Source organism: Mercenaria mercenaria, chromosome 7 (genome assembly GCF_021730395.1).
Source record: "Mercenaria mercenaria strain notata chromosome 7, MADL_Memer_1, whole genome shotgun sequence".
NCBI classification, from domain to species: Eukaryota; Metazoa; Mollusca; class Bivalvia; order Venerida; family Veneridae; genus Mercenaria; species Mercenaria mercenaria.
In genome coordinates this window covers 24,111,619-24,239,187 of record NC_069367.1, presented here as the reverse complement: position 1 = coordinate 24,239,187, position 127,569 = coordinate 24,111,619, and the positions used below count along the sequence as shown (strand labels likewise).

At 35.2% G+C, this 127,569-nt stretch overlaps 2 protein-coding genes across 6 annotated transcripts; both read left to right on the top strand.

Annotated features, from left to right (window-relative positions):
• Positions 1 to 7,106: 7,106 nt before the first annotated feature.
• LOC123555995 (ATP-binding cassette sub-family C member 5-like) lies at positions 7,107 to 73,848 on the top strand. 5 transcript variants are annotated; one of them, XM_053547797.1, is made up of 33 exons: positions 7,107 to 7,215; positions 14,378 to 15,012; positions 15,761 to 15,877; positions 18,864 to 19,022; positions 23,407 to 23,554; positions 30,667 to 30,814; positions 35,395 to 35,480; positions 36,137 to 36,310; positions 37,245 to 37,307; positions 37,544 to 37,628; positions 40,128 to 40,276; positions 40,688 to 40,795; positions 44,493 to 44,637; positions 46,974 to 47,116; positions 47,722 to 47,793; positions 48,165 to 48,289; positions 48,609 to 48,681; positions 51,339 to 51,542; positions 52,193 to 52,352; positions 52,617 to 52,802; positions 53,584 to 53,771; positions 54,284 to 54,430; positions 56,138 to 56,267; positions 56,727 to 56,887; positions 59,188 to 59,309; positions 62,099 to 62,285; positions 62,749 to 62,838; positions 63,613 to 63,802; positions 64,638 to 64,797; positions 65,573 to 65,651; positions 68,277 to 68,390; positions 69,933 to 70,097; positions 71,263 to 73,848. In XM_053547797.1, the coding sequence occupies exons 2-33, from the start codon at positions 14,654 to 14,656 to the stop codon at positions 71,359 to 71,361; spliced, it is 4,536 nt and encodes a 1,511-aa protein (XP_053403772.1). In that variant the 5' UTR covers positions 7,107 to 7,215; positions 14,378 to 14,653; the 3' UTR covers positions 71,362 to 73,848. The 5 variants fall into 5 exon arrangements, with proteins under 5 accessions (XP_053403772.1, XP_053403773.1, XP_053403771.1 ...); XM_053547798.1 differs by lacking the exon at positions 7,107 to 7,215 and adding an exon at positions 8,452 to 8,475; XM_053547796.1 differs by lacking the exons at positions 7,107 to 7,215; positions 23,407 to 23,554 and adding exons at positions 8,679 to 8,890; positions 25,847 to 25,994.
• A 3,540-nt stretch (positions 73,849 to 77,388) lies between these two features.
• LOC128558213 (ATP-binding cassette sub-family C member 12-like) lies at positions 77,389 to 79,646 on the top strand. Its single transcript, XM_053547071.1, is given in 3 exon segments — positions 77,389 to 77,437; positions 77,440 to 77,468; positions 79,404 to 79,646. Coding segments are annotated over 3 exon segments (270 nt in total). The 3' UTR covers positions 79,596 to 79,646.
• The last annotated feature ends 47,923 nt before the right edge of the window (positions 79,647 to 127,569 follow it).

The following is a 127,569-nucleotide window of genomic DNA, read 5'->3' as shown; positions in this document are numbered from 1 at the left end:
TCAGTTATAATTAAGGCCTGTGATATTCTCTAGATAACTACATTTTAGTCTGTCATTCTTAATTGAATTTGTGCAATTTTATGTGTATAAAGCTATTCTGTGATGCATTTCATTCTTAATCATGTGACAATTTTGATAAATGTGCTACCCAATTAATTTATTAATAATTTTGATCGCTTACTATACATGACTTTCTGTGTCAGGCTTTGAGTATCAGGGACCACGGTGGAAATAAGAGGAAAGTTACTTTCTCTTTGTTGTGTTATCCCTGGTATTGGTGTGCACTACATGGCTCAGTTTGTATGTCATTGTGTTTTTGTTACTTGTTTAACTTTTAGCACTGTTCATGCATCTTAAATTGATAATGCTTTGTTTTATGTACACTTTTACCGGAATAAAGCTATCTATGTAGCTGTGGGAGTAACTCAAGCATCGGCAACTGTCTATGCAACTTTACAACCAGCTTTGCCAGCACAATAGTTACCACGGACACTAACAATATAGTGCCGCTGAACAGAGAGTGAAACTTAAACAACTCCAGAGATGAAGATAACCTTAGACATATGCAGTATACGTACACCTCTTTATAAAGAAGAAACATAGATCCTAAGTAAATATGTAGAGTCTCAAGGCATTAAAGACTACACACTAAACATACAGCAATAATACGATATCAAATCAAAAATTAATGAGATCATGCATTGTGACCAAAAGACAGAAAATAACACAAATATAAGATATAATAGGAAATACTTTTGGATCCACGAGCTTTGTACTCTCCACTCAGTCTAGGGATCAATATTTCCAGATACATGTAGAATGGGAATAATCAGTCACTTCATTTGATTTATAATTAAAATTGTATTGAAAATCTGATGATTTTTTTTTCGTTCACTCTTGTGCACATGCTTTGCCTATTATTTTAGTTCCTGAAAATCTGATGGCTATTATTTCAATTTGGCCAAAGCTAGCACTGATACACACAGATTATGAGTCATTAAAACATGCTGATCGGAAAAGGCTTAACTTGATTGGAATGGGCCTTATCTGCATCCTTTAAAAGTTCCGGCCTGGTGCAGTGGGCTAAAGCATTCAGGTCTGTTGTACCTTTTATAATGGGGAATAAACAGGACTGGTCATGGTTCAAATTCTGGTCTGCGCCTTACTTTTTTGTACTAAAATGGAGTCATGTAGATTGCAATGGCATGTCTTTGTTTGTTGTATTTGTGCTTCTGAATAGCATGATTGGTTGCAGTCAGATATGTATAACAGAACATGACAATTTTTTTAAAACAAAACTTGTAAGCGTGATGCAGAGTTTGAGAACCTGGTTTTCGTGGAATTTCCACATTGTTTACATTAAACGTTTATGAAAGTTCTGCATGTGAACAGATTTCTCAGGAACTTAGTCACTATCATACTGAATGCTTTCAAACTCCTTGTCAGTGTTCGGCATCATAAAAGGACCATTCTGAATTGGAAATGGAGTCAATATCCCTGACTAATTTTCTACAAAGTTTTACCCTTCTTTAACCTTTATCCCGCTACCGGCAAGTGAGTCTGCCTTTGCGACCAGTGCAGAAAGTGCAGGCTAATCATGGTCTGCACTGTTCGCTGTTCAGTCAGTAAATTTTCAGTGAACACCCCTCATTATAAATGGTATTGCCCAAATTGAATGATGGACCAATCCATTAAGGTAAAGGTTAAACTTAAAATATTTCAGTAAATCTTCTATATCTATTTTAAAGCTAGTATTATGTGAAAGTGTCTCAAATTGTCATGCAGGCTGTCACTAGACAGTCCTTGTTGTTTAAGGTCATTTCCACTTTTCTGTAGGAGCACTGTAGATATGGAAAATCAGTAAGAAAACCAATTCATCAGTACCGATTCATTTATAAGTGTTTGAGACATGTGAAAACAAATCAGTTTATTGAAGATTGTATAATTTTAGTATTTGTCAGAGTTAAAGTGTAATGTTTATTAAATGCCATTGTTGTTAATACAGTCTTAATGATCTTTGTCACTAATAAGTAATAACACAATGCAACTTTCTAGTTTAAATTCCAAGGATTGTTAAATAGAACAAATTGATCCAGATTTAGATTTCTAGAACATAAAAAAGAACAAAAACAATGAGCATCTTATGTAAAAGACAGTTGCTTTTCTTTTCAGTAAGCTAAAATTGAAGACCGGTTGAGTATATTGTGATTGTCCTATGACTATAGAGCACTTTTATGAGACATTTTTTTGTTTTATTTTGGAACATTTAACAACTGCATGCTTATTGAATAAGATAGTGGGGTCAAAGTCTTGTGACTTCCACCAAACACTGAAGAAAACAGAAGCCGTTGACTCAATAACTGAAGATATGAAAAGGACTCCCTCAGTAACTGAGGCAAGAGACCACCCGCTTATCTCAATAGGGAGTGCACAGATCTAAGGATCGCGGGGTCGCGAGTTTGAGCCCTGGGCGAGGCATATGTTCTCCGTGATGATTTGATAAAAGACATTGTGTCTGAAATCATTTGTCCTCCACCTCTGATTCATGTGGGGAAGTTGGCAGTTACTTGTGGAGAACAGGTTTGTACTGGCCCCAGGGACAGAATCCAGGAACACCGGTTAGATTAACTGCCCACTGCTACATAACTGAAAAACTGTTGAAAAACGACGTTAAACCCAAAACAACCAACCAAATCAGTAACTCAAGAGATAAAGGGAAGCAACTCAAAAATGTTTGGTATAAAGGGAACCAGCTCAGTAACTCATGGGCAGAAGTAAACCAACTCAATACTTTCTAGGGTAATGGGAACCAGCTCAGTAAATGTGGGATAACAAGGGAAGTAGCTCAAAAACTCACACGATAAAGAATGAAGCTGAAATTATTGGAAATTTATATCAAGAACAAAGTTAAGAATCCAAGAATCCGTAATTGGTAGGGTCGTGGTCACTGTTGCTGAAAAGCAACAGCATTGTGTCCTCTCTGCTATAGAAAGTGGAAGATTTAAAAGCTTTTAAAGCACATATTGATCAAAGTTTAAAGACTAAGTTAAATTAAATTGGCACAGAGAGTTATGAAATTTTGTGTGAATATTTATTTTGTAGCTACTAACAGCTCTGCAGCTACAAATTTTTGTAAGTATTGATGAGCTGTAAATTTATGAAAATTATGTGCTTTGGACATAAAAAGTGGATGAATAATACTTATTTTGTAATGCCAGTGTTTTATAATTGTAAAGTATTTATTTTTTTAAGCTTTATAGATCGTTTCTGTTTTCTGAAGTTTTATAGGTAGATCTTTAATATGTTTTCTGAAGTAATAATGGTCTGTTCTTAGGTCTTGTCTGAAGTAGAATAAATGGTCTTTTCTGAAGTTTATCAGGTCTTTTTTGAAGTAGTAATGTTTTTTTAGCTCACCTGTCACAAAGTGATCGCGCAGTGTCCATCGTCCGTTGTCCGTCCGTGCATCAGTCCGTAAACTTTTGCTTGTGACCACTCTAGAGGTCACATTTTTCATGGGATCTTTATGAAAGTTGGTCAGAATGTTCACCTTGATGATATCTAGGTCAAGTTCGAAACTGGGTCACATGCCAATAAAAACTAGGTCAGTAGATCTAAAAATAGAAAAACCTTGTGACCTCTCTAGAGGCCAAATCTTTCATAAGATCTTCATGAAAATTGGTCAGAATGTTCACCTTGATGATATCTAGGTCAAGTTTGAAACTGGGTCACGTGCCTTCAAAAACTAGGTCAGTAGGTCTAAAAATAGAAAAACCTTGTGACCTCTCTAGAGGCCATATATTTCACAAGATCTTCATGAAAATTGGTCAGAATGTTCACCTTGATGATATCTAGGTCAAGTTTGAAACTGGGTCACGTGCCTTCAAAAACTAGGTCAGTAGGTCTAAAAATAGAAAAACCTTGTGACCTCTCTAGAGGCCATATATTTCACAAGATCTTCATGAAAATTGGTCAGAACGTTCACCTTGATGATATCTAGGTCAGGTTCGAAACTGGGTCACGTGCCATCAAAAACTAGGTCAGTAGTCAAATAATAGAAAAACCTTGTGACCTCTCTAAAGGCCATATTTTTCATGGGATCTGTATGAAAGTTGGTCTGAATGTTCATCTTGATAATATCTAGGTCAAGTTCGAAACTGGGTCACGTGCGATCAAAAACTAGGTCAGTAGGTCTAAAAATAGAAAAACGTTGTGACCTCTCTAGAGGCCATATATTTCATGAGATCTTCATGAAAATTGGTCAGAATATTCACCTTGATGATATCTAGGTCATATTCGAAAGTGGGTCACGTGCCATCAAAAACTAGGTCAGTAGGTCAAATAATAGAAAAACCTTGTGACCTCTCTGAAGGCCATATTTTTCATGGGATCTGTATGAAAATTGGTCTGAATGTTCATCTTGATGATATCTAGGTCAAGTTCCAAACAGGGTCATGTGCGGTCAAAAACTAGGTCAGTAGGTCTAAAAATAGAAAAAAACTTGTGACCTCTCTAGAGGCCATACTTGTGAATGGATCTCCATAAAAATTGGTCAGAATGTTCATCTTGATGATATCTAGGTCAGGTTCGAAAGTGGGTCACGTGCCTTCAAAAAGTAGGTCAGTAGGTCAAATAATGAAAAAACGTTGTGACCTCTCTAGAGGCCATATTTTTCATGGGATCTGTATGAAAGTTGGTCTGAATGTTTATCTTGATGATATATAGGTCAAGTTTGAAACTGGGTCAACTGCGATCAAAAACTAGGTCAGTAGGTCTTGAAATAGAAAAACCTTGTGACCTCTCTAGAGGCCATACCCTTGAATGGATTGTCATGAAAATTGGTCAGAATGTTCATCTTGATGATATCTAGGTCAAGTTCGAAAGTGGGTCACGTGCCTTCAAAAAGTAGGTCAGTAGGTCAAATAATGAAAAAACGTTGTGACCTCTCTAGAGGCCATACCCTTGAATGGATCTTCATGAAAATTGGTCAGAATGTTCACCTTGATGATATCTAGGTCAAGTTTGAAACTGGGTCACGTGCCTTAAAAAACTAGGTCAGTAGGTCAAATAATAAAAAAACCTTGTGACCTCTCTAGAGGCCATACTTTTCACGGGATCTGTGTGAAAGTTGGTCTGAATGTTCATCTTGATGATATCAAGGTCAAATTTGAAACTGGGTCAACTGCGATCAAAAACTAGGTCAGTAGGTCTAAAATTAGAAAAATCTTTTGACCTCTCTAGAGGCCATATTTTTCAATGGATCTTCATGAAAATTGATCTGAATGTTCACCTTGATGATATCTAGGTCAGTTTCGAAACTGGGTCACGTGCGGTCAAAAACTAGGCCAGTAGGTATAAAAATAGAAAAACATTGTGACCTCTCTAGAGGCCATATTTTTCACGAGATCTTCATGAAAATTAGTGAGAATGTTCACCTTGATGATATCTAGATCAAGTTCAAAACAGGGTCACGTACCTTTGAAAACTAGGTCAATAGGTCAAATAATAGAAAAACCTTGTGACCTCTCTAGAGACCATATTTTTCAATGGATCTTCATGAAAATTGGTCAGAATTTTTATCTTGATAATATCTAGGTCAAGTTCAAAACTGGGTCACATGAGCTCAAAAACTAGGTCACTATGTCAAATAATAGAAAAAACGACGTCATACTCAAAACTGGGTCATGTTGGAAGAGGTGAGCAATTCAGGACCATCATGGTCCTCTTGTATTAAAGTTTAATAGGTCTTTTCTGAAGTAGTAAATTAAATGCTCATAGGTCTTTTCTGAAGTCACAAAGTAATGTTGTGTTTTTTTTCAAGTTTTTTAGGTTTCCTGTTTTCTGAAGTTTTATAGGTTTTTCTGAAGTTCTATTATGAAATTCTGAGAATACGAAGGTCAGAGTGTGTGGGATGCAGTTTCAACAAGATGATGTTTTTGACGTTTATTAAGAGATTGTCCAATAAGGTTCACAGGATATCCTGAATATTCAATATTAACAACAAACATGGAGATCCACAATTTTAAACTTATGCAATATCCAAATACAAGAAGTTCCTAAACACACTGGATGTCCAGATTTTACTTTTAAATAACTTTTAATTACAATATTTATGCGTTTATTCTCTGGAGGTCCAGAATAAAACTATAGTAACATGTAAATTCTCCGGAGATCCAGATAAACTATCTTAACATTGTTTTCTGTCTGGAGGTCCAGAATCAACTCACTTGAATGATAGAGTTTCACAACTCAAACTTCGAAACATCTAAATAACCAATCAGAATGTTACAATATGACTTTCATAGATGATTGGTTCATTGACACAAATAGTTCAAAATTATTGGTCAGATTTAATCACATAATACATAGCAGGACATGTTAGTAGCTAACTTTGTAATTACATAACTTAATTATCCTTAAACAGTATCTTTACCTTGAAAAGGCTATCTAAGCTTTCAGCCTAAAGGTATTTTGTGAAAAGGAAACAATGCTACAGTTTACTAGAGATCTATTACATGTCAGACTTAAATGCTTCAAGCAAAATTTTTAATGTACTCTTTTGTGATAGAACCTCTTAAAGGTCTGAATGTGACAATTTTACATTAGCTTTCAATCAGACAAGTGATTAACTTGATAAATTTGCCAAACTATAGAATTTATAGCATACTACTAAAGAATTTAAGAAATGTTTTATGGAATATGAATGTGTTGCTAAACCTTTGGAACAAAATAAATAATTGAAAAATGAATTCTACATATTCAAAATTCTGACTTTAAGACAAACATTTTAATACTAAACATGCCTATCAAATATTGAAAATTAAGAAAATGTGTACTTAAATCACAAATATATGTAACTTAATTATGATGCATTATATAATTTATCTAAGGAAAAATGTGCATCATAATAGTTCTATAAGTAAAAAATAAACGATAATCAGAAAGTATCAGAACTATCGTAGCTCTGCTCTTAAATATTTGGGAGTTTTATCTCCCTTTGTTTTATATTAAATTAAGCACTTGACTGAATATTATTTCACTTGAGTTTAAAATATAGGACACTTCAGAGGTTATAATGTGGAGTCGTAGGGTTCTCGTTTGTGAATTTGGTATAAATAGAAGTGTCTACGATTTACTAATTAATTAATTGCCAGACTGCGTTAGCAGGACATTTTCTTGTTACATACTTTAGGTACTCTGCGTTGTCTTCGGAAAGAGGTAAAGTGCATTAGGATAGGTTTATTTTACTTTAATATATTGTATCATTGAATCGTTATTTGATGAATGTTAAATAAGTGATACAAAATGTGGTCAATTTTGAGTTATTTTTCCTGTTTAATTTCTTCCTGTGTTGATAAATCTGCAAAAAAATGCACAAAGAAAGATGGTAAAAATTTTGTATAATGTTACTGCGTACTACTACATCATAAAGTACAAATGTGTAAAATTTTGTTTACGTGAAATGGATGTATTGTTATTATATAGAATTTGTGGACAGTTTTTACTTGTCATTTTAATACAGTGGACAGTTTTTACTTCTACATGAAAAGTAGTGATAGTTACTAACTTTAAGTAATTGCACAATAAAGACTTCTTCATGACATTCTGCTAATGGATGTACTTTATAATAAAATGAATACTTTAGTTACTTCTCCAGTTTTTATGTTCAACGATGAATTTCTACTTTATATATTTTAAAACATACTAGATTAAAACGGCAAGTCTTTTGAGTGATTTGTTTATTAATGTAAGATAATTTTTCATTTTAATTTCTTTTTGAAGTTAATAAGTCTCTTGAATGGTTCATATATTTATTATTAATAGTACAATGTAATGGAAAAAAAGCATGACTGTAAATCAGAAAACCATAGGAAAATGGTGTAAGGGTTTAAAGACCGCATTTGCATGATGTTGCTTAATTAGTATCATGCATGTGTGAGTAAATATTTTCCCTATGTTCACATGACAGATGATTGAGGTAATGTTATGTTTTAGGACAAGGAACATTAATAAGTTCAAAATTTAATACTTATGGGGAAAAAGATAATAGAGTATGGCGGATTTTTTTCTGTCCTGTTTGACAGATTTTCTTCAGTATTTATTACAGGCATATGTAAGACAAAAACTTAATTTTTAAGTGAATTAAAATTTAGACATTACTGTTTAAAATATATACAAATAAAACATTTTTAAAAAATATGGGCATGATATAATTGTGTCGTACATTTCTTACAGATGTAGCAATAGTGGGAAAGAATTATTTCTTCATAAAGAAGAAAATACTGTGAGTTCATTTAACTTTGCTATCAAACATCAAAATTTGTGGTTTAAACGAAAGTAATATTTCATTGTACTTTTAGACTGTGAAATTAACTATTATGTATTACAGTTTTATCGGTGAGTTGAAATTTCATTTTATCTGAGAATTGATGCAACCAAGAAATTTGTGAAAGATAATCTCACACATTGATAGGATGGGTAATTTGAACTGATTTTATAGTATTATTTAATTTTGGTAAACTCGAGTACTCACCAGTGTTCTAATATATGACTCTTAAAGATAAAATTTATAAAGTTGTGTTTAATGATCAATGAAAGGATAGTTTCATAATTTATGGTGGTTGTAGAGTTAATTTATGTGCTTAGTTTTCATATAGCTTGCATACTCTATTTAAAATGACATGAGTTGTAATTTGAAATGTTAAGGGTTTAAGAGGTTGCTTTTATGTTTTGTATATTTGAATGTAGTATTGTAAAGTTTATTTTATTGGTATTTTGTTATAAATTTTATGATACTAAGAATTTCTGAAAATGGATTTTTAACTGCTGAATATTGAGTTAAAACGGAGTGATTTTTAAAGGATGTAAATGGTGTCGCTTACATTCCAGCCAGGTATGTAAGGTTATATATTCTAATATGCTTTTCTCTGTTAAAACACCCTTATGCTAGAATGACGTCACGTTAACGCACGGTGACGTCAATGTTTTTGTTGCAACAAAGAAAGAGCGCTATGCAGTAACTATATTTTATCTACTGTTTTAGATTAAGGGCATATTAGAATCGAAATAATTTATACCAAAACCATGTTTTATCACTATTTATACACTTGGGCGGTAATACGTCGTACAAATGATTTCACTCGAGCTGCGTCCTCATGAAATTATTACGCCCGACGTATAACCGCCCATCGTGCATAAATAGTGTTAAAACACTCTTTTGCTATAAATTATGGTTAAGAAAAAAAGTGTGTTTCTAAATTAATGTTTTTCTGAATAAAAATAGGGTTCATCATCGGTTAGTAGGATTTTTCACATTTAGCAATTAGGGATTTACTCATAACACAATGTGCATTTGTAACATTGGATAAATTATCCATTAATTATTGTTTTTCTCAGATTCCTTTGTTAATATTTACTAGATTCCAAATATTGAATATGCAGTTCTCTTTTCTCTATAATATGTCTTTTAAAGAAAATACGTGTATAATATTAGTTGAAAGAAACCCATTTTGATTGTCAAAACAGAATTTCTCATTTGATTAGAAGATGGCTATAATTGAGGTACATAAATTAATTTGTTTCACTTGCATAATGTATGTTATGTCATGATTTTAATTACCCAGCTCAAAATTGGATTTTAAAATACATTATACATGAATAGATAAGAGGCTAAGTGAAAGTGTTTTACTTTATAAGCATTATATAGTCGCCTACAGTTTATATAGTAATAAAGGGAGGTAATGTTGTTTAACATAATATTATTTCAAATGACCATTTATATCTATTAGAGGAGTTATGGCCCTTTTATTTATTTGAACGGTATAGAAGAACCATCTGAAAAGCGTTTGATATATCATTAATAATTTTCTTTTAACTATTGTCATATTTGACATACAGCATTATATTTTGTACTGGACTTAAAATATTTGGAGAAAATATATCTTTTTTTTTTCCCAGCTGATTTTGAACCAGAAAATAAACTTTTTTCTATTGTTCAATTTTTTACATCCTCTAAACTGTAACCCTAATAAATTAAAATCCTGTGTCAAACCTAAAGATAAATTCCTACTATGGAAGGTAATCCTTCTAACTGGATACTCTTAAAACTGAACTTAAGCTGGTGCTAAAACTGAACTTAAGCTGGTGCTAAAACTGAATTTAAGCTGGTGCTAAAACTGAATTTAATCTGGTGCTAAAACTGAACTTAGGCTAGTGGTAACACAGAACATAGGCTGATGGTAAAACTGAACTAAGGCTGATGGTAAAACTGAACTTAGGCTGATGGTAAAACTGAACTTAGACTGATGGTAAAACTGAACTTAGGCTGATGGTAAAACTGCTGCTTATTTCATTATCTCTTTTGAACAGATTCTGCAAATATTTTGCTTGGCTGCATTACAAGCTAAATATAGATTTGATGAAGCTGTTCTATGGCCTAGGGTTCTCCTGTATTTCTTTTAGCAGAATTGCATTGTCGAAAGTTGAAAGTTTAGAAATTAGCATCTCTCCATTACAAGCTGTATGTACTAAAGCACTGATCACAAAATATTGGGCAAGATTTGCACATGGGTGGAAAATTTATCTGACCATATGTTTTGCAGAAGCAAATCTTTCTTCGTAAGAACCTATATGCAGCCAGTGCAAAATTTGCTTATTGTGGAATTTTTGCATGTAGTAGGACCAGGTGAGAATTCGCTGCTTTGCAAATTTGCCTGCACAGGCTGTATTTATGCATCATGTGAACAGGGCTTGTGTCTTGAAATATGATAGTATCAGACACAATAATGATAAACAGTAAATTCTGGAGATCAATTAGTTAGATAAAATACCATGGCAATTTAGGTTTGTACACAATAACCACTTGTTATGATATATTACCCTAATATAGCTATTTTAGTATCACATTAGAAAATGATAAAGCAATTTGTGTCTGCTCCATTACTATCAGTATACTCTCAAACTATTAATTTGAATAGAATGTAAATTGATATAATGTATAGCATGGCTCTTTGGCAGTTGTCTTTTTAGCTTTCCTAAGCACAAGATGATCATGGTGAGCAGTTAGGATCACCATATATCTGGCATCATTGGTTGATGTCTGCCATTATCTGGCATCATCATTTAAGTAATCAGATGTCATAAATAATTTTTCTGATAGCTCTTTAATGGTCATAAATTGATCATTGGTTGTTGTCTTGCATCATTGGTTGTCATCTGGCATCATGAATGATATTACTGTTAACACTTAAAGGGCATGAACTTGACCTACATCTAATCTTAATAAAATATGGTCAGGATATTATAGTAGTCGCAACTTGACCGCGATGGTTGACCTTAGGCTGATTATTCATATCGATTATTTCATTGTAGAAATCAAGGGTGCTTAGGGTAGCCGTGTATATTTATATTGAATTAGTTTGTATACAGTTCTGTACCAAAGTATATATACTTACATTTGATCAGTTAAAACTTTCCAATACACTAACTTATAATTACACAAATTTATATTTCCTTTTTCTCGTGCAGGTCGTGTTTTACGTATACTCCTTTTCGATAATAGGTTGTGCCTCATTAGGTATTATAATACAAAGGTCAACCATCGGGGTCAAGTTGCGTCCACTATACTTTCAGTAAAATTTTGCACTTGGATACTGGGTCATCTGAGGTCAGTAACTAGGTTTAAGGTTGGTATAAAACCAAATTTCAAACTTTAGCTGCTACATGAAACTTGGTTAAAATGTTTGTGTTCATAAAATATAGGTCATGCTTCTACTTAGGTCATCTCATCTCAATGTAATCCATGACCCTCCAGAAGAAAGCTTTTGTACCTGACTTAAATTTTTCTTTGTTAAAATGTTTGTTGTGATAAAATTATAGGCCAGGTTTGAAACTGGGTCATTTAATATTTATAAACAACTAGGTCACTAGACCAGATCGTACAGAAGTCCAGTTATAGAGACTATTTTGTCAGGCACATCCCTGGTCTATCAGAACAATGGATTATTAGATAACTACGTAATAATATTTACACAATACTGTGAGAACAGTTGTTGACCTTATCTAGAGGAGATGTGAAGTGTTTTTATTTCCTATATCCAAGTGGCTAAATTCTGTTGATAATGAATCACCTTTAGTGATAGCAGCATTCCCACCGACATTTTGAAAACTGGGTGTACACATGTGCCCAGGTACTTCAGTAAATGTGGGTGCAGGTAACAGGATAAAAAAGTTCGGTACAAATCATACAAAATAAAAATAATGTTACAACTGAAACAAAATGAAGACTTTTTTTTTTCAAAAAGTATGAATGACCCAGCACAGAGTCATCAAATCTCTCATGATTGTTATTCAGCATGGGAAGCAGTGCACCAGGGGTTTTAATTTGGATCTCACACAGTCAGACCAGAGTTATGACCCTTGACTTAGTCAAAATTAGGCATGAAAAGGGCCTAAGTTTGTGTTGCATGTATCTCAAAAAGTATTTGTTCCAGTATTATGAAACATTACTGGAATATTATTCAGCATGTGAAGTTGTGTATCTGGGGTTTTATTAGAGATATCTCTCAGTCAGACCAGAGTTATGTCCCTAGACTTATCCATTGATTTTTTATGTGCAAATTACACATAGTTTAGAGTGAATTGTTGAAAATATTTATACTATAAACAACCAGTTAAAATTAATTTGTTTCACATCTACTCACAGCTGCAAAATTATAAATATGTAACTTTATTGTTCAGGGACTTTCTGTGTTTTTACCTTTTTGACAAGTAAACATATGTATTCATAGCATATCAAAGTGCATTTTAAGTTTAGTTTTATAGTAAATATATTAAAGTGCATTTTAAATAAAAGTCTCTTTATGTATGAAAATATGGTAGAAATTCAATTGCTATTTTGGTTGTCCTCTGATATGCTGATCCTAAAGTGTGCTATTTTGGTTGCCGTCTGATAATTTATGCTGATCCTAAAGTGTGCTATTTTTGTTGCCCTCTGATATGCTGATCCTAAAGTGTGCTATTTTGGTTGCCCTCTGATATGCTGATCCTAAAGTGTGCTATTTTGGTTGCCCTCTGATATGCTGATCCTAAAGTGTGCTATTCTGGATGCCCTCTGATATGATGATCCTAAAGTGTACTATTTTTGTTGCCCTCTGATATGCTGATCCTAAAGTGTGCTATTTTGGTTGCCCTCTGATATGCTGATCCTAAAGTGTGCTATTTTTGTTGCCCTCTGATATGCTGATCCTAAAGTATGCTATTTTGGTTGCCCACTGATATGCTGATCCTAAAGTGTGCTATTTTGGTTGCCCTCTGGTATGCTGCTCCTGAAGTGTGCTACTTCAGTTGTGTCTGAAAGATTCACATTTTAATGTTGACTGTTTCATTAAAGCCCTGCTCCATGGCTATTCAAATTCTGTTGTGTGTATGCAACCCATGATTACAATAGGTAACAGTTAACGGCCACGCGCCACACTTCAGCACGCAAAACCATAGGTATTTTATATAGAATTTTATATAAAATAGATGCTATTTTGACAGGCGTCTCTGTTCATAATCAGGATTTTTAAGCTTTTTCAGTGACAATTTAAGGTTGAAAGGTAGGACTGGAGCAGGTCTTTAAGAGTGTCTGATCTGTGGCTTTCCTGTATTTGTTTTGTCTAAAAGTTTTCATCCCATATACTGTTATGTTGATCTAGCAGTAGGCTGGAAAAAAAGATATAAATGGAGTTTAAAAGGTAGGACTCTGTGCTACAAAATGTTCTGATATAAACAAGAATTAAAATGGAGTTTACTTGTTCAATCTTTCTAGTCTCTCAACATCTTTTAGACTGTGTCAAAGATTCTTTTTCTTCAAATTGCAAGTCTTTCAGTATTTGAGCCGTGCCGTGAGATTATGGATTTGCGACCAGCATGGATCCAAACCAGTCTGCGCATCCACACAGTCTGGTCAGGATCCATGCTGTTCGTTAATGGTTTCTCTAATTGCAATAGGCTTTGAAAGCGAACAGCATGGATCCTGACCAGACTGCGTGGATCGCAAAGCCACTATGTTGGTTTTCTCATGGAACGGCTCATTTGTTGTTTGATATAAGATAGGTCAAGTAAATTGATGATCATCCCCAACCTTCCCGAGAAAAACAACAAAGTTGAACCAATGTTAAGTTAATTTTCTTGTATCTTGTATACCACATTTTAAAAAAGAATTAGCTTGTCATTTTTGTCACCTTTTTTTTTTTACAGAATAAGATTTAAGATAGAAAAAAAAGTTTAATGATAATTTACGAATTATATAAGTTTATTTTAGGTATATAAGTTTAATTAAATGTAAAATAATATTTAGGATGAACACTTACTCTTCTGTTTTATTTCTGTTTTTCAGGCAGCTGACTTTAATGTGGAATAGCGCGCCCGTAGCAAATGTAGCATGATTGATCAACTATGAAGAACAATTGATTGAGAGATAAAGGATGTCAATCTTCTTTGAATCAGTTTGAACTTTACCTTGACCTTTACCATAATTTTGACATTGAATTACCATCATGACATAGTGTGGCATGTTATGCTTTATGAAAGGAAATCTGACAGTTTTTGTTCCTTTTAGGGATCTGACTTTTTTTATTTGACTCCACATAGTGTGTAATAACTTCTGCTAAAAATGGCATCCACTGACACAGACAAAAAGAACTTGCTTGAAAAAGCAGAAAAGAATGACGATGTTTCCATGACAACAGAAAAGGTCAAGGACACAACAGAAGGTCAACCTGGTGCAAACTTTAGCTCAAATGAGAAAGACTTGGACAATGATAATGATATAGAAATTAAAGATATAAAATTGACAATAAGTGAACATGACACTGAAGATGTTACCATGGCAACAAAAGAAGAATCAGCCAATGAGAAAACAGGTTTGATTGACAGTGATAGCAGCAGAAGTGATTCAGAAGATGATAGGGAAGATGTTACCATGGCAACAGAAAGCGATGTTGATGACAGGATTGAAGACATGACTAGAAGGTGAGTGGAAATTGATTAAAAACAATTTTTGGCAGAGAGAGGGTGGGTTAGGGAGTTTGGAAGGTCACAGAATACTCTGGTTCAAAAACAGGTTACCAGTGTAGAATGTCAAAAATTGGGAAAAAAAAACTAGTACAATGAATATTGATGAGCCTTGGATTCTTTTCATATTCATGATACTAAAAAAATTTAGTACTTTTGACATTGCAGCTAACGAATGCATAACTGCAGAATTTCTTATTAGGATATCATAATGGATTTGTAGTTTACATACCCTACTATTAATATGAACTCTTTAACCTCTGCAGTATAACATTCACATATTTATAGTCTGAGTTACATTATACAAGTCTCTGAAGTGGTGTGGGCACATACTGTTTTTGCATGGATCATGTTTGGTGGCTACAGGTCATGCATACCCCATTATTTCAGGTTGCAGTTTTCTTTATCAGTGTGCACCCAGAATGGTCATTTTATGCGTTCCTTTTTTTCTGCCAAGGTCAAATTCCAAATGCCAATATATAAAGATGTTTATTGTAATTATAGCAATAATATTGTAGAGCACAATTTCAGGGGAGGCACTAGATTGAACAGATATTTTCTTTAGATATTTTCTGTGGGAACGTCATCTTTATACAAATGTCTTTAATGAAAAGATTTCCTAGATAAGAATTTTAATACCTACACAAATTATCATAATTGTTTAACAGAAGCATATGTATTTTGAATGCTGTATCTTTTTTTTCAGTTTGTTGGGACTAGATGTATGTGGAGAGTTCTCTCCAGAAAGTTCAGTTCATCGGAAGACTTTCAGACGTTACAAAAAGGCCATGAAAGGTGTAATACCAATCAGATTTGAGAAAACGTAAGCTTAAAATTAAAGTCACTTGGTAATATTATATAAGTCGATATAACATGTGTGACTTTTCATATTAATTGAATTCAACAATTTAATATGGAACAACATAAACTTTGATTTTTTTTTGTCATATGTTAGCTGGAAACATAAAAGTTTGAACTTTTTTTCACCAGAGATAGACCAAGCCAATTCCACGAACTTCATCTATATTTGAAGCAAATGTCACGTCAGAATGTTATTACACTGTGCAATACCAGAATTATGTAATAATGGCTTTACTCTGCTCCCACCTCATCAAACGTATGATAGACCCGCCCGCTTAGCTCAGTATGGATCGCGGGGTCGCGAGTTCCATCCTCGGGCGGGGCGTATGTTTTCCGTGACAATTTGATAAAACACATTGTGTCTGAAATTATTCGTCCTCCACCTCTGATAATTCATGTGGGGAATATGGCAGTTACTTGTGGAGAACAGGTTTGTACTGGTACAGAATCCAGGAACACTGGTTAGGTTAACTGCCCGCCGTTACATGACTGAAATACTGTTGAAAAATGGCGTTAAACCTAAAACAGACAAACATATGATAAGCAATTACTATTAAACTGTGTTGTAAACATAAAACACTGTTCAGTCTACCGCTTTTTAGCTCGACTATTCGAAGAATAGGGGAGCTATCCTACTCGCCCCGGCGTTGGCATGAGCGTTAGCATGAGCGTGAGCGTCACTCAAATGTTAAAGTTTGCGTACAACCCCAAATATTTTCAAAGTCCATTTAGAGATTGCTTTCATATTTTGTATACTTGTTTACCATCATGACCCCAGTCTGTAAAGAGGAGGAGGCAACTCTATCAAGCATTTTGACTGAATTTAATATGGCCCCTTTTCGACTAAGAATAAATGTTAAAGTTTGTGTACCACCCCAAATATTTTCACTGACAGCTCTTGTTCATTGTTACAAGTGGTTCAGTCAGAAATTAAAGTAATAGAAGTACTGTCTGTGACTGTGTCCAAATAATATATATTTTGTCACTTGATTTTAGCTCCAATATTCAGAGAATAGGGGGGCTATACTACCCGCCCCGGCGTTGGCGTTGGCGTCGGCGTGACCCTTCTTGGTTAAAGTTTTTCGGCAACCTTTGTTTTTCTGTCATATTTTTCTTACTATTGCTTATATCTTACTGTAACTTCACATTAACATTGTCTAGTATACAAACAATGTATATATAGGGCCTGAGCCCATTATACCCAAGATCAAGGTCACCAAGCTGTTATACTTAGGTTATTTTTAAGGTTAAAGTTTTTCGGCAACCTTTGTTTTTCTGTCATATCTTTGTTAATATTGCTTATTTCTTACTGTAACTTCAAATAAACATTGTCCAGTATACAAACAAAGTATGTATAGGGGCTGAGCCCATTATACCCAAGGTCAAGGTCACCAATGTGTTATACTTAGGTTATTTTTAAGGTTAAAGTTTTTCGGCAACCTTTGTTTTTGTGTCATATCTTTGTTAATATTGCTTATATCTTACTGTAACTTTACATAAACATTGTCCAGTATGCAAACAAAGTATGTACAGGGACTGGGCCAATTTTATCCAAGGTCAAGGCCACCAAGGTCCTATACTTAGGTTATTTTTAAGGTAAAAGTTTTTCGACAACCTTTGTTTTTCTGTCATAACTTTGTTACATTTGCTTATATCTTACTGTAAGTTCTCATAAACATTGTCTAGCATACAAACATAGTATATGCAGGGGCTGGGCTCATTATACCCAAGGTCAAGGTCACAAAGGAGTTCTACTTGGAATTATTTTCATGTTAATTTTTTTTCGAAAGCTTTATTAATAGACATATCTTTGGTACTTCAAAAGATAATGACTTGAAATTAAAAATATTTATTTATAATCATCATCTGAATGTGTGGTTACATACCACATAACTCTAATTGTATTTTTGACAGAATTATGCCCCTTTTGTACTTAAACTTTTTTTGCAGTCTTCGCTTTCTGGATATTACTTTAATGCAATATAAGATAAAGACTTGAAACTTAAAATGTATCTTTATCACCATCATTTGCATGTGTGGTAACAAGCCCCATAACTCTGATTTGTATTTTTGACCAAATTATGCCCCTTTTATACTTAATTTTTTTTTTAACAAACTTCGTTTTCTGGACATAACTTTGGTACTATATAAGATAAACTTTGGTACTATATAAGATAATGACTTGAAACTCAAAATATATCTTTACCATCATCATCTGCATTTGTTGTAACAATCCTAATAACACTAATTTGTGTATATGATGGAATTATGCCCCTTGGTGTATCTTCCTTTTATAGTAGAGGTCTCTTATTCAGACATATATTCATTTTACTGTCAAATCCCCGAATAGTGGAGCGTGCTGTCTTACAGACAGCTCTTGTTTTAAATGAAATGTCTTAACCCTTAGCCTGCTGGCGGCAAGTGATTCTGCCTTTGCGACCAGTGCAGACCAAGATCAGCCTGCACATCCGTGCAGTTTGATCATGGTCTGCACTGTTCGCTATTCAGTCAGTAATTTTTCAGTGAACACCCCTTTGAATAATAAGTAGTATGGCCGAAATTGAATGATGGACCAGTCCATTTTAGATATTTAGCAGGGTAAGGGTTAAAAAAGATGTATAAAATAAAATGACGAAATCTCACTAACTACTGTGCTAACCAAAAGGGGGTCTTGTTCATGGATGAAGACATTCTAGCAAAAAGCTTGTGTCCATCAATGGATCTGGATGGTACATGACTTCATGAGTACACAGCCATTTACGATTTAGTTGGTTAAAAACAACTACATATGTAATATTATAGCAATAAAAGACATTAGGCTTGATGGCTTGATGAAAAGTGTATACATAGTCACTATTGTCTGTTAAATTAATTCGTTTTCAAGGGCACACAGCTACAAAATCAAGATATTAGAAACTGATTTTTATAAATGTTGTCCATTATTACAGAAAAAAAGATGAGTTTCCAGTTGAAAAAGCGGGATGCTTTTCTCTGATGACCTTCGGTTGGCAGACGTCCTTGATGTGGAATATTTATCGTAAAGGAATTGATGCCATTAAAGATCTATGTATTGGAGAAAGTGAGAAAGCTAAACCTAATACAGACAGGTAAGGGCCTTTCAACTTTCTTGTAAAATCTAAACATAATTGGGTTAAAGGCACTGACCTCCAGATTTGGCTAAAAATAATCTTTCTTTCAAATTGAAGTTTGGTCATATTATGAAAATTAGAACATGAATTTTTATGCCCCCGGCATCTACTGATGCGGGAGGCATATAGTGATCGTCCTGTCCATCCGGTTGTCCGTCCGTACAAGGTTAACCAAATGGGACCCTTTTGTCTAGCATCAATACCCCTTACTAGAATGACTTGATACCTATGCAGATGTAACCTGTGACCATTCCTCACTTCAGACATCACCTGACCTCAGTTTGACCTTGACCTTGAACTTGACCTCATTTTGGACTTAGGTTGCTTTGTATCGACAAGGATGCCACCAGGGGCATCAAGCGTTTATTGAACGCAGCTTCTTGTTATTTCTAAAATGCAGTCTAACCTGTCTTAAGCAGCCAGCCAGGGGAAGCAGACAATTTGGCCACTTAAGCCAGGTGACCACTGATAGGAGGTGCAGTAAATACATGTATTACCAGAGTTCAGTCATGACTTTAACCTTTAGGCCCATTTCTTATTCGTCTTTCTATTATTATTTTACCAGAATACATTGACGTGCATTTGCCTTCGCAATACGAATGGTCTTCTTAGCAATCTACAACTCAGACAATTTTCCAGCTTCAAAACAAGTTTGTTTACTATTTTCGCCATTTTGGTAAGGGAAGCTGCTCTCCGTGCTTACTGTCTACGCTAAAATCTAAGATTGCCGTTATGTTCCATAAAAGATCGAGTGGTTTATATTTCTTCAAACACAATAAATTTCGTATAAATTTAACAGTATTTTGATGAAAGAAATAAAAAAAATCACAAATATTATCCTACTAATTAGATATTGAGTATTATCTTTAACCGAGATCAAACTGTGAACAACAAAATTTACACGAGGTGACACGCTAATTGCTGATAATTACTGGCCTTTGGATCATAACAAAAAAAGGATGACACTTTTGGGTATCAGTTTTAATTGAGAAGCTTATGTCATTTTATCTTTCTTCTGGTGAAGTCACTCAGAACTTAGCAATCTCGTGTTTTTCAAAAATCGGGTACCTAAATTGGCGATTATCGCCAAAAATTGGTTTTGGAAGAAACATGGCCACTGAAAGGGGTCAAATATGGCGATCAGGAGGTAATTTTGGTGGCCGCTGACAGTGGATGGGTGACTGCTGAAAAAAGAGATGAAATAGAGGAAAATCTGTCGGGGGCGTCTTAAAATGACCACTGAACAGAGGTGACCGCTGATCGGAGGTGGCCGTTAGTACAGGTTAGACTGTTTCTTAAAACTTCCAAATCAAGAAAAAAAGATAACTGCATCTGGAATCGAACCCCGGACCCCCACGGCAATAAAGACATTTTCCCATCGTAACTAATAGCGCTATAGCTGAAATAGTGAATAATTACTTCAAAATTTAGACATTTATAATTGAACAGTTTACATGGAGTAAAAGCATGACAAATGCATTCTAATGTGTTTCTGTAACATAAAGTTTGTCAGTAATTAAGTTTTAAAGCCTTCTTAAGAAATACAGCATTTATTTCAAGATATCTCAAAACAAAAAAAAAAAATTTGTTGTTGTTGAACCATCAGGAGGCCAGTCGCTTTAATTGTTATGATAATTTGAATACTGGGTTTTCTTGGTTAATCATTACCATTGCTAATTCGATTAATGATAAAGATTTATTGCTAATTGATTAATGATTACTTGCTTAATCACTATAATTATTATTTGATTAATCTTTATAATTGTTAAGTTGGTTAATGATTACGATCTTTATCAATGAATTTTGACCTTGTTAAGTGTGTAGGATTACTACGTCAATGATTAGAAATGTAAGCATTTTTTGCGATTTTAAATTTATATACACAGTTTATCGATAAAAAAGTAAAATTTCTGAACACTGTAAAATCATTTAATATTGTTGGTGTTAAATTTCATGGTCTATATATTTCTAAGGGACACAACATTGAGAATTTCAAATTTCTAATGAAAATTAAAAGAAGGATTTTTAGCTCGACTATTCGAAGAATAGTCTAGCTATTCTACTCACCCTGGCGTCGGCGTCGGCGTCGGCGTCGGCGTCGGCGTCACACCTTGGTTAAGTTTTTGCATGCAAGTACATACAGCCATCAATTAAAGGCATATAGCTTTGAAACTTATTTTATCTTTTTCTAGGTCAATTACCAACCTCTCTGGGTCAAGTCCCATAACTCTGACATGTATTTTGAGCAAATTATGCCCCCTTTTGGACTTAGAAAATTTTGGTTAAAGTTTTACATGCAAGTTACTATCTCCAAAACTAATGCAGATATTGATTTGAAACTTCACATGTGTCTTCGGGGTTATAAAACTAGTTGATAGCAGCAAGTCCCATAACTCTGACCTTCATTTTGGCCAAATTATGCCCCCTTTTGGACTTAGAAAATTCTGGTTAAAGTTTTGCGTGCAAGTACATACAGCTCTTTCTAAAAGGCATATAGATTTTAAACTTATTTTTTCTTTTTCTAGATCAATTACCAACCCCACTGGGTCAAGTCCCATACTCTTACATGTATTTTGGGAAAATTATGCCCCCTTTTAGACTTAGAAAATTTTGGTTAAAGTTTTACATGCAAGTTACTATCTCTAAAACTAATGCAGATATTGATTTGAAACTTCACATGTGTCTTTGTGGTTATAAAACTAGTTGATAGCAGCAAGTCCCATAACTCTGACCTTCATTTTGGCCAAATTATGCCCCCTTTTGGACTTAGCAAATTCTGGTTAAAGTTTTGCGTGCAAGAACATACAGCTATTACTAAAAGGCATATAGATTTGAAACTTATTTTTTCTTTTCTAGATCAATTACTAACCTCACTGGATCAAGTCCCATAACTCTTACATGTATTTTGAGCAAATTATTCCCCTTTTTGGACTTAGAAAATCCTGGTTAAAGTTTTGCGTGCAAGTACATACAGCAATTACTAAAAGGCATATAGATTTGAAACTTTTTTTTTTGTTTTTCTAGGTCAATTACCAACCTCACTGGGTCAAGTCCATAACTCTGGCATGTATTTTGGGCAAATTATGCCCCCTTTTGGACTTTGAAAATTCTGGTTAAAGTTTTACATGCGAGTTTCTATCTCCAAAACTAATGCAGATATTGAATTAAAACTTCACATGTGCCTTAGGGGTTATAAAACTAGTTGATAGCACCAAGTCCCATAACTGATATGCATTTTGGCCAAATTATGCCCCCTTTTGAACTTAAAACTCTTTTAATATTTAACCTTTTTGGGTAATATTTTCCTGCTTCTGGGACAATATTTCGAATAGTCGAGCTTGGCTGTCTTACGGACAGCTCTTGTTGTAGTTTGTTGTGAGTTTAATTTCTAGATCAATGCAGCTGTGAGATACATAAAAATTAGTCCCTAGGAAACATTCATTTAGGTGAATTCACAGAATACTGATAATTTAGGTTGTTTTTTATGTGCTTTAGTGGGCCAGATGTACGTTTTGTATTACACACATGTATAGTATGTGTATTTGAGTTGACACCTATGCAGATACATTTGACTTCTTTGCTGTGTTACAACATTGAATTTTTCTTTTTTCCAGAGCTTTAGCACAAGAAAGTCCTACACATTTTTCTAAATTTAACCTTTAGCCTGCTGGCAGCAAATGATTCTGCCTTTGTGACAAGTGCAGACCAAATCAGCCTGCACATCTTGATCTGCACTGTTAGCTATTCAGTCAGTAAATTTTCAATGAACACCCTTTTGAATAATAAGTGGTGCTGCCGTAATTGAATAATGAACCAGTCCATTTTAGAAATTGAGCAGGGTAAAGGTTAAATTGTTCAATATAAATGCCAAAAACAGTACTGTGAAATCAGTTAATTTTGTTAGCACAAATTTTGTGGTTTGGGCCAAAACAGCTATTTCATGAAGATATTAACATGTGAATTTTAGCGTTTTAACATAAAGTGAATGAGTTAAAGTAATGGACCTGTAATGACTATCGGAAATTTCCGTTTCTTTTCGTATACTTTCAGAATGCAGTTTCGGTCTTCTCCAGTTGTTATGAAAAATAATTTTTTGTTATGACGAAACAATGGCGAATTTGCATACAGAGGATAAGTAAAAGCATGGAAATTGCTTACAGTCTTTGCGGGTCCACTACCTTAACTTGTTTCTTGGGATTAAGTCATTTAATTCTGTCCGGATTGACTCAACCAAGAAGTCCACAGAAATTTGACCCTCATGAATATTAACCATTTCGCAGTATATAACGATAATTTAAGACTATTTTACCTAAGTAATCAGAGTTACATAGTTTGTTTGCAGGTTGGCACGTATTTGGTCAGACGAGCTGAAGAAACGAGGCCCACAGAAAGCATCACTTACACGTGCAGTATTCGTGTTTATGAAGACAAGATTGATATTTGCCCTCCTCTGTCTCTTAGCAACTGTAGCGTTGCAATTTGCAGGACCAGTAAGTTACAGCATGCATGTGGTGTAGGAATGCTGAAACTATCTATTAGTGTATATATATATTTAATACTAATTTCTGGAATGTGTAGAGATGATTCTTTTGAAAATGCAGACGTTATAGAATAATGTAACAATAGTCTGTCAACTCATATTGGTTTTAAAAGTTTTTCCCGATCTGTTCATATTATTTATGTATACGCTTGTTGTAATAATTATCATCTCTACACTCCAAAATTTAGTGTTTCTAGACCTTTGTTGTTAATCAGATAATCTGAAGTGCAAGGCCTTTGTACTAAATACCCTGACTGAAAGAGAATGGATTTAAATTAATATTCTTATATATATCTTATCAGAAAAAGAAACTTAGTGAAGGAAGAATGGAAATACAACCAGAAATGTAGAAACTTTCTGTAACATTCTGAAAGAAATTACACACTGAATTATATTTTGTTTCCAAGTGTCATTAGTATGACCAAATTTGGTATTTAGGTGTTTTGGAACGATTGTTCAGTTAGTCCTTCCATGTCAGATTATCAGTGGCTGTAACAGAGGATACAGGTCAGATATTGGACAGTTTCATTTGTACATCCCTTTAACTTTAAAGGTAGTTCTTCACATTTGATAAACTGGAAGTCTTGGTTTAATGTTATTTATCTGGATAAAATAGAAATAAATAGAATAAAGCCTGAAACCATCATGTGGAAAGGAAAATAAATTATCGTGCAGATTTATGGCGTCCGTTGTGTTCATTTTTGAAATGCCAGCATTACTTTCTAAAGATGAAAACTGATAACAAAAAAAAATAAAGTATGAAATGAATTTCAATTTTGAATTAAGGTTCGAATGGGCTTGAAATCTTGGGCAAATATTTCAAAAACAAGCTGGCCAGAACATTTTATTTAGCCTTATATTAGACAATATGTTGATTTACATCTGTAAATGTTTTCATTGAAACCTATACCCGGTAGAAAAATTTGTGTTTTGTGAAAATGTCATCAAAATTGTCATTTTTTCTCATACAGACTCACTTTATGAAAACTTAAGTGTGGTTCAGATTTTTTCAATAAGATCTTGCAAAAAAATAAAGCAATTTATCCTATCTTTTTAATTTGCTGGATTGTCTTACATGTACTAAACCAAAAGCTGGTTTAATCAGGTTCTACACTGTAGAAAAAAATTGAGCAAAACATGCAGGGCAAGGGGTAATTCGTATTTTTGAGGCACACAAGTTTAATTAGTAAACTCCAATCCAAAATCCTGATCAGTAAACCTCTGTTCAGAAACCAAATATTTTCTTCCTACACAATACAGTTGAAACATGGTATCTCAAATTCCAAGGCATTGAGAGTTTTACTTTGGGATAACCGAAATTCATGGACTTAACCTTTAGCCTGCTGTTGGCAAGTGATTCTGCCTTTGCAACCAGTGCAGAGCAAGATCAGCCTGCACATCTGTGCAGTCTAATCATGGTCTGCACTGTTCGCTATTCAGTCAGTAAATTTTCAGTGAACATCCCTTCAAATAATAAATGGTATTGCCCAAATTGAATGATGGACCAGTCCATTTTAGAAATTTAGCAGCTGGTAAAGGTTAAATGATATTTTGTACACGTGTTTTTGGGATGGGAATTGAAAATATTTTTTGAGATAAGTTTCAAAACTGTGTTTTTCTTTGGATAGTTATGTAACATCGTTTGAGCCGCACCATGAGAAAATCAACATAGTGAGTTTGCGACCAGTATGGATCCAGACCAGCCTGCACATCAGTTCAGTCTGGTCAGGATCCATGCTGTTTGCTTTCATGCCTATTGCAATTAGAGAAACTGTTAGCGAACAGCATGGATTCTGACCAGACTGCGCGGATGCGCAGGCTGGTCTGGATCCATGCTGGTCGCAAATGCACTATGTTGGTTTTCTCATGGCGTGGCTCATTTATAATTGCATGTTTCCTGTTACTGTAGATTGTGCAGTTTTTCACATCACATTTATTTCATGACTTGATCAACAACAGGCAAATTCTCATTGTTAAGAATTCTTATGGTAAATGCTGCTAAGTTTTCGCAAGCTGATTGAACCCATAAATAGTTGTGAAAATAAAACCATACCAAATATTATGCAATCTACACGTAACGGTTCTAGATTGGCTACGGGGAGGATTGCTGATTTAGATGAGACCCCGATAAATCCTTTTGCTAGGATTTATGTTAACGTTAGCTATACTAACACACACACACAATATATATATATATGTTTTTTTTCTGCCATGTGTGTTTTTGTTTTGCATGTCAAACTAGACTTGATAGACTTTGGAAGGAAGAACTTGAGAGAAAAGGGCCAAGAAAAGCCTCACTTGTTCTAACTGTTGCACGATTTTGTCGAACTCGAGTTTTGCTGTCTTTTATGTCGCTTTTAGTAGCGACTGTTCTAGCTTTCTCCACACCTGTGAGTTATGTTACTACCACCCATGTAACCAGCTTTTGTGACTGGAATATAATGCTTTGATAGAAGATCTTAGTATAGTCATATTTGGAAAAAGTCCATTTTACATGCATTTATATATATGCATTATTACAAGATCTTAGTATAGTCATATTTGGAAAAAGTCAATTTTACATGCATTTATATATATATATGCATTATTAGAAGATCTTAGTATAGTCATATTTGGAAAAAGTCCATTTTACATGCATTTATATATATGCATTATTACAAGATCTTAGTATAGTCATATTTGGAAAAAGTCAATTTTACATGCATTTATATATATATATGCATTATTACAAGATCTTAGTATAGTCATATTTGGAAAAAGTCCATTTTACATGCATTTATATATATGCATTATTACAAGATCTTAGTATAGTCATATTTGGAAAAAGTCAATTTTACATGCATTTATATATATATATGCATTATTACAAGATCTTAGTATAGTCATATTTGGAAAATAAATCCATTTTTTACACTCATCTATATACCCAGCTTCTGGCAAGATGGGGTTTATTTTCATAGTTTGGTACATGTCACTTTCTTCTCCACTACATTCATCTGTATTCAGATTATTCAGATTCAGATGTCTCCTGTGACACATTTACACATTTAGCTGTTTCAGGCTTTTAAAATGATATCTTAACAAAACATCTTTTTACTAATAGTTACTTTTCAGAATTACATACTTCCTTGTCCATATTTGACCTGAATATTTTTTATAAGTGTTACACATCATGAGTTTCAGTTTGCTTCATTGAATAACAATGAATTGTAATACACTGTGTGATGTCACACTCTGCAAGAGTTAACATTTATACACTGTGATATGACCATGGAACCAGTACTTGGCATATTCCTGTGCTTTACATATGCCAGTGCTTGGTTGAAATCTTCAGTTTAATCAAATTATTTAACAGTTATTGGTCATTGGCAGATTAATGGCCCCTTGTTCCCCCCCCCCCCCCCCCCACCCCACCCCCCACAAGTGGTGGGGGCATATAGATTTGCTTTTGTCCGTCCGTCCTTCCGAGAATGTTGTGTCGCACCTAGCTCCAAAAGTATTTGACGTAGAGTCACAAAACTTTACAAGAATGTTGGTCAGCATGTGTAGTTGTGCACCTGGGGTTTGGAGCCGGATTCATTCAGTCGTGTAGGAGTTATGGCCCCAGACGTAAAATATTGGTCATTTTAATGTTGTGTCGCGTGTAGCTCCAAAAGTATTTGACCTAGAGTCACCAAAGTTTACAGGAATATTGGTCAGCATGTGCAGTTGTGCACCTGGGGTTTCGCATCTGGATTCATTCAGTCATGTAGGAGTTATTGGCCCCTGACTTAGTTAAAAATTTGTCATTTTAATGTGTCGCGCATAGCTCCAAAAGTATTTGACCTAGAGTCACCAAAGTTTACAGGAATGTTGGTCAGCATGTGCAGTTGTGCATTTGGGGTTTCACGTCCAGATTCATTCAGTATTGTAGGAGTTATGGCCCCTGACCTAGGAAAAAATTGTCATTTTAATGTTTTGTCGCGCGTATTTCCGAAAATATTTTACCTACAGTCATTATCTCACTACACAAGACCAGACTCAATCTTGTCCAGACTTACTCAAAAAAAAAATTTGTTAAACACGTATGTTAAAATGTACTTTACCTAGAACCATAAAACATTAGAAGATTGTTTTATAGCCTATGAAGTGTTCTCTTTAGGATTTTACTCAGCTAGGCCTTAGTTATGGCCAACTAAGTGAAAAGTACACATAAGGTTCTTAAAAGTTTGTGTTGCAAACATCTTAAAAATTGTTTAACCTGAGTCATTAAACCATGTTACACAGGCAGGAGTGGGGGGGGGGGCGCACCTGTGTCCTGTGGACACACATCTAGTTTCTCAAAATCTGGTATCCATTCAGTACCTTGTGAACAGAAGAATTGACAGAATTCAGTATAAGCCTTGGAATAAACTACAGTCGTGTAATTCTAGAACTCGGTTTCCTTACTGACAGTCAAACAGGTCTTTATTTGGTACAGGAAGGCTTTTTTACAGGGGTATTATTAAGTCTTTTGAAAGGCTTTCTGTCCTTATGTCATTCTAATATGTCCATTGAAATATTGCTTAACTTCATTTGTCATTATATTGATAAATTTGGCTTCAAGCAATTAAAATGTACCAACTGGTGGCGTAATGTTCTCTCCCTATAAACCATTTCTTAAGTAAGAAATAATTTATAGCAAAAGGGTGCTTTAATTCTATTTATGCATGATGGTGGGTCACAGGTTGCGCCCTTGTGAAATTGTTTGTACGGCATATTACCGCACAAGTGTATAAATAGTGCTAAAACATGGTTTTGCTATAAATTATTTCAATTCTAATATTCCTTTAATCTAAAACAGTAAATAAAATGTAGTAGCGCTCTCTCTTGGTCGCAACAAAAATGTTGACATCTCTGCATGTTAACGTGATGTCATTCTAGTGTAAACGTGTTTTAACAGAGACAAGCTATTAGAATGCAGGTTTTATCACTTTTTTTCAACTGACGAACTAATCAAGCCATGTTAGAATTGCACAAAATGAGAAAAAAAATATTGTCTCTAAGGCACTTCTTTCAACAGTTATTTACAACAGTGAACAAATATCATTTATCTGCTATCCCTTTGCCACATAACTTCACATGCTTTTTAACATGAATTAAAAAATCTCTTTACATGATACATCATGACTCAAATTGCTTTTAAGCTCACCTGAGCTTAAGGCACATTGTGAGCTTTTGTGACCGCTTGTTGTCCATCATTCTGCTCATTGGTGGCTCATCGTGTGTTGTGTGTCCGTCAACATTTTCTTAAAAGAAATTTCTTGAAAACCACTGGGCAGAATTACACCAAACTTCACAGGAATGATCCTTGGGTGGTCCCCTTTCAAAATTGTTCAAAGAATTTAATTATGTCTCTCCCCCCCCCTGGGGGAGACATATTGTTTTTGCCCTGTCCGTCCGTCCGTACGTCACACTTCATTTCCGAGCAATAACTTGAGAACCATTTGACCTAGAACCTTCAAACTTCAGAGGGTTATAGGGCTGCTGGAGTAGACGACCCCTATTGTTTTTGGGGTCACTCCGTCAAAGGTCAAGGTCACAGGGGCCTGGATTTCATTTCTGGAGAATAACTTGAGAACCACTTGACCTAGAATGTTGAAACTTAATAGGATGATTGGACATGCAGAGTAGATGACCCCTATTTATTTTGAGATCACTTGATCAAAGGTCAAGGTCACAGGAGCCTGAACAGTGACTTGAGAACCACTAGGCCAATAGTGTTGAAATTTAGCGGGATGACTGGACATGCCAAGTAGATGATCCCTATTGCAGCCAACCATCAGTGTCTCTTTGACTTTTGCTCCTGACCCCTATTGACTTCTTGCCTATAGGACTTTGCATTGGGGGAGACATATGCTTTTTTACAAAAGCAATTTCTAGTTTCCATACAGAACTCCGGTTGCTATGGCAACAGAAAAGGAAAAGATGTAAAAAGATTTTTGTCCAAAATAGGAAGGCATAGAGCCTTTTTATTTGGCATGTGACATCATCTAATGGTCCTCTATGAAGATTGTTTAAATTGTGCTCCTAGGATGAAAAGAGGCCCAACCCCGGGGATCCCTTGTTTTACATAGACTTATATAGGAAAAACTAAAAATCTTCTTGTCTACAACAACAAGACCTAGGATTTTTATATTTTCATGTTGGTTTGCCTTGTGGTCCTCTACCTAAATTGTTCAAATTATTACCCAGGAGTGAAAAGAGGCCCTGCCCAGTGGGATCTCAAGCTAAATTTACATAGAGATATATAGGAAAAAAATTAAAAATCTTCTTGTCTGCAACTGAAAGGCCTAGACTTTTGATATTTGGTATGTTGCATTGCCTTGTGGTCTTCTACCAAAATTGTTCAAAATTATGCCCATGGGGTGAAAAGAGGCCCTGCCCTGGGGGTCCTAGGTTCAACATAGACTTATATAGGGAAAGGAAAATAAAAATCTTCTTGTCTAAAAGTTCAAGGTCTAGGCCTTAGATATTTTGTATGTAGCATTGCCTAGTTGTTCAAATTATGCCACTAGGATGAAAAGAGGCCCCACTTGGGGGTGGGGGGGGGTCACTTGTTACATGAGTTATAGAGGATTAAATATTTAAAAAATTATCAGATCATATTTCTTAGATTGTTTAATTATAATTACCTGATGACCCCAAGTGATCAGGGGTCACTTAATTGCGACCTTAACCTACTGACCTTTCTTGTTTTTTAAGGTACAGCCTTGAAATTTGGATGACATGTACAGTTTTGCACACGTTCTTAAAACTGACTTTCAGTGACCATAGAAGCAACGTACTGACATACAAACTAATATTTTAGCGAAAGTTTGCTATTTTAAACATGTATCTTATATTACTCAGATGAACGGTTCAGGCTCATCTTGACCCTCTTGTGAATATTCTTCATACCGGGTACTTTTCAAAACTCTGTCAGAAGTATGGTCTTTAATATTAATTAGTTTCAAAGATGATGCGTAAAAACATGACAATTTTTCTATCGTGAAATTTTCTCATTTTCATGTTTCACTGAATGGTTTACTATCTTGTTTCCAGGCTTTTGTTCTTCACCGATTGCTGTCCTACCTAAATTCTGGTGATGTTGACATTGGAGTGGGCATTGGACTGGTTGTAGCTATAACTGTGACAGAGTTTGGCAGAACGTTATTCTTTTCTCATGCCTGGCATTTTAATTATGCATCAGGTATGAAGTCTTTTTCTTTTTTTTCGACATTTTAGTTATGGAAAAGGTGCCAACATGATCAAAGTATTTGTAGTTGAATTCAAACAGCAGAACAATATATTGTTCTTGTCTGGCATTTTAATCATGCAACAGGTATGAACTTGATCAAAGTGAAGTATGTGAACAGTTGTCAGAATTCTTTTACCCTTGGACTATCAGAATTGTTTGTTTCGGGTTTAATGCCATTTTCAACAGTGTTTTAGTTATGTAACAGCGGGCAGTTAACCTAACCAGCGTTCCTTGATTCTGTACCAGTATAAACTTGTTCTCTGCAAGTAACTGCCAACTTCCATACTTGAATCAGAAGTGGATGACGAAAGATTTCAGACACAATGTCTTTTATCAGATTGTCACAGGAACAAGCGCCTCAAAAGAGGATCTAACTCAATCTGAGCTCTCCCTGTTGAGCTAAGCGGGTGGGCTAGAGTTACATTGAATGAGTTTTTAGAGTCACTTATATCAAATGGCTTGCCCAAATTAAGGAGTTTGAACCCTGCTCAAGGTCATCAATTTAGGAGGACATCAGTGTGGCTTGTTGAAGATTTGTGGTTCTACCTAGCAATTTACATATTCTCAAAATGAAGGGTAGAGTGGTGACGAGTTTGTGGAGCACATTTTCTCCTCAGTATAGCAGGAAAGAAGTCATTTTTTCAAAACTTTGCCTGCATGACTCAAAACTCAACAAAGCAGATGTGATCTTAGCAACGTCCTTTTGTTATGAAACTGGCATAATCTAGATTGTTGTGTGTGTTAATGTAACATTCACAGAGTTTAGCAAAATCAAAGAACACAGAAATGAAGTAGCGGCCTAGCGGATCTTGCGATTTAGCAAGTGATCACTGACACAGATTACTTTTGATCAGGAATAATTAGGGGCTGATTAATCCATAAAGGATATTAACAAACCAAATTTTTATACCCCCCACAAAACGAAGTTTGGGGGGGTATATAGGAGTGAGCTTGTCGGTCGGTCGGTGAGGGTCGGTCTGTCAGTCCGTTGGTTTTCATGGTTTCCGGATGATAACTCATGAAAGGCTTGAGCGATTTAAATAATTTTTGGTACACAGGTGTAACATCAGAAAATACAGATCAAGTTTGACTTTAGGTTCAGTAGGTCAAAGGTCAAGGTCACAGTGACTCGAAACAGTTAAACGGTTTCAGGATGATTACTTGAGAATGCTTGGGTCTAGGATCATAATTTTTTGTACACAGGTGTAACATGATAAAATACAGGTGAAGGTCGACTTTGGGGTCAGTCTGTCAAAGGTCAAGGTCACAGTGACCCGGAACAGTAAAACAGTTTTCGAATGATAACTTGAGAACACTTGGGCCTAGGATCATTATGTCTCCCACCACACAGTGGTGTGGGAGACATATTGATTTACTCCAGTCTGTGTGTGTGTGTGTGTGTGTGTGTGTGTCTGTGTGTCTGTCTGTGTGTCTGTCTGTCACAAAGCTTGTCCGCACTCTTAAGTTGAACATTTTTTATCCGATCTTCACCAAACTTGAACAAAATGTGTTTGACCATAAGACCTCGGCCAAGTTCGATAATTAGCCAAATCCGCCCAGGCACTTTTGAATTATGGCCCTTGAATTACTGATTGAGTCCACTCATCAAAGCCATCGAGAGAAACTAGACATTTTTCAATGGGGTCCACTCGTCAAAGCCATCGAGAAAAACTAGACATTTTTCAATGGGGCAGTTGTGGGAGACATGCGCTTTTCTCAAAAGCATCTCTAGTTAAAACTGATAGGGAAGTTGGTTATGACCAGCAGATGTCTCCTTATGAATTTTAAGTAGGTCACAGGTCAAGGTCACAGTGACCTGGAACATTTAAAATGGTTTTCGGACAATAACTTCAGAACACTTTGCACTAGGATCACGAAACTTAATAGGGAGGTTGGCCATGACCAGCAGATGACACCTATTGATTTTGAGTTCCAAAGGTCAAAGGTCAGAGTGACCCGGAACATTTAAACTTTTTCGGGACAATAACTTGAGAACGCTTGGGCCAAGGATTATGAAACTTCATAGGGAGGTTGATCCACAAAACGATGTTTGGGGGGGTATATAGGAGTGAGCTTGTCTGTCGGTCCATTGGTTTTCATTGTTTCCGGATGATAACTCATGAAAGGCTTGACCGATTTAAATAATTTTTGGTACACTGGTGTAACATCAGAAAATACAGGTCCATTTTGACGTTGGGGTCAGTAGGTCAAAGGTCAAGGTCACAGTGACTCGAAACAGTTAAACGGTTTCCAGATGATAACTTGAGAATGCTTGGGTCTAGGATCATAATTTTTTGTACCCAGGTGTAACATGATAAAATACAGGTCAAGTTCGACTTTGGGGTCAGTCGGTCAAAGGTCAAGGTCAGAGTGACCCTGAACAGTAAAACAGTTTCCAGATGAAAACTTGAGAACCCTTGGGCCTAGGATCATTAAAACTGATTGGGAAGTTGGTGATGACCAGCAGATGACACCTTATGAATTTTAAGTCAGTAGGTCACAGGTCAAGGTCACAGTGACCTGGAACATTTAAAACGGTTTTCGGACAATAACTTCAGAACACTTTGGACTAGGATCACAAAACTTAATAGGGAGGTTGGTCATGACCAGCAGATGACCCCTATTGATTTTGAGTTCCAAAGTTTAAAGGTCAGAGTGACACGGAACATTTTAACTTTTTCGGGACAATAACTTGAGAATGCTTGGGCCAAGGATTATGAAACTTCATAGGGAGGTTGATCATGACCAGCAGATGACCTATATTGATTTTGAGGTCAGTAGGTAAAAGGTCAAGCAAGTTCAGCCTTGACATTGGTTTAGTTCTGTGACAAGACCATATTGTGGGGGTATAATTCGTCACTCCTGTGACAACTCTAGTTTTCAGAAGATGGGTTCTTTATTAGTCACCTACTGGTTTAAAACCAGTTTTGGGGACTATAGGAATGTACATTTTTGTTGTTCCAGTCCAGTCCAGTCCATGTTATCCATTAAGGGATTTTAATATTACTTGGCAGAAATGTTCTTCATGATGAGACGACGTGTCATGCGCAAAACCTGGATGCCAGGCTCAGAGGTCAAGGTCACAATTGGAGGTCAAAGGTTAACAGGGCTTTTATCCTGTCCAGTCCATAACTCTGCCATCCATATGGGATTTTAATATCGTATGGAACAATTGTACCTCATAATAAGATGATGTGTCATGCACAACTCTCAGTTCCCTAGCAGTCAAATGTTAACATGGCATGAACAGGGTCTGTTTCATGTCCAGTCCATAACTCTGTCATTCATCAAGGGATTTCAGTATCACTTGGCACAGATTTCCCCATGATGAGACTACGTTTCATGCACAAATCCCGGACATCTTGTCAAAGGTCAAGGTCCCAATTGGGGGTCAAAGGTCAGTAGGGCTTTTTTCCTGTCCGGTCCATAACTCTGCCATCCTTGAAGGGATTTTGGTATCTCTGGAACAAATGTTCCCTATGATAAGACAGCATGTCATGCTCATAACTCTGACCCTTAGCTAAAAGGTAGGAATGGTACGATTACTCGGTTAATTGGATAAAACCGGTTTCAGTTTCGCAAAACAAGTAATCGCTCTCAAACAATAAACATCACGAATCATACTTTATACATTTCTTTGACCAGCACATACACCTGCAGTATGTTTCCGCTAAAACGCATTAACTTGAACATAATCAGTAGCCTGGGATTTGCTTTTCATGATATATCTAAAATAATATACACCAAAATATCACTTATTATCACACTGCTCCCAAACGATTAAGTCTGTAAATATCTAATGAAGTCAGCTGCTGGAAGTACCTTTATACAGTCGTCACGAAAGAAAACAGCTTTTCAAATATGGCAGACGATTAACCAACTCGATTCAGTTTCATACAAATGATTAACCTGTTTCTCAATGAAATTAAAATTACAAAAAAAGTTAACTGATATAAAGACATATTCATTGGATCTCAGAAGAATTTTGTTGTTTTTTTAACCCTTGCCCTGCTAAATTTCAACAATGAACTTTACCATCTACTAGTTTGGACAGTACCATTAACTGTTAAAAGGGGTGATTATCAAAAAGATACTGACTGACTGGTGAACAGTGCAGATCTTGATCAGATTGCATGGATGTGCATTTTGCAGGCTGATCATGATCTACAATGGTCACAAAGGCAGACTCAATAGTGTCCAGCATGATAAGGGTTAAAGTTTGCTTAACATGTGGCATTCCAATAATATCCAGTTTCAGCAATTCAAGTTACACAAATTTAAAGTCGGTGGCCAATTTTGTCATATAATGATAACTTCTGTCACAAGAATAAGTATTATTTTCCTCAGTATCAGTTAAAGAATTTCTATGTATTTAATACCGGTAGTTCTTTGGAAGAATGTTGATGGAATTCACATGTTATATTATAAAAAGCACTTTAACAATTGTAGGGTTTCGCAGTGTTATTAAAAAAACAAAAAAGACCCCACACACACATTTCAAAGTCCTTGTAATTTTATATTCCTAATTTTAGGTGTGCGGGTAAGAGCAGCCACTCAAGGTCTTTTGTTCCGAAAGATCTTAAAATTGAGAAGCCTGGAAGACAAAACTGTGGGTGAGGTATGTGGAGTAATGTCCCTTGATTAATGTTGTAATATGACTCTAGGGTATTGCATTTTTTGTCAGTTGCAGTTCTTTTTGTTGTTTTTTTGTGCAGTATTACATATTCAGCTCATGAATATTCATTGCAATAAGTTTGTTTGCATAATTATAGGGAATAATGAAAAGCAAGGACACAGAAATGCTTTAATTTAGTGCAAAATTATGCATAGTTTGTTTAACACAATTTAAAAATGACATGGAAATCTTTCATTAATGCGATTTTACCAGTGAGTATGGCCTGTCATTCTCAGCTTTCTGGTACTGACTCCTTTGCACAGAAAGTACCTGAAGATGTTACTACTGAAAGGATCACCATGACCCCACATTATTTGATATTTGCTTCAATCTGGCAGCACTATTTCAGTTTATTTACAAAAAAAAAAATGAGAAAAGTATACTATTCAATTTTTGCTAATCCTAGAAGGGCTATTTGAGTTGTTAATATTAGAAAATTAGTTATATTTAAGTAATTAAGAATTTTATTTCTTGTACATGTAGTTCTGCTTTCAATGGAAGTTTACGGGTTGTGGTCATTTATTAAAAAAAAAAAAAAAAAAAATTTGCAGATTCATTGCTAATTACTCTATTTATAATTATGCGAGATTGTATTTCAGATTGTGAATCTACTTGGCAATGACAGTCAAAGGATTTTTGAAGCTATTTCTATTGGTCCATTGATGTTACCTGGACCCCTGGTCCTTGTGATGGGCCTCATTTACATGTTGTTTCTGATTGGTCCGTGGTCTCTTATTGCCATGGGAATATTTGGAGCATTCTATCCAGTAATGGTATGTGAAGTTAGACTTATTTTCTAAGGTTTCCTCATTTTTATGCAAGATAAGATATCATCGTCTCAATGCAAAAAGCGGTTAACCTTTACCATGCTATTTTACCCTGCTATATTTCTAAAATTGACTGGTCCATCATTCAATTTGGACAGTACCACTTATTATTCAAAGGGGTGTTCACTGAAAATTCACAGACTGAATAGCAAACAGTGTAGACCATGATCAGCCTGCTCTGGTTGCAAAGGCAAAATCACTTGACATAGAAATAGTTGACCGCTTTATGGCTCTGAGGTCATGATATTTAAACAGTTCCATCATACGCTAATGAAAGAATCAAACTCTGTTTTATATTTGGGGTCACAGCTTTTTTTTCGGGGAGAGTGGATCATTTGAGCTGTAAGAAACAATATTTTGTGTTGGGCTCAGTAGACATCTGAACTTCTTATATAATTTGAATTTACATTTGCTAGCACTTTCCATGTTTTGACATTTTTCCGGCAGTTAAATTTCAAAATAATACATTGACGTAACATCATAACAGTAATATTCAAGAAATAATGTCAATGTAATTTCATGACCAGCTGTTTCAATGTAATTTCATGACCAGTAATGTCAATGTTATTTCATGATCAGTTATTTCAATGTAATTTCATGACCAGCTGTGTCAATGTAATTTCATGACCAACTGTGTCAATGTAATTTCTTGACCAGTTATGTCATTGTAATTACATGACCAGTTATTTCAATGTAATGTCATGAGCAGTTATGTCAATGTAACTTCATGACCAGTTCTGTCAATGTAATTTCATGACCAGTTATGTCAATGTAACTTCATGACCAGTTATATCAATGTAATTTCATGACCAATTATGTCCGTGTAATTTCATGATTATGATATACAGATTATATATCTTATGTCTGTTTATTTTTTCAGTATTTCATTTCCTTCTTGACCAATTACTACAGGAGAAAGTGTATAGTTGTAACAGATAAGAGGGTAAGTACGGTATGTTACAAAAAAGTAATAACAGTTTTCTTAACTTTTACTTACATTGTAACTAGAATAATCAGTTACAGTTGTACCTGCTGGTGGCTGTATTTAGTTATGAATTCATATCACTGCCTATGCCTCCGTATACCAAGATATGAGTGACATTTTGAAAATTTTAACAGTAGCTAAATTTGAAAGATGATTGATTTCAACTTTGACATTCATGAAAAGTTTTGTTACAGGTACGGATGATGAATGAATTGCTGACATGTATCAAGCTGATCAAAATGTATGCATGGGAAAAGTCCTTCGCTAAAGCAATATCAGGTAAATCACTTCTTTAACCTTTAGCCTGCTGGCAGTAGGTGATTTTGCTTTTGTAACCAATGCAGACCAAGATCAGCCTGATGGCTCTTTGAAGATCGTTTTGAAGTATGGAATACAACTAAGCAAAGTGATAGCAGACTTGCTTAGGATATACTTCATATCTTTTGCATGATGGGATAATCTCATTTTGCAAGTTTCATAACTCAGGCTTACATTTTAGCAAAATTATGCCCCTTTTTCTACTTAGATAATTGTGCTAAAAATTTTGCTTGTTAGCTTGTATCAGGTGAAAGTGTTTAGAATTATCATCAGACAGCTCATGTTTTTAGCTCACCAGAGCATGAAGTGCTCAAGGTGAGCTATTGTGACTGGTCATTTTCTGGCGTCCTTTTTAACACTAGAGACCACAGTTGTAACCCAATCTTTATGAATACTTGGGCAGAATATTTGTCTGGATGATCTCTAGGTCTGGTTCAAAACAAGGTCAGTTGGCCAGATCAAAGGAAAATCTTGTTAACACTCTAGAGGCCACATTTTTTACCCAAACTTCATGAAACTTTGTCAGACTGTACATCTTGATGATCTCTAGGCCAAGCTTGAATCTAGATCATGTAGGGTAAAAAAACTAGGTCACCTGGTCAAATCAAAGGAAAAGCTTGTTATCACTCTAGAGGCCACATTTATGACCTTATTCCCATGTAACTTGGTCAAAATGTTTTTCTTGATGACCTCTAGGTCAGGTTTGAATCTGGGTCATGTGGGGTCTAAAACTAGGTCACTAGGCCAGACCAAAGAAAAATATTCTTAACACTCTTTTTAAGTTTGAAACTCATGAGAAGTGGTCAGAATGTTTGTCTTGATGACCTCTAGGTCAAGTTCGTTTCTAGGTTGTGTTGGGTCAAAAATTAGACCACATGGTTGTATTAAAGGAAAAGCTTGTTTTTACTCTAGAGGCCACATTTATGACCCTATCTTCAGAAAACTTGGTAAGAATGTTTATCTTGATGATCTTTAGGCCAAGTTTGGGTCATGTGTAGTCCAAAACTAGGTCACTAGGCCAGATGAAAGGAAAATCTTGTTAACACTCTAGAGACCACATTCAAAGTTTGAAACTGAGAATTGGTCAGAATGTTTGTCCTGATTAAATCTAGGTAAAGTTTGAATATGGGTCATCTTGGTTAAAAAAAAACTAGGTCACCCGGTCAAATAAAAGAAAAGCTTTGTGTATGCAATAGGGGCTGCATTTTTGATTCTATCTTCATAAAACTTGGTCAAAACGTTTTTTATCATGAAGACTTGTGTGATTTTGAATCTGAAGTTTGGGGGAGGGGTGGTGGGGGGTATATAGGTGTGAGCTTGTCACAGATGTAACATGATAAAATACAGGCCAAGTTCGACTTTTGGGGCAGTTGGTCAAAGGTCATGGTCACAGTGACCCTGAAAAGTAAAACGTTTTCTGAATGATATCTTAAGAACACTTAGGCCTAGGATCATAAATTTTGGTACACAGGTGTAACATTATGAAATACAGGTCATATTCGACTTTGAGGTCAGTAGGTCAAAGGTCAAGGTCACAGTGACTCTGAACAGTTAAACGGTTTCCGGATGATAACTTGAGAACGCTTGGGCCTAGGATCATAATTTTTTGTACACAGGTGTAACATGATAAAATACAGGCCATGTTGGACTTTTGGGGCAGTTGGTCAAAGGTCAAGGTCACAGTGACCCTGAAAAGTAAAACGTTTTCTGAATGATATCTTAAGAACACTTAGGCCTAGGATCATAAATTTTGGTACACAGGTGTAACATTATGAAATACAGGTCAAATTCGACTTTGAGGTCAGTAGGTCAAAGGTCAAGGTCACAGTGGCTCTGAACAGTTAAACGGTTTCCAGATGATAACTTGAGAACGCTTGGGCTCATAATTTTTTGTACACAGGTGTAACATGATAAAATACAGGTTAGGTTAAACTTTGAAGTTAGTAGGTCAATGGTCAAGGTCACAATGACACGAAACAGTTAAACAGTTTCCGGATGATTACTTGAGAACACTTGGGCCTATGATCATGAAAACTGATAGGGAGGTTGATTATGACAAGTAGATGACCCCTACTGATTTTGAGTTCCAAAGGTCAAAGGTCAGAGTGACCCAGAACATTTAAACTTTTTCTGGACAATTACTTGAGAAGGCTTGGGCCAAGGATTATGAAACTTCATAGGGAGGTTGATCATGACCAGCAGATGACCTATATTGATTTAAAGGTCAGTATGTAAAAGGTCAAGCAAGTTCATTGGCTTAGTTCTGTGACAAGACAATATTGTGGGGGTATAATTCGTCACTCCTGTGGCAACTCTAGTTTTACCAGATTTTACCCGTTTGGCCCATGCAATCATTGAAAAAATATATTTGATATTTTTTGCATTGAAATTTGCCAGAATAAACTTCACTTTAAATTTATTTTCCGAGAATTCACTGGAAAAAACTTGTCATAATTTCAGTTATACGTGCAGAAGAAAGGGGTATTTTAGAGAAAGGGGCCTATGTGCAAAGCATCAGTACGGCTACTGCCCCCATTGTACCGGTGATGGGAGCAGTATTCACATTCCTTGCTTATGTATTGACAGGAAATGAGCTCACCGCAGTTAAGGTAAACCTATTTTAAAGAATTATATCATTTCATCTAAGGTACTAGTGTACTTGTACACTACACTACTTACTTAGTCATAGGTAGACTTTCTAGGCTTTTGTGGTGGAGGAAGACCACAGGAACCCCTTTGGAAATTATTTCAGGCACGATTGGATGCCTGGTTTAGAACTGCCATTCTTTACAAGCTAGCCAGAATGCATCCTGACACATGAATTGATTGGGAGTCCAAATATGGGGTTTCAGACCTACAGCAAGGGAATGTGATTTGAAGTGAACAATTGTATCCACTTAGACTGCCTCGTATTGAGAAATGTTTCCTTTTGTTTATATTGGAGTAGTATTCTCTGTTGTCATGCAGGATCTGTTCTAAATGGACAACTTTTATCTGTAGAATTTTTTTTGTATTTTCAGGCATTTACTATCACAGCTGTGTTGAATTCCATGAGATTTACGCTCGGAGTTCTGCCATTTTCTGTTAAAGCCCTAGCTGATGCTAAAGTGTCTTTTAAAAGATACAAGGTATGTTTATTATAATTTGATATTCTACTAAACATGAAGGTAGTGGACCTGTTATGGCACTTGCCAATTTCTGTGTGATGACATATTTTTGTTTGGCAGTTTTGAATTCTTTGGAAGTAACTGTAGCTTCTTACACACACATTGCTTTCCATAACAAAATGAAGGATGCCTAAATACAAGTGAGGGAACACATAATTTTTAGCTCACCTGAGCACGAAGTGCTCAAGGTGAGCTTTTGTGATCACCCTGTGTCCGTCGTCAGTCGTCCGTCCGTCGTCAACAATTTGACTGTTAACACTCTAGAGGTCACAATTTTGGCCTAATCTTAATGAAACTTGGTCAGAATGTTACCCTCGTAAAAATCTTGGACGAGTTTGATATTGGGTCATCTGGGGTCAAAAACTAGGTCACCAGGTCAAATCAAAGGAAAAGCTTGTTAACACTCTAGAGGTCACAATTTTGGCCCAATCTTAATGAAACTTGGTCAGAATGTTACCCGCAATACAATCTTGGATGAGATTGATATTGGGTCATCTGGGATCAAAAACTAGGTCACCAGGTCAAATCAAAGGAAAAGCTTGTTAACACTCTAGAGGTCACAATTTTGACCCAATCTTAATGAAACTTGGTCAGAATGTTACCCTCAATAAAATCTTGGATGAGTTCGATATTGGGTCATCTGGGTTTAAAAACTAGGTCACCAGGTCAAATCAAAGGAAAAGCTTGTTAACACTGTAGAGGCCACATTTATGACTTTATCTTCATGAAACTTGGTCAGAATGTTACTCATGATGATCTCAAAGTCCAGTTTGAATCTGGGTCATGTAGGGTCAAAAACTAGGTCACCAGGTCAAATCAAAGGAAAAGCTAGTTAACACTCTAGAGGCCACATTTATGACCATATCTTAATGAGACTTGGTCAGAATGTTAATCTTGATGATCTATAGCTCATGTTCAAATCTGGGTCAGGTGGGGTCAAAAACTAGGTCACCGGGTCAAATCAAAGGAAAAGCTTGTTAACACTCTAGAGGCCACATTTATGACTGTATCTTCTTGAAACTTAGAATGTTAATCTTGATGATCTTTAGGTCAAGTTCGAATCTGGGTCATGTGGGGTCAAAAACTAGGTCACCAGGTCAAATCAAAGGACAAGCTTGTTAACACTCTAGAGGCCACATTTATGACTATATCTTCATGAAACTTAGTCAGAATGTTAATCTTGATGATCTTTAGGTCAAGTTCGAATCTGGGTCATATGGGATCAAAAACTAAGTCACCAGGTCAAATCAAAGGAAAAGTTAGTTAACACTTTAGAGGCCACATTTATGACCATATCTTAATGAAACTATCTTGATGATCTTTAGGTCAATAGGTCAGGTGAGCGATACAGGGCCTTCATGGCCCTCTTGTTTGTCATTATGGGTTCACAACAACCTTAAAGACACATCTGACAGTTTTCTATATGTATAGAGGCAAAAATTTTCTTGGGCAGAATTTCTTTAAGCTTTGTTTACTGACTGAGAACCAAGTTTAAAATGAAAATGTGTGTTAAAAATCACAGGTACCAGTGCTTGATCTTGAATTATCTGCTCTTGAATATAAATTTTTTCAGCATTTTCTGACTTCCAAGGGCCGACAATTCATGACCAAGGCTGGGTACCTTGATTTGCTTTATTCTATATTTCCGTTTTAAACTTGATTATCAGTCAGTACACAGAGTTTAAAGAAATTCTGTCTGTAGCCAAGTTTTTCACCTATATACATTCAGAAAACTGTCAGATGTGTCTTTAAGAGAAAATTTAATTATACCCCCACAAAACGAATTTTGGAGGGGTATATAGGAGTGAGCTTGGCGGTTGGTCGGTCGGTCGGTTGGTCCATTGGTTTTCATGGTTTCCGGATGATAACTCATGAAAGGCTTGACCGATTTAAATAATTTTTGGTACACAGGTGCAGCATCAGAAAATACAGGTCAAGTTTGAATTTGGGGTCAGTAGGTCAAAGGTCAAGGTCACAGTGACCCTGAACAGTTAAACGGTTTCCAGTTGATAACTTGAGAAAGCTTGGGCCTAGGATCATAAATATTGGTACACATGTGTAACATCATGAAATGCAGGTCTAGTTTGACTTTGAGGTCTGTAGGCCAAAGGTCAAGGTCACAGTGACTCGGAACAGTTAAACGGTTTCCGGATGATATCTTGAGAACGCTTGGGCCTAGGATCATAAATTTTGGTACACAGGTGTAACATCTTGAAATACAGGTCAAGTTTGACTTTGAGGTCTGTAGGTCAAAGGTCAAGGTCACAGTGACTAGGAACAGTTAAATGGTTTCCGGATGATAACTTGAGAACGCTTGGGCCTAGGATCATAAATTTTGGTACACAGGTGTAACGTTATGAAATACAGGTCAAGTTCTACTTTGACGTCAGTAGGTCAAAGGTCAAGGTCACAGTCACTCGGAACAGTTAAACAGTTTCTGGATGATAACTTGAGAATGCCTGGGCCTAGGATCATGAAAATTGATAGGGAGGTTGGTTTTGCCAGCAGATGACCCCTTATGATTTTGAGGTCAGTAGGTCATAAGTCAAGGTTACATTGGCCCGGAACATTTAAACAGTTTTCGGACAATAACTTCAGAATGTTTGGGACTAGGATCAGGAAACTTAATCGGGAGGTTGGTCATGTCAAGCAGATGACCCGTATTGATTTTGAGTTCCAAAGGTCAAAGGTCATTTAAACATTTTATGGACAATAACTTGAGAACCCTTGGGTCGAGGATCATGAAACTTCATAGGTAGGTTGATCATGACTAGCAGATCACCTTTATTGATTTTGAGGTCAGTAGGTCAAAGGTCAAGCAAGTTCGGCTTTGACATTGGCTTAGTTCTGTGACAAGGCCATATTGTGGGGGTATAATTCGTCACTCCTGTGACAACTCTAGTTTTTTTTTAAAAATATAGAACTAATTTTAAAATGCTTTTCAGTTCCCATCCTTCTATTATGCATTTGGTATAATAGTGACGAAACATAGCCAAGTCTTGAGAAACCTAGTTTATACATCCCTTCATTTATTCTACTTACATTTATTTATAGCTTTCCAAAATTATAGGTTTGCGATGAGCTGTTAATATAGGTGAATGGTCTGGCATCAACCATTTACTTGTTAACACATTGAGCATTCTCAGTTCTAAAGCAATTTTAATCAAACTTGAACACAGTGTTTATGGCCATAACATCTAGTAAAGTTACATAATTATACAAAGCAGACCATTAGTTTAAGCATTATGGGCCTTGATTTCATGAAAAATACCATATTTAATCTTACTACACACATGTTTATGGATATAAGATCTCAGTCAAGTTCAGTAATTGACCCAAGCAGAGCTATAGGTCAAGAGTTATGACCCTATATTTAACAAAGAAATTCCATATTTAACAGTAGAGTATCTTCATTATTTTACCTATCCTAATCATATGTAGAAAGAATGTGTCTTTAGTTTTCAGTCAAGTTTGATTTGTTGGCTAAATAGTTTCCGTTACTTTCCTTTGATTTGTCCAAATATGTTGAATTCTTATCTGAGTGATGGTCTCTCACCTTGACCTTGACCTTTCACATTGGTCTTGAAATTCTCATTACAAGCAGTAGTATTCCTGTGAACAAATTTGAAATATCCTGGCATTCTTCTTAACATTTCAGAGTATTTTACTTATGGATGAGATGACACCGCACCCATGGCAGGTATTCAATGACAAATATGCACTGGTCCTTAACCATACAACCTTTAAATGGGACAAAGATTCTACTGCAGAAAAGAATGGAAAGAACAAAAGCAAAGATAAAGGTACAATAATGTAATTTTGGAGGATATTTTATTTATTTATTTTATAGGGTTTTACATCACACTGACAAAATATTAGGTCTTATGGTGACTTTTCAGCCTTTGATTATGGAGGAAGAACACAGGTACCGGTCCTAGTCCAACTAATTTGATTCGATCCTAGGAAATATTGAGTTGTTTTTCTTATGGGCAATATAAACACTCGAAAGACCAAAAAAGTGGAGGAAATTTCAGATGAAATTGTCATTGCTGCCAGTTTGGGTTTAAATACTCTATTTGTTGCGAATATGAGATAAATACAAATAAAATTTACATGTTCAATTCCCCATTGATTTATGTAAAAATTATTAAATAATTTCCAAAATTACAAATTTTCTGGTTATTTAAACTTACGTATGTACTGTACAAGATTAACGTTTACCAAGTCTACATGGCAGTATGTGCAAGCGATGAAACCAGTAACTTTACATTACTTTGTACTGTAATTTATCCTCCATTATTTTGGTCCTTCGAAGTTTTGATGGTTAAATTGCCCATCACAAATGTAAAACTATCTTGACTGTGGAATCATTTTGACTTGTGCCTGTCCATACATTATTCCAGGCTCAGGTGGGCATCTGCATAATACTTGTTGCAGCCCGAGGCAAAATTTCAAACTCAAACTGTTCAACAGAGGCCCCCGAGGCTACGTTTGTACAAGAAAATGAAAAATATGTGAAGTATTGTGCTAGTTGATTTGTTAAGTTGTATCTGAAGTGCAATACCCACCTTGCCGAATCATGAATCACTTTCCTCTCTATACTTTATTTTAAGGTAGTTCTGCACGTTTGAAAAACCGGAAGTGATGGCGTAACGTCATTTATCCGGAAAGCATAGAATAAAGCCAGGATTTGTCGTAAGGAAATGAAAATCACTTTATGAATTAATCGAAACCTGTGAGTAAATTTATTACAATGGCACTGTTTCTACATTTCTAAAGTCAAAATATGATATTAAAACATATGGGATGTTAAAAAATTCAAAATAATGTCTTAAAATTAACGTGAAATTTCCGGTTCCTTTTAATCATGGTCAGATATCTCAAAAATAAGCACACGGACCCATACTTTTTATTACACTAAATTATAGCCATGTGATTATATACAATTGTGAGAAGTTTCATCAAAATCTACATTGTACAAAAAATTCTATTCGATAAAATATTATGAAAGTTATGATTTTCCCATAGACTCCCGTTATGAAATATTGCATGAGGTCCACATTTTTCAAATCAGTCTAGCAGAAAATCAACCACAGGACCCTATCTTTTTTATTTGCTGAATTTTCTAAGTATATTCCGAAGTTTTGAAAAATTAAGAGTTTAATTAAATTCTACATTGTAGAAATTTTTATGATCCAAACGTGCAGAACTACCTTAAAGCCTTGCTTTGTGTGTAGATTTCTTTCTAATAAAGAAGCAGGCAAGCTGGCTTGTCAAAGGTCAGTTGAGCTGTCCTTACATCTGTCTGTGCAACAAGACATTTTAAGTAATATCTGAAGGTGCATTTTGTTAAAAGTTAGAAAGTCACCATATGACTGACATGTATTTGTGTGACATCAGTAAAAGTTATATTTAAAGCATAATGAAGTTATTGGAATACTGAGAAATCATAAATGTTTGTGGGAGTCTAATTTTTGCGGATTTTGTGGTTGAGCCAATCCAGGAAATTTTATCCCAACAAATGAGTAAAATTCCCATAATAGTTATGTTCAAAAGTTGAAATCCATGAATTCATATGCCCACGAAATAGCCGTGTTGAATAAAACCATGAAATTTCATGCCCACGAAATTAAATGATTTTACAGTAAGCTGTATAGAAGTAAAACATGTTTTATCGTATCTCTCTTTTATCTATACCTTGTATTTGTATCAAAATGTAAAATGTTAAAGAGTATGCTTCATAGAATCATTGTACGAAGAAAACACAACTAGAGTCATACAATAAAAGAATACCTACCACAAATAAAAATTTTGGAAAAAGGTTGCTTTAAATACCCAACAAATACAGGTTCATCAACTTTTGACTGCTATGAACAAAGCAAGTAGGCTATTAACCTTCACCATGCTAAATTTCTGAAATGGACTGGTCCATCATTCAATATGGATAGCACTATTTGTTTATCAAAGGGGTGTTCATAGAAAATTTACTGACTGAATAGCGAACAGTGCAGACCATGATCAGCCTGCACAGAGGTGCAGGCTGATCTTGGTCTGCACTGGTCGCAAAGGCAAGATCACTTGCCACCAACAGGCTAAAGGTTAAGAAATATTACAGCAAAGTTATTGTTGTTTTTCAAAGGGAAAGCATCAAAGACAAAAGCTAGCAATGGTTTAAAAGGACGTGAAGAACTCCAGACATTAAAGGACTCGGATCAAACTAACGAAGATGTGGCCTTTGTCGATACACCAACACTACAGGACTTGACTTTAGTAGCAGAAAAGGTAGAGAGAATTTTGATCAAACAATTTTGTCATAAATTCATAAAAATGTTATATTGTAATTGCGTAGACATTCCTGTATGTCTGGTCTTGATTTAAATGTTATAAATATATTTTTTTAAGGAAATATTTTATGATGCTTTGGAATTTTTGCATTGTGAATACTGTGAAATCATTTAATTTCGTGGGCATGAAATTTCGTGGTTTCGGTCAAAACGGCTATTTCGTGGGGATATGAATTCATGGATTTCAACTTTTGAACATAAAATGAATTGAAAATTTACTTGTTCGTTGGGATTAAATTTCGTGGATTGACTCAACCACGAAATCCACGAAAATTAGTCTCCCACGAATATTAATGATTTCACAGTAAAGTTTCATTGTAAGTCATTGCGATAAAGAAGATACAGGTTTGAAATGCGCCATTCTGTTCCATAGCAACTTTAATAGCAAAGTTTAGCTGTAAAGTGAAATATTTTTCTTTTTACTCACTGAGTTAAATAGTAAAATGCAGTATTCTGAATTTGTGTGTCACTATGCTTGCATATTTAGTGAAAATAAACCCCTTATAAAATTTATGTAATCTGTATTAATTTTATATGTTGCAGGGCAAATTGATAGGAATCTGTGGAAGTGTAGGAAGTGGAAAATCATCGTTACTGTCTGCTGTGCTGGGCAGGGTAAGTATTTGTATGCGAATTGTGAAAAAATTGCTGTCATGAATGGTTACAGTTTTTCTACATTCTGACCAAGGGATTTGTCATGCTTATGTTTAAAATAGTAGGTAGGATGTTTTCTAAAATATATTCTGGTAGCTACAATTGTAAACATACAGGTTGATGTAATTTTGAAAATTGAATATATTTGCACACTGAAAAAAGACCAGATACATAGCATTTTCGATTTCAGAAAGTCTGTAACATAAAGTGTTTATGTGAATAAAAGTTGGCCTGATTTTATAAAATTCAGTTTGAGAAAATAAGTGTAGTTGTAGTGAGATGTGAAAATCTTTATGTATAAAAGATAGTCAAATTAGAGGATTATGTTACAGATGCTGCACGTATCGGGGAAAGTGGCAGTACAAGGTTCGCTTGCCTATGTATCCCAGCAGGCTTGGGTGATGAACACGACAGTGAGAGATAACATTCTGTTTGGAGAAACATATGATCCGGACAGGTATAAATTTATTGTCATCATGGTTGAATATCCAAGAACTGTGGTATATCAAGACCTTGATTATTTTCATTCTTATAGTCTCCTAAATATGAAGAAAAAACACTTTAATTAAATATAGAAAAATAAACTCTTGCAGGCTTACAGAATTTTGGTGATTCTACCCAGGTGTCTGCCCAAACCTGAACAAAAATCCTGGGAGGCACCTGCTGTCTTCCATCATCACCAAGGTAGGAAAAGTAGCCATATAAACTGTGCCAGTGTGACTAAACACACCAAAAAAGAAAAGCTAAACAAAAACTGAACTCTGTTCTCATTACAGGTATGCAGCAGTGGTAGAATCATGTGCCTTACTGCAAGATTTCTCAGATTTTGTTGATGGTGATCAGACAGAGGTATGTGCATTTATTTTTGTGCCCCTCAAAACTTTTGTGGGTGCACTTAGATTTACGCATTGTCCATACGTCTTCTGTCTTGTTTGTCCTTCAGATATTTGGAAATTAGTTTTATTTTTTATATTATCAAACGTTTAGGGTAATTTGTTTTTGTTTACAATCATAAACACCATATTGAACAAAAAAAGTTGGACTAAGTTTCTTTGATTTCATGGTTCAGTCAAACCACAGAATGTAATCCAGAAGTAGTAGAAAACTTTCCATGCAATGTTCAATGATAAAAATCTGCGAATTTATATCCCTCAAAAATAGCCATTTTTTCTGAAACCAAGAAATTTTATGCTTGAAAAATGGCTGTCACTGTCTACAAGTGAAACCACTTATTATCTCTCCCTCCACACAGTGGTATGGGAGACATATTGATTTACTCCTGTCTGTGTGTTTGTGTGTCTGTCACAAAGCTTGTGCGCACTCTTAAGTCGAACATTTTTCATCCAGTCTTCACCAAACTTAAACAAAATGTGTTCGCCAATGAGTCCTTGGCCAAGTTTGATAACTAGCCAAATCGGCCAAGGCACTTTGGAATTATGGCCCTTGAAACTTGTTTTTAGCTCGACTATTCATAGAATAGTAGAGCTATTGGACTCGCCCATGCGTCGGCGTCCGCGTCCCGATTTGGTTAAGTTTTTGTATGTAAGCTGGTATCTCAGCAACCACTTGTGGGAATGGATTGAAACTTCACACACTTATTCACTGTGATAAACTGACTTACATTGCACAGGTTCCATAACTCTGTTTTGCTTTTTTACAAAATTATGCTCCTTTTTTGACTTAGAATTTTTTGGTTAAGGTTTTGTATGTAAGCTGGTATCTCAGTACTCACTAATTGGAATGGATTGAAACTTCACACACTTATTCACTGTCATGATCTGACATGCACAAAGCAGGTCTCATAACTTTATTTTGCTTTTTTTCAAAATTTTGCCCCTTTTTCAACATAGAAATTTTTGGTTAAGTTTTTGTATGTAAGCTGGTATCTCAGTATCCACTAATGGGAAAGGATTGAAATTTCACACACTTGTTCACTGTCATGATATGACTTGCAATGCAAAGGGTCAATAACTCAACTTCGCATTTTACAAAATTATGCCCCTTTTTCAACTTGGGAGTTTTTTACTTAGAATTTCAGGTTAAAGTTTTGGTGCACTTTCACTCTACCTCTGTTATTACTGAATGGATTTGATTCAAACTTAAAATAGTTGTTCAGCATCATCACCCACATCATATGACACAAGATGCATAACTCTGGCACAATTTTTCATGAATTATTCCCCTTTTTACTTAGAATTTCAGGTTAAAGTTTTATTCACTTTCACTCTATCTCTGTTATTACTGAATGGATTTGATTCAAACTTAAAATAGTTGTTCAACATCATCACCCACACCATATGACGCAAGGTGCATAACTCTGGCACCACTTTTTCATTAATTATTCCCCCTTTTTACTTAGAATTTTAGGTTAAAGTTTTGATGCACTTTCACCTTTTTGGCACGTCTCTGTTATTACTGAATGGATATGATTCAAACTTAAAACAGTTGTTCAACATCATCACCCACACTATATGACACAAGCTGCATAACTCTGGCACCAATATTTAATGAATTATGCCCTTTTTTGCTTAGGATATACTTATATAGTGTTTTGATACATTTTATCTTTACCTCTCTTATTACTTTAAGTTGATATTTTTGACATAGACTCAGGCTATTGTGCAATATCTTCATCCACAATTGGAGTCATTAAACACTCCAGTGACAGCTCTAGTTTCCTCGGATGTGCCCAGTTTCACTATCCAGCATCGAAATAGTCGAGCGCGCTGTCTCCTGTGACAGCTCTTGTTTGATAATCAAAGCACTCAAAGTCTGATAAGGCAGTTGAGGTCTTGTTGCATGTTTGACTTATATACTACTATTCAGATGATTAGGCAGTTGTGGGAGACATGTGCTTTTCTCAAAAGCGTCTGTAGTTTACTTAATAAATACAGTTAAGATCGTAAGTAACATACGGCTTTGAATTAAGAAATAATAAGTTCTCAAACGTGGTTTATCGTAGAATAATCCGAATTTTGAGTTCTTATGCGTAAGAATATAATCACGAAGGCCGTAGGCCTGAGTGACATATTGTTTAGCATAAGAATGAAAAACTCTGGTTATTCTACGATAAATCACACTTGGGAACTTATTATTTCGATTCTAACACGACATACTAGTATCAACAGTGTTAGAAAAAAATGGTAAGTCCTTTTTACAACCGTGCTATGCACCTGGATCAGATGACGTCATTGCACACGAGTGGTTTATTGCAGAATAACCCAACATAGATTTTGCTCTACATATATGTAGGTTATTTGCTGGTCGTGTTAGAATATGTAGTTAACTAACATAATAAAATTTCAGGTCAGATACGTATCTTTATATTAAAAAAAAAAAACGCCTTATATCATTTATGTATTGGAGAGGAGATACAAATTTTTAAGGAAGGGGAAAACCATATTAGATACTGCACTGTTATGCTACGTGCAAGAAATGCTAAAGATATCAGTAATTTGATAAAGTTTATGTTCATAATACTTTTATTAAAACACTTTATTGTTCAGATAGGAGAGAGAGGAATCAATCTTAGTGGAGGACAGAAACAAAGGATCAGCTTGGCACGTGCTGTCTACAGTAACAAAGACATATACTTATTGGACGACCCTCTCTCAGCTGTAGATATACATATAGGCAGACATATCTTCTCAGAATGTATCATGAAGCAACTGAAAGGGAAAACAGTGCTGTTTGTTACACATCAACTTCAGGTATATACATTAACTTATTGGACAACCCTGTCATCAGTAGATATGCATATAGTCAGACATGACAGGTATTCTCAGACTGTGACTTGCGACAGTCCAAACGGAAAATAGTGCTTTTTGTAACAAATCAACTTCAGGTAAAAAACCTAACTTGTTGGACAACCCTCTTTCAGCAATAGATTTACATGTAGGCAGACATATATGCTCAGAATGTGTCACAAACAGGTGATATTTTCTTTCAGTATTTGAGTAACTGACCAAGTGATATTTACGGTATTTCAGTATTTGAGTAACTGTGGCCAGATTATATTTACCATATTTCAGTATTTGAGTATCTGTACATGTGATATTTACTGTATTTCAGTATTTGAGTAGCTGTGACTAGGTGATATTTACTGTATTTCAGTATTTGAGTACTGTAAAATCATTTAATTTCGTTGGAACGAAATTTCGTGTTTTCGGTCAAACGGCAATTTCATGGGGATATGAATTCATGGATTTCAACTTTTGAACATAAAATGAATGGTAATTTTACTTGTTTGTTGGGATTAAATTTTGTGGATTGACTGTACCATGAAATCCACGAAAATAATTCCCCCATGAATATTAATGATTTCACAGTAATTGTACAGGTGATATTTACTATATTTCAGTATTTGAGTAATTGTGACCAGGTGATATTTATGCGAGATGGTAAGATTACAGACACGGGTACACACAGTGAGTTGATGAAAGGTGACACGGAGTATGCCAGTCTCATTAAGATGTTCTACACACAGGAGAAAGAAAAGGAAGCTAGCTTGGACAATATTGGTCAGTAAAACATTTACATTAGAGAGAGCATACTAATTTCATTAATGTGTTCTTCACTCAGGAGAAAGAGTGGCTTAGACAGTTTATATCAAGAAAAGAGTTGTATTAGATTGCAGTGTAAACCCCAGGGTATCCATGGGCAGTGGTAAAATAAAGAAATTTTAATACTTTTTTATAATTGTATAAGTAATTAGTTGAATTTCAATGTGAAATATTTTTTGAGATGTGTTTATTTGACAAAAAGTATTGTTTAATGGTTTTCAGGGCGACCCAAATCTCTCCACAAACAGTTTTCAGTTGATCGCCCTGATTATTTCCGACAAAGAACTCTGTCCTCGGGTTCCCAAGGTTCTCAGGGGTCACCAAGGACAAAAAGAGACCCACTACGTCAGATGAGTGTCATGTCAAATAGAACAGTGAGTGTAGAAGAGGAAGAACAGAAACCCACTGGTGCGTGTTTGGTCATCTTATTGTTTTCAAGTATAGAGATTTTTATATTGCCAGGTATAGAATGATGAAAATTTAGATATTTTCATGCCCTAAGTTTCAAAGACGTGGGAGGCATATGGTTGGTTTTCAAAATAATGAAGCAAAAGTGTGACATAGGGCTTGAAAATACAAACCTGTTTCTTATGGTGGTCATCTAATTTATATTATAGCAAATACTTCAAATTTCAAGGAATTAACTTTGGACAAGTGTTAGGAATGAATAAGTTTTGTAAAATATCAGCATGACGGGTTTTGTTCAACACCTTTTAGGAACCCAAAATAGTTATGATAACTAATCTTGTAAAAGTTACATTATGTAACCATATCACAGGTATACTGGACAAAAACAATGAATAGTAATATTCAGTTAAAAGACTATTAACACTGGATATACTGTGAAATAATTAATATTTGTGAGGGACAATTTTTCGTGGATTTCGTAGTTGTGTTAATCCATGAAATTTAATCCCAACAAACAAGTAAAAATCCCATTCATTTTATGCTGGAAAGTTGAAATCCATGAATTCATATCCCCATGAAATTGCTGTTTTGACCAAAACTACGAAATTCCATGCCTACGAAATTAAATGATTTTACAGTAATTGTATGGTTTGGGCAGATTGAACTAAGTGGGTTTTATTTCACTTGAAAGATGCAGGTAAAACAAGCAAGTGGAGTGACAATGACCAATATAGTTAATTATTTGGCAATTTGAATCTGAAGGCTTATAATATTACTACAGGTGGCAAGTTGATTGTTGCTGAAGAGAAGAAAGAAGGGAAAGTTGGTTGGCCGGTGTACAGGACATACATAAAAGCTGCTGGCGGTTATATTGTGTCAGGTCTAGTCATCTTAACATTTGTCGTAACTATTGCTTCACAGTCCTTCGCCAGCTGGTGGCTGTCGTACTGGTTGAATCAAGGCAGTGGGGTAAGTGTATAGGTTTTTATATATATTTGATCATTATTTAAGAAATAATGTGTAGAAAAAACCGTGTTTTAATGTTTACTAGTTTATATGTCTGAGGAATAATTTCACAAAGCTATAGCTGGAGTGAGTTATTCTGGCAACGTATAACCGATTTTGAGTGTACAGTATTAATTTAGGTAAAACACGATTTTGCTGTAAATTATTTTGATTCTAATATGCCCTTAATCTAAAAGTTAAACAATAGATAAAATATAATAGCGCTCTTTCTTGGTCGCAACAAAAACATTGACGTCATTGCAACTTGACGTGATTTTAGCGTAAGCGTGTTTTAACAGAAGCAAGTATATTAGAATGCATTATATTTTTAGACCGACTGAAGTTTCACCAAATTAATTTGAATAGATAAATCAAGGAAAGTTTCAGAACTTACTTACACTGCTATTAACTTATGTCAGTAACTAATTGATATAACTTCAAGTGATCCGTATACAACTCTTTTTTTTTTTCTTCAGAACACAACAATCACAGTAGGAAATGAAACATTTATCAGTAAAAGTGTATCAGATCATCCAAACCTACATTTCTACACGACAGTTTATGGTTGCAGTGTTGCTGTTATGATTGTCATGACTGCGCTTAGAGCTTTTGTTTTCATGAAGGTAATGTAATTTTCAAGTTTTAATATATGATTGTATTTAGTGGCATTAGTGTTAATGTCAGAGCCTCAGTCACTGACTTTGAATTACATGCCCCTCATCAATATGGGTTTGAGCCTCATTTTGGGTGTTGAATTCTTCTTGTGAGGAATCCACCCAGCTGGCATGTGGAATGTTGTTGGCCCTACCCAGGTGCTTGCTAGTGATAAAAGAAAGCATGGCGGGGCACTTGGGGTCTTCACCATCAAAGTTGGAAATTTGCCATATAATTGTGTCGAGTGTGATGTTAACCCAACAAAAACAACATAAAAGTTTTAATGTCAGGGACACTGTCAGCTTTTAGCTGATAATGGTTTTAATCAATATCAGGAAAATTGTTGGGCCTATGATCATGGTAGTTACAACAGTTACAGTCTTATACAAATCTACAGTACTTACTTTAAAACTGTTGAACTTGAAATTGAGCTGACTGCATGGCCAAGGTCACTGACTTGAAATCGCTTATCACTGCTGTGAGTTCAAAACCTTGCTTTGGTTTTAGAATTCTTTCATGTGAGGAAGCCATACAGCTGGCTTGCAGAAGGTTGGTGGAAAACTACCCAAGCACCTTCTGGTGCCTGAAATAATGCCTGAAATAATGTCTGAGCCCCATGTGGTTCTTGGGACAGTCTGTATATGAAAAGAATTGAAACCTCTGCCTTATCCTTGCATGATCGTAAGAGGCCACTAATAGGGTCTCAACACTTAGTTTTGCAGTAACTCTGTGATTCCAGCAGGTATGCAAATTTTGATTCCATATCTCATGTTTTTATTTCGATGTAAATGAGATGTGAAACCAAAATTTGTAGTCCTGTTTGGCGCCATATAACCTATACTGTGTTGGTGCGCTGTAAAACCCAAATAAAATAAAATAAATAAATAAATAATGCCTGAAGAGGCACATAGGGACATACTTTCTTGAAAAAAAAGGCTAGAAATTTGTCGTATGACGTATAAACTGAGATGGTGCATTGTTAAATTCAGCAAAATTAAATGGCTATTATAAAGAGTGCAACATTTTAAGTAGCTGCTGAAAACAATACTTCACAATCTAGACTTCTGTCTCAGTCCCTCATCTTTGATTATTGTCAGGATTAATGCATTTTACTTTTGTAAGGTGTGTCTCTGACTTACAAATTTAAAGCAAATAAAATCAAGCAGAAAAGTGTTAGATTTTCTGGTCTTTGTTGTAATGTACTCTTATTAGAGATTTACTTGCAGTTTGGCCACAGGGAGCATCAGTGCCTAAATTTGGTATAGTTCAGTAGAACAAATTTATTTTCTTGCATGTCAGATAGAATTTTCCTGTGTTTTTTTTGCAGGTGCTAGAAAAGCTTGTCTAACACCCTGGGGTGTAAGATGACTCACATGCTGCAATTTATGAATGAATGCTTAAATTCATGTGCTACTATGATAAAAAAAGTGCCTAAAGGAAAAGCATATGTTTTACTTCACTTCTTCTATTAATTGAAGAATACGGCATGCAAGAAAAAGAATCTGTCTCTAGTTGAAGGTGATGATGGAATTATCTGGCTCTCAGGTAACTGTTTTGCAGTAACTCTGCAGAGCCTCATTACTGTCTTAACATTAACCCTGGAGCCAGATATTTCCGTCCCAACCTTCAACCAGTGAAAGATTGTAAAATGTATCCCTTTTCTGTTCATTATCCAGGCAACTCTGCGAGCTTCCAGTACTATGCACAATGATATCTTCAGAAAAATGATGGCCTCACCAATGAAGTTTTTTGATACAACACCAGTTGGGAGAATCATCAACAGATTCTCCTCGGATCTTGATGAAAGTAAGTAATATTTTACTTTTTTATATTCTTAACCCTTAACATGCTGGACACAAATTATTCTGCCTTTGCAGCCAGTGTAGATCTTGATCAGCCTGCACATCCATGCAGTCTGATCATGGTCTGCACTGTTCGCCATTCAGTCAGTATCTTTATGGTATGCACCCCTTTTAAAAGTTAATGGTACTGTCCAAATTGAAAGATGGACAAGTTCATTATATAATAGAAATTTAGCAGAGTAAGAGGTAATTTGTAACCAAATATCACCCTGTCAGGCTGTCATCCTTAACATCATATCTATGTATTGTCTGTATGATCAAAATGTTGTTTTTCTTAACAGAATTCCAGTATGTCGGTACAATAAAAAATGAAGCAGATTGTCCGGAATTAGCAATTTACGAACCTTTTTATTTATGAATATATATTCACATGTACAGTAAATGCCCTTTTCAATTTCAACAGTTGATGTACGTTTACCTGCCACAAGTGAGATGTTTCTGCAGAATATGTTAATGATACTGTTTGCAATTGGAATTATAGCCTACGTGTCGCCATGGTTTCTGATCGCGCTGGTACCCCTGGTGTTGTGCTTTCTGGCTCTTGATGTCGTCTTTACTTCAGGAGTAAGTACAGAAGCGTAATGGATGCCTAGGTTTGATGATTGTTAGTCTCCCCTTACTTGTGCTGGGATATATATTGATTTGTCTTGACTGCAGTCTTTCACAAAACTTCTCTCATTATACCTGTGAAACAGCTGATAGCATTTTAACCAAATTTTATATATTATTGAGGCTCAGTTCCAAGGTTAGGTTGGCATATCATCAGCTTTTTCTTGTTGAATGATTTTTGGCTTGACTTTTCAAAGAATATGTAGAGCCATTGCACTCATTTGTTTGCTGGCATTTGCATCCCTTTTGAAAACTAAAAAATGCTTTGTTTCACTGTTTTAAATTCTGCAACAATATTACCTTAAAATGTTATGCAGTTTTAGTTATGGGCCAAATTTGAAAGTAATTTGCCCCTTATAGATGTCGGTTCAAGCGTCACTGGGGGTGTTGAATTCTTCATGTACGGCAGCCATCCAGCTTGATTGCGGAAGGTTGGCGGTTCTACCCAGGTGGCCGCTTGTGATTAAATTATGCACAGAAGGGCACCTAGGGTATTCCTCCGCCATCAAAGCTGGAAAGTTGCCATTATGACCTATACTTGTGTTGGCGCAATGTTAAACCCAATAAAATAAATAGAATTGAACAGAGGGGCAGGAGTTGTTTTTAGCTCACCAGAGCCAAAGGCTCAGGGTGAGCTATTAGGATCAGTCACCGTCCGGCGTCCGTAAACTTTTACTTTAAACGACATCTCCTCATAAACCAATTATTCAAAGAATTGAATTCCATGCAGAACTCTGGTTGCCATGGCAACAGAAAGGAAAAACTTTAAAAATCTTCTTCTCAAAAACCAGAAGCCCTAGAGCTTAGATATTTGGTATGAAGCATTGCCTAGTGGACCTCTACCAAATTTGTTCAAATCATGACCCCGGGGTCAAAATTGACCCCGCCCCAGGGGTCACTTGATTTTACATAGGAAAATCTTTAAAAAATCTTCTTCTCAAAAACCAGAAGGCCTAGAGCTTAGATATTTGACATGTAGCATTGCCTAGTGGACCTCTACTGAAGTTGTTCAAATCATGACCCCGGGGTCAAAACTGACCCCACCCCAGTGGTCACTTGATTTTACATAGGAAAATCTTCAAAATTTTTCTAAAAATAAACCAGAAGGCCTAGAGCTTAGATATTTCACATGTAGCATTGCCTAGTGGACCTCTACAAAATTTATTCAAATCATGACCCCAGGGGTCAAAATTGACCCAGCCCCAGGGGTCACTTGATTGTACATAGGAAAATCTTCAAAAATTTCTAAAAATAAACCAGAAGGCCTAGATCTTAGATATTTGAAATATAGCATTGCCTAGTAGACTTCTACAAAAATTGTTCAGATCATGACCCCCGGGGTCAAATTGACCCCGCCCCATGGGGTTACTTGATTGTACATAGAAAAATCTTCAAAATTTTTCTAAAAATAAACCAGAAGGCCTACAACTTAGATATTTCACATGTAGCATTGCCTAGTGGCCCTATACAAAATTTATTCAAATCATGACCCCCGGGGTCAAAATTGACCCCACCCCAGGGGTCACTTGATTTTACATAGGAAAATCTTCAAAAATTTTCTAAAAATAAACCAGAAGGCCTAGATCTTAGATATTTGACATGTAGCATTGCCTAGTAGACTTCTACAGACTTTGTTCAAATCATGAGCCCGCCCCATTGGGTTACTTGATTGTACATAGAAAAATCTTCAAAATTTTCTAAAAATAAACCTGAAGGCCTACAGCTTAGATATTTGACATGTAGCATTGCCTAGTGGACCTCTACAAAAATTGTTAAAATCTTGACACCCCCCCCCCCCCCCCGGGTCAAATTGACCCAGCCCCAGGGGTTACTTGATTGTACATAGGGAAATTTCATAAATTTGCTAAAAATAAACCAGAAGGCCTAGATCTTAGATATTTGATATGTTACATTGCCTAGTAGACTTCTACAGACTTTGTTCAAATCATGACCCCCGGGGTAAAATTGGCCCTGCCCGAGGGGTTACTTGATTGTACATCAGAAAATCTTCAAAAAAAATTCTAAAAATCATCAGTTTGACATTTGAAACATGTAGCGATCTGGTGAGCGATCCAGGGTCATCATGACCCTCTTGTTATAATCATTATGCCACATTTATATTGTGCCCCTTTCATGATAAACAAAGGCGCTTTACATAGTTGTATGGCTCAATGATTTGTATGATTCTCCTTATTTAATTAAAAAAAATATATTTGCATCACAGTTGTAGTAAAAATGTGATTGTCGTATTTTAGGTACGTGAGTTAATGCGTATGAATTCAATAACAAAGTCGCCGGTAATAAGTCATGTTACTGCAACAGTTCAAGGTATAAGCACCGTTCACGCTTATGGGAAGACAGATCAGTTCCTGGACAAGTAAGTAATCTTTATTTAAAGAATGAAAATTTGCAGTGTTTACAGTTTTTAAAAAAAAAGTATACAAATGTACCTACTTTAAAGTGGAATTATGAGCATTTTTCAAGTAAAAATCCAGCTGAAATAGATGTGACTGTGTGTAAAAAGGGTGGAGGATATTATAGCTTTTAACCCAATATACCAAACTCTTCCTGTTACCAGTACTAAATAATAAATTTCCAAATATGACTTTTCTTATTTTGACTGGGGCAGTCTTTTTAAGGAAAGTCAAACTGCATGCAGAAGTTGCTTCCCTTCAACTTCAGAAATCTTAGTATAGGTAAGGGAGATCACTGTGTAGAAGATTGAAGAACAGAACTATTATTTTCAGGGCTTCGGAAATTTGCCGGTTTGTCGGTTTTGGACCGATTTTTGACTTTTCAGACCGATTCGTGAAGTGAAAAAACGAAAAAAATCGGTCCCGTAAAAATGGAGAAAAGTATAAATTTCGGTCTGATATCTCAATACACGATCACCTGCCAGGTAGGAAATTGTTGGTCGCACCTTCAGATAATCAATAAACGTGTCAATCGGTCTGACTGTCACTTTGATAATCGGTCCGTAATTAGAGCGTGACGCAATCAGTGCTCGCGCGGCACATCCTTTAATGTTTGCAGACAGCCGACTGCGGTGTATTAAACATTTTTGACTGGTTTCCTAACGTTTCTGACTGGATCCAAATCATTTCGACGGGGATCCACATCTTTTATTTAGAATCCGACGGATGGTTTATTTCAAGGCCCTTATTTCAAAAGGCTATGTTTGATCACGGTAACAAACAAATGGTCGCTGCATTTAATCAAAGAGCTATAATTGTATTTTATACTTTTTTGATTTAATGAGACATCACACGGAAAACCAATAAAAATAATTTTTATAATTACTTGATTTGAAAAAATTACATGATTCATTTGTTGGGGTTCCAGTTGAAACAAATGTAGAAAATCGTCTTTGCAACCCGATTGTACATAAAAGAAAAAAATGGACGGGCAACCACGAATGATAAAGAAAACCGAAGTGGCACTGTTTATCAAATCGGTCTTTTAAAAAACGTTTCAAAATGAAATTTTGTTTACATCAGAAGAGAACATATAACTTTATAAAATGTAGTTGCTTATTGAAGTACAACGTAAGTGAAATGAAATATCCGTGGCCAACCCGCGTGACGTTTTGGTACTATACATGCGGGAAATTCGATCTCGGCGTTCAAATAACGTACACATTCGGTCCGCGGCAGAGTATTCTTTAAATACTGAGGCTGTTTAGCAGAAAATATGTGTCGTGTAACTCACTTTGACGCATTGTATTTTATAGAATTCCGTCAAAGAATGAGGAAACATCACAAAGTATCTGCCGTGTATACGGTATCGAAGTCACGTGCGTTGGCTTTTAGACTAGTTACGCACACGGTGTCAATGCCTCGTATTATCTCGGAAAAACATCGAAATTTAAACAAAGTAACGGTCACACATAACACTGATAACTGTCTTCATTGTATGGTAACACGCGGTGACTGGTAACTCAGTTTTAATGCATGACATGCTTATTTCTTTACCCTATCACGTTTTACAAAATATGTAATATTGGGAATGCGGTGGGTGGGGTAGCGCCGATGTCGGGATTTTCGTTTCGGACCGATTGAGTTATCAAAATTTCCGGAGCCCTGATTATTTTATTAGTCCAATTTCTTTCTTTCTAAAGTATCAACTTCAAATACTTATGCGGCATTTTCGTTAATTTAACACATTTAAATGCACAGCAACTGAAAATTGCTTTTATAAAACATTCACCAAAAACACACACTACATGTATGTGCAGTAAGATGCGCATAGTGCCACTTTAATGTGCAATGAGAATATATTACAATTACCAGAAAATATTCCTACTTAACATGCACCAGGAAAACACTACAGTTATTAGGAAAAACCTATACCTAAAATGTTACGGGAAAAATTTGTATCTGCTTGATTTGCAATGGGGAAAATATTACAATTTAACCCTTACCATGCTGGACATGATTGATTTTGCCTTTATGACCAGTGCAGATCATGTTCAGCTACACATTTGTGCAGTCCGATCATGATCTGCACTGTTTGCCATTCAGTCAGTATCTTTTTGTTAAGCACCTCTTTTGACAGTTAATGGTACTGTCCATTTTGAAAGATGGACAAGACCACTATAGAAATTCAGAAAGGTAAGCGTTAGAAAGAAAATCCATTGTAATGTGCCATTGGAAAATATTAAGATTTATTGAAAAGAATGTATACCCACTCAAATGTGTGGTAGTTAAATATCCATAATATTTCCAAGCTGGATTTTTTTCCAATAATGGTATGTAGGCGCCAAATGTGTGCTCTAAATTCTCTGTTTGTTTTAAGCTCATTTGTTTTTATAAAAAAAATCTGTAAGGTATTGTTGTCACTTGATTGAACGTTTTATTTAGGTCCACCTTTTCTCAAAAATTATAAAAGCTACAGCTTTGAAACTTTACATACTCATTTATCATCAGTAGTGAGCTATGAATGTCAAGAACCATATCTCTAACCTGCATTTTGTCAGAATAATGGCCCTTTTTGTACTTAGAAAATCTTAACTAAAACTCTTTTCTTACATATAGTCCAGCACTTGCAGTCGAGGGATGGCACCCGCAGGTGGTGCTCTTGTTTTTTTAACCCCTGAATAAACATACTTTGTATATGTTGTATTATAGACTTTCCTCAGTGTGTTCTATTTTTCGATTTAAATTTCAGATTTAATAAACTGTTAGACAAAAATACTGGGTATTTTTATCTGTTCTATTGTTCCAATCGATGGCTTGGATTTCGCCTCAATCTCATGAGTACCGTTGTAGTTGGAATCACTGGGTTGTGTATAGTTCTTACTTACGACAAGCTTACCCCGGCACTTGCTGGTTTGGCTTTTTCATTCGCATTTCAGGTAAGGATATATTCATCATGTGTAGTGAATACTATTTTGAAAAAAAAAAATATGCAAAATGTGTTATTATTTCAAAATGTCAAATTCTGTTGTACTGGACATTCTTTTTGGGAACATAAGTGCTAATTGTAAAAATCATTCCTTCTACTCCTATAAAAACATACACTGCTTTTCTGTTCTTATATAGGCTTATAACATTATGAAAAAGAATTTTGAAAAAAAAAAGTTTACTTAAATGGCTGAAAATTTTGATAAATATATATAAGAAGAAATTATTATTATTAGATTATTAAATTTTTTTGCTTGAGATTTAACTTGATTTTGACTAAACCATGATATCCAGGCAAATTAAACCCCCATGACAATGATTTCACAAAATTTCGTGCAAGCAAAATAAATTGATCACTCATTATTCTCTTATAAGATATGAATTAAAAGTTTAGTGTTTGTGTATGTTTTATAGATGACTGGACTGTTCCAGTTTACAATCAGACAGGCTATAGAAAGTGAGGCCAAATTTGTTGCAGTCCAAAGACTTCAGCATTATTCAGAGGTAAACTGATATTGTGTTGCTCAAAGTCCTTCATTTATACATACATTTTGCTTTGCCTCGTAGTTAAAGAGGTTATTGCAAACTTAAATCACTTGCCCTCTCAATGCTGTTTGCTCGAAATAGCACTTGGGAGAGCGCCTTAGTGGACAAGTGGTTAAGATATAGGACTTTAAGCAAAGTGAAAATATGTTCTTTAGCAACATAAGAAAAGGAGTGGTCTTTTTATGTGATAATGGTCTCTGAATAGAGGTGGTCTCTTGAGCAAGTTTGACTGCATAGCAAAAATAGATCTGTTTTGAACTACATGTAACGTGCTGGCAAGAGGGAGAATATAAATGAAAAAAAAAGGAGTGCTGGAAATACCATCAGTACACAGCCGGGAGTTACCGTTTATTGCTTTCAAAAAGTGCTTTTTAGTTTAGCACCCTGATCTTGAATCACTTGCCTCTTAAGGCTGTGGGTATAAAACTCCGATAAGGAGTATTGGGTTGGTAAGAAGCAGTCCAGCTGGTATATTGAAGGTCTGTGGTTTAGCTTAGATTCCTTCTTGTTCTTGAAACGGTTCCACAAGGGGGTCTTTATCTAGCATCAAAAATCGAAGTTACCAATGTTGCTGTGATGTTAAACCCAACAAAAATCCTTTTAAATTTAAAGTGCTTAAAATTTTTAACATGCATATATGACTTCTGAACAAAAGACAAAAGATATTAGATATAGTAAAGTTACAAAATATATGTTGAGCTGACTACAAATTTTTTGTTAAAAATTATTCAGGATGTTGAATCTGAAGCACCAGCAGTAGTCAAAGGTCACAGACCTGCAGATGACTGGCCGGAGTCCGGGGAGATAAAATTTGAAAAATACAAGATGAGATACAGAGATAATCTCCCCTTAGCATTGAAAGGAATAGGTTTTACAATCAGAGCTAAGGAGAAAATAGGCATAGTTGGGAGATCAGGGTCAGGTATGTATAAAACTTCCACAATTTGAGAACTTTTAAGTACGATGTTAGATCTAAACTTTATACCTGTATGATTGGGACCACTTGGTTCAGGGGTTATGGTTGTTGGCTTTCAAACACTTCCAAGTTGCGGTGGTCCTCCAGAGTTGTGGTTGTTTCATTTGTTATTTGGTTGATTTGTAAAAGCCATTAGGCCTCTGCTTCTACTGTGATACCTACCAGTTATTGATATATCACCTTGAGGGGCACCTTCAGGCTTCCTGTATGGTAAAAGCTCAAAACTCCCCTTATGTACCTACTGATGTATGCTACTGTGATAAAATAACACATGGCACAATCTGAATGACTATATGCTATGAACCTTCCAAGCTGATACACTGTGCTGTGTCAAGCTTGTCTTTTTTTGGGTAGAGGCCGGTGTGACCAAACCACTAGATTAATAAAGGTGATTAAACAGACTACTGGGTTCTGACTGAATCATTTGCTTTTTTTTTTGCAGTTTGCAGTTTGCTTTGGTTTTGGTATTTGTTCCCCGAGTCTACCATGACTGTTTAGTTACAGTTGCTGGCTTTGAACCTCAAGCCAGTATATGTAATATGTTTAAAACCATGCTTGGGATGCAGAATCTTTTCATGTGAGGATGCTGTAAAGCTGGCCTGTGGAAAGTTTTTGAATGAAATAATGTGTAGAGGGGCACATTGGGTCTTCCTAATTCATCAAATAGTTGGAATGTAACCATATTGTTATTATATATAACCATATATGTGTTGTGACTTGAAACCGTATTTATTTTAAACAATCATTTGTTTCATTTTTTTGATGTGCTTTTTTGTTTCAGGAAAGTCATCACTAGGTGTAGCTTTATTCCGATTGGTTGAGCCAGTGTCAGGAACTATATTAATAGATGGCGTAGACATAACACAAATAGGACTGGAGGACCTGAGGTCTAGATTAGCAATCATCCCACAAGATCCAGTACTGTTTGTAGGAACAGTTAGGTATGATGTTATTAAAGCGGTCTGTGGGATTTGGGAATTGTTTCAGATTTGTTGTATTACACTGATATAAATTTACTGAAGACTGAAGTGAAGCTAGATATCTGTTCTTTTTGAATTCAGATTTTTATAATTTTGATAAGTTTTAATTTGTCTCTTGCTCCAAATCTGTGTGAATTTTGGTTTTAATTTTGCAAAATCTAGATACAAGTTACTGTAAGTTAGGTTATTTTCATACATTCAAATATTGATTGTGCTTCAAAGGCTGGAAATGAATTTACATTTAATATATAAAAAGCAGCATTGAAAACAGCCTAAGTCTACACAATGGAACATTGTTACATTTTGTTTAAATCATATGTTATACTCATCGTTTTGAGTGTATCACTGCTTTAAATGTTGCACATAAAATGAGGTAATCAGTGCTATAAAGAGAGGTTATCACAAATAATACAATTGATCCGTGCCGTAAGAAAACCAACATTGTTAAAGCCTATTGGAATTGGAGAAACTGTTAGTGAACAGCATGGATCCTGACCAGACTGCGAGGAGGCGCAGGCTGGTCTGGATCCATGCTGGTCGCAAACCCACTATGTTGGTTTTCTCATGGCACGGCTCACATTACTTATACTTTCAAGTATCAAGTAGCCATACTAGTTAAAAATATCTGAGATAGCTCCTTTAAAAGGTTTATGATCAAATAGAATATGAGCAGTCACATTATAAACAAAAATTATTAGTGAAATTCATTGAAAAATGCTGATTTCGATATTTACAGGTATAATTTGGATCCATTTTCAAAACACAAAGATTCTGAACTTTGGGATGCTTTGGAAAAATGCCATGTTAAAGACACTGTAAGTATGAACCGCTTCATTATCTTAAAATGCTTTTACTGTAATTGGAGTGAAGAATTCTTTCAGGTGAGGAAGTCGTCCATCTGGTTTAAGTAAGGCTGGTGGTTTTTTACCAAATCACCAGCTTTTGCTAGAAATAAAATATGAAGGGGCATCCAGGATCTTTCTCCACCATCTAAAGCTGGGAAAATGCTATATGACCTAAAATCTTGTCGGTGTGATGTTAAATCCATCAAAAAAAATTGTTTTACTTAATAGTCTTTTTGCTGTTAAGACTTGTATTTGCTGATATTTTTCAAAAGATTTCTTGTTTTAAAGCATGTTGTAGTTTCATAGAATATAGGATTAAAATTTAAGATACAGATAAATTTGAATATTGTTTATATAGATGAACTGTTTTCTAACTAAAACCTGTTATACCCCATTCGAAGAAGAGAGGGTACATTGTTTGCTTATTGTGTGTCTGTCAGTCTGTTTATCTGTTGGTCAGTATTTGGTTTCCGATCAAGAAATGCTTGGTCTCGCAGTGCTCAATTTTCATACAGTGATAGCTTGTGATCAGTTGATGACCCTACTGTTTTAGGGGTCACAATTACCTTGAGACTAAAAACTGGTTACACTCAGTAAGTATGTCTCCCCCAGGAGACATATTGTTTTTGCCCTGTCCGTCTGTCCGTCCGTCCTTCCGTCCGTCCGTCCGTACGTACGTCACACTTCATTTCCGAGCAATAACTGGAGAACCATTTGACCTAGACCCTTCAAACTTCATAGGGTTGTAGGGCTGCTGGAGTAGACGACCCCTATTGTTATTGGGGTCACTCCGTCAAAGGTCAAGGTCACAGGGGCCTGAACATTGAAAACCATTTCCGATCAATAACTAGAGAACCACTTGACCCAGAATGTTGAAACTTCATAGGATGATTGGTCATGAAGAGTAGATGACCCCTATTGATTTTGGGGTCACTCCGTCAAAGGTCAAGGTCACAGGGGCCTGAACATGGAAACCATTTCTGATCAATAACTAGAGAACCACTTGACCCAGAATGTGGAAACTTCATAGGATGATTGATCATGAAGAGTAGATGACCCCTATCGATTTTGGGGTCACTCCATTAAAGGTCAAGGTCACAGGGGCCTGAACATTGAAAACCATTTCCGGTCAGTAACTTGAGAACCACTTGACCCAGAATGTTGAAACTTAATAGGATGATTGGTCATGCAGAGTAGATGACCCCTAACGATTTTGGGGTCACTCTGTGAAAGGTCAAGGTCACAGGGGCCTGAACATTGAAAACCATTTCCAATCAGTAACTTGAGAACCACTTGACCCGGAATGATGAAACTTCATAGGATGATTGTTCATGCAGAGTAGATGACCCCTAACGATTTTAGGGTCACTCTGTTAAAGGTCAAGGCCACAGGGGCCTGAACATGGAAAACCATTTCCAATCAATAACTTGAGAATCTCTCGACCCAGAATGTTGAAACTTCATAGGATGATTGTTCATGCAGAGTAAATGACCCCTATTGTTTTTGGGGTCACTCCGTTAAAGGTCAAGGTCACAGAGGCCTGAACATTAATAACCAGTTCCAATCAATAACTTGAGAACCACTTGACCCAGAATGTTGAAACTTCATAGGATGATTGAACATGCAGAGTAGATGACCCCTATTGATTTTGGGGTCAGTCTATTAAAGGTCAAAATTACAGTGGCCTGTTCATGTAAAATCATTTTTTGGAAATAACTTGAGAACCACTTGACCTACAGTGTTGAAACTTAATAGGATGATTGGACATGCAGAGTAGATGACCCCTATTTATTTTGAGGTCACTTGATCAAAAGTCAAGGTCACAGGAGCCTGAACAGTGACTTGAGAACCACTAGGCCAAGAGTGTTGAAATTTAGCCGGATGACTGGACATGCCAAGTAGATGATCCCTATTGCAGCCAACCATCAGTGTCTCTTTGACTTTTCGCTCCTGACCCCTATTGACTTCTTGCCTATAGGACTTTGCATTGGGGGAGACATGCGCTTTTTTACAAAAGCATTTTCTAGTTAAATACTTCTTTGGCCTATTGTATTCAAACTTCATAGGATGATTTCCTTTTGTCAGTAGATAAATGCTGTTGTTTTGTGGATCAGTAGGTAGGTCAAAAGTCAAGGTCACAGTGACCTTGGGACTGAAAATGGCTTCCGTTCAGTAACTGAAGAACGTTTTGGCCTACCGTTGGAAAACTTCATAGGATGATTGCCTGTGATCAGTAGTTGACCCGAAATATTTTGGGGGTTAGTAGATCAAAGGTCAAGGTCGCATTGACATCTAGGTAAAAAACGGCTTCTGCTCCACCTTGGCTGTCAATCTTTTTACGATTACTGCTTATAGTCAGTATATGACCCCTGATGTTTATTAGGTAATTTGTCAAGGTCACAACACACTAGGCCATCATGTGGGGTCTTTGTGTTTTACAAACAGCTCTTGTTTCTTCCTAGAAAGACAGTTTTTCCTAAAAGATTGTTCAAGTAATATGCAAAATAAATCATATGATTTTGTTGCTTTTCACCATTTCATATTTCAAGAGAATAATGATTAATTAAGCATCCACTATTGTTTATTTTTCTGCAGATTTCATCTTTAGAGTTGAAGTTAGATCATATGGTTGTGGAGAATGGTGAGAATTTTTCTGTTGGAGAAAGGCAGCTGCTGTGTATGGCCAGAGCTCTTCTAAGGAATAGTAAGGTGAGACTGCTGGTATTTTTTTCTCTCTGTACAAAAAGAGAAGTGAGATTGTGAAAATGAAGTAATAGTGAGGTGAGATTTCTGCCATTATCAAGTTTTCCAGAATATAGAGGAGGACAAATTGCTTTTGGTCTGGTTGTCTGTTTGTCTGTCATTAAATTGTGTTATCTCTTAGCCATTTTACAAATTTTGAAGGGTTTTCAAATAACTAGTTACAAATGGTTTCCATACTGAGATGATATATAGAACCGTTGGTTCAAGGTCAAGGCTGACAGTGAAATCAAAGGTCAGATAGGTAGTATTTCATGTTCTTGTGAATTATTTCATTCCTGTGAAGAATTTTCAGGTAACCTAGCACAAATGCCTTCCATAATGAGACAATGTCCGAACACAACTTTCAGTTATATTTGTTCAAAGTCAAGGTCATACAGAGAGGTCAAAGGTCAGATCAGTAGTATTTCTAATTTTGGCTCAGTATCTTTTAAATCCGTCATGGATTTTCAGGTAACTTGTCACCAATGTTTATCACAATGAGACAACATACAGAATGCAACTCCTTCCACCCAACCATTGAAACTAAGCTTGTATTTTTGCTTCTATTTTGTATTCAGAAGCAATTTGTAGTTCATTGTCTTTATGTAGTAAGAACATTGTGTTTAGCATCCTAAACGAAACCATAAAGATAAGATTATCAGGGTATTTTAACTGCCATAAGGTTTGAATAGCCCTGAAATGTTGTTCAATGGATCACCTTGGTTACCAGGTGATTAAGGTCACAGACTTTGAATCACGTTCCCCTCACAATTTAGGTTTCAGAGATTCGTGAAAGACATGGACTTCCTTCATGTAAGGAAGTCAACCAGGTTGCGTATGGAAGGTTTGTGGTTCTACCTAGATGCCCTCGTGTGCTTGAAATAATGCCTAGAGTGGAACCTTGGTCTTCATCCTCCATCAAATGCTGGAAAGTCACCATATGGCAATGGTGTTTGTGTTATGTTAAACACAACAACCCAAAAAAAAATTTAGTTTTTCCCATCTGGATTCTTCTTCTGTGTATTTGTGTAATTGGAAAATGGTAGAGGGGAACAAAATTTCAAAAGAACATGTATGAAATATTCAACCACACAAAAAAGTGAGCATGTTTCTATAGCGCTCATATTTAGTGTTAGCTGACTTATTTGTCATTTATCTTCATGTGAGGAAGCCATCCAGCTGGCTTACGGAAGGTCGGTGGTTCTACCTAGGTGCCCGCTCGTGATGAAATAATGCACGGAGGGGCACCTGGGGTCTTCCTCCACCATTAAAAGCTGGAAAGTCGCCATATGACCTATCATGTGTCGGTGCGACGTTAAATCCAACCAATAAATGAATAAATATTTGTCAGTTATATCTAAACTGCATGTTAAATATTAAATGTTAAGTTGAAGACCATATATTTTCAAATGACTATTCAGTATTGATGGTCGAACTCAGAAGAAACTGAAAAATGTTCTGTGATCTTGGGGCTAAGTCACCATGACAACATCGTTTTTATGATTGTAGATTTTGATGCTTGATGAAGCGACTGCTGCCATTGATACAGAGACAGATGCTCTTGTACAAAAAACAATCAAGGAAGCTTTTGCTGAATGTACCATGTTAATCATAGCACATAGACTTAATACGGTACTAGGATGTGATAGAATTCTAGTGATGGAAGAGGGAAAGGTGAGTATATGTAATCATAGGACATAGACTTAATACAGTACTGGGATGGGATAGAATTCTAGTTATGGAAGAGGGAAAGGTGAGTATATGTAATCATAGCACGTAGACTTAATACAGCACTGGGATGTGATAGAATTCTAGTTATGGAAGAGGGAAAGGTGAGTACATGTAATCATAGCACGTAGACTTAATACAGCACTGGGATGTGGTAGAATTCTAGTTATGGAAGAGGGAAAGGTGAGTACATGTTATCATAGCACGTAGACTTAATACAGCACTGGGATGTGATAGAATTCTAGTTATGGAAGAGGGAAAGGTGAGTACATGTAATCATAGCACGTAGACTTAATACAGCACTGGGATGTGATAGAATTCTAGTTATGGAAGAGGGAAAGGTGAGTACATGTAATCATAGCACGTAGACTTAATACAGCACTGGGATGTGATAGAATTCTAGTTATGGAAGAGGGAAAGGTGAGTACATGTAATCATAGCACGTAGACTTAATACAGCACTGGGATGTGATAGAATTCTAGTTATGGAAGAGGGAAAGGTGAGTACATGTAATCATAGCACGTAGACTTAATACAGCACTGGGATGTGATAGAATTCTAGTTATGGAAGAGGGAAAGGTGAGTACATGTAAACATAGCACGTAGACTTAATACAGCACTGGGATGTGATAGAATTCTAGTTATGGAAGATGGAAAGGTGAGTACATGTAATCATAGCACGTAGACTTAATACAGCACTTGGATGTGATAGAATTCTAGTTATGGAAGAGGGAAAGGTGAGTACATGAAATCATAGCACGTAGACTTAATACAGCACTGGAATGTGATAGAATTCTAGTTATGGAAGAGGGAAAGGTGAGTACATGTAATCATAGCACATAGACTTAATACAGTACTACTATGTGATAGAATTCTAGCTATATAATTCTTAGCCATGATTTCAATCCCTATGCTTTGAATTGTTCTATGTACCTTATTGATGAAATTAAATGAGTCATTTATCATCAGTGATAATTGCTGAAGTTTGTCAGGTAGTTGGAAAGGTCTTGTTAGAAAAGCAGATACATAGTTAACTCATCAGAAAGCTTTTACTTGGTTGAAAATTGACATTAAACCTGGTCCTACACCATTTGTATATTTTTCTCTTACAGGTTGTTGAGTATGGACGACCAAAGGACTTGATGGCCAGCAAAATATCTAAGTTTAAAGCTATGTTAGAAGCTGTAGAAAAACAACATGAACAGTTATAATTTTAGAAGAAAGATAGAGATACTCTTACCAGGCATAGAAGCATTCTTGGGTAAAACACAGGATGACTATCAATCACAAAATGGCCATATTCTCTGTGCAAGAGATGTTCTAGTCATATGAGATATGCATCCATGTATAAAAGATACCGAATTACAATGTATGTCAAAATAAAGTTGCTGCTAGGTGACAAAGTAATTGTTCAGTGTAAATGCAATCCAGATGCAATGTTAGAATTTTGATATCTTTGCCTCGGATTTGTAAATGATGGAGAAATATGTTAGAAAGTTGGGTTAAGTGTTTAATATGTATTATAAATTTTGAGCAACATGCATGTGGGAGATGCCAAGGTTGTACAGATCTGTCTCAGCATGTCCATCTTAGTGTTTTCTTTGTGTTTTTCATGACAGCTCAGTCCCACATGAAATTTCTTCTTTGGGTCATCTGTAATAGAAAAAATAGGTCACTAGATAAAATCCTGGAAAAACCTTCATTCCACAGTCTTGTTTTCTATTTTTACCTCATGTTTTTATTTCGATGTAAATGAGATGTGGAACCAAAATTTATAGTCCTGTTTGGCACCATATAACCTATACTGTGTTGGTGCGCCGTTAAACCCAAATAAATAAACAGTTTGTCTTTATTTTATTTGTCTTTATGCTACTTGCAGTCTTTGTAACATTACATTTATATCAGTACTACCAGGTTAGCTTAGATGACAGACTAGCCTAGCTTATAGGTGACAAGACTATTCTCCTTGAGAGTTTTTTGTTTTAGAATTTTACAAAGAACAAATTGTTGACATTTGACATAGCACTTTGTATGTGTTGTCGGTTCTATACAAAGGAAAATACCCAATGATGTACACTGTATTTATACTTGTTATATTCTTATTTTTAAACATGGTGTAGGTACAAAGGAAGTTTAAACATAAAATATTCATAAATATACATTTTGTGTTGTAAATTCACTATAGTGGGATGTTTTATCCCTTGATTTGGTAAAAAATGGAATTTTAGACTGTATCTATGTAACATATTGATGGCTTTATGATACTTTGATGGTGCATGTGAAACTTTTGTCAGGATCTTTTGAGTAACTGAAGAGTTACTGCCCTTTAATTATTTTAAAATTCACAAATTTTCATACGAAAAAGTAACACATGATGGATCTTCATGAAACTAAATACAAATATAGATAACTATAGGATGGAAATGACCATGCTACTTCCATCTGGATCTCTTCAGTAGCTGCAGAGTTATTTCCCTTTAATTGTTATATCTTTTGGAATATAGTCCCCTGATTCATTAGGTATATAAATTCACCGAATTTGCTTGTATTCTACCAGTCTTCTACATGAACACATGTTTCAACAGAAATGAATTGTTTCAAACCCACCTTATATTCTACCAGTCTACTGCATTAATATATGAATACATGTATGTAAAGGGTGCTGAAAATTTGTTGATTGTTGAATAAGTTGGTATAAATACCCTTGGTATATAGGGTCATTTAGTTGTATACAAAACATATTTTAGTCTCTTTCTTATTGTTAAGGGTTGTGTTCAGTACATTGTTTATTGTGGACAAGTTACAATACATTGTTTATTGTTGACCAGTTACGACACATTGTTCATTGTGGACCAGTTACAATCTTATCATGACAGTTCATTGTTTTAGTTGAATTACTGTTTACATTTAAGAAGCTGTGATAAGGTAGCTATATCTAACAATTAAATATTTGCATTCCAGTGACTTCATAAAGACAATTTTATACAAGAGACAACCTCTTGTTTATCCTTCAAAAATTCTGTTTATTATGCCCCCGAAGGGAGGCATATTAGTTTTCAACTGTCTGTCCGTTCGTTCGTTCGTCACAACGTTAACTTTTTGCATGAAGGCACTTTACTCGCGAACCACTGCACCCAGGACCTTCAAACTTCACATGCTGATAGTACTTATTGAGTACACGACCCCTACTGACTTTGGAGTCACCAGGTCATAGGTCAAGGTCACCAGGTCAAAGATCAAGACACTGCGGGGGCATTTGTCACCATTAGTGACAGCTCTTGTTTTTCTGTTTGTTTTACAATGGTTTTACGTTTTTTCTCCCACAATAGGCTTACTTCTTACAATGAGTCTCCTGCCTTACAAATGACAAACCAAAATTTTCATTTTATACATTAAAATATATATAAACTATCCCAGTAGACACATAGACCTTCTTCAAACTAGCTTGATGAAAGATTTTTGTTCAGGCATTTGTTTTGAGAAAACAGATTCCATTTTTTACTATATTATACATGTACTGATATGTCTGAGGCTTTAATGTTTTATATGTTGAATGGTATTCAAATTATATTTGCGATGTTGTTTCTTAAGACTGTGTTATTGATATGTGAAGTAAAGTATATTTTCATATTTGATCCATAAATACATTGTTTTGACAGTATATATTTTAATTGTAATAAAACAGAAACCAAATTCCATTGTTGCAGTTGTTTTAGTTCACCTGAACAGGTTGATGTTCGTCATCCCCAACTTTACTTAATTTTAGCCCAGTCTGAATGAAACATAGTCAGACTTTCAGAATGTTTGCCTAAGTAATTTCTCAGAGTAGCAAATCGTAAAACTAGAATGTTGAAGCCCAAAGGGCAACGATGTTAAGCTCATAATTTGTTGACACACGGCCTGAATGACTTAAACATTTCAGACAATTGAAACAAGTTTCAGCTGAATATCTTTACCAAAATTAAAGTTATATTCATGAACAGAAACAGTCATCCAAAAGTCCACAAAAAATCTTTACCAGGTTCAGATATGTCAAAACACACGTAAAAATTTTAGACACCATCAATGTACCACACAAAAGTGGTCTCGGTTTTTTCCCTACGGCCAGTAATGAAAAAGTTATAAAATAAGCTAAAGTAACAACAAAGGAAAGTAAAAAAGAGATCTGTCAAATAACAAAAGATTGATCAATGCTTGTCTATGGCCTAAGATCTTATATGCTTATATGACCTTTTACCCCTATGACCTTAACCTTTGAGATAGGGGCCTGGGTTTGCGCCTAACACTCCGTCTCATTGAGGCAAACATTTATGCCAAGTAAAAATAAAATTGTTCAATGCATGCCAAAGTTATGGCACGGACAAGCTCTACAATGACCTTTGACCCCTAAGTGTGACATTGACCTTTCAGGCAGGGGTCTAGGAGTTGCGCGCGGCACTATCTCATTCGAGCAAACATTTATGCCCTATAAAAAGATTGCTTTACGCATGGCAAAGTTACAGCCTGGAAACAAGCTAAGTGTTACATTGACCTTTGAAATAGGGTCATGCGGCGTCTCATGGAGGTGAACATTTATGTCGAATAAAAAAAGATTGCTCCATACTTTTTAAAGTTATGGTGCTGACAAGCTCTAAAGTGAACTTTGACCCTAAGTGTGACCATGACCCATGGATTTGCACATGACACTCCGTCTCATTGGGATAAACACACATGGCAAATATGAACAAGATTCCTTTATGCATGTCAAAGTTATGGCCCTGACAAGTTCTAAAATGACCTTTGACCTCCAAGTGTGACATTGACCTTTGAGATATGACCTGGGCCCAGTTGTTTGAAACTCTTAACAGGCGATTAAGCTAACGGTTTATTAACTTTTAGTGTTATTTTTCGACATTTCAGAAGACTTAGAAAAACAAATGTACGAGTTAAGAATTATGAACACTAAAAAAGTTTTACAATAAGATCAAAACATCATACCACGATTTCCCACCAAGAATAGTATTTTGAATGAAAATTTAACCGGCGATTAGTTCAACAGCCGGTTAAAGTTTCGAACAACTGAGCCTTGGGGTTTATACATACACTCCATCTTAGTGAGGTTAACATTCATGCCAAATATAAACAATATTGCTCCATGCATGTCAAAGTTATTGTCTGAACAAAAAAATCTGTACGGACCCCACTAATGCACATACACCTTACAGCTATTTGGACGATTATGTCTTCGCTTCCGCAAGCGGGCTCGACAAGAACTTTATTAACACTATATCTCATCTAATTTAATCTTGGTCAGAATGTTTCTCAATTATGAAAACTAGCCGAGTTTGAAATTGAGTTATCTAGGATTAAAAAGGTCACTATATAAAAATAGAGCCGTTTGTAGAACATATATGACCTTCATAATGGGTTGTCCCATTTTCAGTCTCGTGATCACTAAGACATTGACCTACTAACCTTAAAACAACAGGACCATGATGGTCCTCACCTGTCCCTACATGACCCAGTTTTGAACTGAGTATGACGTCGTTTTTTCTATATTTGACATAGTGACCTAGTTTATGAGCTCATGTGACCCAGTTTTGAACTTGACCTAGATATCATCGAGATAAAAAATTCTGACCAATTTTCATGAAGATCCTTTGAAAAATATGGCTTCTAGAGAGGTCACAAGGTTTTTCTATTATTTGACCTAATGACCTAGTTTTTGAAGGTACGTAACCCAGTTTCGAACTTGACCTAGATATCATCAAGGTGAACATTCTCACCAATTTTCATGAAGATCTCATGAAAAGTATAGTCTCTAGTGAGGACACAAGGTTTTTCTATTATTTGACCTAATGACCTAGTTTTTGAAGGTACGTGACCCAGTTTCGAACTTGACCTAGATATAATCAAGGTGAACATTCTCACCAATTTTCATGAAGATCTCATGAAAAGTATAGTCTCTAGTGAGGACACAAGGTTTTTCTATTATTTGACCTAATGACCTAGTTTTTGAAGGCACGTGACCCAGTTTCGAACTTGACCTAGATATAATCAAGATGAACATTCTGACCAATTTTCTTGAAGATCCTTGAAAGATATGGCCTCTAGAGAGGTCACAAGGTTTTTCTATTTTTAGACCTAATGACCTAGTTTTTGACCACACATGACCCACTTTCAAACTTGAACTAGATAGCATCAAAGTGAACATTCAGACCAACTTTGATGAAGATTCATTGAAAAAAATGGCCTCTAGAGAGGTCACAAGGTTTTTCTATTTTTAAACCTACTGACCTAGTTTTGGACCGCACGTGACCCAGTTTCGAGTCTGACCTAGATATCATCAAGATGAACATTCTGACCGATTTTCATGAATATCCTTTGAAAAATATGGCCTCTAGGGAGGTCACAAGGTTTTTCTATTTTATGACCTACTGACCTAGTTTTGGAGATAAACATTCTGACCAACGTTCATAAAGATCCCAGGAAAAATGTGACCTCTAGAGTGGACACAAGCAAAAGTTTACGGACGCACGCACGCACGCACGAACGGACGGACGCCACGCGATCACAAAAGCTCACATTGTCGCTTTGTGACTGGTGAGCTAAAACAAAAGGAATAATCAACTTCATAAGCCCAAGCACGTTATCAAGTTTGAAGGTACTAGGTCAAATGGTTCTCAAGTTACTGAATGGAAACTGTTTTTCAAGGTTCAGGCCTCTGTAACATTGACCTTTGACTTACTGACACGAGAAACAAATAGGAGTCTTCTACATTTTTGTAATTCATTGAGCCTAATCATGCTATCAAGTTTGAAGATTTTTGGTGATGTGATTCTCCAGTTACCTTGCATAAATGGTTTTCAATGTTCAGGTCCCTGTTACCCTGGCCTTTGACCTACTGACCCAAAAACAACAGGGGTCATTTCATGCTATCAACTTTGAAAGTTCTGGGTCGAGTGGTTCTCACGTTATTAAGGGTAAATCGTTTTCGATGTTCAGGTCCCTGAGAACTTGACCTTTTGACCCCTATACAATTGGAGCCTATCCCTAACCCCAATCATGCTTTCAGGTTTGAAGGTTTAAGGTCAAGTGGTTACTGAGCAGAAATCGTTTTGATGGATCAAGTCCCTGAAGTGATAATCTTTTCTTCTTTTTTTTTTGGATTTAACGTCGCACCGACACACGATAGGTCATATGGCAACTTTCCAGCTTTAATGTTCCAGATTTTATCTTTAGAGTTGAAGTTAGATCACATGGTTGTGGAGAATGGCGAGAATTTTTCTGTTGGAGAAAGGCAGCTACTTTGGCTAGAGCTCTTCTCAGGAATAGTAAGGTGAGACTTCTTGTTAAGAATATAGGGAAGTAAGAATGTGAAAATGAAATAATAGTAAGGTGAGATTTCTGCCATTATCGAGTTTTCCAAAATATGGAGGGTGACATATTGCTTTTGGTCTGGATGTTTGTTTGTCTGTCTTTCTGTCTGTCATTATAAATTGTGTTCTCTCTTTTCCATTTTACCAATTCTGAAGGGTTTTCAAACAACTAGTCACAAATGGATATATTGAGAATCTGATGATATATAAAACCGTTGGCTCAGGGTCAAGGCTGAAAGTTAAACCAAATGTCAGATAGACAGTATTTCATGTCTTCTGAATCATTTCATTCCTGTGAGAAATTCTCGGGTAATTTAGCACAAATGTCTTCCATAATGAGACAATTTTAGAGCGCAGTCTCAGTTATGTCGGTTAAATCAAGGTTGTACAGAGAAATCAAAGAGTATCAGTAGTAGTTCACATCTGCATCATATCTTTTAAACCCCTTCAAGGATTTTCAGATAGCTTGTCACCAATATCAATCATTATTACATACCCGTTTCTATTCTCCTTTATGTTACACTGGGACCGGAAACGTCAATATTTTTCCATACACTGACGCCTGAATTTCATATCAGGTGCGTGACGTAATTCAGTGTGTGTTGTTGCACTATTTTTTCTATTTTGTTCAGTATTGTCAATCCTATTCAGGCTATTGAACAAATTTATGATATTCACATTATATTTATACGTGTAGATGCGTATGTAATAAAAAGGTTATTATCTTTGCCTCGGAAAATATGCACTCGTTCTTCAGCGGAAGAATATTGAGTGCGCAATATTTTCGCTGAAGAACTCGTGCATATTTCCCGATACAAAGCTAATAACCTATAATAATGAGACAACACGATGACTTGAACATGCAGAATATAACTTCTCCACTCAGCCATTAAAAGAAAGAAGTATGGGGATATCTTTGCCCGGCATCTACTGATGCGGGAGGCATATAGTGTGTTCGTCCCTCCGTCCGTAGATTTACTAGGTTAACCAAATGGGACTGTTTCGTCTAGCATCAATACACCTACCTAGAATGACTTGATACTAATGCAGATGTATCCTGTGACCATTCCTCATCTTCAGACATCACCTGACCTCAGTTTGACCTTGACCTTGAACTTGACCTCGTTTTGGACTTAGGTTGCTTTGTATCGACAAGGATGCCACCGGGGGCATATCAAGCGTTTATTGAACGCAGCTCCTTGTTTCAGAAGCAATTTTCAATTTGTTGTCTTTGTAGTAAGACCATGTTTCTAGTATCCCAAATAAAACCTTAAAAATTATGCAGTTGGTGTATTTGAACTATCATAAGGCTGGGATAGCCCTGATATTTGTTTATTAGTGGATCATCTTGGTTACTGAGTGATTAAAGTCACAAACTTTGAATCCTCTTCCCTTACCATAACCACTCACAGTTTGAAACCTTGTGAGAGACATAGAGTTCTGTCATGGAAGGAAGTCAGTCAGGTAGCATACTTAAGGGTTGGTGGTTCTACCAAGGTGCACCAATGTGGCTGAAATAATGCCAGAAGGGTCTCCTTGGTCTACATCTACCGCCTGAAGATGGAAAGTCACTATAGGGCCATTGGTTTGGTGTTACGTTAAACACAACAATTGATATACCTATAAAATGAACTGGATATCCAGTAATCATTTACAATCATACACATCATCTTGGGTTAATATATTAAACTCTTCCTTGGGTTGCTTCATTCAGTTGTTAACAGGCAGTAATTATGGTAATGGAAAAGGATAAAGGAGAATGTCAGCAAAGCAGCCATATTTGGAAAATAATATGTGAAATATGTAACTACAATTGATGTAGGTATGTTTGTGAAAGTTTTCATTTAGTAATTCTTTTTATATCTAGTCACAATGACAACTTTGTATGATTGTAGATTTTGATGCTTGATGAAGGGACTGCTGCCATTGATACGGAGACGGATTCTCTCGTACAGAAAACAATCAAGGAAGCTTTTGCTGAATGTACCATGTTGATTATAGCACATAGACTTAATACAGTACTAGGATGTGATAGAATTCTAGTGATGGAAGAGGGAAAGGTGAGTACATGTAATCAAAGCACATAGACTTAATACAGTACTGGGATGTGATAGAATTCTAGTGATGGAAGAGGGAAAGGTGAGTACATGTAATCATAGCACATAGACTTAATACAGTACTGGGATGTGATAGAATTCTAGTGATGGAAGAGGGAAAGGTGAGTACAGTTAATCATAGCACATAGACTTAATACAGTACTGGGATGTGATAGAATTTTTGTTATGGAAGAGGGAAAGGCGAGTACATGTAATCATAGCACATAGACTTAATACAGTACTGGGATGTGATAGAATTCTAGTTATGGAAGAGGGAAAGGCGAGTACATGTAATCATAGCACATAGACTTAATACAGTACTGGGATGTGATAGAATTCTTGTTATGGAAGAGGGAAAGGCGAGTACATGTAATCATAGCACATAGACTTAATACAGTACTGGGATGTGATAGAATTCTAGTTATGGAAGAGAGAAAGGCGAGTACATGAAATCATAGCACATAGACTTAATACAGTACTGGGATGTGATAGAATTCTAGTGATGGAAGAGGGAAAGGCGAGTACATGTAATCATAGCAGATAGACCTTATACAGTACTGGGATGTGATAGAATTCTAGTGATGGAAGAGGGAAAGGTAAGTACATGTAATCATAGCAGATAGACTTAATACAGTACTGGGATGTGATAGAATTCTTGTTATGGAAGAGGGAAAGGTGAGTACATGTAATCATTGCAGATAGACTTAATACAGTACTGGGATGTGATAGAATTCTTGTTATGGAAGAGGGAAAAGTAAGTTCTTGAAATCATAGCACATAGACTTAATACAGTACTGGGATGTGATAGAATTCTTGTTATGGAAGAGGGAAAAGTAAGTTCTTGAAATCATAGCACATAGACTTAATACAGCACTGGGATGTGATAGAATTCTAGTTATGGAAGAGGGAAAGGTGAGTACATGTAATCATAGCACATAGACTTAATACAGGACTGGGATGTGATAGAATTCTAGTTATGGAAGAGGGAAAGGTGAGTACATGTAATCATAGCACATAGACTTAATACAGTACTGGGATGTGATAGAATTCTTGTTATGGAAGAGGGAAAGGTAAATACATGTAATCATAGCACATAGACTTAATACAGTACTGGGATGTGATAGAATTCTTGTTATGGAAGAGGGAAAGGTAAATACATGTAATCATAGCACATAAACTTAATACAGTGCTGGGATGTGATAGAATTCTAGTTATGGAAGAGGGAAAGGTAAATACATGTAATCATAGCACATAAACTTAATACAGTGCTGGGATGTGATAGAATTCTTGTTATGGAAGAGGGAAAGGGTGCAAATCATAGCACATAGACTTAATACAGTGCTGGGATGTGATAGAAGTTTTGTTAGGGAAGAGAAAAGGGTAAATACATGTAATGATGGCACATAGACAGTACAGTACAGTACTTAAGTGTGATAGGTATAGAGGATGGAAAATTGTAGATAGGATCTTTTCAGGACAAAAGAGAATTAACTTTTAAATTTTTCTTTATTGGATATATAAATAGCACTTTAATAACTGAATTCTTCACTGTATTAATCATTATCACGATTTCAATCCCTAAGCATTGAATTGTCCTTTGTATATAATTGATGGCCAGCAACAAATCTAAGTTTAAAGCTGTGTTAGAAGCTGCAGAGAAACAACATGAACAATTACAATTTTAGAAGAAAGATAGAGATACATTGATGTGAAAATATATGCTTTCTTGGGTAAAATACAGCATGACTTTCCATCACAAAGTGGCCATATTTCTCTGTGCAAGAGACGTTCTAGTCATATGAGACATGTATCCACGTAGAAAAGATACACATTTATGTGAAAATGAAGTTGCTATAAGGTGACAAAGTAATGGTTCAGTGTGATTGTTTTTCTGAGAATTTTGATATCTTTACTTTTAGGATTTGTAAATGGTGGAGAATTGAATAAGTTAGCAAGTTGGGTCAAGTGTTTAATATATTTTATAGATTTTGACCAACATGCAATGCAGGAGATGCCAAGGTTGTGCAAATCTGTCTCGGCAGTTCCATTACGTTTTTCATGACAGCTCAATCCCACTGAAATTTCTTCATAGGTTATCTGTGATAAAATAACTAGGTCACTAGGTAAAATCCTGGAAGAAATCTCGTCAGTATTTTCTATTTTATCTGTTTGTTTTTATGTTACATGCGGTCTTTGTAGCATTACATTTATGTCAGTTCTACCAGCCTCAGGTTAGGTCAATGACAGACTAGCCTTAAAGGTGATAAGGCAGTCCATCATGAGAGTTTATTATTTGAAATTTAGAAACAATTGTTGATACTTGCCATTTACAATGGAAAGTACACCATGCTGTACACTATTTATACTGGTATATTGGTATTTTTAATCTTCATGCAAGTACAAATGAACTTGAAACAATATAGTGTTATGTTCAACATCATCTCTGATGTCATTTTATTTTTGTGATAAAGTAAAGTTGATCAGCATTCTAGTTTGGCTGAACAACTGTTTTAAATCATTTAGAAATGTAAATAAGTATTTTAGAAAAAACATTCAGGTAAGGATTAAAAAAAACACACACACTTAGAACCACTGCAATACCCTTGCATGATTGTAAGAAGGGTATAGGTTTGGCATTGTCCATCTGTCTGAAATTAAAAGTTCATATAATTCAAAAAGTATTCTTGCTGGAATCACCAAATTTGTTCAAAGTATTTATTAGCACACAGCCTTTCCTCACATTTAGTGTTATCCCCCCTTGACCCAGTAAAAACAGGCAAGAGTTTTCCTATTAATTTGTTAAATAAAGGAATTTTTATTGTGTCTATGTAACTTATTGATGATCTTCATGAAACTTGACATGTAGATCACTATAGGGTGGTGGTGCATTTGCAACTTTTGTCAGGATGTCACCAGCAACTGAAGGTTTTTGCCCTTTAATTATTTTAATCTCCAATTAATTCCACAAAATAGTAACCCATTGATGGATCTTCATGAAACTTAATATAACTTTTGATCACTATAGGGTGGTAGTGACCATGCTTCTTGAAACATCAGGATCTCTTTAGTGGCTGCAGAGTTATTTCACTTTTTATTGTTATATCCTTCAAAATATAGTCCCCTGATTCATAAAACAACCTAGTCGGCAGGGGATATAAATTCACTGAATTTGCTTGTATTTTACCAGTCTTCTAGTACATGAACACATGTTTCAACAGAAATGATTGGTAACAAACCCTCCTTACATTCTACCAGTCTGCTGTGCGAATGTGTGGATATATAAATGGTGCTGAAAATTTGTTGATTGTTAAACGAGTTGGTATAAATTCCCCTGGTTTACAGGGTCATTAAATTGTATGCCATACATATTTTAGTCACTTTCTTTGCTACAGTTTTTTGGTAAGGGTTTGTGCAGTACGTTGTTTATTGTGGACCAGTTACGATACATTGTTTATTGTGGACCAGTTACAATCTTATCATGACAATTCATTGTTTTAGTTGAATTACTTTTTACATTTAAGAAGCTATGATAAGGAAGCTATAGATAACAATTAAATATTTGCATTGCAGAGTCTTGATAAAGACAATTTTATACAAGAGACAACCTTTGTTTATCCTTCAAAAATTCTGTTTACTTTTCTATTTGTTTTACAATGGTTTTACAGTTTTTCCCCTCCATTGGCTTTCTTCACATAATGAGTCTCATGCCTTTTAAATGACAAAGCAAAATTTTCATTTTATACATTAAAATAGATATAAACTGGCTACCCCAGTAGACACATAGACCTTCTTCAAATAGCTTGATGAAAGATTTTGTTCACTCAATGCTTTTAAGAAAGTAGATTCTAAGTTTTACTGTATTTCTTTAGATAAACACTAATATGACCGAGGATATATTTTTTATATGTTGAATGGTATTCAAATTATATTTGTGAAGTTGTTTCTTAAGATTGTATTATTGATATTTGAAGTTAAGTATATTTTCATATTTGATCTATAAACATTTTTTTGACAGTATATATTTTAATTGTAATAAAAACAGGAAAAAAAACTTTTTTGTTGCCTTCACCTTTTAGCTCACCTGAACCAAAGTTTCAGGGTTGGTTCTTAGTATAGGCGGATGATCTGGCATCAGTCGTCCGTCCTCCACAATTTTACTGCCAGTACCAGCGGTCGTAATCTTTGAAACTGGGTTAGAATGTTTGCCTTAATGAAATCTTGTCAGTCTTTAACTGGGTAATCTGGGATTAAATGTCATTACATCAGATCATAGAGAATCTTTTCATCTCTCTAGCCACATTTTCCTACATATAACCATTGTTTTTCTGAAATCAAGGCCAAGTTTGGAACTGTGTCATCTTTGGTCAAATATAGGCCACTAGGTAAATCGTAGGAAAACCTTGTTAACAAGTTGAAGGTCACATTAATTTTTACCTAATCTACATGAAACTAGTCAGAATTTTTATCTTAATCAAATTTAGTAATGTTCAAAACCGAGTGATCTTGGATCAAAAACAGGGACTCTATGTCAGACCTTGTTTACATAGGCCACATACATGAATGGCCAGCAATTTGTCTGTTCGAAACTAGGTTACAAGATCGCGTCATAGAAAAATCTGAACTTTAGAGACAACCTTTATTACTTTATCGTGAAATCTGGAAACAAATATTTGGCTTTATAATAGTCACAAACTGGATCATCTGGTATCAAAATTAGGCCACTGGGTCAATATATAGAAACAGTTTCAATACCAGAGGCCTCATTTTCTTCTGAATCTTAATGAAACTTTAGTCAGAATGTTTGCCTTCACGATATAAAGGCCAATATAGAAACTGGATTATCTGGATTCAAAAACTAAAGACATCACTTCAGAGGCCACATGTTCTACCAAATTACATGACATCTGGTTAGAATGTTCGACTTTATAGGTATGACGGTAGTATATTCCTCCGTGGTCCAGTCGAATGTAGTCCCTGACAAAGGCATGTTCATGCTAGGTATTGCTTTTATTTTCAATTTGATCAGTAATCATATCCTTATAAAGTACTTTAGAAGAGGTCAGATATATGAAGTTGGTAATATGTAGTTTAAGGATGTTGCTTAATGACAGCTGAGGATGCTGGGAAAGTTTTCGGAAGAATACGTTGTTTACAAGTTAAAGCATAGCAAAAGTTCCTTCTAGGGCACAGCTATATAAATAGATAATGATCATATTGTAAAATTTTGGTTGCAATGTCTGTTTTATACTGCCAAACATGTCAAGTAACTATTTACGCTAGTTATTTAACATATATATATTAAATTGTTAAATCCAACAACAAATTAAATCTGTTACCACTTTCAGTTGAGTAAATACGGCAATAAGACATTGACCCTGTCAATCCGTTACGATTCAATGCGTGAATTTCTTGCGCATAATTAGAGGGTCGCAATGGGGTTTGTTTTCACATATTAACCATGCATTTGAAGGTAACGATAATATTTAGTTGTTTATATCACACTGAATAACCAGCTATCCTGACGCCCGCTGGAAATGTAACCCAGCTGGAAATGTAACCCAGCTGTAAATCGGTAGGTAAAGTTTTTCATTTATTTCTGTTAAAACGAAGCCAATTCTTGCAAATCAACTTGACAGTTTTGTCAAGGAATAACAATGGCTTACATTTACAATTTCTGGGCCAAAAACGATCGTTATGTTTTGAGATATTCGCTAAAAATTCTTCAGTTTGAAAAGTCGAGCAAAAATCCAAAGTTTTGCGCAAATTGTTTTGTTTATGAACAACCTGTGAAAACTTTTATCATCTGGTTTAACAGATGTGTCCTTTCGGTACACCTGTGTGAAGTTTCCGGGTTCTACGTTATTCTTGAAAAAGTATATTAGCCGTTAAATAGGCATGGTCGAGAAAAAAAGAAAACGGCCGCTGTATTTGAAATAGGCAGTCGTTGAAGTCAGCTGTCGGCTATCGAGAATACAGCTGTATAAAAGTACAAAAACTGTCTTGTAGACATGTTATATGCCCCGTAGTGTCTCTTCTTTATGTGTATTTTGTATCCATTTAGTCTGTCTGTGTTTTTGCGATTTCTTTTGTCTTTCATTTGTGTAAAATGTGTATACCTGCAGTCAGTAAACAGTTTGTATATACTTATGTATGGTCCTTAATGCCATGTCGAGTAATTCTGGTTGATTTCATTATCATTGTCCTTTTGGTTTAGGGTCTAGAAGTTGCTTTGTTCCTTTCGTCCTTTCGTCCGTCTGCCCGCCCGCAGTGTCTTGTCCGGGCTCTGATTCTACATGCATGGACTGATTTTTAAGTACTGATTTTTAAACTTCAAACACGTGTTACCGATGATACAAGTATTAGTGATGCCCATTCATTAATGACCACCTACAATGTCAGTATAACAAAAGAAATCTTTAACACAGAGCTATAAATAAGTATTTTGTGTCAGACTGGCAATTCCTACATGTATAGACAAAATTTTAAATATATTGTGTCGTATAGTAGAACTTTTATTTTCGTGCGGTTTTATTTGATAGCTGACTGTGTAAGATCGTAAACAAGCAAAGAAGAGTTCCGATCTACCTTGTTATATGTTAATTAAAGCTACATGTGGCTGCCATGTTAAGAAATAACTGATTAACAGTCATGTGACATTTTGCAAAGTTCTGCTTATTTAGATTTGAAACAATCGTTTTCAATCGTTTGCCTCTATACATCAACAACTTGAAGTTTTAGACCATGAATAAACTGGTATTTGTTGAAAAGGTGAATAAAACAAAATGGCAGATTTACATTAGGAGCAATTAAATAATTATGTATGAGCAAATAAGTTTTATACACCTATCAAGCACTGCTCTAAGAACACTTTTCAAAACAAGAACGGGCATTTGAGATTCATTAAAGATACTGAATTCTTCAAACGAAATTCAAAGGACTGACGACTAGAAGCATTCATTTGCACTTGCAAAACCCGAGGTGAAAATACTTTCTGTAGTAGCCCGGAGGCACCTGTAGTGGTTTTCCTCCACCATCAAAAGCTGGCAAAATGGCAATATGTACTATATTGCTTCGGTGTAACTGCAAAAAAATATATAGTTGGCTTTCGCATAGCGGAAAAAGGCAAGAACGCGTGAACTAGGTTAAAATTCAGCCCGGGTGTGAAGGAATATAGTCCTAAAGCCTGTTGAAAGTACCATTTTTAAAAAAATAATTACGTTTCCGTCAAATCACTGCCAGTAATACTTTTTACATACAAAAGTATTCAAAATCATCGGAGTTAATGGATAGTCCATAAATGTTAACATCCGAGTTCATGTCAAACTAAAGTCTTCTTTCATCAAGGGACAGTACCCTGTATTTACCGCTGATAAGAAGAATTAGATATGCGAGTTTCTCCCCTTATCTACCCGTTTGATAAAATAACGTATCTTATCACCTAGCCTGAGATTCAGTCGGTGATATTTTTTGCTTTGTCATAACATACGCGCTATCGTATGTGTATGAGAAAGTTGCTGTTACTGGCCCGTTTAGTTTCTAACAGTAGATCAGAAACACATGAAAAATCAACCGACTGGAACCCAGGCTACTTTTCACAAATAGACAGTGTTATTATCATCTATAAAAGAAAAGGAAAGACGAAATGGGAGTCCGTATAATTAATGCAAGAATTTTACAGGATAAAATATTTTCATGATCACCTCAAATAATAACCAACCTTATGAAAAGATAGCTATGATGTAATTATGATCATATGAATTGTAATGATAAAAATATCATTTCATCAGTGATATGTGATTGAAATTTTAATTAAAAACATTTAAATTGTAAAGGTATCCGGATAAGAAAATTTTGATTCATCAAAAGCTTTTAAAACTCGATTTGTAATATTTAGTGTTAAAATAACATTTTGCTTCAAGGCTTTCTTTCGATTTTATTAAATGAAAGTTCATTTTTGAGTACAGGCTATGAAATGGACTAAGGCAGTCTGGCATTGTGGAAACTTTAACTTGCAGCAATTAAAACACATGTATTTACAATATGTAACAGTACAGAAAGAAAAATATTAATAAAAATTTAAGACACCGGTCACATAATTTTAAGTACTAAAATTTTAGGTTTATCAGACCACTATCGCATTTGCATTTGCTTAGTTAATCAAGTATGATATATTGCGCAACAGAACATCTGGTTGTATTTATCCGTATGGATAGCACACACTGCATGCAGTTGTGTAAACTCGCAATTCTGTGATCAAAAGTATTCAATAATTTCCGAAAAAGTCAACGTTTTAGGATATATTTTTAGGATAGAAATATGATGATTTAATTAAATATCCAGTTCATTTTCTTTCTTTTCATTTCATCATGAAGTTTTTCTTTTTATAGCTGACCCTTATACAGGCGCGGCTACCTGCTGTGTTAACATAAGTTTTATCATATTGTCATGCTGACAGCTACTATACTTAACACTTTGCTATTAATCAGAAACACAGTACACCCTTATATATAATTAGCAGGAAGGTCTAATACGGGGAGTAGAAACTCCGTATAAATCAATACATTTATCTGTATTATGCTGTCGTCCATACCTGTAAATATCGACCAGTCGTTAGCGATCGATATTTTGTTTTCGCCACTATCGATTAGCGCGTAATTAGCATATTACCTCATGTTAATCATGGAGCTATAACACTTATTTGTTCAAAGGGTTTACCAGTCACATGTTAAGTGGCGATAATTAGATGATCAGAGATTGATCTAAAGGGATTCTGAAGCAAAAACAGCATGCGACTGCATGTGGTGATATGCTTAATTATTATGAATTAACTCGAGCTCACTTCCCTGAAGAAATATTTTACCACGTAACTTCAAACCTTATCAAATGGCCGATTTTTGTTGGATTTGAAAAAAAAAATGGAAAATAACAGAAAGCTGACACTTTGCTTAATCTTGTAGAGCCATAATTATAATTATTGTTTATAATGTCAGATTTCTACATACAGAAACAAACATTCTTCTTGAACGTAGGGAATGTTTCAAACGAAATTGTTGTTTAAACTCCAAAAATTAGTTTAATAAATTTAATCTTAAAACTGATGTGTGAAAAATACAATGTATTTAAATTAAAATAACAATTTTTTTTTTTAAAAAAGGCCGACAACGAAGTTACATTTAGTATTCCGAACTTTTAGATAAAACTGCAGAAAATCATCTAGGTTTAACACGCATTTAAATGGTGAAGAACAGAGCATATTATAAACAAATATTTTCAGGCAACAGTTTACAGTTTTGACTTGTTATTTTCATTAAAATATGTCCTAATTTTTTTATTCTAAATACTCTGAATCAACAAGGCAAATATCATGTAAAAAACGACATCTTTCTCTCTGGGTAAGACAAGTCTAGATTTAGCCATTTTCACAGGGCGAAAAGTAACATTAATGTAGATATTTTCCATTTAAAAACAGATGCAGGCAATAATTTCATGGCAGAACTTTTGTTTTCAACAAAAAAATCAACAAATGCTTTCCCAGATTTTCACTGAAAGGACGAGTTAAACTGTAAGGCGTAATTGTTTGAGTAATAGCAGAATAACCTACGGCATACGCTTCGATTGGACGACAGCATCAGATAAGATAAATGCCTGTTTCCAGTCCCCGTATCAGTTGTTCCAGATAATTAGCAAAACAGCCAACATGCTATATGATATTTTACTTTCAGATCAAAATTACTGTAATATTAAAATCTATTTTAAATAAAAAGATATCAAGTTAAAAGATATATCATGTCAAGCCACTGTTCACATTTAAACTTAGAATATTTTTGACAACTATTTGTTCGACTGTATGATAATTACAATTAAACACTCGAATCAATAGATATTTTTATATACTTCCAGTAGTGCTAAATTTATGTGTTAGTCCATTATATCATATAGCAATCTGGTAATACATAAAAATACTATTTTTATTTCGCACGCACTAATTTCACTTTTGCAAAAATGCAACCGATATATTCTGTCAGTCACAGTGAAGCGTGGATTTACAATTTACAAAACTATAAACTGTAGTTTGTGGCATTTTAAATCTGTTATATTCTAAAATCGAATATTTCAATGATACGTGGTTGAGAAAATTTACATTTTTTTGACTGTAACAATGACACATGACTGACTTTTACCGAAATACATAGTAATTTTTGACACCATTTTCTTTTTTTAACATGAAATAAACGATAATTATGTAACGAAAATGGGATAAAGGCAATATCTTATCTTTTATTTTTAAAACAATCAGCCAAAAAACTTGAGCTTTACAATGGTATTCCAGCTATAATAGATCTAATATCTTTGCCTCTACTACGGAATACTTCAAGCAAGACCGATAATCTTATCAGCTAACCGAACATAACTCGGACATTTTGGGCAGAGTGGCTAACGTGCAATTTTAGCCATTTTTGAATGCACATGGAAGCAAGATGCTATTGAATTACTTTAAATATTTTTATATCATCATTTTCTTTGTTTGTTATACTTTCACGTCATAACAGTGATAAAAATTGTTTCAGAGGAGAAACAGTATTAAATGTCCTTTAAAGTAAGCGAAAAACGTGTTTTCTTGCATTTTATATAGGTTATATAGGGAAATACTATGGTTGGTTTCAAATGAAATTGGAAGCAAGAAGAAATAGTGTTACATTGATAAAAAATACACCAGTGGAAAGATAAGAAAATGAATTTTATGGTAGGAACAGTGATAAATTTAAATATCAGAACAGGAAATAAGAATGGTCGAAACAAAATTTAATCCTTCTATATTTCAATGTAAATCTCTGGTCTGTCTGATATCGGAAAGTCTCTGCGGCGGCTCTTCTCGCACCCCGCTGCGGATGGCTTGATAAGACGCCTAAGAAGAAAAAAGTTGGGTATGCAACGACAGCACTAGCGGCCGTTTTCGACAGTCTTTTTTTTCGACAATGCCTATTTTTTTAACGGCTAATATACTTTTTCAAGAATAACGTAGAACCCGGAAACTTTACACAGGTGTTCCGAAAGGACACATCTGTTAAACCAGATGATAAAAGTTTTCACAGGTTGTTCATAAACAAAACAATTTGCGAAAAAAATTGGATTTTTGCTCGATTTTTCAACCTGAAGAAATTGTTAACGAATATCTCAAAACGTAATGATCGTATTTGGCCCAGAAATTGTAAATGTAAGCCATGGTCACTCCTTGACAAAACTGTCAGGTTGATTTGCAAGAATGGACTTCGTTTTAACAGAAATAAATGAAAAACTTTACCTACCGATTTACAGCTGGGTTACATTTCCAGCGGGCGTCAGGATAGCCGGTTATCCAGTGTGTACATGTAAATTTGCTGTTATATGTCCATCTGTTTGTACATATGTTATGTTCCTCAAAAAATGGATGATATAAAAGAATCAATCAACCATCCTCGGGTTTAGTAATATGTAATCCACGGAACACGTTCAGACAGAGAGTCGCCTCAATTAGGAAAGAATAGTTTTAACGTCAGAGGTTATTTCTAAGGTCACGGAGTTTGATTGGCCAGCTTGTAATGACAACAGCTTTCGATATCACTAGCTTAGTCAAGTGTGACTTACCGAATCATAATGTAGAACAATAATAGTGATGTCATTCACAGTTAGCCGGTGCTCTTGCATTATGGTCGACATGTTGTTGTTTTTTTCTGTGTTTTCAATAGCATTTGGATTATTTTATACAAGGAACATGGTCTGGCAACAAGTGAAAGAATGGAAAAATAAAATAAAACACTGTAGACTTTGACAATTTAATATGACTCAAAGAAGAAATGTATTTAATTAATACCTTCATACCATTATGAAACTAAAGTGCAAAACTGGGTTAGACGGGCGTAAAATCTAGATCAAAAGAGACAAATTGTATATGAAAAGAATTGGAATCACTGTTCTTGCAAACTAATAGGGTCTGTTCACTTGATTCTGTCGCATCTCTGCGATTCCAGCAGGTACAAAACTTTTGATTCCATACTTCATTTTTTATCCGATATAAATGAGATGTATAACCAAAAGTTTTAATCCAGTTTTAGCCACATAATCTGTGTTGGTGCTCCGTAAATCAATACAGACGTCGCAGTTTTCTTTTAAGGTAGATCTGCACTTTGATAAACCGGAAGTGATGGCGTAACGTCATTTATCCGGAAAATGAAATGAAAATTGTTTTATGAATTAATGGCAATCTGTGAGTAATTTTATTACTTTTGCTTTGATATCTTTCTAAAGCTAGAATATAATATTAAAACATCTGACACGTTAAATGATTCAAAAGTATGTCTTAAATTGGCGTGCAATGTGCGATTAACTTTAATCATAGTCAAATATCTTGAAAATAAGCACACGGACCTATACATTTCATTTCACCACATTATAGGCCAAATGTTTAGGTTGAAGGTCAGTAATTCAAATCCTTCTTTGTTTCATATTAAAAACGACAACTTCATGTCGTCTTTACGTATTTTTATAGAACATCACTTTTTCCTACATCTATTTTTCATGAAAGTTCTATCATAAATTAACGAAACAATGAAAAGAAAATAGGAAGTTTGATAGTTCCTAGTGAAATGCCAGTCAGTTGTGGTCTGTTACCCAAAAAAAAAGGTACATATTCTCTCTTGTCTGCACAATAAACACCTACTTCCGGTTTCGATCTGCAAAACTTGCCATGTAGGATGTATTTACATGAAAACCGTCTCATTTCATGCAAAATGTATTCTAGCAGTGAAAAAATGTGATTAAAGCACTCGTTCTACACGAATTTGCGCAAAAAATGAGAAAATTAGGATCTTTTTATTATGGACTACTTTCGACTACACCACGGAAGCACATTTTCGACCAAATTACTGACCTTATTCCTTTATTAAAAACTGTGAGAAGCTAAGTTTCATTAAACTCTACATTGTTGAAAATTTTCTATTCGCGAAAATGTTATGTAAGTTATGATTTTCTCATAGTCTCACATTATGAAAAAATGCATCAGGTCCAAAATTTGCAAATCAGTCTAGCAAAAAATCAAGTACACGACCACATCTTTTTTATTCCCTGAATTTTCTAAGTATATTCTGAAATGTTGAAAAATCAGAGTTTAATGATATTTTACATTGTAGAAAAAAATGTCGATCCGAACATGCAGAACTACCTTAAGGAAGTAGGTTACCTTGTTACAAGGGTAAATTCAAATTAGTTGAACCGCAGCATCTTTTTGTATTTCGTGTAATATGAAGTTTTAACTGCTAAAATCTCAGTTTCGTTTGTCTCTGTCCCTTCAAGTTCAATTTTTATCCAGGTTTTAAGAACATGACCCTCCAAAGGTATTTCATATTGGAAGAAGAAGGAAAATACGGATATTTAACACTTTTCAGAGTATTTTCGTTTCATTGATATCCGTAGAAGTCAGCATTATCTCTAATTTTACTAGTATGCGCGTTAGCTTTCTAAAATAAGCTTAAAATGTATATGTCGCGGGGCTCGTGTTTCCATGGTAACGCATTTTCTCTCATTTTTAAACAACTATGTATAAAAATAGGGGTTTTCGACGGCTTCAGTGCCATTCTGTTAATGACCAACATGGAATATTTGGGTAATATTATTAGCAAAATACCAAGCACTATACATGGTACCCTATTTTTCTTAAAGTTTAAAGTAACCATGGCAACAGAGATGTTTAAAATGGCTCATATCTTGCTTTTTGTCGTAATTTCTTATAAAATAATATTGAATAAGATTATCTTTCTAGTTGATGTAGCTTTAAAACATATTATTTCTAACGTAAGTTACATTTTCGTGTTATCTGCATTTATTCAAACAAATTTCTAAGCTTAGAATACTTACAGCAGTACCCCTCGTCTGGCATTTTTCATGAAAAAATCTTTCAACATGCTACAATTATTCTCATGGATATTGTTGAAATGAAAATAAAAAGCCGAAGCTGTGTTTCTTAAATAGACTAATGTCAACGCTTTTGAATTTTACATTTAGATACATAGGTCACGGGCTTCGTTTCCATGGTAACATTAATTCAATTCAAGAAACCACAATTTTCTACTGAAATTTGAACAATTTTAGATCTTAGTTTTAGTATATAAGTAACAAATTATCAACGGAACCTGAAAAATAGGTATTACAAATCAAACTGCTAGATTTTTTATTTGAAAATGGCCGTAACAAGTAACGTCTCACCCAACTATATTCCAAATAACATTGGTTACCATCATCCATTTTCTTACATTCCGCATAACATTTCAATATAACTACATAAAAGAAGCAAAATATTGATTATTATTTAAAGCAAAAGACTCATTAAAATATTTCAGCATATAATGGTTATTTAAAAATAGTTTGAATAAAGAAAATGCACATAATTACGTACTTTCAAGATAAAAGCTATAAATTTTGCGCGGTAACTGACACGTAACGTCATGACGTCAATGACGTCATTTTAAGGCAACATTGTTTTGAAGCGTTTCTGCGCCAATTTATTCATTATTTCTGCATTATTAAACCATAAAGCGTCAGATCGAAGACAGGTCTATGATTTGTTTTCAGAAGAATGAATATACAAACACATTTAGTTTGTCGTAAACGTCGTCGTAAATCGTCACGTTAGCTTCCGGTTGGACATGCGCACATACAAATATAAAGGTAACCTACCTCCTTAACCGTCCTGAAACGTCCCAAACGAAACACAACTGTTACAATTTTTTTTACGTGATGCAGTACTTTGTCTTGTCTTTACATTCAAGGTCATACAGTCAATGTAGGTGAGCGACTTAGAAGGCAACAGAAAATGATTTTTACGCAGTTTTTATTCTTCAAAAATATGCCTCTCAAAAACCCTATGGGGAAAAGACCTATTTCACTGATCACTGGAATTTGCTAAAAATTGCAACGATTATCCAAGCCCTGTAAGTACTTCAAGTTCTTTGATAGACTTCCGTGATCCAAGTGGAATCGCCATGTTTTGTATAGAAATAGATCTACGGAACTTCTCTGATCCTAGCATTTCGTTCTATGATTACGGATCCATAATCCTACACACTGCCCTTTGAAAAAAATAGAGGACGATACCTGACAACAGTTAAGACCAAAATTCTGCTAAGTCAAACTGCATCACCTACAGTACTTCCAGTGGGACGTCAATCCCTCTTTTTTAGAAAGAATAGAGATTGTTCCGTTTGTTTAGATAAAACAATGTTTTGATTTATTTACAATCAGAAATAAAATGAAACAAACAGAACGGAATTTACTATGTTGAGCCTCTACTTCCTTGTAAGAGGCACCTGCTTGCAAAAACATACTAAATGTATGTATTTAGTTAAATATTAAAAATAGTAGTCAAAACTTTTAGACATTAAATTAAAAAAAAATAGTTCGAAGCAGTACAGGGAACGTTTCCCTAAAATTATACAGGGCCAGAAACGGAAAACGTAGAATAAGGAATGGAATGAAAATCGTTTTATGAATTAATGACAATCTGTGAGTAAATTTATTACTTTTGCTTTGTTACTATCTTTCTAAAGCTAGAAGATAATATTACAATCTGGAAAGTAGATCCCCCGGAAGCACCGAGAACAAGGCAACCAGTGAAAATTGCAGACTCGGTTTGATTGAGTCTGTTCCTGAGCAGTAATGGAAAATGCAACACTGTCCACGCCCCCTAGCACCGGCTTAAGCAGTATTCAACCTTCTAATCTAAATGAGTTGAAATCAATGATCCCGAAACATCCGACACGTTAAATGATTCAAAATTATGTCTTAAAATTGGCGTGCAAGGTGCGGTTCACTTTAATCATGGTCAAATATCTTGAAAATAAGCACGCGGGCCTATACATTTTATTTCACCACATTATAGGCCAAATGTTTATTAAAAACTGTGAGAAGTTTCATTAAACTCTACATTGTAGAAAATTTTCTATTCGCGAAAATGTTATGAAAGTTATGATTTTCCCATAGACTCACATTATGAAAAAAATGCATCAGGTCCAATTTTTGCAAATTAGTCTAGCAAAAAATCAGGTACACGACCATATCTTGTTTATGTGCTGAATTTTCTAAGTATATTCTGAAATTTGGTTTGGACTGACATGTCGTTTGAAGATTTCCCTATTTTAAGCTTTTGTAACCCCTATATCCTTTCCGCACCTGTAACGTAATAAAACGTATTAGCGTCTGATGACCCTTTCACGCTTCCGTAGGATAAACATTTATTACACGAAATTCATTTTGAAAATATTTCTGAAATGTCTATGTCTGCAGCTCTTAAATACGGAAATATCTTACATCCGAGGCATATACTGACACTTTCAGACAACATCAAAAAGGACATTTTGAACGATTTAACCGAAGAGTAATGAGATCTCGTTTTACCGGTGTATGAAACAGACAACAGAAGTCGTGAAAAACTTTCTATCAGATCGTTTGTTTATAATGATAATGGTGTTTTTTAATGTCATTAGTATTTTCTACACGGGGAAGGAATGAATTATGACTGAAAGTCTGAGAAATCAACTTTACAGTTGTTTGAAAATTGGACCCGATTCGGTTTATTACGTGCCGGCCGTATCGTCAGTGTAATACTTTAATAAGCGTCTGTTGATTTTAACACGAGTGATCAAGTCAGCAAACGCTGCAATAAGATAACGCGGTGACACGAGCTTACGCGAGATTATCTCCTGTTGTCATTCTATGTATTTTCAAAGAGCTATAAAAATAAATGTATTTTATACTTCTTTGGTATTTTATACTTCTTTGATTTGACGAAGTTCCAAAAATCTCCATATACCCTTGCTCCGTTAGGGACCCCTGTGGGATTTGTGTTTATTCCGAGAAGTCCACGCGCATACATTTAGACGGGGTGACCCCAGCGTGTGACCCCTGACTATTGACCAATGCAAATGCGACTTTCGTTTTCAAGTTTAGCCTGTCTCAGCCTCCTCGCAGGAATATTGTCAAACAATTATCCCTGCCTTCAAACAAATCACGTGACGATGGTACAACCATGTGATCCTAAAATAGCGACATGCTTGGCAACGCCTCGTAAATCAAATGCTTACCATAAGGCCTCACCAAATTAAAAAGTTGTTCATCGGATTTGGCGCTCGTATATTTTCAGAAACGCAAAATAAATATTTTTGTTTGTTTTTGGCTTGCGCTCGCCCCATTGAAAAAAATCAATCCAAAATATTTGGTGCGCTACTTTTTACGGACGTGAAAGTGTATTCTAGCATAAAACTTCTGTTCTTGTCACTTTTCGCGGGTGTTTTAACAAGAGAGAAAACGTGTGTTAACAGAGAGATTCTCGCGCTCACGTGCTGTTATAACACCTTTTTATATATGCGCGTTCCGTGGCAAAGCGTAAACGCATTACGGCCCCAAAACGGATAATTAAAACGAAAATGACGTCAACGTGAAAAAAACACACACAGACGTTCCCGCGCGTTTCATGGAATTATGACGCTGAGGGAGAATGTATTCATTTATTAGTGTTTTCTTTCGCTTTTTATGCTAGAATAGCGTTAGCACATGTTCATTTCGTGTTATAACATCTTCAGAATCCCTTGGGATACGTTGGTACCCTCGCCCTATGGGCTCGGGTACCAACCAATCCCTCGGGATTCTGCAGACGTTATAACACGAAAAAACATGCGTTATCCCTACATAAATGCTTATAATTCCAGTCCCAGATTGTTCTCAAATGGATTTTTATCAAAATAAATACATACTATGCTCATATCGTCTATAATAAATCATAACACTTAGTTGTATTAAAGTTATTTCCCCTTTATGCAGTTACGCCATTTTCTTTAAATGTTTACCAAATTACATGCTACAAAAAAACGATTTATTTCATTGAAGACTGGATGAAGAAAAACATACTAATTATTTGATAACATCAATCTACATTATTTTGGTAAGGGTAAATACTTATTGATGCATGTCATTTATCTGTTTTCTGTTTTTCCTGTCCAAATGATTAGCATCTGCATACGAAAGTTGGTGGAGTAAGGAATTTACATTATTCCTGAGTTGTTTTTAGAACATTTTCGATTTTCAACTTTTCCAATCATTTAGTAGACTAATGTTAATGCACGTTAATCTCCATTTCAGACCTTAATTGAGACTTTGTTTCAACAAATTTAATATGTTATGAAAGTTTAAAGTTAGAAAAAGGGCTGTACATAAGACATCATGCTCGACTTTTCTGAATCAGAGCTTTGCCAGTAAAAGGGGCATAATAGTCAGAAGCTTTGAAAGTAACAGCGCTATTGGTCATTATATAAAACTTAATTAAAAATATTCTATGTTAAAAAGGGGCATAACTCTGTCTAGATTCAGACGTAAGAGTATTGTTTCTTCTGATGTAGACTTTGACAGTAAATAACTATTCTAAGTTTCAAATCAAAAGCTTTAATAGATCTAGTAACACTCACAGAGATATTTGATGTATCAAAAACTTTGTAAAGTCAGCTAAAATGCTACATTTTCATAGCAGTAAATATTCAAGTCACATATGTATGTGATTAGTATGGTGTAAGGTTATGCATTGTTGTTTATTATATATTTTCTAACAGCATTTTCAAAAGCATGCATTATTTTATTACAGTGTACTGTTTGACAATGGTATTACCTTTTTTCACGAGTTCGCTTTGTTGTGCGTCTGCAGGTTAGATCTTCTCAATCCCTGGGGACTTACTTTTTAATTTAAAAGGGCTATACATTCTATTTTAAGGTTTTTATTAGTCAGTCGAGAGCCAAATGAAGACAAATATATTTCTTCGCTTTTCGCTCGCTCCTGATTTTCTCAAAAAAAAAACAAACAAAAAATATCTAAATTATTTTTTCGCTCGCCGCCTCAATTTTTTTCAAAAAAATATCCGATGAACAACTTATCAATTTGGTGTGGCCTAATCTACAGGCAAATTGACAATTATGTCACAACCTTTAAGAACATAATGAAAGTATTTAATGTATCTGTATTTTGCAGTATGTCATTTGTCAAATTATCATACTTTTCTCAAAATACCTTCAAGTAATTTCATTAAATTGTTAACATTTTTAGCAGGTGCGCGTCACAACACAAGAAAAAAGAAGTACTTTAGTATTACTAAATTTTTGTTAGTCTTTTTTTGCTCGTTTTACAAGCAAAATGTATAACATTTAACTACAGAGATAAAAACTTTGTACAACAAAATTAAAATAATGAAAAATATAACTTGGCTGAAGTTCAGGTTGCAGTGTCTGTTGTACAGATAAGGGGAAGTAACACTGTGTTGGAGTTTGAGCCTGTCTACTTTCATTTTCTTTACTTCCGGAAATAGCTGAAGGTCGATTGACGTCATTTTCTGTGTTGTCAAAATCATACCTATGTCTGGCGAGATGCCGGTGTCCTAAGGATATACAATCAAGCAAAACTGTTCGTCCAACTTTGGAAGAAGACTGTCAGATGAGTTTTCATGCCAAGTTTGGTCATCTTCTAGCTAAAGACGAGTTCACTTTCAGTATCTTGTGGATAATTGTACAGATAACCAGGTCTGAAATCAAAAATATTTGATTGGGTGGCCAGTTTAGAATGAAGGCGTCACCGGCGAGTCGCATAGCGCCAAGTGGGGTAGGTAGGGACGGAGGCTCTCCGCTTGTGTCAGTGGGATCAGGGGGATCTCCCCTGGAAATGTTTGAAATATAGGTATGAAATGATTGACTCTGGTGCATCTTTGCAAATCAAATTTATTTACGATTTATTTTTCAAAACAAAAAATTATTTATTGGGCGTTCAACTGAACCTTAGGCTAAATAAGGGAAATGTAATCCCAGTGGTATATACCTTATTTTTTATATATATATATATATATTGCTGTCAGTTGCTATATGCATTACATATCTTACATTGATTCAAATCTTCAGTTAAAAACAACCGACAGGTGTTTTAAGTGTGGCCCATTGCAACAGTATTATATTTACGAGAAAATGAAATTGATTTTGCCTACTTCGACCAAACAGTTACATAGATTTTTTGTTTGAATGTTTAATAAGTTCATGTATACCTTTTACTATGTTACAAGAGGAGTGATAAATGTATACTTTCAGTAATGATTTTTAATATGGACTCAATTACAGGATGCAAGTTCCTGTCAGAATAATTTGTATATTTGTTATATACACAGCACAGATAGTGCTTGACTTCTTTTTCATTCTATCATTGCTATAATTGTAGTTAAATTGCTGTAAATAATAGGATTTCAGTCGTTTATGGCTGATTTGGTTTAACTACATTGATAGCTGGATCCCAGTATCACACATAATGTTATATACAATATTAAAGGGAAACAACTATTTGTTAGAGCAAATACTCGTTGTAAAATACTGTATACGATTTTGGACCAATCAGAAACAAGTTCTATAAATAGCACCAATCAAAGCGCACTTCTGCTAGGGTACAGATAGGTCGACAGTTAACAGTGAATTCATTCTGTATCTAGCGATTGATGTCAACATATCAAGGATTCTTCTTATAATTTGTCCAAGTATATACCTTGATAGGAAAGCTATTGCAGCTACACTGTCAGGGCGGATAAATTATTTAAAGAAGACGTTTGACGTTCATAGACTAAAGAAGAGTTGCATTATTGTAACAATGTTTAGAGCTTTAGGGATAGCGCATAGAAGTTATACCTTTACGGGATAGTCGACTGCTTTAGACGCTGTGCATCGGATAGCTGACGGAGACAGAGACATATAGTTTGGTAATCTACTGAGACAGTAGGATAGTTCATTGTCAAGCTATCGGGGTTATACCTATATGGTAGTTGAATGCTATATATGATAGCATATAAGCGCTGAGCATCCAGGAGTCAGGGCAAACATATTGAGTTGCAACTTCAATTCAGAAGACAAAGGCTGATTATCTATGCAATAGGACTCGTATGTTGTTGATTCAAAGACATCGTCTGACGGGAACTTCAACAAAAGGACCAGTAAAGTATAGTGTCTCCAGCCTATAGGAGTTTGAGCTGATTATCTAAAACATTGAGTGATTTGCCTGATCTCTGAAATTTCTAATCATTTACGAATCATTTGTACACGAATCATTTAGGCGAGGTAGCCAGAGAAAAAATATATAGGTCTCACCAGCTCTTCGTTTTAATAAAGGACATTCTACATAGTTTGTTAGCAAGTCAAAGACATAGTAACCTAAACGATTGGACCCATTTCATTGCTCAAGATATTAAAGGCGTAGGCACTTCCCTGAGTCATATAACTCGTATCTTGGATAATCTGGAGGCTCGTCCGGGATTCATATCCAAAGAGGTATAGACATTAGTGGCTGTAACGTTCGTGCCGGTGTACCAAAGAGCAGAGTTGCTGAACGTATTTTGAGCTACACGTAGTTCTAGACATAGTTCCTGCTTAAGACTTCAAGTTGAACTACGATAAATGGGTTGAGATGGGCGAACGCATGGGTCTGTCAGGTACAGAGCTCATAGAATTTGTTGATAGGAACGAGAAGGAGTACACTGAACGCGAAGAACGTATGTTTAGACGAGATGAAGAAAGGCGGCGTCATGATATTGAGCGTAGGTTTGATGTTCAGAAAGCAGAAAGAAAAGGCTATTTGAGATTGAACGCTTGAAAGAAGAACGAGCTATGAAAGAGCATCAGTTGGAAATACTAAAGATAAAGGCTGTTATCGGAGTTTTGGGAGCTGATAAAAGCAATAGAGTAGTAAAACACTACGGCTGAGACTCCCGAAATTTGAGCAGGTAAGGATGACATGGATGCATACCTCGAGCGATTTGAGCGGCGTGCAAAAAGGCCAGGGATGGAAAGAAGAGATGTGGGCTGTGAGTCTCAGTTCATAACTCACAAGAAAAGGCCTGGACGTATATACAAGCATTATCAGCTAACAGAGGAAGATTTCAGATTGAAGTTAAGGGAATGCAAACCAGAGCGAGGTGAAACTGTTTTTCAGTTCATGGCAAGGCTGGACAGGTATTTCAGTCGATGGACGGAGATGGCAGATGTTGACAATACGTCTCAAATGCAGAAATGTTATACGATTAGAGAACAGTTTATCCAAACTTGTTCTACAGACCTTGCTTTGTTCCTGAAAGGAAGAATTGCAAAGTTGAGAGCTGAGATCACACAGTTCACACCTCAAACAGGGTTCTGAAAAATAATTCCTCTTCCAATAGGTCACCACAACGTCCAAGTATGCCACCTTCATCTCGGCCATCCGTCGTTTATATGACTGAAAAATTGTTGAAAAAAGACGTTAAACCCGAACACACACATACACGCACGCACGCACACACACGCACACACACATCTCGGCCACAGCAAAGAGAAAGGCCAGCTTTTAAAAAGCCTATGTGTTTCATATGTAATAAGGAAGGCCTTAAAGCAAAAGAATACAGAGACCTATCCAAGAGGAAAATAAGCGGTGCAGTTTTAGCCAAGAGACTTGTTTGAAGACAGACAGGGGGGCCAGCGGCAGTCAGGAGATTGAACATCAGGAGACTGGAGAAAGAAATATGATGAACGAGGGGAACCTGATAACAGGAAAGTGTCAGGCACGTGTATGTCAGTAGCAGTAGGTGATTTACCTTTTACAAATATCATGAAGGATGGTCACATTAAGTTGGAAGATGGAACATCAATTCCTGTTGTAACAAGCATCTGCACTATAAACTCAATATCAGGTGAAAGAAACTTGGATTTGAGAAAAGGATGTATATGAAAAAGAAAGGAACAGGTTTTAAGAGATGCAGGATATGAATTGGCTGCAGTAAGGAATGATCTGATATCAGATGACCAAATGCTGAAAAAAAGATTTTATTATGGTTGCCATAGATGGACGTACGAGGATAGTTCCTCAGCAAGGATACAGGTTGATACACCATATTTTACCGGAGTTGAAGCAATGGTTTTGACTACCTTGATCTGTTAGTTGATTATTGGAAATATCAAGGGCGCTTCTGACAAACAACACATTAACTGGAGAGGCAATAGTGAAGGACAGTTTTCATCAAAGGAAAACATTGTTGAGCTTTGGTTACCAGGGCACATGCAGAAAGGGAAAAACCATTGAAAGCTTCCGACGCCAAGCAGGATGAAATTGATGTGAGGCGATTAAAAAGGCTCGGAAGGAGGACAATACCTTGAGGAAGCTTTGGACATACGCCTCTAACAAGAAGAAAATGAAGACAAAGAAAGATAGAGACAGAACGCGTTGCTAAAGCTGTATTAGATATATTTTCTAGAGTTGGATTTCCATCTGAGATTTTGAGTGACAGCGGTAGCCAGTTTACCTCACAATTGATGGAAGAAGTATGTTGGCTTATCTCTTTGACACACATGTTCACAACTCCGTATAATCTGAAGTGCAATGGTTTTTGTGAGCGCATTAATGGCGTATTGGAGAGCATGTTGAAGAAGTTGTGTCAGGAGAAACCTAAAGACTGGGATAGATATTTGTCGGCAGTACTGGATTCTCACCATCTGAACTACTCAGTGGTAGGACAGTCAGAGGACCAATGCAAGTACTTAAAGAACTTTGGACTGAAACTGAAAGACCAGAAACAAGAGATACGTATGAGTATGTATTACATCTACGCAAATGGCTAGAGGAAACATGTAAGGTAGGTAGAGAAAGTTTGCATGCAGCACAGGACACATACAAGCACCATTATGACAAGAGTGCCAGAAACTGGAACTTGAAGGTTGGTGATAAAGTGCTGTTATTTTTGCCAGCTAACCACAATAAGTTAATTCTTCAGTGGAAACGACGTTACGAAGTAATTGGTGTTGTCAATAAAATGGACCATAAAGTAAAAGTAGTTGATTTACCATATCAATTTCCTCAGGAAGAATGAAAAAGACAAGATAGTTTTGCAGGAAGTGTTGCAGTGATCGAGGCCGATGAAAAATACAGACAAAGTGGTGGTTGATGACGAAACTTTGCTTGATCTTATCAGAATAGGAAGGCCGGAAGCATATAAAGATGTATAATCAATCCTCAGTTGTCTGAAAATCAAATTACTCAAATAAAATCATTTGTAAAACAATATCAAGACATTCTCACAGAAAGTTCTGGAACGACAAATCTCACAGAACATAAGGTCGAACTCACAACCACAGAACCTGTTATAGTCAGACAATACCCCATACCATATGCGAAACGTAATGAGGTTAACCAAGAAGTTGAACAAATGTTGAAGGCTGGTATTATCAAGCATGCCTCCTCTGCATAGAACTCCTCTATCGTGATGGTAAAAAAGAAAGATAACACAAACAGCTCTTGCATTGATTTCAGGCGATTAAACGTTGTAACAATATTTGTTTTGTTTGTTTGTTTGTTTGTTTGTTTTGGGTTTAACGCCGTTTTTCAACAGTATTTCAGTCATGTAATGGCGGGCAGATAACCTAACCAGTGTTCCTGGATTTTGTACAAGTACAAACCTGTTCTCCGCAAGTAACTGCCAACTTTCCCTTATTAATTATCAGTGGTGGAGGACGAATGATTTCAGACACAATGTCTTTTATCAAATCGTCACGGAGAACATACGCTCCGCCCGCCCGGGGATCGAACTCGCAAACCCGCGATCCGTAGACCAACGGTCTCCCTACTGAGCTAAGCGGGCGGGCTTTGTAACGAAATTTGATATAGAACCTATGGAAAACTTCACGGGGATAAATTCTTCACAAAAGTAGTTAATGGAAAACTTAGAGTATTTTCTTTAGAAGGGGGTTATTTGTCGCGAGAGTTATGGCTCTTGTGTCATATGATTTGGGTGATGAGGTACGTATATTTTTAATTTGAATCAAATCCGTTTGCTAATAAAAGTGTAAATGCATGAAATAATTAACCTGACATTTTAAGTAAAAAGGGGGATAATTCATAGAAAATTGGTGCCAGTGTTATTGCCCTTATTTAAAATGATGTGGGTGATGATGCGGAACAATTGTATTAAGTTTGAATCAAATCCCTCCCGCGATAACAGAGATATATTGAAAATATTTCAAAACTAACCTAATCTTCTAAGTAAAAAAGGGGCATAATGAAAAATTGGTGCCAAATTTAAAAATCTTTTGTCATTTCATGTGGGTGATGATGTGGAACAACTGTTTTTAGTTTGAATCAAATTGCTTTAGCAATAACTGAGAAAGAGTGAAAGTGCACCAAAACTTTAACATGAAATTCTACGTAAAAAGGGTGATAACACATGAAATATTGGTACAAAAGTTATAACCATTGTGCCAATACATGTAACTATTTCACGTTCGAAGCAAATCCATCAACTAATTACAGCAGTAATGACAAAGTGCTAAAAGTTTCAACCAATGTGTGAAAGGAAGCCGACGGCGGGTCGAGTAAGGTAGCTCTCCATGTACTTCGTATAGTCGAGCTAATAAATCATTAGACGTCTACACACTCCTAAGTTATCCCGCGGGACGTGTTACTCCCCTTTGTTTTGTTAAAATTTGAAAGAAAAGTAATCTTTAGGAATGCATTTTTTAAATGTACGTATATACACCTTTGTGTCCACTTGATAACGGTTCATTGTTTTTATTTTTTTATGCATTGTTCATTTTTTCAAAACTGACACATAGATCTACATTCAAAACAGTTTTATATCTTCTTCTGGTAGATCTGCTTTACGTACTGGTAAAATAAAGACATTCATATAACTTGCTTCAATACAGTCTGGTTATATCAAATATATGTGGCATATATCAAAACACTGCTTTTCTACACAATTCGTATTTCGGTGTGTCTGTTCAGTCAACTAGGTATCCGTACAAAGCTGTCCTAGAAATTGTAGCTTATTGTAATCTGTTGTTGTTGTGATGGAATATAATCTTAACACATATTTTATACGAGAAACAATTTGAACAAAGAAACACAGACATATAACAAGAGGGTCATCATGACCCTATATCGCTCACCCGTTAAACTTGGCCTTGGAATCATCAAGATAAACATTCTGACCAAGTTTCATGTAGATAGGGTCATAAATGTGGCCTCTACAGTGTAAACAAGCTTTTCCTTCGATTTGAGCGGTGACCTAGTTTATAACCCACATGACCCGGTTTCGAACTTCGCATAGGAATCATCAAGATAAACATTCTTACCAAGTTTCATGAAGATATGGTCAAAAATATGGCCTCTGGACTGTTAACAAGCTTTTCCTTTATTTGAACTGGTGACCTTGTTTTTTCAACCCCATATGATCAAGTTTCCAACTTGGCCTAGGAATCATCAAGATAAACATTCTGACCAAGTTTCATGAAGATAGGGTCATACATGTGGCCTCAAGAGTGTTAACAATCTTTTCCTTTGATTTGACCGGATGACCTAGTTTTGAACTTGGCATAGGAATCATCAAGATAAATATTCTGACCAAGTTTCATAGAGATAGTCATAAATGTGGCCTAATGGGTGTTAACAAGCTTTTCCTTTGATCTGACCTGGTGACTTAGTTTTTGACCCCACATGACCCAGTTTCGAACTTGGCCTAGAGATCATCAAGATAAACATTCTTGTAAGTTTGTGTTTAATCAAAGCATAAATGAAACCTCTGTATAGCTGAAAGGGCCGAAATAGAAAATTGTGTCCCTTTCAGAGGCAGTAACTCTAGAACCCATGATGGAATCTAGCCGGTTTTCGAACGGAACCGAGATCTCATTGTGACTTAAGCTGTGTGCAAGTGTGATAAAAATCGAATTAAAATGTTACTTCTATCGTGTTCATAAGGTAAAAATAAACAAAATTTGGCTTTCAGGGTCAATCAGGGGCAGCAACTCTGGAACATATGATTGGATCTGATATATTCATCATGGAATCCAAGATCTATTGTTGTTAACGATATTTTGCAAATTTTTGTCAAATCAAACCATAAATGAAGTCTCTATATGGCTGCAAAAGCCAAAATAGCAAATTCTGGCCATTAAAGGGACCATAACTCTGGGACCCATGATGGAATCTGGCCATTTTTCGGGATATTATGCCAATACAAGTTGTGTGCAAGTTTGATCAAAATTGATTGCAAAATATGGTCTAAGTTTAATCAAAATGTGGTCTCTATAGTACTCAAAAGCCAAAACAGCAAATTTGGATCAATTAAGGGGCTATAACTCTGGAACCCATTATGGGATCTAGCCAGTTTTCAAAAGGAGCTGAGATATTACTCCAAAATCAGTTGTGTGCATGTTTGATTAAATTTGTCTGCAAAATGTGGTCTCTATCGTGTTCGCAAGAAATTGCGGACGGATGGACAACGGACGAAGGGCGATCACAAAAGTTCACATTGGTAGTGACAGGTGAGCTAACAACAACAACATATAAAAACAATAAAAACCTATATAAAAATATTCAGTATGAAACATTGAATAAGTACAATATGACGCAAACAATTACAATAATAAAATAATGTTTAAGATATATTTACAAGAGAAAAAAATATCTTGGCTTCAAAGACAGTTTTAACAAGAAATATCTTTAAAAATGATGGTCGGCGAATTGTAATAAGGAAAGAAGTTTATATATTTTTCATCTAACATTCATCTTTCATCTAACATTTTTCAAATTGCAAAACTAAACACCGCACTTTAACAATTTAAAAGGTTCTCTTTTAATTTTTCGCAAAGGTTTCGTAGGGTTGCAATTTTGTTTCGTTTATCCTTAGACGAATAATTACAGCAGTAGTTCGATGAAGATTCATAAAGCGGTTCATGAGAAGAGGTCATTAAACGTTTTTATATATTTAGCTAAATTGGTCCCTATCCCCATTTGTAACAAAATAGCAGGAGACCTTACGATATTGTTACACATCGAGTTTGATAAAAATCCATTACATTTTAGTGGTTAATGCGAAGAAAGGCATATCTACTTTTAGCTATAGTGGTCCCTAATAGGGCCCAAGTTCCTTTATAAATAAATTTGGAAGAGGACCTTATAATGATGCTCCAGACCAAGTATGACAAAGATCCACCAAGCTGTTCATGAGGCGCTGTATAAAGGCATTTCTAGTTTTAGCTCTAGCAGCCCCTAAAGGGGGTCAAATGTCCCAGCTGAACAAAGTTGGCTGCGGGCCTAATAAAGATGCTACAAATCAAGTTTGATTAGAATACATGAGAAAAAATCAATCAAAGGATTTTTTTTATTTATTACTTTTATTTCTTTCTAAAATAGGCAAACTGATCCCGCTTTAACAAATGCATATTCGTGAATCTTTGGACAATGACGTCACACCTATAAAAAGTGAAGTTCAAGCAAAACATACAATTGTTATTATTTCAATATTTCTGTTTCATAAGCAAATTTTGACCGCATAAGCAAAGTTTGACCGTAGTTATATCACATAGATAAACTGTATGCAACGTACCTTCATTTCAGTGTAAAATGAGATTCAGTCATTATATAGCATATATATAATGAAACAGATTTCAACTGAGTTCAATACTTGCATACAATACTAAAAAAAAATATTCATATATAACAAATCAGTTAAATAATTTGTAACAAATTTATCAAAGCAAACAAGTACTCATTTTAATATGCAAACTGAATAAGTCACAAAAGCAAGAAACCTTTTCATATACTGACGACAATTGTAACAAGGAAAATCTTTTAAAAAGCACTTCTCTACATAAAAGACTCTTATCACACCCTTATTCATGTGATACGCAGACCGTATTCAGCTCTTTCTTTAATTTGGTATATGTTGGTATTTGAACAGGTTTTTATCATCTTTATTAAACTTACTTATTATTTTGAGATATATCAATATTCTTGCTAAATATACTGAGCCAAAGTTGGCTTTAAAACTGAGAGCAGCGTCGTTTAGGATAAACGCTTTGTCTACATTTCACTCAGCGTAGCACAGTCAACAGAGTGAAAGAAATTGACACTCTCGTCCAATCAGGCAGAGTGTTGCATAAATCTTCCGTTTTGATAAATTATCTATAATGCGTTATCAAGTAGTTTGATTGGCAAACTGAAGTCACGTGGCATATGAAAACGAAAACGAATTTAGACGGCGTCGCCGAAAAACACAATTAAATTCTTTGATCAAAAATATATTTACAATAACACAATCTTTGTATAGTAAAATAAATGAATAGGTTAAAAATCACAAATCTTGGATACTAAAATAAACAAGAGTGCCAGAATGTATACGATCATTCTCATCCATCAGAGGTTCGTCAAAATCCCGAGACGAACCTCTGATTTATTTCCATCGTTTACTTGGTGAGCATGCGCACTCGTAATTACTATCGGGAGTGGTTTCAGCCAATCATTGTTCGCCATTATTTGGAACTCCGAATTGAAACTTCAAAAAATATGTAAACAAGATACTTGCTTACGATGGATAAAGGCTGTATTCCATAATTGTGATAAATAAAGATTTATTCCTGTAATTCGACGTTAAGAGATTTACATCAAGAAATAATAATATTCGTCGTAAATGGACATCGTATTCCCTCAATAATATTGAAAGGACGCGGTCATGCTTTTAACGGACTATTTTGATTGGTTCGCTACGATTTGTCGCGAAACGACGCTGATTGGCTGAAACGTTTTACCTGTAATGTAACCAAACCATAAATATCGGCGAAATGTGCCAGAGGTTCATCCGGGGAACCACGGTAGACCTCTGGTATGCCAGAATGGTATACGATATACGCCCGTCATGTAGATGTTACAGTTAAACATATTCTGTATAAGCCTTGTAGATATTAAGCCCAAACAATGACATATCCAATTCTAAGCTATTTATAGTGGCAACAAAGGAAAGTAAGTCCACAAAAAATCTACATTTTTTTCTAAGTCCAAAACAATATTCATTACCAGATAGAGATACCTTAAATTACACCTAAAATTTGAAAATAACATCTATGTTGTACCACAGAAAAGTGATCTTGGTTTTCCTACGGTAAAAAAAGTTACAATATAAGTTATTTATAGTAAAAACAAAGGGAAGTTAATCTTAAAAAACAAAAACAAAATTCTAAGTCCACACAAAAATCCTAACTAGGTAGCGATAGGTAAGAATACACCTAAAATTTGGAGGTAACATGCATGTTGTACTACAGAAAAGTGGTCTCAATTTTTCCCTACGGACAGTTATAAAAAAGTTAAAATATAAGCTATTTATAGTAAGAACGAAGGGAAGTAATTCTAATCTAGGGACCTGGATCTTGCGCATAACACTCCGTCTCATGGTGCTGAACATTTGTGCCAAGTTACATTAAAATCCCTCCATACATGAAGAAGAAATTCTCCGGATAAAGTATCGACCCTTGACAACTAAGTGTGACTTTGACCTTAGATCTAGGGACTGGTTCTTGCGCATGACACTCTGTCTCATAATGATGAACAATTGTGCCGAGTTACATTAAAATCCCTTTATGCATGAAGAATATGTTCTCCGGACAAAGTCGTTCTTTAATTTGAAGTTTGACCTGTAAGTGTGACCTAAACCTTGGACCTATGGACCTGGTTCTTGCGCACTCTGTCTCATGATGGTGATTATTTGTGCTAAGTAACATCAAAATCCTTCCATGCATGAAAAAGATATACTCCGGACAGTGTTTGTGGACGCCGCCCGACCGCCAGGGGCGTTGCCATAATACCTCCCGTTTTTTTCAAACGAGCCTATAATAAATATGTGTAAAAAATCACAAACTTTTGAAATGCCATTCTGCAACTGCATGTTTTGTTTGTTTTGTTTTGTTAGGTTTAAAGACACGGCGACACAATGTACACCATATAGCGATTTTTACAGCTTTTGATGGTGCATGAAGACCCCAGGTACGCCTTCAGGTTATGTTTCAGGGATTAACGTGCATCTGGATAGAACCACCGACCGTAAGCCAGCTTGATGGCATCCTCACATGAAAAATTTCACTAGCCAAGCAAGGTTCTGATCCAACGATGAGGGCAAGTGATTAAACATCAGTGTCCTTACTCAGTCGGCCCTACAAAATTGAATATTCAAATTATGTTTGATAAACACGGTCACACTCCGATAGATGAGCAAACAAGATGAGTAAAACTGTTTTCAGTAATTCCATAGTTGTTAGACTAAACAATGTCATACAAACGTAACCAATATCTAGCAAAAGGAGACTAAATGAAACTGGTTGAGTGAAAGAAACTGATTGAGAATATACGGATTTTAACTTCCGTTTGGTTATGTTAGTCTTGTGCAAGCTGTTTGTACAGGGCTGGCTTCACGAGTTTTTAAATTTTAAAGCATGCTCCATATAGAGGCATATTCTTTAGTGGAACAACGTGCCAGTAAATCTGCAGCGTATTTTGCTTTCCGAAAAGCATGCTCCATATAGGGGCCTATTCTTCATTGGAACAACGTGCCAGTAAATCTGCAGCGTATTTTGCTCTCTCTTCGGAAAAATCATGACTGAGTTGTGCTTCATTTACTTTCATTTTGTATGTTTCAATCAGGTCCTCTCGCTGTATTTCTTTCAGAAGACTTAACACAAAGTCAACTGCAAAATACAAGAAGTAGAATTTAGCACAACGTCCTCCGCCTAGGGATATTTTTCACAAAACATATTGTATACCAATACAACATATTCGAAGTAACAGGGTAACATATTAACAATGTACATAAGTCATAACTTTATATCATATAATTCATGAAGAAATTATCAAGTTTGAAAATATCTGGAAATCTATAATTGTTGAATGCTTTTAAATGCTAATAGATTTTATTTTATTTTATTTTATTTTATTTTAAATTTGTAACAATATAATGGAATATTTTATCATATAAAAGGGAATTAATTAATAAGTGAAATACATGAAACTTATATGGTACTAGAATAACTTGTTTTAAATCATACACCAGAAAACGTTAATTCTGCTGTTGATGCAGAGCTGCACTACATATCTATTTAAGGTGTTACAACCATAGTAATGCTGCATTTACCTATATATACCATTAACTTATAACTTGTGTCTGGGTTTGCATTCTACAATTTAGATTGTTAACAGCTTTTTATATCTATCAATACCAATCATCTTACTTAAAACATAATTTCATTTTTAAAACAGTGGGAAATTTGATGTAAAACACATGTAATGTACTTTTTTCATATAAAAGGGAGGTAATTTCAGGTACAAAAAAAACATGAAAGTTAACTTGGGTGCCTGTGACATTAACCTTTGCACAAGACACATTGTCTTGTAATAGTGAATATTTATGCCAAGTTATTTGGATATACACCCATGCATAAAAAAGTTACAGACCAGAGTTAAAACGTTCTATCTACAAAGGTGACCTTGACCTTGGAGCTAGGGGTGTGGGTCTTGCCCATGACACATCAACTCATTATAGGGAACAGTTGTGTCAAGTAATTTTAAAATCCCTTGATGAATGGCAGAGTTATTGACGGGACAAGAAACAGACTATGTTAACATTTAACCTCAAAGTGTGACCTTGACCTTAGAGTTAGGGGTCCGGGTCTTGCACACGACACATCGCCACATAATGGAGAACTTTAGTGCCAAGTAATTTCAAAATCCCTTGATAAATGGCAGGGTTATGGACCGGACACGAAACAGACCCTCTTAACTTTTGATATTTAATTGTGACCTTGAGCTTGGAGCTTGGGGTTTTGGTCTTGCGCATGACACGTTGTCTCATTATGGGGAACATTTGTGCCAAGTAATTTCAAAATCTTTTGATGAATTGCAGAATAACGGACCGGACACGAAACGAGCTCTGTAAACATTTGACCTCTAAGTGTGGCTTTGACCTTGGAGCTAGGGTTCTTGGTCTTGCGCATGACACATCGTCTTAATATGGGAAACATGTATGGTATCCCTTCATGGATGGCAGAGTTATGGACCAGACACGATGTGTGACGGACGGAAGGACAGACGGAAGGACGCAGCCTATTTCTATGTCCCCTTTTTTTCTTCGAAAAAGGTGGGGACAATTTGAGAATTTAGAATCGAATATAATATGGTTATTATAATTGTAGCTCGATCTGGGATGCTGTATTCGGCTCGAATGGATTTGCAAAATCCACGAGAGCCGAATGCAAAATCCCAGATCGAGTTACTGTTGTATTAACCCTTTTATTATATACCTCCGTCTTTTTGTTTGTTGTTTTGTTATCAAACGAAATCTTTATTGTTTGTCGATGTTAAAACAGAAATTAGTGAAGTTTTGAAGTTTTTGAGTGCGCTATTTATAGAACTGTGTCAGGTCAATGATATTAAATGAAAATAGTCTGGCAACATACAATACAAAAAGTACAGTACGGATTTTTTTCTGCCTGTTGATATTTACTTATGAAATACAAGCAGTATTTTTAACAGAATTTATAAAGGTATGTAATAAAAGTATCTATCTAAAATACAGGGCCGTAAAATATAACCAAGATTGAAAGGTTTATTGAGTAGCATTAAACATATTTTACATAAAACAATTAATGAATCCTTTCACACTTTAACTGAGCACAGCACCAAGTACATTTGTCCAACTCAAAACGTAATAATCATTTTATTTCAGTCTGATACATGTATTACTGTGAACGGATTGTCAGGGAAGGTAGATGAGAGTCAATAGTGGGGTAAGAAGTACACATGATAGGCTGTTGGGATAAATTAAAGTCCGTCTTTTGTCACCCTTAGCCCTCGACAGATGAAAAACGTAGTTGGTCTATCTTAATATGTTTAAAGCTTCTCCGCAAATCCTAATTGTATTTTAACAAAATATGTACCTTCTAAGTACCCAGAATAATGTGTCCTTGACAACTGAATGAATATGAGTCGAAAAATGGGCATAATTTTGTAAAAGAGCAAAATAGAGTCATGGAATATGCAATGTAAGCCACAGTGAATAAGTTTCAATCCATTCCCACATGCGGTTACTGAGAAACCAGCTTATGTTCAAAAACTTAACCAAATAATTTGATCGGAACGTCGACGCACGAGTGAGTCCAATAACTCTATCTATTTTTCATTACGTTCATTACAACTATGAATGAACTTGAGAAATTAGCTCGGAAAGAAGAATTAAAGAAAGACGTTGTTTTAGGTCTTTATTCTGCATGCACACGATTTTGTTCGCCGTTTTAGTATACAATGTATTATTTACTATAATAACATCTACCCACTGGATAAAAAAATATCATTAAATCTATATTTATAGTCCTTTACATTAGTCTAACATAGTCATATGATAATTATAAAAGGTCGTATTGGTCGATATCACTTTTTCAATGTCAATAAATCCTCATATCGATGCAGATACGAATGATATATTTATTATCCAAAATGAATCATTTTAAAACTATGATTATAGAAAAAATAACTTAATGAGACGATGGAACTAATACAGGCTGGCGAAAATTCTGACAATATTCTATATTTGCTGAACAATCTTGTTACCGATACAAACAATGCAATGAATAACATATACAAAACTGAGTTATAAATAAAATCATTTTGTGTATATTTGGAACCATAGTGCTCTTAATTTGAAACAGATTGCCCCATATATAGTTCAGAATATTTTTGCTGATAATTTGACCGCTTGTTATCAGAAGTTGTAAAACGAGTTATTCAAGCTGAATTATCATTGTTTATTTACCTTAAAATTTAAATCCTATAAAACGAAATTGCAATTATGAATTAATTGAAGGCAGCATTTTATTACATCTCAACCTAATTGGATTTAGGTAAAAAGTCGTCAAATAAAACGTACTAAGGTGATAGGGTATTTGCAATTCTGACTTTAAACCATTTTTACACTTAAATACAATCAAACGGTAGACCTAAATCATTAAGAAGCATTATTGCAAAATAGAAAACTAATATACCAAATGGGGCCTCTGTGGCCGAGTGTTTATGGTAGCTGACTTTAAAAGTCACTTGCCCCTCACCGATTTGGGTTCGAGCCTCACTCGGAGCGTTGAATTCTTCATGTGAGGATGCCTTCCAGCTGGCTAACGGAAGGTCGGTGGTTCTACCCAGGTATCCGACCGTAATGAAAAAAATGCGCAGAGAGGCAGAGAGTCTTCCCACACCATCAAAGCTGGAAAGTCTCCTTATGACCTATAATTGGGTCGATGCGACGTTAAACCCAACAATAACTATGATACCAAAGAAAAACACCATTATGTACACTTATAACTTGTTTGATTTGTTGTTTTTTTCCATTTAATTACTTACCTACGTTTACTGGACGTTGTATTCTTGCGGCTTCCTTATATTCCAGACCAAGAAGCAGTAGTTTTTCATCGGCGTCAATGCAGGCTTTGACAATATCTTTTTCATCCCAGTTATGCAGCTGCATTAGTTTATTTCTGTCTTCCTTTGTCAGGCGTTTACATATATCAAATGATATACTTGATAAAACGTCACGCATTGAAACATTTTTAACTGGAAAAATATTTGAGAGAAAGAGGTCACGAGATGTTTTCCCGGATTTTTTTATTACTTATTCAGTATAGAATAGCTTGTTTCAGCTGTGTATTTAACAATATGTTGAAAGATACCGAAAAATAAATCTACCCTGTCCATGTATGTCTTGGTTGTGATTATATTTAAAAGCAAGTGCGATTTCCATTAAATCTTTAAATCAAATTGACCAGTTTGCAGTTGAATAAGTTCAAACATATCGATCTAGGTTTTTTTTAAAAAATCAGATACTACAAATAATTATAATTAAACTTACGGAAGATGAACAGGTTGTACTTTAGCGTCAGAATTTCTTCCGCTGACTTTGATTTACTTAAAAGTAGTTGCCAAAGCTCCATTTCGATTGGCGCTGTCTTTTCCAAGATGGCTACGTTTTTCTTTTTTTGTGCCTCATTGCAATATCGTGTGTACGCAGAAACAAGAAGTGTATTTGTTTCAAGAAGCTTTCGTATAAGATCCATATCTTGTCCCTTGGCATTTGCCTGGTGTAAAAACAGACGTAGATCAGATAGTGCGGCTTCTCCATCAGGAGTTGGCAAATGCATTTTCTGTAGAGTTTCGCATGTTACATTGAGCTCTTTGATGCTTTCTCGATATTCCACGGCTTGCAATTTTGTGTTCTCAAGTTCCTTTTGTTTTAACTGCTGGTAGTCATTCATAATTTTTTTCTGCTGTTCGGTTTCTTTCATCTCAATCTCGTGCACACCTATGTATAATTAAAAAAAAAATATTATATTGTTTACGTAAAATGAAATGTTTGCTTTCTATTTTTAATTATTGACAAATGTGCAGTTTTACGATTTACTAATGTTCGGGTAGATGTTACATTGCAGTGTCATATATCTTTTCATTTTATTGAAAATGACAATGATCAAAACTGTAAGAAGCGATATAGTTTCACCCAATTTGCATCGGACCGTGGTAAGACAATTGCTATACACATGACTTCCTCTGACCAATACTTAATATGGGATCTTCATCTGTTACTTTTTCAGAAAATATTGCTATTTCCCAGGAGTTGCCAGGATTTTCTAAATAGGGTGCAAATACGAGCCAAGAAACTATTGAGTAGGGATAGATGCAGAAGGGAAACTGTAAAATAGTCCCTGTTATTTCTTTTTAAATCAGAAGATCAAATCTCCTCAAGCTCTCAGTAACCTCGAAACGGCAAGCAGTATACTCGATGAATGCATATCGGTATTTGACAAAGAAGAGACATGTAGAGTACTGAGAAAAACCTGTCAGAATGGGAAGCAAGTAAAAAATGAAAAATAAAAGATGAAACATTTATACATATGTTTGAAAACAAGTTTCTTAACATCAAAGAGGGACTAACTGATGAATTTTATAATTATGAAATCTCCAGAGTTGAGGCTTTACAAAGATTTGAGAAGGTTAAAGCACTTGGCCCAGATAATTTATATACAGACCTAATCAGAAAAGCTATGGATACTAACAACATTATTCCAGAGAATGTTGAACGAAGGCAAACTTTAACATGCATGGAAAGAAACAAATGTTAAATATTTGAAAAATCCAGGAAAAGATAGATACTATATTCCACATTCTTACAAAGCAATAAGCCTGACTAGTGTTTGAGGAAAATATGTAGAAAGAATTATTATTGTCAGAATAAACTCTTTTCTTGAACACCATGACCTGCTAGACCAAGAGCAAGGGTGAGGGGGAGGGCTAGAGAAGGCTGAGGAAATACCCTTTGAACTGCACTTTTGCGCCTTACACAAGAAAGTGCAATGAATCTTAGGAACAGAAAAGTCACATCAGTGCCATTTCTTGATATGGAGAAGGCAGTCGGCAGTGTCTAGAGAGACGGATTGTTGGTAAAGTTGTCTAAACTAGGTATTACAGGCCCAATCAGGAACTGTATTTCAAACTTCATTCAGAACTGGACTGCAACATGCTTTCTACCTAGATGTAAGGATGCCAATCAACAAATTGACATAGGACTACCCGAGGGATTAATGCTTTCAACTTTGTTATTCAATTTGTATCTTACAGATATATTCAAACAGGTTACCAGTTATAAGGTGAAATTTGCTGACGACGGTACAGTATGGCGCACAGATACATTTTGTAGAGACATCAAACATCTAGAAACATACTTAAATATGAATTGAATAAAATAGCAGAATAAACAAATAAATGGCGCATAAAATTTAGAACAGAAAAGACGGAAAACTGCCTGTTCACAAAGAATGCTGATAATACATCAGATTTAAGACTTGCCCTTCGCGGATCAAATTTATACGAGTTAGGCAGTCAAAAGTATTTTGCGTTGTTTTGGATGAAAGGCTTACATTTAAAGTCCCATTTGCCGTGTGTAAATGTAGTTTTAGAATATCAGGTACTAGTTTATTAAATACAAAATCAATTTAAATCAAATACATTGTCGATCCCCAGGTATTTACAGTCAGACTATTACCAGAGGATTTTTACTGAAGCAACAAAGTTTTCACTTTTTGTTTTTGCCAACCAGTAAATTTAACAGTGTTTATTTACATTTTCATGATCTTTCGGCAAAGGTTGAATACATATTTATTGGACATTGACTACTAAATTGAACAATAGGTAGACCGCACGTGCTAACAGAATTAGCGGTTGTAATGATACACCTAAAGAAACATCACGCACCCCTCAGTTTCTTAATAGAAACTCCTTGTGGAAAAGGTCATTTTTGATGTAAACAATAGGTTGAATAATTTGACATCATAATATGCGCTATTAAAATGATTAAATTCATTACACTTACGTTTAGTGATCACTATGTATTTGACGACATTGGCGGCGTCTGTTGGGGGAAATATAAATCTTATGCCGGACCTTTACAGTGACTTAAATCAACACACACAGTATACAGAAAAATTACGAGCAATTTGATTGCTGTCGTAAGCTGCGAAATCAGAAACTGGCAGTCGCTACACAGAACATGATCAAATTGTATATGAGTCTAGTGGAAGCTTATAAGAATACGCATTAGTAGTCTTGCAAACAGGATAATTATCACAAATTTTAGAAATTTTAGAGAAAAATATAGCGAAAAAGGTTGATGAAAGCCTGGAAAATCAGGAGTGTCACCACTAGAAGCGCGTATAAGAGACTGTACAACAATAATGGCACAAGGCATTAACAACCTAATGAAACAATGTTTAGGGAAGTGTAGAGAAGAACAGAAATGGCAATGAACAACGACATCTCATCCACTCCAGTAGGAAGAATTCTTCTCCAAGTAATAGAAGTCAATATTAAAGTAATGTCAGTATGTGGAGAAGTGTTAGCCTTATAGCTTTCAAACTTGATAGAATGATTGCCTGTTGACAATTGATGACTGTAATTGTTTTGGGACCAGTAGATCGTAGTTCAAGATCAGAGATTTAAAACTTTATTGATCAACAGCTGGAGAATAATTGGACCTACAGCCATTAAACGTCATAGGCTCGTCTTTATGTCAACTTCCTCAGACAAACAAGTGTCAACCTCTTTGGCAGATACAATATAGTGACTAAAGGTTAGTTTTAGTTTTAATAGTGTACCGGAAAGGTTTTTGAGTCGCCCATATGGGTAACCGGTGGCGGCTATATATAAGCTCACACGCACACACGCACGCACATACACTCATGAAAAGTTGATATGGTATTCGGACCAAGGCGTTGACACAAAGCGATATCCTGTCGTAATTGGGAATTCTTAACAATATGAAATATCTACTGACCATACAATAGAGATAGTACCTAAGTTTTTCAAATCATAGGTTTGAAGTTAAAAAGCTTTGAAATGAAGACAAATGTCCATATATTTCTCAAAAACAGAAATATAGACAATATTTTAACCAGAAGTGCGGAGTTATGAGCATTTAATATTTTCATGATAACGAAAATTTTGTGATCAAGGACATGTAACTCTTCTTGAACATGGAGAGCATAAACATCAAAGATGCATAATATAGTCAATATTTTCTAATTGGGTGCATTTGATTTAACATTCAACTTTGATCTGGATTGCTAAATACTGATCCATGATACTGTGTGCTAAAAATTTAGAACATCTGGAACAGTCTATTAACAGAAAAACTATGCTTCAGCAGAATCTAAATAGTTAAGCTCTAACTGGGACTCGAACCCAGGACCTCTCACACCTAAGGCAGACACTCTACCACTTCCCTATAACAGCAGTAGCTAACAGCTATGCAGTTTAATTGCTGGATTACACTGCGTGAACTGGAACAATAATCGGTGAACTCCGGATTATCGGCGTATTCGCTTTGTTACCTAACGGCATTTTTTGTGTAAAGAAAAAATATAATCTAATGCTGCCAACGTCATAATTGGTCAAATCTGCCCAAATTTCTCTGACGTGTTGTTCAGAGTATGAACTTACTAACTGGCAGTACCAGTGAAATATTACTTACACTGAATATTTTATATTTGCCCTTTTTGCAGCTGCCGAACGGCGAAGACGATAAGATTTGTCCAAATATAAGTAATTATTTTACCAGTTTTGAGAGAATTTCAATTAATGGGAAATTACAGTTACAAACTAAATACCTTTCTGCAACACATGGAGTCATTAGCATTCACTGTCAATCAGTATTATGACTAAGATCGACTGTCATTCATTCATTTCAAAGTTTCATAGACAGAGTCCGTTGTTTACATTTTTATCGTAACCGGTGCACTTGTAAAAATCACTTTAGTTTGAAAAATCAAAGTATGCGAAGAGCTATGGTACGGTCTCTACATACAATCATAATCTTTGGTCAGTAGATAATTTCTATTGTTAAGAGTTCCCATTTACGACAGGCCATGACGTCATTATCTATGGTCAGTAGATAATTCCTATTGTTAAGAGTTCCCATTTATAACAGGCCATGACTTTGTGTTTTGCAAAGCCTCAAACATTTTCATGTTACGAAATTATGCACTTTACATTATAACATTTTGTAAGTTACATTGGATGGTAAATGATTAAGGAAGCTACTAATATCCACCAGTATCTTTCAGTCTGAATCTGTTACCATGGCCGAATTATGAAGATGGCTTATATAATTCATTTCTCCTGCATCCCTATTGGATTGACACTCTGGCCCTGTATTGAAATTATCAGTATAACATAATGCTGTAAAAATTACACCTTACAGCTTTTATACTTTCAAACCAATTTTGCATTCTTATCTACATACATATAGCGGAAAAAAGATGAATCAAGATGCCTTTAATTTTTTTACATATTTAATAATTCTAATCCAATGAAGTAGTATAAAAATAATGTAACTCGACCGGTTTCACCCGTTTACGGGATCTTCGGGAGTAATACTGTGTTGTTGACGTTAGTAACGTCGCTTGTTAACGACGTCGTTTCATTGTAATAAGGGACGTCACTCTTCGGAGTTTTTTTCAAGAGATTCACTATCTATATATACGAACTAAATCACTACCATAATATACCAGACCAATTACGGCAAAGCGCCTAGCAGTACAAACGAACACGCACATGCCACAGCAAGTCCACTAACACAATAAGATTAGTTTCCAACCAATCTTGCACTCATATATACATACCTATAGCGGAAAAAAGATGAATCAAGATGCCTTTAATTTTTTTATATATGTACTTGTTGGGTCTCCAATAAGATTCATTCCGTAGATGTTAGGTCTCTACCTATTTATTGGGTCTTTTTTCTTTTGTTGTAAGCATTTTATTGGGTCTTCAAAAGACAAAAAAAGACCCAATATATATACTACTACTTAATATGTTTCATTGTAAAGAATATGACTTTCATAATAATGGAATTTTGTTTTTTAAATATCTGACTTGAATCCAGAACTTTCTTTAAGCCAGCATTTTTTCAGTATGTTGAAGAATATTTTTCATGCAAATCAAAAGTCAGCCTTTTTAATATCAGCCCCCACCCGTCAGTATGAAAATGGTAGGCTCCTAAAAGGTTTCAACTTACGCCCATTAAATGCGTATACAAACCTTTTGGTTATAATAAATAACAGGAAACCAAATAACAAAATACAGGTTACATACCTGTGACACTGTAACGTTTGTCACCAATTTCTATGAAGTCTACTTCAAGACCAATTAGCTCCCACATGTCTGCTTTCTGCTTCAATAATTTCTCTAATACACTGATATACACGTCTGGAATTATAATGGATACTACCAGAGTTGAACTTCGTTCCACAGCTACAACTCGAACAGTTTCCTGTGGAGCACATACGACTTTTGCAACGTTATTTCTTAATCGTTCGACTGTCTCTTGGTTTATGCCATTCATTTCAGTCATGACATGGAACTTGACGCATTTTGATCCATCTTCTGAAAAACAGTATACACATTTTTGTACATGTATCATTATCAAATCAACCATCTTTATCAATGAAACACAGAAAAATATTCATAAATTTTGTTTAGGTCTACTCTTAATAGGTTTGTTCAGTTGTAACTAATGGAATATAATTTACCGGATTCATCTTCGACTGAGTAGTAGTGAACGGCATTTCCTTCTTTTCTACAGTATTTCGCTGCCTCCTCTATTAGTTCCGGCTTATTCAAAACATACAGAATTCTGTTTAGGTATACAATATTGCCCTTTAATATGAACAGCTGTTCGCGTAATACATCAAATAACTTCGCACAAGTATTACATTTTTCGAGAGTTCGTTTGCGCAGCCCATTTTCACCTGAAAAGAGAAAACGTTTAGCATTTGTCAATATTTCAATGACAAAAAGTTTCAAACTGACGATTGACATATGTTTCTCATGTTCAAAGAATGGTCATTGGTTCTAAATTCTATTTTGTAATTTTCGATAAAGAAAATACTGACAAGCTACACAATTCCGTCCTGTACTTTTTGTTTTTTCTTGTTTTTTTTTATTTATTTTTTTTTTTGTTGTTTTATTTTCTTTTTTTCTTCTTGAAAATGTATCTTATCTTTACCACTGTCTTAAAATGTTTTCATCACGTTATTTCGATAGTCTCCTCTAACGGTCTGTATTGAATAAAGTTTATCTATACTGTGACAACTTTCTAGTTTATCGTGATTAAGTCGAGCATCGTTACAATTTTTATTTTTTCTTCTTCTTTAAATTACTATACTCCTTCATAACTTCGAAGACTACGTACACGCGCTGAATAAAATTTATGGTGTTTTACATATATCAAGTTTGAACATGTGCCAAAACAATAAAACATTCCAAATTTTACTTTTAAAACTTTGTACGCTGGTTGCTGTTTAAAGATTGAGTGCAGATATTAGGACAGGCTTTGAAGGAGTGTTCCACTGACCGGCTGTTCTAGGGAAAATGAATATTTATAGGAATCTTTTGATGTGTCAATGTGTCTGAAGCTGTACATGTTACCGTGTCCATGCATTGTTCTCAGCTGGTGTTAATAAATTCTTTTCATGATATATGGCTACTACATGGTGGACAATCTTAAAGAACATTACTAAGCGAGCTTTAGTTCTTTTTATTTCTAATGATGGCCAATTTAAATTTGTTAACATATCACAAACAGAACTTGTATTATGATAGCGATTAGTGGCAAATTTGGCGGCCCTTCTCCGAACGTTTTCAATTTGATCTATATGAGTTTTAGTATGTGGGTCCCAAACAGTACATGAATATTCTAAATGTGGTCTTATTATAGCGTTTTATGCATTTTCTTTCATTTTAGAAGAGTTAATTTTCTTATTTATTCCTAATTCAATATTTTCATTATGTTGGAAGGTTAGTCAGAGTAATTTTATTAGATTGCTTATATCAGTGTATTTAGTTTCAAATTGGTTTGTAACTTGATTGGCATTCAAAGCACATCATGATGTATGAGGCCAGGATTATAAAAAGATACAGTTATTCAACAGATAATTCCTTCTTCGCAAGTTTACTGTTGCATAAATATTTTTAATCATATGGATTAAACATGCCTACAAATATTAAAGGCTAATAAATAGTACTTTCAAAGGTAAGTGAGAAAGATGATGTTCTTCTTATGTTCATTCCATCCGCTAGGATTTTTAAAGCATTTACAAAAGTGAAAGACTTTTCAAATCGGCTTAGAAATGAGAAAGTTGTGAGCATTTAAATATTTGATAAAAATGGTGTCCGTTTTTTTTCCCATGACAACAAATAACAAAATGCCGGATTTATTGGATTTCTAGATACATATTTGAACTGTATTTACTTACTTCTGTGAAATAATTTCTATACTTTTTCCAGGTATAATAAAGGAAATTACCATGTTTCACATCTTACACACAAGAAACATACGAGTTTAATCTATTTAAAGGGTTATTTGCTAATTAAAGACATCCGCAGTGTGTACATGACGTCATAAACACACTAAAATGGCTACATCCACGATCAGCTATTTTCTTAAATTTCAACCTGCCATATCTGTTTTCAATAGTGGTCCGATTTTAAACATTCTTTTAGCCTTATGAAAGGCTTAAGGTTGGCTTTCATATAAAATTAACTTATTGTCAGAAATTTCTTGCCTTTTAACAAACTAATAGGAACATGTAGAACGGTAAACTCAGCAAATCCATTACTATGAATATTTCTACAGTCAAATGCTCACATACAAACATATAAATATAATACTTTGTTATTACTTTAATGAAGTATACGTTTTTTAACAGTTTTGTGCAAAATTAACTGTACAGTGTAAACTCTGTAAAGCAACACCCTTTGGGAAATACAAATATTGACTGTTATGTAGAGGTTGTTGTTCTGGAGAGGTATGCAGTTGCATAAACATTCAACTTCATAACATGTCGAATTTTGATTCCCAGCTACCCCAAAAGATAGAAATTCAATTATTCGAAAAGTCTAATTTCAAAATAGCACTTAATTTCAAGGCAACTGAATTATCGAAATTAATATCTTTCAAAAGTCGATTTTTGATCTGGTATTAAATAAAAAAAAACCTGGTCGGTGATATCGAGCTTGTACTGAATGTTAAGCCATCTAGAAAATCGAACTTCAAACTTTGAAAACGTTCAGGCCTGCCCAAGATCATAATTCTGTGTTTTAAAATCTAGTATTGTAATTCATACTAGATCGAATATGTCGAAATTCAAGAAGCTAAATATATTGCCCCTTGAATAATTTCGAATGGGCTCGAATTTTTTAAACAATGAATTTCTGATTTGCTCGTAAACTGAAATTCAGATTTTGGAAAATTTGAATTTTGATTAAATTCGAGTAGGCCTAAAAATTGTTTGTTTAGGGTATTGGCCCAGAAATCACTAGGTAGGGTAGGTAAGCATCTTTATAATATGGTAAATTAATTCTAATGTGATATGCTAAAATTACCAGCCTTACACTTAGGCACAGGGTGATGACAAAAACTAAATTAAGAAACAGCAAATCTGATTTACCGGATTTAAAGACTGAACAAATCTTTTTGTTCCCATACATTTCAAGGTTGGTTACTGGATTTGCAGCAATTCACAAATGTCTCATGACTAACAATTTTTTTCAAATGCCCATTTTGATTAGTCTTTTAAAATCTATGAGCGTAATTTAAACTTCAAATGTAAATATCATATCCACTTTCGATGGGTCTTGCTATGACTTGTAAGAAGTGTCTGAGGTATTCCAAACACATTATTTTCTAAATTCAGTGAATAGTTTGATGCCATTATTTTCTTAAATTTAGCATTTGATAGACAGAATATTAATAACTTTTTGACATAAACAAAAGGAAATTGTATATTACATTGAATATTGCATTATTACTATCATGCACTTCAAAATAAAGAACAAACTGCGTTATGGAAAATGTGACCTGTAAATCTTTATCCGAAATTTACGCATCCGAAACATTAAATTTATCAGGTGCACGATTCTAACCCCGTGAAAATTTTCATACATGTTTCGATTCTTTTGCTTTAATACTGCCCGATTCTTGCATCAACTTGTTCAGATTTATACGTTTAACTGATTTATTTATTAATCTTTTCGAAAACAATACCAAACTTACAGATATTGGCGATCTTTTTACAATATTTTATACGACAGTTCAGACCGTCCGCGAATCGGTTTTCCACAGCGCTCGAGCAATTCATTTATTGAAATCGGCCGTATTCGAAATTATATTTGAAGTTGTTTATAATAAAGTCAAGAAACGTATGACTGATGCATACGATCATGTTGAAGGAAGTTTAAGTCTGTACTTGTTAACTTTATCGGCTTTTTACACGCCGATTGAAAATTTTTAAAATGGCAGCGGCTTACAACAGCGCGACACGTGCTTAAATTTGACGACCTGCTATTTTAAAATAAAGTTGCAACGGTCTTAATTATAATCGATTTGAATGTTTTTGGTATCATTTTGAGGCTAAAACGCTAAAACACATATGTTTATGATTATTCTGACAGAATCGTGAAAAAAACGCTAGGTTCGGCGGGTTTAACTAGCTAGGTCGGGTTACCCGAAACAAACGTTTTTCTTTGGGCCATATCAAATTTCATTTTTTTAAGAAGCTGAATTTCAAGTTGGCATTGAATTTCGAGAGAGATCGGAGAAAGAAATTCAAAATGCCGGTCATTGAGAGGACTCTACCTAGAAATTAATGCTAGCTCGAAGTATTTGAATTTCGATCTTTAAGCTGACTCTAATTTTAAAATTCGATGATATATTTTAATCTGAATTTCAATCCCCTAACTGGCTCAAAATGTTATGCCGCCTCGAAATTCAAGTATTTTTTATCATTTATAAATTTATATATTTTCTTTTTTTTTTTTGAAATTTTGAAATTCAATATTCGAACAGCTCAAAATTTAATTCAAGCTCGATTTCAGTTTTGTAGATTTTAATTTTCGATCGGACGTTCAAAGTCGATGCTGGGTCGATTTTAACATTGAAAATATTAATAACGAGCTTTAGGCTAGCTCCAAATTCGATACCATCTTGAAATTCTGCTTTTTGAAAATTTGACTTACGATCGCAGTGTTGTCAGCACACGGGACTTTTCGGTATCATACACACGAAGAAAATCGCTCGATTCATATAACATTTTTGTTTGAATTTTCTTTGTTATTTGATGGATTGTAATGAAATAAAACGCGCCGAAGACAGAAAAACGAGTGCTTTCTTTGGCACAAAACATCTGCCAGACTTTAACTGTACTGTCTTCGAACACTTCGCCAAAATTCCAGTGTGTACGTTACCTAGTCATTTGGTCCATGAAAAAAAGATTTGGGCGAAGTGTTTGAGAAAAGTATCAAGAATGTCTGGTAGACGCTTTGTACCCATCTTCCTGTCTTCGATGCATTTTATTTTATTAAAATCTGTGCTGGTGTGGCTTTAACATTTACATGTGTATATATAGAGTATTGGATTTATGCCTTTCGATACTTTCGAGATATATGTTATCTAAATATAAGTCCAACTATATGTGTGTTTTTGTTAGAGCTAAGTAATTACATTTAATGTTATGCTAGTTTGTAACTGTATTTGTAAGTGTTGTATTAATTACTGATATTTTGTATTATTGTACATATAGTTGTATATAATTATGTTGTACTCTCCATTATTGGGGGAATAAAAGATATCTATCACGTGGGTTGGCCGACCTGGTTCCTTAAAGTCTTTAAAGTCAGTATTGGCTATAAAAAAATCAGATTATGAAGCTTCTGCTTATTTCTAAATCCGCATATTCGTGCAGTTTAGCGGGTGAGAAGAAATCAGTCTTTACTGTTAGGGAACTTAAATTCCGTAAGAACTGACGGAAATTTGCGAGAATGTTACACTAAAAAATGTTACGCTTAAAAAGACCATTGAAAACTGTAGTTAATATGAAACAACAGCTAAATCGTTTGCAATGGTCTAATAGGGTAAACACTTAACTTTATTCCTTGTCAGATAGAAGAAATTTCAGGAAATTATCCGTATTTTACATATATCTCCAATTGTACATAAATAGACATAAAGTACTCGCAAAATAAGGTCGTTTTTATTTAAAATTTATTTTTAATAAAAAGACAGTATATTGAACATCATTATACCGTCTGCAAAGCTAAAGAATCTATAATACTTTTTGAATACAATTGAATAAAATAAAGAATTCCTATAAAAAATATTTTCACTGGTGCTGAAACTGGATATGTCTAATTTTCACATATGGGTAAATAAAGGTTTGAATATTAAGAATGAATATAACTAGTATATACCTTTCGATAATATGATTAATGATATTCAGAATATGCATAAAGAGATCAATAGACCATTTCATAATGTAACTCGCTTCGCTCTGTGGCTAAGTACATGTATATCGTTTTATACCTCTGAACAATAATTTAATTTTTGCTAATTCTTCGTCTGTCACAGAGGATGCTATCTTTTCTAATAGATTATTCAGCTCCCACTCATCGTGTGGATCCCTCGGAATTTCTATCTGTGCTCGAGTTTCATTTGGGTCGGAT

Coding starts and splice junctions, on each gene's coding strand:
- LOC123555995 (XM_053547797.1), top strand. CDS start 14,654: ATGGCATCCACTGACACAGACAAAAAGAACTTGCTTGAAAAAGCAGAA. Junction 47,794..48,164: donor TGTCTGCTGTGCTGGGCAGG/GTAAGTATTTGT, acceptor ATTATGTTACAG/ATGCTGCACGTATCGGGGAA. Junction 48,290..48,608: donor GAAACATATGATCCGGACAG/GTATAAATTTAT, acceptor TTCTCATTACAG/GTATGCAGCAGTGGTAGAAT.